Consider the following 144,179-nt stretch of genomic DNA (forward strand, 5'->3'; position numbering starts at 1 on the left):
AGAATGGCTTGATTTTTATAAATTAGAGTTAATTCTCTATATATTTTGGAAATGAGGCCTTTATCAGAACCTTTGACTGTAAAAATATTTTCCCAGTTATTGCTTCCCTTCTAATCTTGTCTGCATTAGTTTTGTTTGTACAAAACTTTTCAGTTTGAGTATAATCGAAATTTTCTATTTTGTGATCAGTAATGATCTCTGTTCTCTTTGGTCATAAAAACCTTCCCCTTCCACAGGTCTGAGAGGTAAACTATCCTATGTTCCTCTAATTTATTAATAATTTCATTCTTTATGCCTAGGTCATGAACCCATTTTGACCTTATCTTGGTGTACGGCGTTAAGTATGGATCAATGCCTAGTTTCTGCCATATTAGTTTCCAATTTTCCCAGCAATTTTTATCAAACAGTAAGTTCTTATCCCAAAAGCTGGGATCTTTGGGTTTATCAAAGACTAAGGTTGCTATATTTGCTGACTGTTTTATCCTTGAACCTAATCTATTCCACTGATCAACTAATCTATTCCTTAGCCAATACCAAATAGTTTTGGTAACTGCTGCTCTATAGTATAGTTTTAGATCTGGTACAGCTAAGCCACCATCATTTGATTTTTTTTTCATTAATTCCCTTGAAATTCTTGACCTTTTGTTTTTCCATATGAACTTTGTTGTTATTTTTCTAGGTCATTAAAATAGTTTTTGGGATCTGATTGTTATAGCGCTAAATAAATAGATTAGTTTAGGTAATATTGTCATCTTTATTATATTTGCTCGCCTATCCAAGAGCATTTAATATTTTCAATTGGTTAGATCAGACTTAATTTGTGTGAAAAGTGGTCTGTAATTTTGCTCATAAAGTTTCTGATTTTCCCTTGCAGATAGATTCCTAAATATTTTATATTATCAGTAGTTACTTTAAATGGAATTTCTCTTTGTAACTCTGACTGTTGGATTTTTAGTGATATATAAGAATGCTGATGACTTATGTGGGTTTATTTTATAACCAACAACTTTCTAAAGTTGTGGATTATTTCTAATAACTTTTAGCAGAATCTCTGGGGTTCTCTAAGTATACTCATCATGTCATCAGCAAAGGTGATAATTTGGCTTCCTCATTGCCTATTCTTATTCCTTTAATCTCTTTCTCAGCTCTTATTGCTATAGCTAGCGTTTCTAATACAATATTAAATAGTAACAGTGATAGTGGGCAACCTTGTTTCACTCAGATCTTATTAGGAATGGTTGCAGTTTGTCTCCATTACATATGATGCTTACTGATGGTTTTAAATAGATGCTGCTATTATTTTAAGGAAAAGTCCATTTATTCCTATACTCTCAAGTGTTTTTAATAGGAATGGATGTTGGATTTTATCAAATGCTTTTTCTGCATCTATTAGGATGATCATATGGTTTTGTTAATTTGGTTATTGACATGGCCAATTATATTGATAGTTTTCCTAATATTGAACCAGCCCTGCATTCCTAGGTATAAATCCTATTGATCCATAGTGTATTATCTTGGAGATGATTTTCTGTAGTCTTTTCTAATATCTTATTTAAGATTTTAGCATCAATATTCATTAGGGAGATTGGTCTATAATTTTCTTTCTCTGTTTTCAGCCTACCTGGTTTAGGTATCAGTACCATGTCTGTGTCATAGAAGGAATTTGGTAGGACTCCTTCATTCCCTATTTTATCAAATAATTTATATAGCATTAGGGCCAATTGTTCTTTAAATGTTTGGTAAAATTCACATGTAAATCCATCTGGTCCTGGGGATTTTTTCTTAGGGAGTTGTTTAATTGCCTGTTCTATTTCTTTTTCTGAAATGGACTATTCAAGCAATTTACTTCTTCCTCTGTTAGTCTGGGAAGTCTGTATTTTTGGAGGTAGTCATCCATTTCACTAGGTTATCAAATTTATTGGCATAAAGTTGAGCAAAATAACTCTTATTATTTCTCTAATTTCCTCTTCATTGGTGGAAAGTTCTCCTTTTCATTTTAAGACTACTAATTTCATTTCCTCCCTCCTTTTTCTAATCCTTATTTACCAAAGGCTTATCTATTTTATTGGCTTTTTCATAGAACCAACTCTTAGTTTTATTAATTAGTTCAATAGTTTTTTACTTTCAATATTTTTAATTTCTCCTTTTAATTTTAGAATTTCAATTTAGTATTTGATTGGGGTTTTTAATTTGGTCTTTTTAGTTTTTTTAGTTTGCAAGCCAATTCATTTAATCTTTTCTTTCTCTGTTTTATTCAAGTAAGCCTCTAAGGATATAAAATTCCTCTTATACCCTTTGGCTGCATCCCACAAATTTTGGTATGATGTCTCATCATTGTCATTATCTTGAGTGAAATTATTAATTGTATCTATAATTTGCTGCTTCACCCAATCATTCTTTAAGATGAGATTGTTTAGTTTCAATTACTTTTGGTCTATTTCCCCTAACTTTTTGTTGAATGTAGTTTTTATTGCATCATGATCTGAAAAGAAAGCATTTACTATTTCTGCTTTCTTGCATTTAATTTTAGTCTTTATGTCTATATATGGTCAATTTTGAATAGGTTCCATGAACTGCTGAGAAGAAATATATTCCCTTCTATCTCCATTCAATTTCTCCAAAGATCCAACATACCTAATTTTCTAATATTCTATTTACTTCTTTAATTTCTTTCTTATTTGTTTTGTGGTTTGATTTGTCTAATTCTGAGGTGCAAGGTTGAGATCTCCTACTATTACAGTTTTGTTGTCTATTTCTTCTTGCACTCTTAACTTCCTCCTTTAGGAAGTTGAGTGCCATACCACTTGAATGCTATATATGTTTAATATTGATATTGCTTCGTTGTTTATATGCTACCCTTTAGCAGGATGTAGTTACCTTCCTTATCTCTTTTAATTAGATCAATTTTTACTTTTGCTTGATCTGAGATAAGGATGGCTACCCTCTTTTTGACTTCACCTGAAGCATAATAGATTTTGCTCCAGCCTTTTACTTTTACTCTATACTCATCCCCCTGCTTTAAATGTGTTTCTTATAAACAACATATTGTAGGAGTTCTGACTTTTGATCCAGTCTGCTATCTGCCTCCTCTTTATGGGGAGTTCATCCATTACATTTACGAGTTAGAATTACTAAATCTGTATTTCCTGCCATCCTAATAACCCCAGATTGTGCTTTACTTATTCTTGCCTCCCCAACCCTCTTTCCCCTTTTAAACTTATGTCCCTCTTATATCCGATACTTATCCTCTTTATAATCCCTCCCTCCCCCTTTGAGTCTTTCCCCTTCCTTCCCTTATTACTCTTTTTCTTTTCCCTTTTCCTCTCCCCGTTTTTAATGAGGCGAGGAGAATTTTCTCTAAAACAAATGTCAATTATTTTTCTTTGAGCCAACTCTGATGAGGAAGTAAGATTCACACAATGTTCCTCCCTCTCTAAATTCCCTCAGATATGATAAGTTTCCTTGGCCTCTTTGTGGGATGTGGTTCCCCTCTTTTTATCCCTCCTTCCCACCTTATTCTGCCATCATCCCTTTTCCATATATACTTCCCTTTTTATGTTATATCAATTACAATCAAATTATACATGTATTCTTTTTGTATATCCACAACGAAATACAATTCTCAAGAGTTATTTTTACCTTTTCTGCATCTCTTGGAGTTCTATTCTTGGAGATCAAATTTTTTTGTTTAGTTCTGGTTTTTCTTCAGGAAACAAATGGAATTCATTTGTTTCATTAAATGTCCATCTTCTTCCCTGGAAGAAAATGCTCAGCTTAGCTGGGTAGTTTATTCTTGGCTGCATCTCAAGTTCTTGTGCCTTTCAGATATCATATTCAGGCCCTTCTTTCCTTTAATGTAGAGGCAGCCAGATCTTGGGTGATCCTTATTGTGGCACCTCGGTATTTAAATGGTTTTTGGCTGCTTGTAAAATTTTTCCTTAATCTTATAGTTCTGAAATTTGCCACAATATTCCTTGGGGTTTTATTTTGGGGTTTCTTTCAGAAGGTGTTCGATGAATTCTTTCAATGCTTATTTTACCTTCTGATTCTATTACATCTGGGCAGTTCTCTTTGATGATTTCTTGTAAAATAGTATCTAGGCTCTTTTTTCATCATAATTTTCGAAGAAGTCCAATAATCCTCAGATTATCTCTCCTAGATCTATTTTCAAGTCTGTCGTTTTGCAAGTAGATAATTCGTGGTTTTTCAGTTTGTCATTTTTGTTTTGCTTGACTGATTCTTGCTGTCTCAATGAATCATTAGTTTCAATTTGTTCAGTTCTAATTTTTAAAGAATTATTTTCTTCAATAGCTTTTTTACTTCTTTCTGTATATGTCCAATTGAGTTTTTGAATGTATTGTTTTGGTCTGTGGAATTTTTCCATTTCACTAATTTTTTTTTAGTGAATTATTTTCTTTTCAATTCACAGATCCTACTTTCTTGCGAGGTTCTTTGTCTTTCAAATCACAAATCCTACTTTGTGTGAATTCTTTATTTTTCAATTCGTATTTCAGGAAGTTGTTGCTCTCTTGTAAGCTTCTCTTTCCTTTCCCATTTGTCTTCTAACTCTCTTTTGAGACTTTTAATGGCCTCTTCTATGAGCATTATGTAAGGAGGACAGTCTGATGCATTTTTGCTGTTTGAGGTCTCTTCAGGTTTGCTGACCTGCTCTTTTCTGCATAGAAGCTGTCGATTATTCTTTTCATCTTTTTATTCATGTTTTAAAGCCTTTAGGGTAGGGTCTCCTAGGCAAGGGGTTACCAGCTTCCTCTGCAGAACAGGGAAAGATGTAAACCGATTTCAGCTCAAGGTATGGGAGTGCTCTGAGTGAGAGTTTTCCCTTCCCCAACAGGGAGGTAGATTCAGCACTGGCCAGAGCTATCAAACTGCTTAGTAGGGCTGAGTGGATTATCGATTGCCCTCGGCTAGGAGACTAAGTGGTGAAAGTGTCACCGCCCAGGCCAGGAGCCTCTTGTGGGACTGTGAGTATTAGCAGCTGAGCGCAGACCGCATGGACGCAGACAGCCACAAACTCTGCCCAGCGTCTCTGCCTGATGCAAATCGGCCTGGAAAAAGCTCTATGGCCCCAAGCCGAGCTCCCCCCTGTGCAGATTGGGCTAACCCGGGCTGCGTCCTCCTGCCTGCAGGATCACAACTACCCCAAGGAAAAGCCCCTTACTGCGGGTTGGGGCTCTTGGCGTTGTGCTGAGATCTGTGCCTTCACCCTCGGTTTGAGACTCTCCTCGGAACCTAATTTCTCTCCCAGTCTGCGCCGATCTCCCCCCTGGCCCCAGAACCAACCTTTTTTGGCGAGACTGCAGATTTTTTTCGGTGGTGAGTTGTTCTACTTCTTATCTTTACGAATTGTAGCAGTCAAGACTATTTTTGAGGCTTGATATATTATTGATAAAGAGGGTAAGAGAAGAGCTTAGAAAGACGCGTGTGTCTTCTCCGCCATCTTGGCTCCGCCCCCCCGAGATATTTACATATCAATAGCAGCATGCTTATAGTTAACACATGTGCAATGTACTGTGGTGATGTGATGATGTAATGGTTCTACAATTGGCACATGCTCATTGTGCTGTAGTGATGTAATACAACTAAGGTATTTAAGGGTTGAGAGGACTTGAAATAAATGGACTCCATCTTTGACTATCCTCATGGGTCTCCTGCCTTCATCACTCCTCCACTAAGACCAAGGACTCAGGCTTGTCCCAAGATCCTCCAGAGAGCTAGTCCGGATGATATATTTTGGCACCCTACCGTGGGAGCTCTAGAAAGCATAGTAAATTTTGGTACCCCAATTTGATGGCTCTAGAAAGCACACTACATATTATTATTAATTAACTCAGGAAAATTAACATTACAATATTCAAATATAATTTCTACCATTTTAGGACTTTACCAATTGTATAGACACCCAGTCAATTCAGTGGAGAACAACCAGTAATGTGAAATCTATTGAGATTATGTAGACAACATAACTAATTAATTAAATGCACTTTTCAATTACTGATTTTCTGGTAGTGTGTGAATACAAACTAAGTATAGCAAAAAGTCTGTCTAAACATCATTTAGAGTATAAAGAATGGAAATACTCTAAATGGTGCTAGGACAACCTCTCTGAATGAGAATGATTATATTTGTATTTATCAAGGGAAACTGAGTTTTGTTTTTTTAAATAAATTATTTATTTTGGGTAAGATTTGTAGGGATCTTTTGAATGATCAAGTGCTTTAATATGTTTCTGTATGTACATACATATACATATATAATTTACACAAAGAGAGAAACATACACACATATATTTGCATGCATGTGTTTGCATATATATGTGTGTGTGTGTGTGTGTGTGCATATATACATATATAGATCTCTCTCTCTATATATATATATATATAATTTGTGTGTGTGTAGTGTGTGTTTATGTGTGTGTGTGTGTGTGTGTGTGTGTGTGTATGAATTTGTGCTTCCATGTAGTAGGGAGAAATTTTATAATTTTTAAAAATTGAATGGACACTTTTTTTTTGGTAATATCTTTCTTTTGACTACTTAGTTGTGCTATTTTGAATAAACTATGAACCATTCAGTTACTACAATCAGAATTATTGACAATATTCTTATGTCCTTGAGTTAAAATGGATGATGCCTCAACTTTGGTGACCACTAAGACTCTGAGAACTTGGGACCTGGTCTGGTCTAAGTGAGTTTGGAAGTAGAGGGTGATGGAAGAGAAATTAGAGGATTTAATAAACTTTCTTAAAACAATTGATCATTCAAAAGTTCCTTATAAATCTTTCCAGAATGAATTATTTATTTAAAAACACAAAATCAAGCTTTCCTTGATATATATAGATATAATCATTTTCATTCAAAGAAAAGGTTGTCTCAGCACCATTTAGAGCATTTCCATTATTTATACTTTAAATGATGCTTGGACAGACTTTTTACTATACTTTGTATTCAAACACTGCCAGAAAATCAGTAATTGAAAAGTGCATTTAATTAATTAGTTATGTTATCTACATAATTTCAATAGATTTTATGTCACTAGACATTCTCCACTAAATTGACTGGTTGTCTAAATACTGGACATTCATAAACTTATACTTAAATGATTGATTGTATGATTATGCTCTCAGTTAATTAAAGTGCTACTTTTTTATAATAACACAAATATTTTTTTCTAGTTAGCTCATCTAATATATCCTGTGTATACATGGATATGTATATCCTACTTATATATATTATACATAGATAATTACATTTATTATATTATATATTCTTAGTTATATATAATGTATTATATATGCATATAAATAGTATATATTTAGTACATTATAACTTGCATTACATTTATGTGCATCCATTATTTAAATATAATATATAAATATATTTAAAGTTGATTATATATATTTACATATTTATATAATTAAGTATAATGTGCGCATGTGCACACACACACACACACACACACACATACTAGATCTAAAGTACAAACCAGAAGAAATTACTTTCCCTTCATAATATAGGAAGGAAAGAATGTTAAAACAAATTGTATATATAAAATACTGCATATCATACATGTATACATATGTACATGCATATATATACTTATTATATATACATTTATGCATGTATTATGTACAATTTTTAAAAAATATCATTATGCTATTGAATCTCTTTATCAGAAAGAGAAAATAATTTCTTCTTATTATTTATGTTTTAGATGAAGAACAATAGAATGTGAGTAAAATTATCACATGTCAACAAAAGCTTCATTTTAGCAAGAAAACTACATTTTGCCAGTTTCAATTTCTTCTGATAGTGAACATATACAAGGTCACACATTTCATTCATTCATAGGAAAATGTTTCACGAACTAAAATGCCTTATGCACAAAATTCACTAGGTACATATTACAAATGTGCAAATACTTTCAGGAAGAAGCATGATTTTAATCATGCAGAGATAACAATCATATTCAGTCAAAAATGATAAAAAAAATTTCTCTATTTCTAAATATGTCATAGATTTTATGATCTTTTATCAAATTTAGAAAAATGACATTCAATTTGATATTTAGAAAAAAACTTCATTGACCATATGGCCCAACTCAAATCTGAAAGTAATTTCCCTAGTAACCTACTAGAAAAATAGTTATCCAGACTTCCCCAAGGAGAAGGAAGCCATCACTTAGCAAAGTAAGAGATTCCACATAATAGATGTAATTTGTAGGGATTTTATTTTTTTGACATCAATCCTAAATTTGTCTCTTTTTTTCTTGGTCCTGCTTTTTAAAATAAAACAGAAGTAGTCTAATCTTCTTTCCATATGACAGCTCTTCAAATACCTGAAGCCAGTTATCATGTTCCCAATCAGTTTTTTCTTTTTCAGGATAAAAATTCCTATTTCCTCAATTAATATTCTCCTGTGACATAGACTATTGGAAACATTCTAATTTATTTCCTCTATATACTATGACACTAAGAATTGAACAATGCATCCAAGATTATGTCAAATGAGGGAAGAAAAGAGCACCATCCAATCCTGATTCCTAGATGTTATCTTTCCTTTATTGCAATCTAACACTGCCATAGTTTTATTTATTTATTTATTTATTCATTTATTTTTGCTGTGCCAATTTACTGCTGAATCATATTGACTCCACACATCAGGAAAATCCCCAGGTGTTTTCCAAACAAACTTTAAAACCTTCCTTCTTTAATCTCTTACTTATTTGTGTGTGTGTGTGTGTGTGTGTGTGCATGTATGTTTAATCTAAATGCAAAAGCTGTATATTTAACTATGTTGAATTTTATCCTAGACTCAGTCCAAAGCACTAACAGCTAGAGTCTACATTATCAAGATCATTTGGGATAATGATTGTCATCCACTATGTCAGTTATCTCTACTGACCCAGTGTCATCTTCAATTTTGATGATCAAACAATTTATGCTTACTAGCTCATTAGGGTAAATCGGAATTTTTCTTGAGCCTGATTCCTCATCTGTAAAAAGAGGAAAATAATAGGACCAACTATGCAAGTATTTTGTGAAAAATCAAATGAAATATATGTAAAGTACTCTCAGTGTTTGTGAAGTTCTGAAGGAGAGCACGGGAGAAAAGATTTTGAAGACAAACAATGAAGACAGGATGCTAGACATTTAAGTCCTTTCTCCAGCTGAACTGCAAAGCATTCAGACTCTACTGCAAAAAGTACAAATCTGATGAACTAGCGATGTTGTTTCAATACCAAGCATTTTTTGTAAAAGATTATTTTAGAGAGAACTCAAGAAAGGCAAGTGAATATTTCTAGCCATATGAAAAGATGCTCCAAGTCATTATTAATCAGAGAAATGCAAATTAAGACAACTCTGAGATACCACTATACACCTGTCAGACTGGCTAGAATGACAGAGAAAGATAATGCTGAATGTTGAAGGGGATGTGGGAAAACAGGGACACTAATACATTGTTGGTGGAACTGTGAATACGCCCAACCATTCTGGAGAGCAATTTGGAACTATGCTCAAAAAGTTATCAAACTGTGTATACCCTTTGATCCACTACTGGGCTTATATCCCAAAGAGATCATAAAGGGAAAGGGACCTGTATGTGCACGAATGTTTGTGGCAGCTCTCTTTGTAGTGGCCAGAAACTGGAAACTGAGTGGATGCCCATCAATTGGAGAATGACTGAATAAATTGTGGTATATGAATATTATGGGATATTATTGTTCAGTAAGAAATGACCAACAGGATGATTTCAGAAAGGCCTGGAGAGACTTATACGAACTGATGCTGAGTGAAACGAGCAGGGCCAAGAGATCATTAGATACTTCAACAACACTATATGATGACCAATTCTGATGAACCTGGCCATCCTCAGCAATGAGATGAATCAAATCAGTTCCAATGGAGCAGTAATGAATTGAACCAGCTACACCCAGCGAAAGAAGTCTGGGAGATGACTAAAAACCATTACATTGAATTCCCAATCCCTATATTTTTGCCCACCTGCATTTTTTATTTCCTTCACAGGCTAATTGTACAATATTTCAGAGTCTGAATCTTTTTGTACAGCAAAATAATGGTTTGGTCATGTATACTTATTATGTATCTATTTTATATACTAATATATTTAACATCTACTGGTCATCCTGCCATCTGGAGGAGGGAGTGGGGAGAAGGAGGGGAAAAATTGGAACAAGAGGTTTGGCAATTGTCAATGCTGTAAAGTTATCCATACATATAACCTGTAAATAAAAGGCTATTTAAAAATAAATAAATAAAAAGAAAGGCAAATGCACACATGGTAATCGGGAAAAAAAAATCTAAACACTCTCAAGGTCTCTCTAAAGAATTTGGGAATCAACTATGAAATATGGAACACATTGGCACAGGACCATCCAGCATGGTGTGCCTGCATCAAAGAAAACACTGTGCTCTAGGAATAAAGTAGAATTCAAATAGATCAAAAGAAATGTGAGATTTTCAAATTTAGAGACATCTTCACTCCAAATGTTCAAATGAATTGTTTGTGCCTAACCTCTAAGCTCCTATTTGTCTGATTAGCCAATTAGACACACTGTACCTTGACTTTAACATAGTGATGTCATTTTGGTCCTTTTCAATCAAGAAAGCCAACAACTAAAAATTTCTAAAGTGCTTATCACAGTGTTTGGCACATAGTAAGTGATATAAATTTTCCTTATTAATAATAATTATAATAATAATATTTTTAATATTGCTATTGTTGTTACTATGATTTTATCCTTTAAAAAAATGTTAAATAGCACAAATCCAAGCCTTTGGGTACTCCAAAAGAAATCTTCCAAGTTAACAAACCATAAATGTTTCTTCTATGAATTTAGCCATCCATCTAACTTTATTTTCATTTAATTCCATTATCCTCTACTCTACATATCTCTGTATAGTTCACTAGAACAGTGGGAGATAATTTGGCAAATGTCTTGCTAAAAATCTAGGCTAAGTACATTTACAAAGTACATTTCCTTAATCTACCATTTTCTTAATCCTGTCAAATAAGGAAATAAGATCAGTCTGGCATGAATTGTTCTTGACAAAGCCATTTTAGGTCTATGTAATCACCACTTCAATTTCTAGATGCTCACTAACCACCTCTTTAATGATTCATTATAAAAATTTCCCAGAAATTGAAGTCAAGTTAATTGGTCCACAGTTTGCTGACTGTTCTCTTCCCTTTGGTAAAATAACTACAGCATTTTCCCTTCTCCCATCAAGTAGTATCTCTCCTAATTTCCAAACTCTTTCAAAATTCATGGATAATGATTTTTGAATTCTGTAGCCCAATTTTTTCAGTACCTAAGGATGTAATTCTTCGAAGCATGATAATGTGAATTTATCAAGGGCAAGTTATGTTCTTTTTTACTATTTTCTTACATATCTTTCTTATAAATACCCTTTTAGCCATTTTTCTTGTCATTTTCAGAAAAACAAGTAAAATGTTAATTAAATAACTAAGCCTTCTTTTGTCACTCTTTATTTTCACATCCATCCAAAGCAAATCAACCTTTTCTATTTTGATTCTCATTTTTTCTCCCAAATAGCTTAAACAACTTTTGTAGTCTTTAGTTTTCTTTGCCAGCATCAGATTATTCTGTTTATATTCAACACTATTTTTCAATAGAACCATGTCATGAATGTATATTTCTCTTATTACCTTCCATTATTTCTCCCTTTCATATATTCTTTTTAAAATGTAAGATTGTTGGTGAGATATCTTTGCATTAATATTAGTCTCTTTTATACTTCTACTTGAATTTTTTAAAAAATCTTTTGAAGGCTTTAGAATTTCATTCTGGAACATCTCCATTTTGATTTCCTATTACAGAATTTTAGTCCATGAGATTTTTTACCTGTGCTTACTCTGAAATAATCTCCCTAGACCTAGGATGCATTTCAACATACACCATTTTCTCATTTTATCATAAAAGTTTTGAGAGTGGTCATTTCCCTTTAGGGTTACCCTGATTTACACATAGGAACCAGCTTCTCTCTGCAATTAAAACTAGATTCAAAATAGTATTTCTCTTTTATAATTACCATTTTTGGACAAGAAATCTATTAATGTATGTCAAGAAATTGTCATCAAGGTTGAAACAGGTTTATGGTTTATACCTAAAGGGTGATGTTATAAGCAAATTAGAAGAACAAGGAGTAATTTATCTCTGAGATCTGTGGAAAAGGAAGAAACTTATGGCCAAAGAAGAACTAGAGAAAATCCTGAAATCAAAAATGGATATTTTTGATTATATTAAATGTAAAAGTTTTTGAACAAACAAAACAAATGTAGCCAAGATTAGAAGAGAAGGAGAAAACTAGGGATTTTCTTTTTTTACATCTAAGGTCTCAGATAAAAGCCTCATTTCTAAAATATATAGAGAATTGACTCAAATTTATAAGAATACAAGAATCCCACTGATAAATGGTCAGAGGATATGAAGAGAAATTTTTCAGATGAAGAAATTAAAATGATTCCTAGTCATATGAAAAAAAAAATGCTCTAAATCACAATTCATTAGAGAAATGCAAATTAAGACAATTCTGAGTATCACTACTCATCCCTTAAGATGACAGGAAAAGATAATGACAAATGTTGGAGGAGATGTGGAAAAACTGGGACATTAATATAATGTTGGTGGAGTTGTGAACTGATTTAACCATTCTAGAGAGCAATTTGGAACTCTGCCCAAAGGGATATCAAGCTCTGCTTATCCTTTGATTCAATAGTGTCTTTCCTAGGTCTGTATATAAAAGACATAATAAAAAGGGGAAAAATACCCCCCCCCATGTGCAAAAATGTTTATGGCAGGCTTTTTGTGGTGGCAAGCAACTGAAAATTGACTGGATGGCTATCAGTTGGGTAATGGCTGAATAAGCTATGTTATATGAATGTTATGGAATATTATTATTCTATAAGAATGATCACCAGGATGATTTCACAAAGGCTATAAACTGATGCTAAGTGAAGTGAAGAGAACTAAGAGAACAGTGTACACAATAAGAAGATTATGTGATGAGCAATTGATAAAAGGAGGCTCTTTTCAACAATGAAATGATTCAGGCCAGTTCTAATAGACTTGTGATGGAGAGAGTCATTTGCATCCAGAAAGAGGACTATGGACATTTAATGTGAATCACAACATAAGATTTTTACCTTTTTATTGTTATTTGTTTGCTTTATTTTTTCTTACTTTTTTTTCTTTTTGATCTGATTTTTCTTCTTCTTCTTATTATTATTATTAAAGTTTTTTACATTCAAAACATATGCATGGATAATTTTTCAACATTGACCTTTGCAAAATCTTGTGTTGCAAATTTTCCCTTCTTTCACTTACTCCTTTCCTAGATGGCAAGTAATTCAATAATGGTAAATATGCAAAAATATATATTAAATCCAATATATGTATACATATTTATATAATTATCTTGCTGCACAAGAAAAAAATAAAAAATAAAACAGAGAAAGAAAATTATAAACCAATTTCCCTATTGAATATTGATTCAAAAATCTTAAATAAAATATTAGCAAAGAGATTACAGAAAGTCATTCCCAGGATGATACACTATGATCAAGTAGGAATTATGCCAGGAATGCAGGGCTGGTTCAATATTAGGCAAACTATTAGCATAATTGACTATATCAAAAATCAAACTAACAAAAATCACATGATTATCTCAATAGATGCAGAAAAAACATTTGATAAAATTCAACAGGCAATCTTATTAAAAACACAAGAGACTATGTGAACAAAAACTTTTTCCTTAAAATGATCTTTAACATCTATTTAAAACGATCAGCAAGCATCATATGTAATGGGGACAAACTAGAAACATTCCCAATAAGATCAGGAATAAAACAAGGCTCCTCACTATCACCATTACTATTCAATATTGTATTAGAAATGTTAGTTTTGGCAATAAGAGAAGAAAAATGGATTAAAGGAATAAGAGTAAGGTGATGAGAAATTATCACTCTTTGCAGATGATATGATGATATTCTTAGAGAATCCTAGAGAATCAACTTAAAAGCTACTAGAAACAATTCACAACTTTACCAATGTGGCAGGATACAAAACAAATCCACAGAAATCATCAGCATTTTTCTATATTATTAGCAAAGTCCAGCAGCAAGAGATACAAAGAGAAATTCTATTCAAAATAACTGTTGATAATATAAAATATTTGGGAATCTATCTGCCAAGAGAAAGTCAGAAACTATATAAACACAATTACAAAACACTTTCTACACAAATAAAGTCAGATCTAACCAAATGAAAATTAATCTACTTGTTCAGTGCCATATCAATCAAACTTCCTTTTATAGACTGTGATGACCATGTAGTTAAAATAAGCCAGAGTCAGGAATTCAGGTTAGGGGAAAATCTCCGATCTTTATTCTTAGTGGAGGTGAAGAAGGATTGGAGATGAAGGGCAATCATAGGTGAAGGGGGATCATGATAGCAATGTGTGCAGCTGCAACAGGAAGCCAGCCAGCAGTCTCTCCCTTGCCTCTCTTCCTGCCCCTCTCCCTCCCCTCACCAAAATTGTCATTTCCTATACAACACATCAGGACTTGCACAAAGAGTGGGGGGGGCATTCTTTCTCCAAGCATATATATTAATAGAGTATGGTCCAATTACTATTTAGCCTCACGTGCTTGGGACCTCAGTGCAAAAACTCAAGCTTCAGCCCATTACAATAGACCTATAAAAAATAACAACAAATTTCATCTTGAAAAACAAAAGGTCAAGAATGTCAAGAGAATTAATGAAAAAAAAAATGCAAATAAGGGTGACCTAGTAGTGCCAGATCTAAAACTAAAATATAAAGCAGTGGTCATCAAAACCATTTGGTAATGGATAAGAAATAGAGTAGTCAATCAGTGGAATAGGTTAGGTTCACAGCAAAAAATAGTCAATAACTATAGCAATCTATTGTTTGACAAACCCAAAGACCCAAGCTTTTGGGATGATAGTCTTTGTAACTGTTTGACAAAAACTGCTGGGAAAATTGGAAACTAGTTTTTCAGATACTAGGCAGTGACCCACACCTAACCAAGATATACCAAGATATATATATATATACCAAGATAAGTTGAAATGAGTTCATGATTTTGACATAAAGAATGGTATAAGCAAATTAGAAGAATATAGGATAGTTTACCTCTTAGATCTGTGGAGAAGGCAGGAATTTGTGACGAAAGAAGAGCTGGAATTCATAATAAAACACTGTAAGGGTTAAAAAGCCTCTTGGAGCAAGGAATGTGGCTCAAGGCAGTGTCTGACCACATCTCCTTCCTTAGCTCTCTCAAAGCCTAGAACACCTCCCTCCTTCTTCTCCAGCCAATCCCCAATCCCATTATGATCTGCCCATCCTGCTTCCTAAAAGACTTCCCCTTCCCCCAGATTCTCAGGGGGGTATAAATATGTGCTATCTAAGCATAAAGTTCTCTTTTGCTTCACCCTGACCTCCTGGTGGCCTGTCTCTGTGGGATCTGGGTTGGTGCCCAAAGATGGGTAAGTTTGGCTTAGCTGTGCCATCAATGGACCACCATTAAGAGTAGCTCTAAGGGGAGCTACAAGGTTAGAGTAGTCCAAAGGGGGCATAACAAAAGACAAAATAGATAATTTTTATTATATTAAATTAAACAGTTTTTGTACAAATAAAACTAAATCAGACAAGATTAGAAGTGAAGCAATAAAATGGGAAAACATTTTTATATTCAAGGGTTCTGATAAAGGGCCTTATATCTAAAATAGAGAATTGACTCAAACTTCTAAGAATTCAAGCCATTCTCCAATTGATAAATGGTCAAAGGATAGGAACAGACAATTTTCAGATGAAGAAATCAAAACCATTTCCAGTCACGTGGAAAGCTGCTTTAAATCACTATTGATCAGAGAAATGCAAATCAAGGCAACTTTGAAATACCACTACATATGTCTCAGACTGGTTAAGATTACAGGAAAGATAGTGACGAATGTTGGAGGGGATATGAGAAAACTGGGACACTGATACATTGTTGGTGGAATTATGAACAAATCCAGCCATTCTGGAGAGAAATTTGGGACTATGCTCAAAAAGTTATCAAACTGTCCATACCCTTTGATACAGCAATGTTTCTAATGGCCTTATATCCAAAAGATATCTTAAAGGAGAGAAAGGGACCCATATGTGCAAATGTATTTTTGGCAGCCATTTTTGTAGTAGCAAGAAAGTAGAAACTGAGAGGATGCCCATTAGTTGGAGAATGGCTGAATAAGTTATGGTATATGAATGTTATGGAATATTATTGTTCAATAAAAAAACAATCAACAGGATGATTTCAGAAAAGCCTGAGAGACTTACATGAACTGATGCTAAGTTAAATGAGCAAAACTAGATCATTATACATGGCAGCAAGATTATATGATGATCAATTCTAATGGACATGGTTCATTCCAACAATCAGAAGACTGAAGCCAGTTCCAATAATTTTGTTATGAAGAGAACCATCTTCACCCAGAGAAGGGACTGTGGGAACTTAGAACATGTTTAACATATATTAGAATTGCTCTCTTAGCAAGGTAGGGGGAAGTGAGGGGAAAAAAATGGAACACAAGATTTTGCAAGGGTGAATGTTGAAAACTATCTTTGCATGTCTTTTGAAAATAAAAAAAGATATTAAATAATGAAAGCAGGCTTGAAGTTAAAAAAAAAAAAGTTGTCATCTATAATGTTCTCTCTAAAATGTAATGTTCTCTGTTGAGGTTTCCTTGGGGTCTCTGGACATAACCTTTGTTTCAGTTCAGTATTCACCACAAGTGCAGCCAGGGATTAAAGTCCAAATCCTTTATTGTCTTTTTCAAAGTTTTGTCTCCTTTCCTGGGGCCCAGTTAGCTTTCTTAGAGGCCTATCTCTCTCTTTGGTTCCGTGGGCTTGAGCTCCTGCCACCAGTCCTTTGTCTATGCCAGCTTCTGCCTCTAGGTCTTTCTGAATGTCAAGGGCTTGTGCTGCAGCCTCCAGCCTCCAGCTTTCTTTCTGCTTGTCTCTGAATTCTCTCTGGCTAAAGCTTCTAGCTTATAAGCTCCACACCGAGTACAAACCAATCATTATATCACTAGGAAATTATTATTTGTTGTAGGATTAAATCAATACTAAACTAGATTTAACCATTGTCTCCTCAATCCCACTTAGTACCTTATTTCAAGTTGTAGCCCATAACATCTCCTTGTAGGATTAAATCAATCATACTGAACCATGCTAAATTAGATAACTATTGTCTCTAGAAATTCCACTGGCTTAGTACCTTGTAAGAATCCTTTGTTTCAAGTTCAGAGTTCTGGCCTATAACAATCATCTACTCAGTTTTCAATATGTCTAGATAATCAGTCACCTCATACTATTTATTATATGTCAGCCCCAGGTTTATGATATGTTTCTCTAATTTTTCATCTAATTACAATTTCTGATGAGATATCCTGTAGTACTCTCTGATAAAATAATTTTTCTTTCTCTCTCTCCAATTCAAATGTTCTCCATAAATGTCCCTGCCCCCACCCTCACTGGATATTTAATTTCCTTATATGAACCTACATTATTAAAATAATAATAATATTAACTAATATTTACCCAGTACTTTAAAATGTTATTTCACTTTTATTCTCATAAAAACCCTAGGATGTAAGTGCTATTATAACCTGTTTTATAGATGAGGAAAATTTTGTTTGTTTATGTCTCTCTGGGTGTGTTTGTGTATATATGTGATAGGAAAAAATTTCTATATATGAAGATTATTTATGCATGACAAGAGATTATATATCTATATATGCATCTGTATAAATACACATAAATGTACATGTATTCATGTGTACATATGTATATATACACACAATTTCCTTTTGCTGATTCTGCCATCTTTAGAAGGCTAAAATTATTAAGATATATTAGGAACTTGTTATCCGCTATCTTTTGACATTTTTTTGTTTTCTTCAAATAAGGTATACTCATTTAAAGTCAAGCTCCAGTCAATGTTTTTTTCTGAAATCTCAGTGATATCTCTAAGATCAGGTTTGCCATCTAGGTGGCTTGATGTCTAAACTTTGGGCAGTTATGTATAGTTATATATTTCCCCCAAATTACTTTTCTTGGACTAGGACTCTACTCTATAAGGAAATCTCTCCACCAGAGTTGTCAAACTTCTGAAGCAACTATTAGATGTTCAAAATATAAGGGAAAACCTTAACAAAATAAAAATAAATACACACACATATGTAAATGTATGTACATATATATGTACATGTGTGTGTATAATCAATTTGTAGTTTTCTAAGTCATATACTATAGGCGTCCATTTCTATTTGACCTGGACACCACTAATCTTCATTATTAAAGATATCATCCTTCAAGTTTGCATAAGCATTAGTTCCCATATCTCTTCAGTACTGTCAGTATATTCTTGATTAGAAAGCCAGAGGATGGAGTAGAGAATTCCTGTCAAAGCTCCATTTAAAGAGCATTTTCAGACCAATTATATTTTACCATGCCTCCAAATACGGGTTCTCTTCCTTTATTAGATTATAAGATCCTCAAGGGTAGGAACTTTTTTTTTCTTATTTTTACCTCCAGTACTTAGCCCAGTGTTTAGGACATAGTAAGTCATTCATAAATATTTATTGATTTAAAGACTTTTGAGAACATAGGCTTTACTGCTTTTTTTTTTTTTAATTTTCTTTCTTCTGAACTTAATGAGTTCACAACTACTACTACTATTATTTTTTTTTTCTGCATTATATGTTGGGAGATATATGCAAATAGTCTTCTTCCTTGCACATTATTTTTATTTAAAGACTGATTGATTAGATTTGCAAGACTTTAAGCAAATATATGGTTTACTTCCATTATTTTGTGCATTTCATCCCCGGTCAGGAGGGATTTAGGCCATGCTCTAAAGCTCCAATTGAGATACTGGCTTCTAAGCCAGCTGTGTAATGTCTGATCTATATTTTCCTGCTTTCACTTCTTTTTATAGAAAATGGAAAAAAAAAACTACAGTTTATTTCCTATGGTCTTCAGTTTCTTAGCTCAGACTGCATTTTTTTTTTTATTATTTTGATAAGTTTGAGAAGATTCTCTATTATATCTTTAATACATGCTTTGGGAAATAATAAATCTCTCCCCCTCTAGCCAACAAATAGCTGCAATAATAGCTCTAAACTGGGAATATAAAGTACTAACTTTCCATTCTTTCCATTATCCATACTAAATAATCTCTCACCTCATAGTATATTAGGTTATACTATATAAAATTTTGGAAGACAAGCAGGTAAGTTCTCCTCAGGTCATATAACTCCCTCTGCTTCAGGAAGAGGCTCAGGTTTCTGTCTGTATGTCTGTCTCTGTCTCTTTGGATCTATCTCTGTCTTTATCTTTCTGTCTCTATGTCTTTGTCTCTGTTGCTTTGTCTCTTTTTTTTCTGCACAGAGAGAGGACTGTGGGGACTGAGTGTGAATCACAACACATTATTTTCACCTTTTTGTGGCTGTTTACTTGCTTTTTTGTTATGAGCCAGAACTTGAAACAAGGTGTTAAGTCAGTAGAATTGATAGAAACAATATTTAAGTTTACACCTTTGAGAGTTCACACATTAGCTCACATGTTAGAGTTCACAAGTTTGGGAGATTCACAGGTCAGAAACCCACAATCCCACTCTCTCACAGGAGGAGTCAACCTTTAGGTTCACACCTTTAAGAGATCATATATAAGAAGCTCTTAGAGCTTTAGTCAAGAGATTGAAGAGACTGAGAAGTGAGAAGAGAGATGAAGAGATTGAAAGCCAGAAGTCAGTCAGTTGAGGGGATTGAGAGGCCAGGAGTCGGAGTTGAGCTAAAGGCAGAAGCTGGCAGAGGCAAAAAACCAGCAGCGAGAGCTCTTGGAACCAAAAAAAAAGCTAGCTGGGCTATTTTGGAAGAGATAATAAAGAACTACTTTAACAGCTGGCTGCATTTGAGGTGATTATTGATCTGAACTGAAACTAAGACTGCCTCCAGAAAACCGCCCCAAGAAACCTGCTCCCAGAAAACCATCATATTTTAGAAAAGAAGAGAACACCACACATTTTGTTTTCTTTCACATTTTTTTTCTCTATTTGATCTGATTTTTCTTTTGCAGCATGTTATTTGTGGAAATATGTATGGAAGAATTACACATGTTTAATATATATTTGATTATTTGCCATGTAGGGAAGGGGGAGCAGAAAGGGAGGAGGAAAAAACTAAAACACAATGCTTTGCAAGGGTGAATGTTGAAAACTATGCATATGTTTTAAAAATTAAAAAAAAAAACTTTTTAAAAATATAAAATAAAAACAAAAATACTTCCTTTACCTTAATAACATGGAATATGATAATATATGCACATATATGTATATGGCTATATACTGCAATGCTGAAGAAACTGAGGCAAGATAGAGATTAGAGAGTGTTTAATAAATTTATTTAAAAGGGAGAGATTTACTGGGACCAAATGGATCCATGGTTTGGTCCCAGGGCTGAATGAGACTATCGACTCCAAGTATCCAGCAAACAATGTAAGTTCTCAATGACTTATATACATATAGCTCAGACTCTGGGGGTAGACTGAGGCAGGGGCAGAGTCAGGGTGCTGAGAGTGGGAACAGGACTCTGACAAGGTGGGATAAGCCACTAGAGAGGGGGATTACATAATAGGGAGAGGCACCCTGGAGATGGGGAGAGGCATCTTGATAAGACAGTATCTGATATTCTGATAGCTTGGGATGGGGAGAGGCATTCTGATATTCTAAAACATAAGATCTTTTATCCTTATCAATTATTTTGATTAAGAGGGAGAGGTGGTTTCACAGAACTGAGCAAAACAATTACAAACTGAAATAGAACAATTGGGAAACTGAGTCAGGACAATAAAAGAGAACTGTGGCATAACATTACCAGTGTATCTACAGATATACGTGTATATAATATACACACACTTAGATAAACAGACAGATATCTCAAACTTAAGCACTTGATTAAAATTTTTAAATTAGTTATTACCTTTTAATAACTTGAAAACTCCTATCCCAGGTTCTTTTGTAATTCCAGTAACTACTATAGCTATACCTTACATACCATTATGCTTTGAATTAACTTCTATTTCATGCATTAACTTCTCTCACCAATAAATCCAGCCAATCAAATCCAAGCAACCATTTTGCTTTATCTTTCAGCTGTTTTACCTATTTTGACCCTCTCTTGAAAACAATACCTTCCCTTTTTCGCTGTGGTGTCTTCCTTTTTAGATCTTTACTCATTCATCTTCTTTAAACCTTCTTAATCATGTTCCTTTTCCTTCTTAAAGCTTTCTACACAGAACCTAGGAGAATAGTGATGAATTTCAAGAATTGGATGTGGCTCTTCTTCAAATTTTTCTCATTATCTCTCAGATATCTCTTCATATCAGTTGCTGATCTTTTTCATTATTCTATACTTTTTTGAGTTACATATAAGATTTTTTAAAATTCAGTTCAAGTATTTTTTCTTCTTTCTTTTATTTTCCTATTATGACTGAGAAAATCACAAATTGATTATATACACATGTACATATATATACATACATTTGCATATATATATATATATATATATATATATATATATATATATATATATATATATTTGTTGCTTTTATTTTGTTAAGTTTTCCCTTATATTTTGAGCAACTAGTAGTTGCTTCAGAAGTTTGACATCTCTGGTGGAGATATTTCCTGATAGAACAGAATCCTAGTTTGAGTAATTATCGTATTACTATCCTTTGAGAGATTTAGTAAATAATTTTGCTGAATACAATCTAAAAGGGACATATAAATAAACAACATAAACAGCAAATACATGAAGAAAAAGGGTTGGGTGTGGTGGATTGGTACAGAATTATAGTTGAAAAGTAAATGAAATGAAGAAAGACTTCAAAGAATATGCAAACTTTGAAATGAGTTTTGGAATTTTGAAAGATATATTCCTCTCTATCACTACTTAACTTCACAACTAGAAAGGTCTGTTGCAAGAATATTTTTGGAACTTTTCATTGATATTATGCTCCCAAGAAGTAACAATTATGATACCAACTCCATTTCAAATGTGACTTGAAATTTTTAGAGTTAGCAAGATAAGTCTAGGTCATAGACAAACAAAATTCATGTTAAAGGCTCTCATATTTACTTCATTTTTTGCAATTCAATTTTTCCCTATATAAGGAGAAAAGAAAAAAACAACAAATTTATCAAGGATTATGAATCTTCATTCCACATACCATTGAAGTTAATGATAGAATAACCATAATATCCTGGAACTACTGAAGGTCTCCTGAAGTAGTCACATTGCTTGATAGAAATATTCTTGTCATCTCTTTGCTTTACCATGTCCAGCTGATTGCAATGCAAATTGGGCAATGGGGAAGAGAAAGCAGTGAGGCAAGCAGATACTTTCATATGTATGGGGAAGATGCTTTAGCTATTGTTGATCCTAATCTGTGCAATGTGAATTTTTCATCCTGAACTCATGAATACACCTTTATAAGATGGAAAGGGAACTTACCAACATAGTCCCCACACATAATATATACATGCAGCTCAACTTTTGATCTCAGCACCCATTTTAGTTGGCTAAAAGGAATCTGGGCTTTGAGACACATTTCCATGCCTTATAATATCCAGTCTTTGTTCTTCTGTAACAGAAGAAGCAAGTGTTGAACAAAATGTTTCTTTTTGATATCCACAAAGAGTACAGAGTACAACATTGCCTGCCTTTTACATCCTCCCCCGCACCTAAGGAGAGAAAAGAGACAAGTCTTCTTCCTTTTTGGAATTTTTTTTTATGGTGAGCTTTGTATGTGGGAGGCTGTGAAGAGTGAGAAAACATCTAAAAGTGTAAAGAAGGTAATATTTTATTATAATCCCTGGGGCTTGACACCTTATTATAATTCATTATCCGTGTAAATGGGCTTTAAAAAGAGTAAGCTCACTGTTATAATTGTTATTTATTCAGATATCAAAAGAATTTTGCTTCAACCAGTAATGTCCAAAAAAAAAAAAATTTACTTCCTTTTCATTCTTACATTTGAAATAATCTAAGCTTATTACAATTTAAAGGTTTTAAAAATACCCGCTCATCTAACAATGTATACACTAGAAGTATAGGATTTAATAGCCTGGTAACACTAGAAACTTCAGGTGATCTAGATTGCCTTAGAAAATGAAAATATGCTGAATGTTTCTTCCTCCTTATTCAGAGAAAAAAAAAAACACTAAATACTTTTTGGTCTCTGTAAAAAAGAGAGTGTTTGCAAGAATGTGACAGCTTTGAATGATTTATGCTCAAAACAATCTTTGGTTTGATGAGATTATAAAAGACATGCTGCTGTTCAATAATATTCCAGTTGTGTTCAATTATTTGAGCCCCATTTTGAGGTTTTCTTGGCAAAGATACTGGAATTATTTGCTATTTTCTTCTCCAGTTCATTTTTACAGATAAGGAAACTGAGGCAAAGAGGATTTAAGTTGTTGTGCCACAGTTCCCTTTTAATGTCCTGACCCAGTTTCCCTAATTGTCCTATTCAGTTACTCTGCCTCAGGTTATAACCATTGCCTCATAATATTTGATAGGATAAAATCTTATATCTTAGACCTTTGGCTATAATCATTCCCTCTTAATGTTTGATGGGATAAAGGTCTTTATCCATTTTAGATATCATTAGAATATCAGGAGCCTCTCCAGTACCTCCCATTATGTCATCCTAGGTGCCTCACCCCATTAGGTCATTCCCATCCATTATGTCATCATTCTTGTTACCCTATAAAAGAATCTTGTATCCGACATTTACTGCTGGATTCTTTGGGACCATATTTCATTCAGCCCTGGGACCAAACCATGGATCCATTTGGTCCCAGTAAATCTCTCTCAATTTAATAAATTATTAAATATTCTCTAATCTCTATCTTGTTCAGTTTCTCTGGCATTACAAAGTGACTTGTTCAAGGCCACACAGATAGCAAATGTTAGATGTCAGAATTGAACTCAGGTCTTTCTGACTCTAGACTTTATTCATTGCACTTCATAGCTGCCCAATGGCATCACTATCATAAGTTTCAATCTCATCACCAATAGGCCAAATATCATTGGAATAATCATTTTAGGTTGGCCTTTCACACTCAGTTTCATGACCACACCAGATGAATAGCCATCTTCACATACAATATTCTAGTGATTCTTGGATAGGGATGGAAAATCTCCTCTTTTCTCCCTTCCCTTCTGTTGGAATCTTTACAAAGTGTTAAGCCATTGAGTTGATTTGATCTTAGAAAGAGTTATTTGGGGCCAGAACTTGAACTAGGTACTAAGTACAACTGATGGAAACAATGCTGGTATTTACACCTTTAGAGAGCTTATAAGTATCTAAGCACTCAATGGAGTTCACATATTTGGGAGATTTCAGAGAGCATGCTGGGAGATATCCCACAATCCCACTCTCAGAGAAGTAGCATAAATTCAGTTCCTATGAGCTACTCGAGAGAGTTCTGGGAAACTTTGACTGGGGTTGGAGACAGAGCACTCTGGGAGATACAGAAACCTACTCACCTCAGTTGAAGATTGAGAAGCCACGAGTTGGAGCTGGCTGGAGGCTGAAGAAAGCAGAGGCAGGAGCCAAGGACAAAGCTGCAAGAGATCAAGCAGAGAGATAGGCCTCAACTAACCAGGCTAATTTGGAAGGAGAAATAAATGTTTGCATTTTTACCAGCTGGCTGCGATTTTGGAGTAATTATTTATTTCAACTGAGACTAAGGCTGCTTCCAAGAAAACCTCCACACCCTTCCCCCCAGGTATTTTTTTGAAGTGACTTTATCAATGCCACATGCATAGTTCATCAAGGAAGTCACAAGATGTCTTAGGTGTTCTATTTTCAAAACACATGTGACACAAATGACGCCTATGTGCATTTTTAGTGTGTACACAGGTAGCAAATAAAGCATTACAGTAGCAACTTCAGCCTCTATAAGCTATTGCGCTTTAAGAATGTTATTAATTACCTAATAATAGAGATGATGTTATTCATTTAATAGAAGGTATTTTTTTAAGACTACCAAATAAGTGGTTTCATTAGAATCTCTCTGATGTGCATGACTTTCTTTCTTCATTCCATGGATAAATGGAGGAAAATAATATCTCTAGCCAGCTGAGCCCTGATTTGAGGATCTATTGATCTATATCTTTTTCTTTCTGTATCCATGTTTTCCTCCATTTACTCATACCATACTCCCCTTCCCTCTTTTCCCCAGTACAGACCAAGCTGCAAAAGTCAGTAGTGAGTAAGGAAATGCTCATTTGGGCAAGTCAAGTCATGCTTCTCTGTAAATAGTGTCTTCTTCAGGACCTCATCCTCAAAAACACTACTATCTTCTATCTCATCAAATGTGTTTTTCTTGATGAGTGGGAGAGAGGCAAATTAGAATTTTTTCCTGGATAGATTATGAATCTAAAGCAGGAGATGGGGAAATATGTGAAATATGGTTTAAAATTAATGGAAAACTGGATGAAATATGCTATGTCTTTGCCCCACTCCACATCTGGATGTTCCTTTTTCAATCACATATGCATACACATGGAATATACTCAAGTCAATTCACTATTGCCATATCAAGTATGCAAGAAAAATTGCCAAATTGAATTAACTTCAAAGTTTTATGTTCATCTGGTTCCTCTAGTCCAAGATTCACTCAAAGACCATGAAAGTTAGGTAAGATCAGTGTAGGGAACAGTATTCTTTCCTAAATAATTGGGTTTTGCCCATTTTTGGTCATCAATGTGACATTAGGGTAGTAGTCTCCAATTAGCACAAAAGAGTTATGCATAGCTATAGCGAAAACCTGACAGATAAATTCTTAAAGCCTGGTGGACATGGAGCTCCCATTTCCTCTGTCATGGATTTCTGTTCTCAGTACCCAATCCCCCCTCAAAAAGAAAAAAAAAAAAAATCACTGATAGGTAGTGAGTCTCAAGAACAAGAGAAGAGGAAATGGCAACTTCGCTCCTGAGCTCTTCTCACATTACCAACTACCTTTCAGAAATCTCAAACTAGTTATCCCATAGACATTTCAAACACATGTTTGAAACAGAAACATATCTTTCCTCAGAAACTTTTCTGTTTTCCCAAATTCCCTATTACTTTTTGAGAATTTCACCATCTCACCAGTTATTCAAGGTCACAAGTGTCATTCTTTACTCTTCTCTCACACTCACTCTACATATCCCACTTGTTGATAAGTCTTATATATGTATACATAAATACATATCTCTGCATATATACATACATACTGTATGGATACACATATAATCTATATGTGGATATGCATATAATACACACACACATATATATGCATACATACGTATATGTGTATACATGCCCATTTTTCCTGGATAGACTATGAATCTAAAGTAGGAGATGGGAAAATATGTGAAATATGTTTCAAAATTAATGGAAAACTGGATGAAATATGCTATGTCTTTGCCCCATTTATGAGCCCTTATCCCCATTCACACAATTACTACCTTGTTGCTAATCTTGTCACTTCATATCTACTATAATAGTTTTCTGTGAATGCACTCTAGCTGCATGCAGCTGCCAAAGTCAACTTCCAAAAACATATCTGACTATCACTTACTTCACTCCAATTGTTTCTAATTACTTCCAGGATCAAATACCTTCTTTTTGCACCCCTGTTTGAATTTTGAAGTAGTTCGTAATTGACCTCTTCTTACCTTTTTAGTGTTCTCAGATTTTATTCTTCCAACTACTCTATAACCTAGACTCACTTGGCCTTCTTCCTATTCCTTAGATAAAACAAAATGTTCTGTCTCTACATTTTCACTGACTGACTCGCTTGTCTGGAAGATTTTTCCCTCCTCATCTGTTGTGTGTCCTTTGTTGTTGAAGAGATAATGACTTCAAGTAGGTGATGCTATGACTCATGAAGTGAGGGAGGGTTGTGCAAGGTCACCTGTCTCACTTTCCCCTCCAGGGCCATCTGGGTCCAGTGGCAAGATATAAACATCTGGACCTTATGTGTTTAATCAAGACTCAATTCAAATCATCTTATGCAAGAAGTCTTTCCAGGTCTCTCCCCATTTCCTTCAGAATTAACTTTCATTACTCCTGTATACAGTATATTTACATAGTGCTTCATATGTTATCACCCTTGATACAATGTGAGCTCTTTGAGGACATGACTTTGCTTTCTTTGTATTCCCAGTGCCATGTACAAGAATAGCATTTGCTAAGTGCTTACGAAAGGCTTATTTATTGATTGAATCAGCAACCTACAGTTCTGCCCAGATTCCATCATTTTAAAGGTTCTCTTTCTTTGTTTCTCTTAAGATCTCTAAGGAATCCCTTCACTGCAGTGTACTATTATAAACACACCAAGTCTATATAGATTATGCCAGCTTCCTCTAGAGAATAAAAGATACCTGCCAGTGGGGACCATTTCATTTATTGTATTTGTATATCCAGGAACTTGCACAATTTATATAGTTTGCATATGAGAACTATATGTTTGATTGATGGGGTCCTGACTCCAAGTCTAGCTCCCTATTTACTACACTATTCAAAGCTGTGTTGTGAAGTTGTTTATAACAGTTTTTAATGTCCAATTTTCAATATCAGTGGTGTTTTTACTCATACACAAATACATTTTTGATTTTGGTAGATGCCTTATTCTCTTTATATTTCCAGTAGCAGGTCAAGCTCAATCACTAAATACTGAAAATTACTGATGAGTTATATGTTCTAAATTACACTTTAAGACCTTTCCATTGGAAATTACCATAACAACAGTATAAGCTTTTGTTTTTGTTTTTGTTTTTGTTTTTTTTTTCACTCTGGGGAGATAATTAGAGCACCTACAAATCTCATTGTATGTTTTTGTTTTGTTTTTTTTTCATGGACAAGTTCAGAAAATTTAATGACTGCCCATGCTGAGGCAGATTCAAAGACATAAAATGGGACCGAATTGACAAAAGGAAAAAATAGTACCTTAGGTCATGGTCACAGAAACTACCAGTACTGGAATCCAAAACAAGGATCTTAAACTTTTTGGACCATTGGACATATCTCTTTACTCTTCTGACACACCACAAAAAAAATGGACATATGGAGAAGCAATGATTTAAAATAGTTTTAAAAATCAATGTATTTAACATTGAGAATTCTAATTAATTTCGTTTTACATATGACACTCTTCCTGTTCATTTTTATTCTGTTTACTCCATATAATTGGGCTAAAAATGGCAATAGTTTTCTATAGAATGAATATGTCCTTAGAGCAATCTTAAGAGACTAAGTCCTGGGGCTTGGAGGAAGAAAGACAAAAAAAGAGTAAAGAGAAGAATTAGAGCATTAAACTCCAAGTGAGTTGATCCTAACAATGATTTAAACTAGTTTTTTTTTTCTTATTTTGTTTTGTATTATTATTATTACATAATCTAGAAACCATTTTAATTTGAAATAAATAAAAAGATCACAGTTGGTTGTAGAAAAAGAAAAGAATGGAAATAAACTACATTATTATTGGCTAATGTAATTTACCATGTAAAGGAGATAAGTGGTACAGTGACTTGGATTCAGAAAAATCTGAGTTCCCAACCTGCCTTGGACACTATTATTGTCCAGGCTGTAACCCTGGATGAGTTACTTTAACTTGACCTCACTTTCTTCATCTAGAAAATGAGGAGAAAGGACTCAATATCCGATAAGGTCCCTTCCAACTATAAATCTAAGGTCCTAGAACCAATGAAGTAAAGGAGTGGTCTTAAATGAGCCTATCCAAATGACAAAGGTAACTGACATTCATCTCATTATGTTTCCAGTTCTGATCATTTTAGGACTGCTATTTCAAAACACAGCAATATAGTTATTGAATTAGCTTACTAATTATAATCTTCTGCTGAAATCATCCATAATACAAAATATAATACATCAGAAATAGCTATTCAGTGGTCCTTGGCTTCAAGGCAAAATTTGTATAAATTCCTTTGATATCACTGAGTCATTTAAACAATTTCAGTCTGATAAAATATAAATTCACTATGATGTATATTATGGCTATAATATTTCAGATTTCAATGTAATAAACTAAACCCTGGAGCATTAATAATCAAATCACACACATGAATACACACACACATATCCAATTCTACTAATCGTTAAGCCCAGGAAGTTGGAACAGATTTCTTTAAATTCCTCTTGCATATCACTTAAATTACAGACCATACTTTCTAAATTCACTAAAAATGTTAATATGATCTATGGGTCTTTGTTCAATGAACCCAAGCTATTCCAGATTTTCAGAATGCATAGTTAGCCAGTAAGCCAGTTTCAAATAAAGCTTAGCTTTATTTATTAAAAAGGATATTTTAAATCCCCCCACACCCCTTAACTATATACAATTATAAAAATATACAGCAATTTAGATTTACAAAATTCAATGAATAAAATTTCCAAATAATCTTAGCCAGAGCTTTTCTTTTTTTCCTTCTACAATTATGAAATACAAGGTCATCCCTATAAAAAGGTACTTTTCATTATGCTCTGTTTCATCTATGTTCTGAGCTTTTACCCTAAAGTTCAGTGAAGTTCAATCCTTATTAATTTGGGATTAGTGCTGTGTATTCTGAAACAAAATGGTTGCTGATCCTTCAAAGCAATCTCTTCCAAACTCTATTTAGTTTCCACTAGTCTTGACATTCATTTTGCTATTCAGACATAGAAAAAAGAGCTTTATTTCAATACATCAATCAAGTCACAGGAGGAAGATTTTTCCTAGACAAGTTGGGATAGTGAAACATAATGTTGTGGTTAGCTTTCTGGAGGTCTTGGGACCAGCCTTGCCTTCAGCAGAATAATCACTACGAGAATAGTTAGGAACAAAGTCCAAAGTCTTTATTATCTCTTTCATAGTCTGTCTCCTTCACCTGGGGTTGGGCTAGCTTTCTGGGGAACCTTCAGACGGGCCTTGGTCTCAGTGGAGAAGTGAAGGAGGACAAGCCAGCCACCAGGAGTGTTTCTGTCTTGAAGTGTCTTGGAGTCCTCCTCTAGGTCTGACTCTGACTTCTTAAATGCTCTATTACAATTAAATCCATTCATCAAATTGAGGATAAGCCAATCATTATAAGGGAACCATTATATCAATCATGCTGAACTAGAGAACTATTAATCACCATGCTAACCTAGATAACCATTGTCTTATCACTTCCACTAGGTTAACACCTTGTTGTAAGAATCCTTGCCTAGAGTATATTTCTCCACAGTTCTGGCCCATTACAGTGAAATGTCTCAAATGATATCTGATAAAAATTGTTGAAAGAGGTGAGAATATTTAGCCTGAAGATGACAAAACTTGGGCAGTCGAAAAAGAACAGATAGTTATCTTCAGATAATTAGTGCAGATAATTCAGATAATTATACTGGAGTAGATTAGACATATTGTGTGTGGTTTCCTATGGTAGAACAAAAATTGGGAAGTACTAGCCAAAAGGAAACAGATTTTGTTAAAGTAAATCTTAAAAGAGTCTTTTAGATGATCTGAAAAATGAAATAATAAATGTCATGTCATTGGAGTTGTTTAAGCAAAGTCTAAATGGCCTCCCATCATAGATACAAGAAAGGATTCAGACACTGGATGACCTTAAAATTCTATTCTATTTGCCATATCATTTGAATTGATGAGTCCATCCTATCTAGAACTTCCATAAGCATTATTCACTTGTTCTATGTCCTTAATAGAATACCTCAAAAATAATATCTCATTTCTAAAACTATTTTTTAAAGATAGAAACTGATGTCAGAGCAGAAAAAGTCTCATGGACAGAATGGGATAGAAAATCATGGTTATAAAATGACTTAGACATCATAGCTTTGACTGCTCAAGTAGTGATTTTTTTTTTCCTGCTAGTGTTTTGAAAAGCAGGTAAGGTTAGTGGGGGAGCAGAAAGTATGACAGGTTTAGAATATAACTTGGTTTATATACAACCTGAATAGATTAAACAGTTGAATAAATCAGACTGAAAAAAAACAACACACACACACACACACAAGAAAGTATAATGTTGATAATAATCTTATGCTGTCAAGGAAATGGGACAGATAACAAAAGAAGCTTTATCTCTTTTATCTCTAATCTTTGGGATTCCATGATTTGCTATCTATTTTTCTCCAATACTTCAAGGAAGATGAATGAAATAGTCTTTCTGCCTCAGCCTTGTATTTCATTGTTGAAAACGTATAATGCAGATTTAAAAACTTAGAATAAAATATTCCTTTAATATGACTGAGGAGAGAATATGTTGTATGCTTTCAATGGCTGACTCTGTTCCCATTTTCCCTCATATTTCATGAGGAAGAAAGAGAAAGCAAGCAGATTTTAGATTGATTTATATTGGGGGTGGATGGATGTATTTGGGAGACATTTTAAAATATATATTTTAAACATTTGTTTTGAAAAAAAAAAAAAGAAATTCTAGCTCTTGTTTGACTGCAAGTTCCTTGAGACCAGAGATTATGACTTTTTAAAAAGACTTTATACACAAAAGTATAATATGCAGCTTGAGCAATTCCTTAATTAATTATGTTTACTGATAAATCAAAATCAACTCTAAGGAGTTTAAAAAAGAAAAAAAAACACTACAATATTGCAATGTACATTTCCCACATTCCCAGCAATTTTATACAGGTATAGCAAAAGTAGCCTTCAAAATAAAATGTAATTAAAAATAAAACAAAACAAACAACAAGAAGAACCCAAAACAAACAAACAAGCAAACAAATAAAATGAAAACAAACCCAAAACAAAACATAATGATTAAGGAGACTATGTAGAAGACGTTTGGTTAGTTTTCCTTATTCTGTCTTAGTGACAAAAGAAAGAAAAAAATGGTTCATTTTGTATATGCTTATGGGATTTTTTTTTTTCAGAAGCTGTTATAAGCCATTTTGTTTCTCCACTGGATGGCCAGTGAGTGAGGGTCCAAAACTCATCATCATTGTATAAAATTTAGAAAGATATAAATATTTAGATCATAATGTAATATGACATGACATCATGATATAGTATATAATATAATAATTAAATGAATTTAGTGAACTCAGAGATCCCTTCTAGCTCTAAATCTATGAGTTCATCCAAAAGAATTATATTTTAGTGAAGATTCTTAGTCAAGGAAGCTGCTGTCAAGGGAGATTTTTTTTTTTAATTTCAGGAAAATCTCATGGAATTTTTGTTTAAACATTTGATAATCAGTTCAAAAATCCCATCTTAAATCCTCAATGGTGTTTAAAGAAGATAATATATTTTTATTTTCTTATTCTGAGGAAACTAAAATTCTGCTTAGATGATGACTTAGCCAGTATAGAACCATATTTATGCATGGCTCACAACATATATTAAGCTCTTACTCGGATTATTGCTTACTGCCGTGTAATAATAGGCCTTATGAAATATTAAGATAAGCAATGATAAATTTGAATTTGTGTAGTGTTTTATGTTTTATCTAAAAGCTTTCCCACATATTCTTTCATCTGACTTCCATAACTATCATGTAAGAGATAAATAAGATATTAATGTTGTCATTTTATTATTTATTTGTTTGTTTTAGAAATGAAAAAACAAAGATAATATCCTTTCAGTTAAAGAAGCTCTCATAGAAGCTTGAAACTTTATTCAACATTTTGCTTTCAGAATTTAAAAACAGATAACATGCACAAAAAAGTATCATTTATCTGCAAATAATACTGACAGAAGATAATATCCTAGGGGTCAGAATCTCTTCAAACTGAGCAAGAACAAAAAGCATAACAACTATGATCAAAATAATAGTTGGCATGTTTTCACTTTGAACTCCATGAAACATTCTTACTTACATTATCTCATTAAACCTTTTAGAAAAATCATTTGAGGTAGATATTAAGACAATATTTTCTCTTATTTTCAGATAAGAAAACTAAGAGTCAGAGAGGTCAAATGATTTGCCCATAGTTATGTGGCTCTTAAATATCAGAAGTGGCATTCAAACACAGATGTATCTTGACTATAAATCCAACACTTTATTCAATACAAACATATAGGACTAGAAGTGACCACTTATCATCATGGGTCCAAAGGCCAAGTATTGATAGGGAACTCAAACGCCATTTAGCACACCTTCATTTGACAGATGAGAAAACTCACAACCAAGAAGTTAAGTAACTTGTCCCAAATCACACAGTTTTAAATATCTAGTGTAGGGTTGATACTCTGCTTCTCTGACTTTAAACCAAGACTGGCCAAAGTAGCAAGATAAATTAGAGTATTTTAATAAGAAAGAAAAATCTGGTTATCCTTAGAAAGAATCCATTAGGGTAAAAGTTAAATAGATAATATAGATTGATGCTGGAATAAATTATATTGGAGTATAAGAGAAAAAAAAAAACAAAAAAAACAACCCACTATCAACAGTATCTACTATGTGAATTGAGGGTTTTAAAGGCCCTTTCCTGCTCCCAAACCTTTTCATCTTCAAGATATTATGACCTAAGTACTGGGCCTAGAATCAACTGTCTTAGGTTCTAATACTGTGTTCCCATCTTGGTTTTCATATTTTTCTAATTGTAAAATGAGATAATTAAGGTACATTATCTCCAAGTCTCCTTCCAGTTCTAATCATCTGTGATTCCATGGTCCTCTTACCTCTTTCTCTTCCTCTCTAGAGAAAAATCAGATTTTAGGAAACTATTTCTTTCTACCAAATTCTGGAAAACTTATAATACCTCAAACCTTACATAACAGAAACATGTGATAAGCCAGGAGAACCCTTATCAAGGAAGGAACCCCAGCTGATATTTAAGTATTGGATCTCAGAGTCTACTGAAATTTCATTATAATCATATAGTTTTGTTGTTGCTTTATGTCAGTTGAACACAATATCTCATATGCTGCAGCTTAACTTCTTTTATCATTTGCTGGCATTTGATATTTAGATCCATTTTCCACTCAACATTTTCTTTCATCCTATCATCACACATGCTTTTGCTGAGTCTGGTGTCTCATTTTATTAAGGCTTTAGACCATCATTAAGGCTTTGGACCACCTTGAAGTCAGAAGAAATGTTATCTTAGAAGAGCTTAAATTAGCATAACCCTCTGGAAAGAGACATCAGAACAATGATCACTGCAGTGATTTATCTTGACACAGAACCAATGAGGAAATATACTTCTATCCACTTAAAAGGTGGTAGATTGGAGTTACAGAAAGATTGTCAGATACTGCTAATGTGTTTGTTTCCTAGTACATATGTATACAATTATTTTGTTGCACAAGAAAAATCAGATCAAGAAGGAAGAAAAAGAAAAACTGAGAATGAAAACACACGAAATGAAAGCAAATAACACAGAGAGTAAGAATGCTATGTTGTGCTCCATATTTTGTTCCCACGGTTCTCTCTCTGGGTGTAGATGGCTCTCTTCATCACTGAATAAGTGGAACTGGCTTAAATCATTTCAATATTGAGGAGAGCCACGTCCATCAGAATTGATCATTGTATAGTCTTGTCGTTGCCATGTACAATGATCTCCTGGTTCTGTCTATTTCACTGAGCATCAGTTCATGTAAGTCTCTCCAAGCTTCTCTGAAATCATCCTGCTAGTCGTTTCTTACAGAACAATAATATTCCTTAACATTCATATGTCATAATTTATTTAGCCATTCTCCAATTGATGGGTATCAACTCAGTTTCTAGTTTCTAAAGATACAGGTCTAATGGAGCTACTTCTGGCAGGACCCAGTGAAGACTGTATAGAGAAAAGAAGGAAAAGACTTACCCAGAAAAGATGATGTGTCCAGCAGAAGTTTTAATCCATCAGAGATTACAAGTCTGGCAAAGCAACATTGGGTTGGGGGGAAGGGGGTTGAGTGCTAGATTAGGTATCTAACATAATTGTTTATAATGGAGACAAATTGGTGAAAATTATCAGGAATCAGGCTTGGCCAATAAAGCATATATTCCTTATGTGTATTCATCCATTTTTCCCTGTTTTGGCCATATGAGTATATTTATGGAAGTTTGTGTCTCAAGTTTGTTAGGGAGGTGATCTGTTGCCACTTTCATTACTATAAGATTATATTAAATGACTTTGCTTCAAATTGATTGGGGAGAAACAGAAAGTTGCCTGAGCTCCCCCCAATTTCTCCTGAAAAGAAACATTAACTCAATCTTTTAAACAGATTCTGGAGCAACAGAACTCACAAAAAGACAGCATGGAACAATTTTCCAATTTAACATAACTTACAAGGACTTCAAGAAAGGTCTGTCTCATTTGGGTAAAAGGAGATCAGAACCAGTGCAGAGAGTAACTAGGCTAGTCAACTGGAGGCCCTTAGCCACAACACAGATGAGCAACCAAGGTTCCTTGGGTCAGTAGACCGTACACAATAAGCCATCTCTGAGGCCTCTAGTCCCAACACAGAAGGTTACTTACAAACCCAAATTACCTGGCAACCTCAGAAAGAACTAGCCCAGACTACCCCAGTGCAATGAGCAAGCCGCCAAGCACCTGATTTTCACCAGAGAATGTTCTACCAATCTAAGTGAATGTTTTATCAAGCCAATTCCTTTCTTTCAGATGTTCTTGGATGACTGGCAGCAAAAATAAATTCAAGATGAAGAATACAAGAAATGGTACAAGATTAGAAAAAATGATTTGAGGACTAAAAGCCTCTTCTTGGGGAAAAAAAAATTCGTGGTTGGGAATAATTTGGACATGAAATGATTCACGAATCAATTGATCATTTCAGGCATGCACAGTCACACTCCATTAGGAACCAGAAAGCTTCTACAATTGACAGGTTATTGTAGGAATATTTCTTACTTTATAATTTCTTTCTCTGAAAAGTTTTTCCTGCAACCAAGGCAGACAAAGAGCTAATACTTAAGGAAATGTTGACTTTGTCAGGAATCAGGAAGTCTGAAGCTATATCTTTTTGTCCTCAGGAAGAAAAAGAGCTTGAATTTTTTAGATAGTATAGGAACCCTGAGAAGAAATCTCAGTCAGATCAATATGTGGCATTTCTAGTTCATGAATTCAGTTCTGCCAGGGCTTATCTCATATTATCTGATGTTTTTTGTGAGAGTCTCATTTGTCTATTGACTTGTACTTCTGCATTGTACAAGATAAAGAAGATATACTGATGTACTCCTTCCAGTATGTCTATTCTCTGAAAGATAAGAGTCCTATCAGCTTGCTATAGCCATAGTTCAGAAAAAAAAAAAAAAAAAAAAAAACAATGGAAACAATTGATATTATGATTCTTAAGTTCTATGTCAAGATCCTCATTGAATCAAATTGGGTCTCTTAGATACCAAGACTAATGACACTGCTGCAATAGTTTAAGACAATGCAAGTGATGAAGCTTTACTTCTAGGGCATAGTCACAATGGACTGGTTTTGTAAAACAATCTCTGAAGGTTTAGCCTCTAGTATTACCAAGGTACTATAGGAATGAGGTTGGAGCTAAGTCATCTTTGGGAATTCAGAATTTTAAATTTATATGGTCACTTATCTACAACACAACCTGGAACAATTGGGACATACAAGTGAATGATTCTTGGCTGCTAGCAATTAATCACTACCAACTGTTGTTTTAAGATTTTGAGTCATATATTTAACATGTATAGGACTGTTTGCCATCTGGGGGAGGAGGTAGAGGGAGGGAGGGAAAAAGTCAGAACAGAAGTGAGTGCATGGGATAATATTGTAAAGAAATTTTTTTCAAAATTAAAAAAAAAAAGATTTTGAGTCAGGATCAGCCCTAGGCAGCACCTAGTATCATACTGAAGAGCTATAACAACCCAAGGGTTTCCAATTTCAGCAAGCTAATAAAATTCTGTTTTCAAAATATTGATGTTCAGGGAACACAAAAAGGCAAAATACCAATGTAAAATTATTCTCAGCCAAATTCTTGAGAATTTGTACAACATATCTGTTAATGAAATAGCTTCAGAGACTGGTGGAGACTTTATAAACACAAAATTCATTACAATCATCTGCTACCTATTAGGACTTCCAGGGAAGAGGAGGAACATAATGTTGGACAGCCCAGTAAGCAAGCAATGAAAGAAAGAACCAATTCACCTATTACAGAGAAACTTGCAAACTAAAATCATATTTCTGAAGGTAAATCATGAGCATGGAATTGGACTTGATACATATCAAAGAGTCAAGAGACTTTTAAGAAGTCATCTCAGAACCAAAGGGACTTTTGTTCACATATTAGGGGAAAATTATAGAACCCAGAGGAAGCTCCTTTCAACCAACTATTGCAGTTGTGGAGATCACTAAAGAACAAAGGTCATCTATAAGGCCTAGAATAGATAGAAACTCTGGACAATATACAAGTTCAGCACAACCAAAAATCTCACTTTCTTCCCTGACTTGAAATGAAAGTATAAAAGAAAAGTTCCAATGTCACTTAGTGATTAAATCATCTTCATAGCCTGCTCTCCCCACCCTATGTATTTTATTTAGTGAAGAGCCTGAATTCTCAAATTAAATTCATTCAAGCTCTAACTAGATTTTTAGTTCAAGAAGCTGACATTTGCTTTCACCTATAAATAGTGCCTGATTCTTTGCAAATTGAATTTGTAAAGTCATATTATATGCAAAACTTGGGCTCATAAGTCACTTTTAAATTGCCTAAATACTTTTTTGGTTAGTTTTAATTTGAACTACATTTCAAGGAAAAGAGGAGTTTCTTTTTAGTTTTAGTGTCCTAAAAACCTTTTATTCAGTGGTTCACATGCTTTAGGTCCGCTGCAAATTTAGCAGTGGTGAGAAAACTCAAATCAGGCAAAAAATTTCAAGGAGAGTTTCCTTTATTTACCTTTTTTATTTTATTTTTCTTTTAGAGATTCACACTGGGTGTTTGGAATAAATATGGTAATCAGATATCTCATAGGAATTAAAATCCAGAATTAGAGGCATCTACTGTTCATGAATTGTGGGTAGGTTTGTTGTCATTTTTAAAAATCTATTTTTAAAGCAAATGTGATAGCTTTTCAAGGGCTTGCTGTGAAATTTATGGCATTAAAAATAGAGGGGATAGAAAAGAAAGAAAACTGAAAAAAAAAGCGTAGTTGGAAAGATAAATAGAAACTGGAGGGATTATTGATAATTTTGATTTTGGAGGTCAGTAGCTGGAAAAGATACAGTATATTCTTCAGAATCCTAACTAATCTAAAAAAGTAGTAAAGATTCTATAGATAATGCCTCAGAAACTCCACTGATGAGGATCATGATGATGATTTAGAGATTAATTATGGATTATTAAAGTCCTTTGATTCTGTTACTATTTTTCAACATTTTACTTCCTGCCTTTCTCATTCTTGTTTGGGGCAATTGCACCTACCCAAACTGACTACTCAGAAGTCACTCCAAATGATGTACAGAAAGAATTTGTTAGAATCTCGAGAAGCAGACCATCCTAGCCTGTGGGCCCGAAAGGACAGCAAAGATACCCACAGGAAGAGAGTCATTTACTTGAAGATGCTTACAACTTTTATACATTTCAGACAAAGAACCCCCAAAATCCCACCTTCTATTGGTTGTGATTGGTTACATAAACCTTTATCTCCCTATTTGGTCAGTGGAATGCAGTGAAAAAGGTAATATACAGCTTTGGCCACGTAATTCCTTCTTTGGACAATGGAATGCAGTCCAGGTCTCATCTAAAATCACGTGACTGGGGCCTGTAGGCCTGATCTACTTTAGTTAACCGTCTCTGATCAATATGTGCTTAATCTGTAAGTTCTTCACCTTTCTACACATTCCCTTCTTCCTTCCTTCTCTCCTTCCTCCCTTCCTTCTTTCCTTCCTTCATCCTTCCTAGATTAGGTCTCCAGGTCTCCAGGTTATTATGTTTAACTCTAGAGATCTGTATCACTGTTATATATATACTTAGAAGGTGCAGGTATATTTTGATTTTATTGTGATGATTTTAAAAAGAAAGTAGAGGAGGAGTGGTGATTATACTTACTGGAAGAAGAGGAAAATGGAGTTAAAACGGGGCAAAAAAGACCTGTTGCAATTGAAGGAAAGAGGGGAGGGGGATAAGTATTGTGTGAACCTTAATCTCAATGGATTTGGCTCAAAGAGAGAATATCAGACATACTTTTTTCATAGAAAAACTTGTCTCATCTTATAGGGAAATAGGAGGGGAAAAGGGAAAGCAAAAGAGGAGGCTAAAAAAAAAAAAGGGGGAGAAGAGAAGTAAAAGGAGAAAGGTATAAGAAAGGGGAAGGAGCTGCAAAAGAGGAGGGCTGTGTGAGGAAGGGGTGATCAGTGACAAAATGCTGGGGAAGAGGGAAAGGGAAAAGAAAAATATAACTGGGGTACACATGATGGCGAAAATACAGTTAGTAATTATATCTGTGAATATAAATGGAATGAATTCTCCCATAAAATGGAAGTGGATAGCAGACTGGATTAAAAGCTAGAATTCTACAATTTCTTCTTTACAAGAAAGACATTTAAAGCAGAATGATACATTTAGAGTGAAGGTCAAAGGCAGCAGAATTGATTATGCTTCAGCTAAGGTAAAAAAACAGAGGTAGCAATGCTGATCTCAGATCAAGTAAAAACAAAAATAGATCTAATTAAACAACATAAGGAAAAAAACTACATCCTACTTAAAGATACCAAAGATAATGAAGTAATATCAATATTAAAAAATATATGCACTAAGTGGTATAGTGTAGTAATGCAGGAGAGCTGGTGGAATACACGGGAGCGACCTGATAGTGGCTGTTGGAGGTACAACCCAGAATAGATCTCCTCTCATGAGAGGATGATACAGGAGACTGAAAGGCAGTTCCTGTTCTCTGACCTCTCTGACTGAGGGGCTATTGCATCATGTGCCCTCTCTCCCCTTCCCTCTGACTCCAAATTATCTCATTCCCAGTCCGCAACACCTGTGTCAGCAAAGGCTGTCTTGCATCTTCTTCAGATGTTATGATTCACAGCTGTGGAGGCTCTCAAAGAATTGACCTGTCCCTTAACAATTCCCTGTTTTTTGGGGTTTTGCTGTTATTCACCCCCCCCCCCCAGCATGGTCCATACACTGAGGAATGCAAGCAGCACTATCACCTCTGGATGGCTATAGCAGGTGTTTATCTTATCATGGAGGCAAACTTTCACATGGAAAAGAGGACTATAATCAGAACAAGCATTTAAATCTCTCATCAGTCTCCTGGCTAGGCCCTTTGATGAGTTGGCCCAGTCTGCACCAGCAGTCTCAGTCAGTCAATCAATCTACAATCTCTGATCTCTTCTAGTCACCAGTCAACTAGTCAGCAATCAACACAGTAGTATAGTATCCTAGAGGAAAAGTTAAGAGAGCTGCAAGAAGAATTAGACAGAAAAATATACAAGTGGGGGATTTCAACCTTACTCTCTCAGAACTAGATAAATTGAACCACAAAATAAATATTAAAGAAATTAAGAAGGTAAATCGAATGCTAGAAAAGTTAGGGATGATAAATGTTTGGAGAAAATTGAATGGAGAAAGAAAATAATATGCCTTTTTTCTCAGGAGTATATGGAAAATATACAAAACCTGATGATGTATTAGAACATAAAAACCTCAAAATCAAATGCAGAAAGGTAGAAATAGTAAATATTTTTTCTCAGATTGTGATGCAATAAAAATTACATGAAATAAAAGAAAGAAATAGATCAAAAATTAATTGGAAACTAAATAATCTAACCCTAAAGAATGAAAGAGTAAAACAACAAATCATAGACATAATCAATAATTTTATCCAAGAGAATGTTAATTAGGAAAATACCAAAATTTGTGGGATGCACCCAAAGCAACAGTTACAGGAAATTACATAACTCTACAGCTTACTTGATAAAATATAAAGAGGTCAATGAAACGGGCTTGCAACTAAAAAAAAGCTAGAGAAAAAAAAACAAATTAAAACTCCCCAATTAAATACCAAATTTGACCTGAAAATTCCTGAAAATGAAAGGAGAAATTAATAAAATTGAAAGTAATAAAATTATTGAATTAATAAATACCTCTAAGAGTTGGCATTATTAAAAATAATAGATAAAATTTTAGTTAATTTGATTAGAAAAAGGAAAGAAGATGAAATTGTTAGTCTCAAAAATGAAAAGGGAAAACTTTCCAGCAATGAAAATGAAATTAGAACTATAATTAGGAATTATTTTGCCTAACTTTATGTCAATAAATTTGGAATAAATTGCTCTTTAAATGCTTAGTAGAATTCACATGTAAATCCATCTGATTCTGGAGATTTTTTTCATAGAAAATTGATTAATAGCTTATTCTATTTTTTTTCTACAATTCCAATATTATGCAAACTATTTGGGAAAATAAAGAAAGAAGGAGTCCTACAAAATTCCTTTTATGATACAAATATGATGCTGATAGCTAAACCAGGTAAGGTGAAAACAGAGAAAGAACATTATAAGTCAATTTCCCTTATGGATATTGATGGAAAAATCTTAAAAACATATGAGCAAAGAGATTACAAAGTCATCCTCAGAATAATGCACCATGACCAAGTAGGAATTAATCCAGGAATAGAAGGTTGGTTCAATACTAGGAAAACTACTAGCATAATTGGCAATATCAATAATCAAATTAACAAAAATCATATGATTATCTCAACAGATGCAGCAAAAGCATTTGATAAAATCCAAGACCCATTCTTAGCAAAAACATGAGGGAGTACAGGAATAAATGGAATTTTCCTTAAAATGATCAGTAGCATGTATTAAAACCATTAGCAAGCATCATATGTAGTGGAGACAAACTAGAACCATTCGTAACAAGATTAGGACTGAAACAAGTTTGCCAACTATCACCATAAATATTCAATATTATCTGAGAAATGTCACCTTTGGCAATATTAGAAGAAAAAGAGATTAAAGAAACTAGAGTGTAGGTATTGAGGAAACCAAATTATCACTCTTTACAGATGATATGATGGTATATTTAAAGAACCCTTGAGAATCAACTAAAAACAATTCACAACTTTATTTTTTTTTATTTAATAGCCTTTTATTTACAGGATATATACATGGGTAACTTTACAGCATTAACAATTGCCAAACCTCTTGTTCCAATTTTTCACCTCTTACTCCACCCCCCCCTAGATGGCAGGATGACCAGTAGATGTTAAATATATTAAAATATAACTTAGATACACAATAAGTATACATGACCAAAACATTATTTTGCTGTACAAAAAGAATCCGACTCTGAATTATTGTACAATTAGCTTCTGAAGGAAATCAAAAATGCATGTGTGCATAAATATAGGGATTGGAATTTAAAATGGTTTTAGTCATCTCCCAGAGTTATTTTTCTGGGCATAGCTAGTTCAGTTCATTACTGCTCCATTAGAAATTATTTGGTTGATCTCGTTGCTGAGGATGGCCTGATCCATCAGAATTGGTCATCATCTAGTATTATTGTTGAAGTATATAATGATCTCCTGGTCCTGCTCATTTCACTCAGCATCAGTTCGTGTCTCTCCAGGCCTTTCTGAAATCATCCTGTTGGTCATTTCTTACAGAACAGTAATATTCCATAATTTTCATATACCACAATTTATTCAGACATTCTCCAACTGATGGACATCCATTCAGTTTCCAGTTTCGAGCCACTACAAAAAGGGCTGCCACAAACATTCGTGCACATACGGGTCCCTTTCCCTTCTTTATAATCTCTTTGGGATATAATCCCAGTAGTAACACTGCTGGATCAAAGGGTATGCACAGTTTGATAACGTTTTGAGCATAGTTCCAAACTACTCTCCAAAATGGTTGGATTGTTCACAACTCCACCAACAATGCATCATGTCCCAGTTTTCCCGCATCCCTCCAACAATCATCATTATTTTTCCTGTCATCTTAGCCAATCTGACAGGTGTTAGTGGTATCTTAGAGTTGTCTTAATTTGCATTTCTCTGATTAATAATGACTTGGAGCATCTTTTCATATGACTAGAAATAGTTTCAATTTCTTCATCTGAGAATTGTCTGTTCATATCCTTTGACCATTTTTCAGCTGGAGAATGGCTTGATTTTTTATAAATTAGAGTTAATTCTCTATATATTTTAGAAATGAGGCCTTTATCAGAACCTTTGACTGTAAAAATATTTTCCCAGGTTATTGCTTCCCTTCTAATCTTGTCTGCATTAGTTTTGTTTGTACAAAAACTTTTCAGTTAGGTATAATCGAAATTTTCTATTTTGTGAGCAGTAATGATCTCTAGTTCTGCTTTGGTCATAAAGACCTTCCCTTCCAGGTCTGAGAGGTAAACTATCCATGTTCCTCTAATTTATTAATAATTTCATTCTTTATGCCTAGGGTCAGAACCATTTTGACCTTATCTTGTGTTACGGCGTTAAGTATGGATCAATGCCTAGTTTCTGCCATATTAGTTTCCAATTTTCCCAGCAATTTTTATCAAACAGTAAGGTCTTATCCCAAAAGCTGGGATCTTTGGGTTTGTCAAAGACTAGGTTGCTATATTTGTTGACTATTTTGTCCCTTGAACCTAATCTATTCCGCTGATCAACTAATTTATTCCTTAGCCAATACCAAATAGTTTTGGTAACTGCTGCTCTATAATATAATTTTAGATCTGGTACAGCTAAGCCACCATCATTTGATTTTTTTTTCATTAATTCCCTTTGAAATTTTGACCTTTTGTTTTTCCATATGAACTTTGTTGTTTTTTTCTAGGTCATTAAAATAGTTTTGGGAGTGGATTGAAGGCTAAATAAATAGATTAGTTTAGGTAATATTGTCATCTTTATTATATTTGCTCGCCCTATCCAAGAGCATTTAATATTTTTCCAATTGGTTAGATCAGACTTAAATTGTGTGAAAAGTGGTCTGTAATTTTGCTCATAAAGTTTCTGATTTTCCCTTGGCAGATAGATTCCTAAATATTTTATATTATCAGTAGTTACTTTAAATGGAATTTCTTTTGTAACTCTGACTGTTGGTTTTGTTAGTGATATATAAGAATGCTGATGACTTAGTGGGTTTATTTTATAACCAGCAACTTGCTAAAGTTGTGGATTATTTCTAATAACTTTTAGCAGAATCTCTGGGGTTCTCTAAGTATACCTCATGTCATCGGCAAAAGTGATAATTTGGCTTCCTCATTGCCTATTCTTATTCCTTTAATCTTTTTCTCAGCTCTTATTGCTATAGCTAGTGTTTCTAATACAATATTAAATAGTAACGGTGATAGTGGGAACCTTGTTTCCTCAGATCTTATTGGGAATGGTTGCAGTTTGTCTCCATTACATATGATGCTTACTGATGGTTTAAATAGATGCTGCTGATTATTTTAAGGAAAAGTCCATTTATTCCTATACTCTCAAGTGTTTTTTAATAGGAATGGATGTTGGATTTTATCAAATGCTTTTTCTGCATCTATTGAGATGATCATATGGTTTTTGTTAATTTGGTTATTAACATGGCCAATTATATTGATAGTTTTCCTAATATTGAACCAGCCCTGCATTCCTGGTATAAATCCTACTTGCTCATAGTGTATTATCTTGGAGATGATTTTGTAGTCTTTTTGCTAATATCTTATTTAAGATTTTAGCATCAATATTGATTAGGAGATTGGTCTATAATTTTCTTTCTGTTTTCAGCCTACCTGGTTTAGGTATCAGTACCATGTCTGTGTCATAGAAGGAATTTGGTAGGACTCCTTCATTCCCTATTTTATCAAATAATTTTATATAGCATTGGGCCAATTGTTCTTTTAAATGTTTAGTAAATTCACATGTAAATCCATCTGTCCTGGGATTTTTTTCTTGGGAGTTGTTTAATTGCCTGTTCTATTTCTTTTTCTGAAATGGGACTATTCAACAATTTGCTTCCTCCTCTGTTAGTCTGGGAAGTCTATATTTTTGGAGGTAGTCATCCATTTCACTTAGGTTATCAAATTTATTGGCATAAAGTTGGAGCAAAACAACTCCTTATTATTTCTCTAATTTCCTTTCATTGGTGGAAAGTTCTCCTTTTCATTTTAAGACTACTAATTTCATTTTCCTCCCTCCTTTTTCTAATCAGTTTACCAAGGCTTATCTATTTTATTGGCTTTTTCATAGAACCAACTCTTAGTTTTATTAATTAGTTCAATAGTTTTTTACTTTCAATATTTTAATTTCTCCTTTAATTTTAAATTTCCAATTTAGTATTTGATTGGGGGTTGTAATTTGGTCTTTTTAGTTTTTTAGTTGCAAGCCCAATTCATTAATCTTTCTTTCTCTGTTTTATTCAAGTAAGCCTCTAAGGATATAAATTCCCTCTTATTACCCTTTGGCTGCATCCCACAAATTTTGGTATGATGTCTCATCATTGTCATTATCTTGAGTGAAATTATTAATTGTATGTATAATTTGCTGCTTAACCCAATCATTCTTTAAGATGAGATTGTTTAGTTTCCAATTACTTTTTGGTCTATTTCCCAATTTTTGTTGAATGTAGTTTTATTGCATCATCATTCGAAAAGAAAGATTTACTATTTCTGCTTTCTTGCATTTAATTTTAGGTCTTTATGTCCTAATATATGGTCAATTTTGAATAAGTTCCATGAACTGCTGAGAAGAAATTTTCCTTCTATCTCCATTCAATTTTCTCACAGATCCAACATACCTAATTTTTCTAATATTCTATTTACTTCTTTAATTTCTTTTCTTATTTGTTTTGTGGTTGATTTGTCTAATTCATGGAGTGCAAGGTTGAGATCTCCACTATTACAGTTTTGTTGTCTATTTCTTCTTGCAACTCTCTTTAACTTCTCCTTTAGGAAGCTGAGGCCATACCACTTGGTGCATATATGTTTAATATTGATATTGCTTTTTTGTTTATGCTCCCTTTAAGAGGATTAGTTTCCTTCCTTATCTCTTTTTAATTAGATCAATTTTACTTTTGCTTGATCTGAGATAAGGATGGCACCCTGCTTTTGACTTCACCTGAAGCATAATAGATTTTGCTCCAGCCTTTTACCTTTACTCATAACCCCCAAATTTTCTTGTCCTTTTCTGACTTTGATCCAGTCTGCTATCTGCCTCCTCTTTAGGGAGTTCATCCATTAACATTTACGGTTAGAATTACAACTGTATTTCCTGCCATCCTATAACCCCAGATTGCTTTACTTATTTTGCTCCCAACCCTCTTTTCCCTCTTTAAACTTATACCCCTCTTGTATCACGATACTTATCCTCTTTTATAATCCCTCCCTCCCCTTTGAGTCCTTTTCCCCTTCCTTCCCTTATTACTCTTTTCCTTTTCCTTCCTCCCCTGTTTTTAATGGGCAGAGAGAATTTTCTCTAAAACAAATGTCAATTATTTTTTCTTTGAGCCAATCGTGAGAGAAGTTCACACAATGTTCCTCCCCCTCAAATTCCCTCAGATAATAAGTTTCCTTAGCCTCTTTGTGGGATGTTTCCTCTTTTATCCCTCCTTCCCACCTTATTCTGCCATCATCCCTTTTCCATATCTACTTCCTTTTATGTTTATCAGTACAATCAAATTTTACATGTATTTCTTTTGTATATCCACAACAGAAATACAATTCTCAAGAGTTATTTTACCTTTTCTGCATCTCTTGAGTTCTATTCTTGGAGATCAAATTTTTGTTTAATTTGGTTTTTCTTCAGAAACAAATGGAATTCATTTGTTTCATTAAATGTCCATCTTCTTCCCTGGAAAATGCTCAGCAGCTGGGTAGTTTATTCTTGGCTGCATCCCAAGTTCTTGTGCCTTTCGAATATCATATTCCAGGCCCTTCTTTCCTTTAATGAGAGGCAGCCAGATCTTGGGTGATCCTTATTGTGGCACCTCGGTATTTAAATGGTTTTTTGGCTGTTGTAAAATTTTTTCCTTAATCTGATAGTTCTGAAATTTTGCCACAATATTCCTTGGGGTTTTATTTTGGGGTTTCTTTCAGAAGGTGTTCGATGAATTCTTTTCAATGCCTATTTTACCTTTCTGATTCTATTACATCTGGGCAGTTCTCTTTGATGATTTCTTGTAAAATAGTATCTAGGCTCTTTTTTCATCATAGTTTTTGGAAAGTCCAATAATCCTCAGATTATTCTCCTGATCTATTTTCCAAGTCTGTCGTTTTGCAAGTAGATAATTCATGGTTTTTCCAGTTTGTCATTTTTTTTTTTGCTTGACTGATTTTGCTGTCTCAATGAATCTGGTTTCAATTTGTTCAGTTCTAATTTTTAAAGAATTTTTTCTTCATTAGCTTTTTACTTCTTTCTGTATATGTCCAATTGAGTTTTGAATGTATTGTTTTGGTCTGTGGAATTTTTCCATTTCCTAATTTTTTTTAGTGAATTATTTTCTTTTCCAATTCCAGATGCTACTTTCTTGCGAGTTCTTTGTCTTTTTCCAATTCCACAAACCTATTTCTAGTGAATTTTATTTTTTTCCAATCGTATTTCAGGAATTTGCTCTCTTGAAGGCTTTTTTTCCCTTTCCCATTTATCTCTAACCTCTTTGAGACTTTTAATGGTCTCTTCTAGAGCATTATGTAAAGGAGGACAGTCTGATTGAATTTTTGCTGTTTGAGGTCTCTTCAGGTTTACTGACCTGCTCTTTTCTGCATAGAAGCTGTCGATCGTTCTTTCATCTTTTTATTCATGTTTTAAAGCCTTTAGGTGGGTCTCCTAGGCAAGGGTTCCAGCTTCCTTGCAGAGCAGGGAAAGATTTAAACCGATTTCCGGCTCCAGGTATGGGAGTGCTCTGAGTGAGTTTTCCCCTTCCCCCAACAGGAAGTGGATTCAGCACTGGCCGAGCTATCAAACTGCTTAGTAGGGCTGAGTGGATTAGCGATTGCCCTCGGCTAGAGACTAAGGGGTGAAAGTGTCACTGCCCTAGGCCGGAGCCTCTTGTGGGACTGTGAGTATTAGCAGCTGACCGCAGACAGCAGACCGCAGAGCACAGACCGCAGACCGCCGCAAACTCTGCCCAGCATCTCTGCCTGATGCAAATCGGCCCTGGAAAAGCTCTATGGCCCCAAGCCGAGCTCCCCACTGCGCAGATTGGAGGCTAACCCGGGCTGTGTCCTCCTGCTGTGCATGATCACAACTGCTCCAAGGAAAAGCCCCGTACTGCGGGTTGGGGCTGATAGCTTGTGCTGAGATCTGTGCCTTCACCCTCGGTTTGAGACTCTCCTCGGAACCTAATTTCTCTCCCCGTCTGCACCGATCTCCCCCCTGACCCCGGAACCAACCTTTTTTGGCGAGACTGCAGATTTTCTTTGGCCGGTGAGTTGTTCTACTTCTTATCTTTACGAATTGTAGCAGTCAAGACTGTTTTGAGGCTCGATATAATATTGATAAAGAGGGTAAGAGAAGAGCTTAGAAAGTCGCGTGTGTCTTCTCAGCCATCTTGGCTCCGCCCCCCAATTCACAACTTTAGCAAAGTTACAGGATACAAAATAAATCCACAGAAATCATCAGCATTTTTATATATTACCAACAAATTCCAATTGCAAGAGATACAAAGAGAAATTCATTCCATTTTAAATAACTCTCAATATTTTAAAACATTCAGGATTCTACCTACCAAGGCAAAGTCAGGAACTTTATGAACACAATTACAATATTTTTCACACAAAGGCAGATCTAATCAACTGGAAAAAATATCAAGTGCTTATGGGTAGGCCAAGCTAATATAATAAAAATTACAATACTACCTAAATTACTCTACTTATTCTGTGCCATACCAATCAAACTCCCAAGAAATTATTTTAGACCTAGAAAAAAAATAATAACAAAGTTCATCTGAAAGAATTAAAGGTTGTGGCTGTGGGGCCCTGGGTCAGTTACTTTAACCCCAATTGCTTCAGGAAAAAAAAAAAAAACAAAAAAAGCAAAACTAAAGGTCAAGAATTTCAAGAGAATTACTGAAAAAAAAAAAAAACCCACAAATAAAGTTGGCCTACCTGTGCCAGATCTAAAAGTATATTACAAAGCAGCAGTCATCAAAACTATTTGATACTGGCTAACAGATAGTGTAGTCAATCAGTGGAATAGATTAGGTTCATAGGATAAAATAGTCAATGAGTATAGTAATATAGTGTTTGACAAATCCAAAGACCCCAACTTTTGGGATAAAAACTCACTATTTGACAAAAAATGTTGGGAAAACAAAGCTAGAATTGCAGAAACTAACACTATGTACCAAGATAAGATCAAAATGGGTTCATGATTTAGACATAAAGAATGATAATATAAGCAAAATAGAATAACACAGGACAATTTACCTCTCAGATCTGTGGAGAAGGAAGGAATTTATGGCCAAAGAAAAACTGGAGTTCATTATTAAACATAAAATAGATAATTCTGATTATATTAAGTTAAAAAAGTTTTTGAACAAACAATATTAAATTAGACTGGATTAGAAGGGAAGCTATAAACCAGGAAAACAGTTTTTATATTCAAAGATTCTGATAAAGGCCTCATTTTAAAATATGTAGAGAATTGACTCAAATTTATAAGAATTCAAGCCATTCTCCAAATGATAAATGGCCAAAGGCTATGAACAGACTCATCAAATAAAGAAATGAAAACCATTTCCAGTCATATGGAAAGCTGCTTTAAATCATTATTGATCAGAGAAATGCAAATTAAGACAAATCTGAGGTACCACTACACACCTCTTAGATTGGCTAAGATGACAGGAAAAGATAATGACAAATTTTGGAAGGAATGTAGGAAAACTGGGACACTAGTACATTGTTGGTGGAGTTATCAACTGATCCAACCATTCTGGGGAGCAATTTGGAACTTGGGGAGCAATTTGGAACTATGTTCAAAGAGCTATCAAACTATACATATCCTTTGATCCAGCCGTGTTTCTACTGGGCTGATATCTCAAAGAGATCTTCAAGGAAGATGTGCAAAAATGCATATGGCAGCCCTTTTTGTAGTGGCAAGAAACTGGAAACTGAATAGATGCCCATCAGTTGGAGAATGGCTGAATAAGTTATAGTATGTGAATGTTATAGAAAATTATTGTTCCATAAGAAATGATGAACAGGAAGATTTCAGAGAGACTGGAAAGACTTATATGAACTGATGCTGAGTGAAGTGAGCAGAACCAGGAGATCACTGTACATGGAAATAAAAAGATTATACAATGGTCAATTCTGATAGATGTGGCTCTTTTCAATAATGAGATGATTCAGACCAGTTTCAATGATCTTGTGATGAAGAGAGCCATCTACTCCCAGAGAGGACTGTGGGAATTGAATGTGGATCACAACATAGCATTTTCACTCTTTTTGTTGTTGTTTGCTTGCATTTTATTTTCTTTCTCATTTTTCCCTTTTGATTTGATTTTTCTTGTGCAACAAGATAATTGTATAAATATATGCATATATTGAATTTAATTATATTTTACCATGTTTAACATATATTGGATTACTTACCATCTAGGAGAGGGGATAGAGGAAAAGGGGAAATTGGAACACAAGTGTTGTTGAAGGATTTTTGCAAGCATTAATGTTGAAAAAATTATCCAGCCATATGTTTTGAAAATAAAAAGCTTTAATAAAAATTTTTAAATGAAAAAATGAAAATTTTTTTTATTGTATTGTGGTCTGAAAATGAAGCATTCACTATTTCTGCCTTTCTCCACTTGATTGTGAGGTTTTTGTGCCCTAATATATGGTCAGTTTTTGTATAGGTGCCCTGTATTGCTGAGAAAAAGGTGTATTCCTTTCTGTCTCTATTCAATTTTCTCCAAAGGTCTATCATATTTAGGTGTTCTAGGATCCTATGAGCATCCCTAGTTTATTTCTTCTTCATTTTGTGGTTAGATCCTCTGAGAGGGGAAGGTCAATGATCTCCAAAACAGGAATTATATGCTTGATGCTATCCCACTGGGTGCATTTTTTTGTTTTGTAAGTGCTCAGATAAAAGTGTGAGAAGGGAAGGAGAAAAAAAAAAAGTGTTAATTTTTCTTCTTATGAGCAGGTCTGATTTAAGACTGAGATAGTGACATAGCTGAAAATATTGGCTAATAGAAACTTAAAAGTAATTAAGAATTTCTCATTGTTATTATTAGATGATGATTGAATTTGTAATAAATCAACAACCATTTTTAAAGCATCTCCTCTTTGTGCACTGTGGATACAGAGATGATCATGGCAGATAACACAGCATTGGTAGCTGTGCACTGTGGATACAGAGATGATCATGGCAGATAGCCTCTAAAATAGCTACCAATGCTGAGTTATCTCATCTCTTAAAAGGTACTATTCTATTATGCGTGTAGGGAACAGAGAGGATAGAGTCTTGGATCTGGAGTTAGGAAGATATGAATTTAAATCCAGCCTTAGACATGTGCTAGCTGAAGTGACCTGAGCCAGTCACTTAGTCCTATTTGTCTTAATTCCCTCATGTACAAAATAAGATAGAGAATAAAATGGTAAATCACTGCAGTTTCTTTTTCAAGAAAACTCAAATGGGGTCATAAAAAGTTAGATGTGATTGAAATGTCTAAATAATAATACATAGTTGTTTTGAGGATCATATGAGATAATATTTGTAAAGTAATTAGCACCATTCCTTTCATATAATTGTTGCTTAATAAATGCTTGTTCCTTATCCTCCAACTTATGCACATATTCTTCTAGGGCTCACCCAACCTATTCTTGAAGACTTTTAGTCAGAAGGAAGCTGCCATTTCTTAAAGCAGTCCATTCCATTTTTGAACCACTTTAATTTGGGGAAATTTTTCCCCTACATTTGGTCTGTATTTATTTTTATAATGTTTATCCACTAGAGCCTCTAGTTCTCTAGAGCTTAGCAGAATAATCTCTTCTCCACATAGCAGATCTTCAAATAATAGTTGTACTTAGCAATGACTATGTTCAAAGAAATTAATACTATAAAAATCAAATGATTGACTAAAAATCTGCACATAGAGTGAAGCAGAGGTTTGTGGTTTGGGAAATAAGAGGGAAAAATGTTCTAAGCCCAGGTACAAACTATGTTACTTCAGATAAGTCATTTAATCTCTCTGTGATATGATATATATATATATATATAATATATATATTTTAATTTGAAAGATGAGGGGTTTCATATATATATATATATATATATATATATATATATATATATATATACACACACACATTTTTTCTAAGTATCTACAATCCCAAAATTCTATTTGTACACATATGTATTTGTGTGTGCAAATGCACATATACATACAGACATACATATGAAATTTAAATTTGCTTAAAAGGAAATGTTTGTGGTCACATATTTAAAAGTCTGACTCCTGGTATTCAAGTATGAACAAATACAAAAGCCATCTGTTCATCATACTATATGCCTTTCATGCACATCAGAATTTTAGAGCCAGATTTTTGTTATTTTTTAAATAGTCTGTCCCTAAGGAAGCAAGAACTATTCCCACTAAATGGTAGGGAACAGGAAATGAGGCTTAGAAAAGTTTACTCAGCTTGGAAAGACTAGGAGGAAATGGGAAAATAAAAATCTGAGGGCTTACAGCAGGAATTCTCACTTTACCACCTTTCCTTGTCTCAAGCAACTTTTCTGCTACTGATACTCTTACAAGAAACATGAATAGCCAGAAATTTTGATTAGGAAAGGCCTTCTCTGTATCAATTACTTAGGTAGCAGACATTATTTTCTTTGTAAAAAAAGGATTGTATTACCTTTGTGGATTGCTATATTTGGCACCATAGTTGAAATATTATTTCTTTTCCATCAGGTTTTTTAAGTTTCTTTAAATCAAACAAAAAACAACAGAAAGAGCTGCTGTAACAAAGAAGACACTCTTATTCCAAAAAATCATTATCTAAGGGAAGCTTAATTAAAACAGTGCAGCATTAACAGTTTTTGAGAAACATGTTGAAACCCTACTAAGTCTAGTAATGGTATTTTTTCATTGCTAGAAATTTAACAAGAAATCAGTCACTTGAAGTACCATGGTTCATAAATTATGAAGGATAAGAAAATAGACAGTGAAGAAACTGAAATGATATAAAGTAAAATATCAAGCTTTTATTGAAAAGCAATTAAAAGAGTAGGGAAATAATATTTTAGATCTTTATAATTCCAGTTCTCAAATCTTAAACTATAGACAGTAGTCCAAAACAACATTGTGGTAAAGGTTAAGAGACTAGACAAAACTATTAATTTTAGCACAAGTTACTTCTACTCAACATAACTGGATCCCTGGGCTTGAAGCCAGTCTCCTTGAATGGTGAACATGAAAGTTCAGCATAAAAAGAGGTATACCTCTTTTTTGACTTACACACAGAGGCCTTTATGGAGTTATAAGGTTCACATAAATCAAAGAATCTAGTTTGTTTAAATTGATTTTAAGATTTTTTTTCTTTCTTTCCCCCTCTTCAGAATTTTTAACATTAGCCCTATAGATTTCTTTTCTCAGCCTAATCTTCTGAAAGAAGACAACTGAATTTCCTTAGAAACTTAATTTAATTCAGTTTAATATGTGTTTTTCAAATGCTTTATACATGCACATTATTGATCAAAGTTTAGGTAAAAATGTATTCCTTATCCTCAAAGAACTTAGAGTAGCAAAGGAATGACAGCATTTCTATAATAGATGATAGTATAGAGCTTGGTAGTTGCATGGGGTAGTAAGTAGAGTGACAACCTCAATCAGAAAGGATTGAGTTAAAGACGTATATCTCTAACATATACTAGCTATGTGATGATGAACATTATTGAACTGTTTTTCTTAATGTTCCTCATTGTTCTTAAGATTGTTGTATAGTTGCTAATCTTCCTTGGTCAAATGAATGAAAAAAAAAAAGATTAGTCATTTAATGGGAAAAGAAATAAAAAAAAATCCCTGATCTCAAGAAATTTATCCTTAAATTGGGGGAGACAATACATCTAGGAAGTGCTAACTAAAGTGAAATGAAGAAGTTTCCTTCTCAGGAATTTCTTCCCCAAAAAAGGTCATATGTTTACATAAAAAATGCATTAAAAATTATAAAATCAAGTACTGAGAGGTAGAGATAACTTGGTGGAAGTTGGGAAGAAGTTGATCTTGAAAGGGAAAGAACAGGAAGGGAATGAAGTCTGAAATGAGCATAAAAGATGAAGCAATAATTTAACATCTCTGACCTCTGGCAGGTAGCAACTAGGCTATCACCCACCTAGTGAGTGCCATGACTGGAAGCCCTACTTCTGGCTTAGGGGAAGAGAGGAAGGTCTTAGTTTGGACCCTTAGGTGAAAATGAGAATATAACCATTAGAAGATGGGAGCAGACATGCGACACCATTACCTAAAATTTGAGATTAAAACCTAATTACAATAATAAATATCTAAAAATAAAACAATAAAAATAAAAATGAGCAATCAAAGAAGGAAGGACCAAACCACAGACAGTCATGATATAAAATAATATCTAGGTTCATATTCACAGAAAGATACTGAGCTTAAAAAAAAATTCCTACCCCAAAGAGTAACATATAATGGTCACAGGCACAGAAAAAGTTCTTGGAATAACTTAAAAAAGAATCCAAAAATTAAATAAGAGAGATTGAAGAAAATAGGGGGAAAATGAAAGTTAACAAATTGGAAAAAGAGGTCTAAAACCTTAAGAATATAACTCTTTGAAAACTAGAATTAAACAAAAAGAATCAAGTAACACTACAAGACATCAAGAAATTTAAAAAAGAAAAAAAAGAGAATTTGAAATATTCTATTAGAAAAACAGCTGATCTGGAGAATAGATCAAGAAGAGACAATCTAAGAATTGTTAGGCTATCTGACAGTTATGATCAAAAAATAATCTGGCTACAATTAGGAAAAAAATATGCAGAATTGCCCTGAAGTTTTAGAACTAAAAGATAAATAGAAATTAAAAAAAAAAAAAAAAAAAAACACTTATTACTCACCACCTGAAAGAGATACCAGCGAGTAAAACAAACAAACAAACTAAAAAATCTTAGAGGAATGTCATAGTTAAGTTTAAAAACTTCCAGCTTAAAAAAACATATTTCTAGCAACAACAACAACAACAAAAAGCAATAAAGAAACAAGACCCTGTTTAATTCTGCAGAAATACAATCAGAATTTCACAAGCCCTAGCAGCTTCTATACTAAAAACTGCTGGTCATAGAATATCATATTTTGAAAATTAGGGTTGCAACAAAGAATAACTTACTCAGAAAAACTGAGGATAATCTTGGGGGGTAGGGGAAAGGAGGCATTTGACAAAGTGAAAGACTTTCATACATGTGAAATGTATGAACCGGTGACCAACACGGTAAAAAAAAATACCTCAATGGAAAATTTGATACAAAAGATCGAAAAGAAATATAAGGCAAACACCAATTGTTGGAGGAGAGAATGATGAAATCTTAGCTGCTGCCCCAGCCACAACAATGCATTCTCTCTCTATATATATATATGTCTCTCTCTCTCTCTGCCTGTCTCTGTCTCTGTCTCTCTCTGTCTCTTTCTGTCTGTCTGTCTTTTTCATCATTAGAACAACAAAAAAAGGCTTTTTACCTTTTTCTATAAATATTTTATCTGAAATTAATTTAATCACAGGGAATTTTACCATTCATATCCTTATCTAAGATTGTCCAAAATTTCATCTGAGGTTATCCAACTTTTCTGCTCTGTCCAATTCTCCTGTACTTTTTTTTTTCACTCAGCTGGATTGCCTGTCCCCTTAAGGAGGAGGCCTGTGGAGTGCATCATTATTTATCCTAGTAAATGCCCAAATAAATTCATTTGCTTGAGTGTTTGAACCTGAATTCTTTCATAGATGACACAACAACCCACATTCCAGTTTCCCCAACATTTTTGGCATAAGCCTAGATTTCAATGACTCTTTAAGGTCAAATAGTTTGCTTCTTTTTAAATTTTTTTTTTCTGGTTATACATGTATATTAACTTTTTAAAAATACGCATTTCTTTATGAATCATGTTGGGAGACAAAAATCAGAAGAAAAGAGAAAAACTATGAGAGAAAAAAAATAAAAAATAAAAAAGAAGTGAACATAGTATGTGTTAATTTATATCTCCATAGTTCCTTTTCTCGAGGCAGATGGAACTTTTCATCTAAAGTCTATTGGGACTGCATTGGATCATTGAAGCACTGAGAAGAACAAAGTCTTTCATAGTTGATCATTGCAAAATGTTGCTATTACTATGTACAATATATTACTGCTTCCAGTTGTTTCATTTAGCATCAGCTTGTAACTCTTTCTAAAATCAGCTTGTTCATCATTTTTATGGTACAATAATATTACATTGCTTTCATGTACCACAACTTATTCAGTAATTCCCCAATTGAAGAGCATCTACTCATTTTCCAATTCTTTGCTAAAACAAGAGTTACTACAAACATGTGAGTCTTTTCCCCATCTTTGTGATTTCCTTGGGAAACAGACCCAGATACTAGTACTACTGGGTCACAGTTTTATAGCTCTTTGGGTATGTTTTTCCCATTTACATGTAAAACATTTTTTATAATTGTTTTAAAACTCTGATTTTCAGATTCTCTCTCTCTTCCTCCCTTCACACCTCCTTCCCTATTGAGAAGGCACATATGAAGTTATACAAAACATTTCCTCAAAAGACATGTTGTGAAAGAAAATAGATTTGCAATCACCACGACCAAAACCAACCAACCAATAAACAAACCCTCAAGAAAAATAAAGCTTAACAAGTGTGATTTAATCTATATTTAGACACAATCAGTTCTTTCTCTGAGTATGGATAGTATTTTTCACCAAAGTCCTTCAGACTTGTCTTGGATAATTGTATTACTGAGAATAGCAAGTCAATTGTATTATTGAGAACAGCAAATCATTTATAGCTGCTTACCCCATAATATTGCTATTACTTTGAACATAGTACTTTCCATTTTGCATGAACTTATAAAATACTTTCCAAGTTTTTCTGAAAGCATTCTGCTCATCATTTCTTATAGAATTAGAGTATTTCATCATAATCACATACAACAATTTATTTAGCCATTCCCCGATTGATGGGCATTTCCTCCATTTCCAGTTCTTTGCCATGAGAAAAGAGCTGCTGTAAATCCTTTTGTGTATATAGATCTTTTCCTTTTTCATAAATCTCTTTTGGGATACATGCTTAGTAGTGGTATTGTAAAGTCAAAGAGTATGCTTAATTTTATAGCCCTTTGGGCCTAGATCACATACTTTGCTCTTCATCAGAGCAAATTTTGTTTCAAAATTCATTTCACGATTACTATTACTAACTGTATCTTCCCACACCTTAATTCTATTCTTTCTCTCCTTTCATCCTATCTCTCCTCAAAAGTGTTTTGCTTCTGACTACCTCTTCCACCAATATGCTCTCTCTTCTGTCACCTTCTTCTTCTCATATCTCCTAGCCCTCCTCTTTTCATGTGGGGTATGATAGATTACTGTACTTAATTGAATGTATCTGTTATTTCCTCTTTGAGCCAAATCTCATAAGAGTTTAAAGTTCAGTCACTCCCCATCACCTATACCCTTTTCCCTTTCCAATGTAAAGCTTTTTATTGCCTCTTTTATGGCAGATAATTTGTACTGTTTTACCTCTAGCTCTACCCTTTCTCCAAGAACATTCCTCTCTCAAACCTCCCCTATTTTTGTTTAGATATCACCTGTTATTTTACAAAGGTGAATGTTGAAAAATATCTTTGCATGTATTTGGGGAAAAAAAAATGCTATTGAAAAAAATATTATCCTTTTATATTCAACACCTATGCCCTCTGTCTATATGTATGCTCTTTCCAACTGCCCTAAAATGAGAAAGTTCTTATGAGTTACAAATATCATTTTCCCATGTAGAAATGTAAACAGATTAACCTATATTAAACCTCGTATGCTTTCCCTTACCATAATATTTCCTTATGCTTCTCCTGACTCCTGAATTTGAAAGCCAAGTTTTCTATTCAGCTCTGGTCTTTTCATCAGAAATGCTTGAAAGTCCTCCATTTCATTGAATGTCTCCTTTTCCCTTGTAGGAATAAATTCTTTTTTTGGGGGGGGAGGAGAGGTTTGGATTATTCTGGGTTGTAATCCTAGCTACTTTGCTCTTCAGAATATCATATTCAAAGCCCTCCAATCTTTTAATATAGAAGCCACTAAGTTTTTTGTTATTCTAACTGTGACACCACTGTACTTAAATTGTTTCTTTCTGTGTGCTTGCAATATTTTCTCCTTGACCTGGGAGTTGCAGAATTTAGCTATTAATATAATACTTTTAGGAAGTACTCAGTGGATTCCTTCAATTTCTATTTACCCTCTGGTTCTATAATATTAGGACAGTTTTCCTTCATAATTTCCTGTAAGATGATTTCTAAACTCTTTTTTTTATCATGGCTTTTAGGCAAACAATAATTTTTAAATTCTCTCTCCTGGATTTATTTCTAAGTCAGTTGTTTTTCCAAGGATATATTTCACATTATTTGCTATATTTTCATTTGTTTGGTTTTGCTTTATTGCTCCTTGAATTTTCATAAAGTCATTAAGCTTCCATGTGCTTAATTCTAATTTTTTAAAATTTTCTTCAGTGAGCTTTTGTACTTCTTTTTTCATGTGGCCAATTTTACTTTTTAGGAATTTTTTTTCTCCTATTAACTTTTTGTGTTTGCTTTTTCATCACTCATTTTTCTTCCCAATTTTCTCTCTGTCTCTCTTACTTGATTTTCAAAATCCCTTTTGAACTTTTTCATGGTCTGGGTTCTTATTTTTCTTGAAGGCTTTATATGTATTTTCTTCTAGGTGTGTTTTGATCTTCCTTGTCACCATAGTAACTTTCGATGATCAGAATCTTTTTCTACTATTGGCTCATTTCCCCAGCCTATTATTTGGCCTTTAGGTCTTTGTGAGAGTCGGGCTCTGTTTCCAGGATGGGTTCAATATTCCAAGTATCAGAAACAACTGTTTACAGAGATCCTTCTAAGAATCTGTCCTAGGAGCCAAAACTAAGATCTGGAATTGTCAGCCCAGAACTCCAGAAGCTCTTTCTGTTACAGCTGCCCCTACTGTCATCATTTCTAATTCAGTGGCTCCTAAAGCCTTCTCCTGGTTTCCTAGGGCTCCCCTCTACAAACCTGGTAGTACAAACCTTTCCTACCAACCTTCCAAGTTATCCTTGGCATCTGTGAGCCCAGAAGCCTGGATTGCCACCACAGTTTTGGCTGATTCAGAGGCTGTAATGTCTGCTCCTGGTTTACTGGGGCTGAGTCTGTGCTCTAGTGCTACAGGTGCAATAGACCTTTCCTCTGACCCTCCAAGTTGTCTTAGACTGGAAAATTGTCCCATTCTGTCTTTTGCTGTACCCTGATGCTCTCAAATTAGTGTAGATTCATTATTTAAAGGCATTTGGACTCATTTGGGTGAGTCCCTGACTTTACTATTTTGGCTCTACTTGTTTACTTCTTAGATAGGAAAATGTTATCAGTATCCTTAAGACTGTCATCATTACTACCGTAATTTGAAAGAAAGGTTTGGAATTGAGTTGTGTATATTGGGATGATACTAAAAAACAAAATTGGGAAGGAAATTTAAAAGGGAACAATTATCTCATACAAATGGAACATGAAAGAAAGAACTGTCAGAGAGGAAGCAGGCTGGGGTGGAGAGTGGATAGTGTTGGAACCTTACTTTAGAAAATAATATATCTAAAATGGTATGAAATATATCTAAAATAGTTCTAAACTCATTAAAAAATTAGAGTTCTAGGGGACAGAATAAGGGAGGGACTTTAAAAAGTATGTGTAGATCAAAATTTAGGAGTGGAGAAAAGATGTGGAAAGTATTCTCAAAAAGGTAGGGTAGAATAAAGAATAATAGGACAAGAGAAGAGAATAAGATAATAAAAGCATAAAACGAAAAGCTGAGTAAAATAATAGTGAGTAAAAATAAGGGTGTAAATTTACACATAGTAATTGTAATATTTAATGTGAAAGGTATGAATTTTACCATAAAACAGAAATAAAAAACAGAATGGACTAAAATTAAAAGTCAAGAATAGGTTATTTACAAGAAGTATACTTTAAAATGAGATACATTCAGAATTAAAATGGAGGGTTGAAGTAGAATTTATTACGCTTCAGATGATGCAATAAAAGCAGAGATAGCAACCATTATCTCAAAGTTAAGGTTAAAATAGATTTAATTAAAAGAGATAAACATGATAATTACAACTTGATAAAAGGTACTATAGACAAAAATGTGATATCAGTGCTTACCTGTATGAACCAAATAATATATTATCTAAATTTAGTTAAATAAATTATAAGTAGAGATAGGTAGTAGTAATATAATATTTGGAAATTTACCCTCTCAGAACTAGATATATCTATTTTTTTTTAAATCTAATAGCCTTTTATTTACAGGATATATGCAGGGGTAACTTTACAGCATTAACAATTGCCAAACCTCTTGTTCCAATTTTTCACCTCTTACCCCCCCTCACTCCCTCCCCTAGATGGCAGGATGACCAGTAGATGTTAAATATATTAAAATATAAATTAGATACACAATAAGTATACATGACCAAAACGTTATTTTGCTGTACAAAAAGAATCAGACTCTGAAATATTGTACAATTAGCTTGTGAAGGAAATCAAAAATGCAGGTGTGCATAAATATAGGGATTGGGAATTCAATGTAATGGTTTTTAGTCATCTCCCAGAGTTCTTTTTCTGGGCATAGCTGGTTCAGTTCATTACTGCTCCATTGGAAATGATTTGGTTGGATCTCGTTGCTGAGGATGGCCTGGTCCATCAGAACTGGTCATCATATAATATTGTTGTTGAAGTATATAATGATCTCCTGGTCCTGCTCATTTCACTCAGCATCAGTTCGTGTAAGTCTCTCCAGGCCTTTCTGAAATCATCCTGTTGGTCATTTCTTACAGAACAGTAATATTCCATAATTTTCATATACCACAATTTATTCAGCCATTCTCCAACTGATGGACATCCATTCAGTTTCCAGTTTCTAGCCACTACAAAAAGGGCTGCCACAAACATTCGTGCACATACAGGTCCCTTTCCCTTCTTTATAATCTCTTTGGGATATAAGCCCAGTAGTAACACTGCTGGATCAAAGGGTATGCACAGTTTGATAACTTTTTGAGCATAGTTCCAAACTACTCTCCAAAATGGTTGGATTCGTTCACAACTCCACCAACAATGCATCAATGTCCCAGTTTTCCTGCATCCCCTCCAACAATCATCATTATTTTTTCCTGTCATCTTAGCCAATCTGACAGGTGTGTAGTGGTATCTTAGAGTTGTCTTAATTTGCATTTCTCTGATTAATAATGACTTGGAGCATCTTTTCATATGACTAGAAATAGTTTCAATTTCTTCATCTGAGAATTGTCTAGAACTAGATATATCTAACAAAAAAATAAGAAAAAAGTTCAGAGTGGGTGTGGGTGTAAAGAACAATCTTATCATTTATTTATTTATTTATTTTTGTTTTTCTGAGGTAATTGGGGTTAAGTGACTTGCCCAGGGTCAAATAGCTAGAAAGTGTCAAAGGTCTGAGGTCAGATTTGAACTCAGGTCCTCCTGATTTCAGGGCTGGTGCTCTATCCAATGTGCCACCTAGTTGCCCCTTTATTATTTATTTAAAAGGTCTGGTAAGTTGTAAATAATGGATTTGCATTTTCACATATGATCATTTCCCCCCCCCCCCCTTATTATATAATGTCATGGAAGTGCTTTTTTTTATTTCTTACATTCAGAAATACACAGGCACACATAATTGTTAATCCAACAGAATCCACAGAATTGTTAACACAATGATCAAAATTAATATGAAATTGTAAGAAAGAATAAAAAGATATTTTTCTACTGGAATGACTTTTACATGAGATAAATAAATAAATAGTTGATGACAAATTAATGAGAAATTGATCAAGGAACACAATTAACACAAGCTATCACCATTTCCTGATTAATAGAACAAAATTCTCAACTATCAAATTAAGAGAACAAAAGAAGCTAAAGTCACCTCTTAGTAAGAAAAGAATCTCCTTACATGACAGTGAGATATTTCAATGAAAGATAGTAATAACTTTGAAAAGAAATATTTATAACATCTTATGGTAGAAGACTTTCAGAAATGTTGTTTTAATCAATCAGTGAGAAAAAGTGAAGGAAAAATACAACTTATAGAAAGCTTGATAAGAGATCTAGCAATATGTAGAGTATGTAAAATTGAACTTGAATGAATAAAACTAACAGAATAATGGAAAAGTTATTGAAATATTCTTAATGAATTCTTTCCCTCTCAATCTTAACAGTAAATACTATCTATGTTTTCCAATGTATTATATAGGAAGAAATTTTTGACTTACAAAATGATGAAAGTAGTTAGAATTTCCTAAGACTTGAAGAAGCTTATATCATAAAGCAAAACACTCCCCACTGAGAGAATTTTTTTTAAAAAAGGATAATATGATATTAAGGAGAAATTCATAAAATCATATCTGTTTGGTCTTTTTGTCTATATTGATTTGAGTATTGTTTTTACTCTTTTAAAGAACCAGTTACCAAGTGATATGGTTTTTTAATAAATTAATTGTAGTCTCATTATTTCTGAGGTTTTCTCACAAACCACTTTTAAATATCACCAAGTGCTACATAATAGCTAAACAAACACAGACTACAGGTACAATTTAAGGATATGGAAAAGCAGTTGCAATAGTAATCTGATAATTTCCTGTGGAGAAGTCACAGAAAATAAATATTTATCACAGCCAGATAAAATGCAAAATATATATTATACCATATTGACAGAAACTAAACTCAGGAATTATAAAGACTTTCATAAATGTTATCAAGCTAATAATGGTAATTTTCATCCAAATTTTGTGGGAATTGATTTTTTAATGTCTCATGGTGTGTCTACAATTTACAATTCAATAATTTATATTGAAAGCATCTTTTTTTCTTTGCAAAAAATAAGTGTTATATATTTCCCATAAATGAATAAAGGAGTAAGTTAGAGCAACACATGGCTAAGTGGCAGACAAACAATAGCAAAATGTTATTCCTGTTGGAAACTGATCATTGTAAGTGACAAACTGAATTGAGTTGAAAGACTGGTTAAATATTGGTATTAATATCTAAGCAATAATAAAAAAAATGAAATGGCCTTTTTCTCCTTGAGTTCATTAAGCCTGAGAAGAAACTTTACAGACTCATTATTTTATTCCAGCTTGATTTCTCATCTCTGAATCTTAAAGAGAGAGAGATAAAAAAAAGAGATTTAATGACTTTGGAGGTCATGGTATTTCTCACACATACAGTAACTTTAAAAAGATGATCTATTTCTTGACTTTTACCTCTTTTTATTCCTTGAATTTCTCAAATTCAACTTCCAAGGGTTAGTTTCCTTAAAAGAAAATATACTTCCCATCCCCACACACACCTCCCCCTGAAAACAATATTTTTATTAGGCTAAATCATATCTTTATGACTTTGCTGAAGTGTGTATATATTAAGCATGTGTGTTCCTCTGTGTATTAACACTTCATCAAAGTCACAAAGATTATGGCTTAGCATAATAAAAAAGGTGGTATATTTTATGCATATATTTATATGTAGGTATGTATTATATATGATGTGTGTATACATACATAATGCAACAAATATACTTATGTAAGTATATATGTGAGTATATATACGTATAACAAATATTTGCTTGTACAAGTGTGTGTGCATAATAATAACACATAAGGCACATTAGCAGTGTGCTGTTTCATGAATACCCAGATTCTGCCAGTAAACACAGCTCTTCTTAGGAGAAAATTCCTGAAGTACATCAGTTCTTTAAGAAAGCTTGCACTCATTAATTTAATAAATTATATTATAAATTAGTCTTATGCTATAAGTCCTTAAGAATTTTTTTTCTTAAAATGAAAAGGAGAATTTATCAGGTTCTCTGACATATTTAAACTCTTAAATTTGGCTTCAAATGCTTCTCCACAGAGTGATTTTGTGATGTAAATCAATGTATATATTGTAATAGGTGAAAGGCAGCCCAAGAACAAAATTTATACCTCCACGTGAAATTAAGCATAGTTCATTATTTGTGCTGACCAATACTTGGGGAAAACTGGAAATAGAACAAACCGCAGATTACCATTGGATTTATTTATGGGATAGACATCCCCAAAGATGACTTATCATATTTTTTCTTTTTATGTAGGAAAGCTCCATCTCTGACATGTGTGAGATATTTTTCACCACTTCTCTTTGTTTCTAAGGAGTTCTACAGTAATTAATAGGGTAGAAAGATATTATCTGTAACCTCTTTCCAATTTCCAAGTCTCATAATATTTAAACATTGTAATTTTTGTGAGGTACTAAAGGAGAGAAAAAGGAAAATGTAAGAGAATCAAAAACACCAATGGTTAACTCAGGATTTCTCTTATAATAAGGATCAACTTTTGTAAGCTTGACTGGGCTTTCAATATTTTTCTTAAATCTCAGAGGTCATGTGTTTTACACTAAAGAAATTATTAAAGACAAAACAAGAAAACAAAAGGTATCCAAGTTTGTTAATAACCTAAATTTCAGCTTAAAATTTTGAATTCTTTATAATCCACTCCAGGTTCTAAAATATGCTATATATCCAGATGTGTAGTATTAGGGAGGATTGACAAGAGAATCACTGATCAACTAATTTTCATCAAGCACAACTGATGAATTAAAAAACAACAAAGCAAAACATAAGGGATGAATAATATAACAGAAAAAGAAATGAGATTGAAAACCCTTAAACACATTGTAAAGAGGAGTTTGTTCTTTGGTAACCCTTTAAAAGATGTGCAGTTATTCATTCAACTTTGATGGAATTAAAGGGCAGATGGTCATTAGAAAGGAAAAAAGGAAGGAAGGAAGGAGGGAAGGAGGGAGGGTAGGCGGGAAGGAAGGAAGGAAGGAAAGAAGGAAGGAAGGAAGGAAGGAAGGAAGGAAGGAAGGAAGGAAGGAAGGTAGGAAGGAAGGAAGGAAGGAAGGAAAGTTAAAAAGATTAAATTTGCACACAAAGTTTTTCTGTTCTCTCTCTGGAGGTAAATATCATTTTTCATCTGGGTGCTTTGGAATTGTCTTGAATTATTCTCTTGATCAAAACAATTGTCTTTTACAGTTGATCTTCATTATAATTTTGTTGTTACTATAAACAATGGTTTCTTCTTTCTTTTCACCTCACTTTGTATCAGTTCATATTGTCTTTTCAGTTTTTTCTGAAATCATCCTGCTCATCATTTCTCATACCACTATAATATTCTATGACAATCATATCACAATTTGTTCATCCATCTCCCAATTTGTGGGCACCTAATCAATTGCTAAATCTTTGCCTCTCACTCCCTAAAAACAAACAAAACCAAAAAACATCCAAAAAAAACTACAAATAAAAATTATCCTGCTATAAATATTTTTGTACAAATATATCCTTTCCCATTTTCTTTCATCTCTTTAGCATACATACTTAGTTGTGATATTGGTGAATCAAAGGGTTTTTTGTTTACTCAGAGTAGTTCTAAATTGTTCTCCAGAATAGTTACTCATTCACATTTATCACCTGTGCATCAACATACCTTCTCCCCACCCATCCCCCACATTCCCTCCAGCATTTATTATTTTCCTTTTCTGTCATGCTAGTCTGATTGGTGTGGGATGGTACCTCAAATTCATCTTGATTTGTATTTATATAATCAATAATTATTTATTTTATGTGAATAATGATAGCTTTGCTTTTTTCTTTGAAAACTACCTATTCATATTATTTGGTTACTGATGAATGGCTCATTTTTGTTTTTATAAATTTGTCTCAATTCTCAATATATTTAAGAAAATGTTTTTGTCAGAGAAACTTCTTTATATATTCCCCTAGTTTTCTTCTTTACCTTTTAATTTTGGCTGTGTTGGTTTTGTTTGTGGGGGGGGGAACAATTTTAATTCATGGAATCAAAATCACCTGTTTTGCCTCCCATGGTCTTCTTGATTGTCAAGATTTTTCCTTTATCTATACATATGAAAGATAAACATTTTCTATTCATTTAATTTACTTAAATCATCCTTTATGACTAAACATTTTATCCAGTTTTAACTTGTTAGTACATGGTATGAAATGTTGGTCAATGCCTAGTTTCTAGCAAACTAATTTTCCATTTCCCTTGCAACTTTTCTCAAATGGTAGGTTTTTACCCAAAAGTTTGGCTCTTTGAAGTTACTATGCTCATTCCCATTCATGGTGTATCTAATCTGTTTCAGACTCATCATGCTATTTTTTAGTCACTACCATTTTATTTTTATGGTTATTGCTTTATAATATAGTTTGAAATCTGTTAGTAGTAGGCTGCCTTATTTCACTTTTTTTTTTTAGCCATCAGATTCCCTGAACTTTCTTGCAGAGATGAATATTTTAAAATGATTCTTTAGTAATTTGATTGAAATGACACTAAGTGAATTAGTTTAGAATTGTTATTTTTGTGGTATTCCATTTGTAGCAAGGTAATTAAAAGGATAGGCCTTTAAGTGTCACCACTCAACTTAAATCATTTTTATAGATAGATAAAATTAGCTTGTTCACCATTTCTTTATGGAACAATAATATTCCATTACCTTCATATACCACAACTTGCTCAGCCATTCCCCAATTGATGGGCTACTCATTTTCTAATTTGTTGCTACCACACAAAGTGCTGCTACAAATGTTTTTTGCACATGTAGGTCCTTTTACTTCCTTTATGATTTTCTTGGGATACAAACCCAGCAATAGCACTGCTGGGTCAAAGGGTATACACAGTTTTATAGCCCTTTGAGCATAGTTCCAGATTGCTCTCCAAAATGGTTGTATCATTTCACAACTCCACTAACAAAGCATTTGTGTACCAGTTTTCAAACATTTATTATTATCTTTTCCTGTCATCTTAGCCAATCTGAGAGGTGTGACATGGTATATCTCAAAGTTATTTTTATTTGTATTTATTTCTCTAATCAATAGTGATTTAGATCATTTTTCAATTTTCAATTGGGGAATGACTTGTATTCTTATAGATTTGACATAGTTCTTTATATATATTAGAAATGAGCCCTTTATCAGAAATACAGGCTGTAAAGATTTTCTCCCACCTTTGTACTTTTCTTTTAATCTTGTTTTGGTTGGTTTTGTTTGTGCAAAACCTTTTTGGTTTAATGTAATCAAAGATGTCCATTTTATCTTTCATAATGTTTTCTAGTTCTTCTTTAGTTACAAATTTCTTCCTTCTCCAAAGATCTGATGAGTGAATTATCCTTTGTTCTCCTAATTTGTTAATAGTATCATCCTTTATGCCAAAATCATATACTCATTTTGACCTTATTTTAGTATGGGCATTTGTTTCTTTACAAAACATTTCTGATAAGAAACTCTAATTATCTTCTTCCTCTCTGTCTTCTCCACAAATTTGTCATAAGTCTTCATTGATTATAGATACAATCTTACATAATCTCCTTACTTGTATATACTTCATAGGAAAATATTTTGCAATTGACTTCCAAATGTCAATATAAGTGTTTCCTTTGATATTTCATGTTTCTCTTAAAGATATAACAGGGTTTTTTTTCTGGAATAATCATCTGACATAAGGGTTACATTCATTTATAACAGCATCTTTCACTTTATATGTCAGAATAAGCTAGAATAGGCCCTGACGCATCTAATATTTTTAAATATATATAAATATTTTAATTAAAAAGAACCCATAATGTTCAAGAAATTATTCTTTCATAGGAAATGACATATTGTGAAATGGGATATAAATATATGCCCACCCAATAAATAAATCTAAAAAAAAGATTACATTCACTTTCCCTTAAAATGTTCTGAAAAGTGATAGAATAACAACTTCTCATTATTGCTCTGTGCTTACTATAGTGGTAAAGGCATCCAAATTTCAATTCATTTCTTTAAAATCTATCCTTTACTTTAGATGTCCTCACTCAGCTTGAAGTTTATTAATTTTTTTATTATAACTTTTTATTGACAGTACATATACATGGGTAATTTTTTACAACAATATCCCTTGCACTCACTTCTGTTCTGATTTTTCCCTTTCCTCCCTCCACCCCCTTCCCTAAATGGTAGGCAGTCTTATACATATTAAATAAGTTATAGTATATCCTAGATACAATATATGTGTGCAGAACTGAACAGTTTTCTTGTTTCACAGGAAGAATTGGATTCAGAAGGTAAAAATAACCTGGGAAGAAAAACAAAAATGTAAACAGTTTACACTTATTTCCCAGTATTCCTTCTCTGAATGTAGCTGTTTTTGTCCATCATTGATCAATTGGAACTGAATTAGATCTTCTCTTTGTCGAAGATATCCACTTCCAACAGAATACATCCTCATACAGTATTGTTGCTGAAGTGTATAATGAGCTCCTGGTTCTGCTCATTTCACTCAGCATCAGTTCATGTAAGTCTCTCCAAGCCTCTCTGTATTCATCCTGCTGGTCGTTTCTTACAGAACAATAATATTCCTTAATATTCATATACCACAATTTACCCAATCATTTTCCAATTGATGGGCATCTATTCATTTTCCAGTTTCTAGTCACTACAAAAAAGGGCTGCCACAAACATTTTGGCACATACAGGTCCCTTTTCCTTTTTTTAGTATCTCTTTGGGATATAAGCCCAGTAGTGACACTTCAACTTGAATTTTTTAAGGAAATTAAAGTATGAGAGACTTTTCTCTAATATAAAATATTTGCATGTAGAACTCTATACTTTTTGCTACACATTCTGTGTATGTATATATATATATATATATATATATATATATATATCATATACAATAAAGTGAAAAAGAATAATATAGGTAAGAAGTACATGTATGAACATCCAGACATTTGTGCTATAGTATATTCTGAACAGTATTTGGTTAAAGAGAAAAAATGAAAAATAGGAATAATGTTGCTGTGCAACTGAATACCGAATCTTAGTCAAACAGTGAGGTATAAAAGCAATATCTACCAAGATTTTTTCTGAAAATTCAAGTCAGGTGTCCCTAAGATTTGATTTTTTGAGACTAGGGGTCAAGTCAGTTTCCTAGTTGCCTAGGATAATAAAAAAGTTCAGTGCATAATATTTTGAAGCCCTTCAGATTTGCTTTGGAAATTAATACTCTCTTCTGATTCAAAACATACTCGACCAAACACGCAACTATTTTACTCTCAATACCATTATTCTACATTATATCTTGTTATTATTTAAAACCACGTAAGACTTTATATAACATTGATTATGTCCTAGTACCTCATATTTAAGTAAATTAACAACTCCTTTTGGAAATAATGGTCTACCCAGTACGACCTACCTAGCCTACTCTTGTGTACTTTATTATCTGTTCATAATGGAATCTTCACTCTGTCAACCTCATAGTTTGTATCTAAAGCACATAAGTCTTGGTACACTGAGAAAAGAGAAAATTCAAGCTCGGGGAGATATAGTGATCACAATGGCTACACAACTGATCAAATTCACATCCAGACCTTTTTTTTTTTTAACCATGGCCCAGAACTTTGTAATACAACATAATGCTTCTTTGAAAGAGAGAACAGAAAACAGTAAATAGAGATAATAAAAGTTGAAAGTTTCATAAAGAAGGGAGACAACATTAAAGATTCAGGGTTGGTTCCCTGAAAACAAAGCTGATATGACTCTGAATCACCATCAGAGAAGCACACAGCCTCAAGAAAAAACAAGCACACACACAAAAAAAAACAGTACAATGCCTCAAGAGGGCCGTTGTTGTGCCCTTAGACCTATCTGGGACTTCTAAGAGAATGATCTCAATACAATAAAGCTGAAGATCTGCAGTGATGGAGAATTTCCAAGAATTCCAGGACCAAATGTTTTGGATACTGAGAAAATCGATGCCAAGTCTGTGTACCACGCCTCTTGGATAAAAGACAAAAAAATTCCTGGATAAGCTTGTTATCCCAATTTGTTTTATTTGTAGAGGAATTTTATCCTCTGTAGTGTTATAAATTTGGAGAGTGGTGTATATTCCTTGGAATTTGTGAGGACCACTGAAGAGATAAGGAGACTTGTCTTTAATTTTAGATATTGGGTATGAGTCCTTTAATTTTTACAATTTCAGAAAGTCTACTTCCATTTTATTGTTTACCTGGGTTCTTGCAAGGGACTGAGGACTTTTTACATTTTCTGTAGGTAACCAACTGTGACACAAATTCTAATTTTCTAAGATTTCATCTTTTTTTTTTTTTTTGAAGTCTTCATAGACTGATCCTGATTGAGTCAGTTTGGGGGTCAGGTCATAGGTAATATCTTTGAAGGCTTTTCATTTCACCTCTTTCTTAAAGAACATGTAAATTTATGCTTTCCCACTGACATTGTATAAGCAATTTAATTGAATAACTTCTGTTATCTTTCTAATAGGATATTATTTCAAAATGTGACAGTGGCCAAGTAGAGGTTGGGATGTAATTTAAATAGATTACATTTAATTTTAATTATAATTAAACATTAATTATAGCAAAGTAATTTGTTTGAACAAAGGATAAACAAGGCTTACATTTTATGCTTTCTCATAAAAGCTCCTTGTGCCTTTTGCGGAAATGAATGCACTTGAAGTCTGGTCCATGTAAAAACATAGTAAGAGCTACTTATATAAAATTTAGTTCTAATCTTCAAAAACTGACATTTTTGTGGCATTTGAATTTTATAAACACAGATCAACAAAGAAAATAATGAGATTTGGAAAAGAAACACCCTATTTAACCCTTTTCTACTTTATTTGTCCTCTACAATTCAGAGACATCTTAATCGGTCAAAATTCTATCAAGGATATATATGATGAAATCAGCATTATGGTTTATGGTTATGTTATGCTATTATGAAAGTGTCTTTGGAGGGAAAATGGTTTATACTTCTATTATAAATTGACTTTCAACACTTTAAAACCTTTAGAATGTTTTTTTTTAATTATAAGGAAAGTACATGGACAAAATAACTTTTATGTTTTGGACATATCTCCATTCCTCAACTCACAAAGTCCAATTCTCTTTAAATTCTTTGTACTACATTGCTCCTTTAACACATTCCTTCTATGCTTACTCTCCTTAACCATGCATATAGCTTTGTTATGGTCCTAGTTTCATTTATGGGTCATTGAGTATTTGGTCCATTTATTTTCCTTAATATTTTTGAAGCATTTATTTAGAAAGGAAAAAAAAATACTCAAAGGTTTTCCAAGGCATGTAATGTCTATGATAAGAAACTGAAAGAGTTTCTTTCAATTCATGTTAAACTAGATGGTTTATCTTTATATGAAGTAAATTAAAATCTGAAATTAAAGATATTAAGGGGAAAGATGGTATTTTTGGTTTGTTTCATTTTAAATAAAAAAAATGCAGAAAATACATCTAATAAAAATTAGAACTTCAATCATCTTTACTATCTCTTATACATTAATGGTTTTGAGATATTCTATCATCTTTTAGGAATTGCTAACATTTTAAAAATTAAATTACTGTTTCAGTCATTCTGGTTTAGTTTAGTATCATTTTTTTTTTTGGTGACCCCCTAAATGTAATCATAATGAAAAAAAAATCATTAAAATGAAGTTTCCTACAAATTCTACTCAAGTTTTATGATATATTCTCATCATATTTTATGCTCTTTGAGGAAAGAGAATTTTTAGAAATAACTTGTTTGTTAGGAGCATGTTTTTATATTTATTTGTGTTTTTTTTTTTGTAATTGTCTCAGGGTGAATATTATAGATTATTTAAAACAAAGCTTCTTGAACTGTGGTCACACAACTATATGGAGTCACATAACTGAATGTGGGAGGTCACAACATTATGATTTATTATCAGTAAATGTTTGATTTGTGTACTTATTTTATATGCCTATCTCTAGACTGCATAAAAATTTCTTGGGTGAAAAGAAGTCACTAGTAGAAAAAAGTTTAAGAAGCCTTGATTTAAAAACACCTCTGTTAAATTGAATTTATATGATATAAAAATGAAAATTATAGAATTCTTCTAAATAATTATAATTTTTTAGGCAAAATAGTTGAATTGGAAGAGAGTGTGTTACAAACATTTAATCCAATCATTCTGCCTTTCTTGTCTTAACTCTGCTCATTTAAAATTCCCTGAACACAAAACTAGAAATCTATTGTTTAATGATAATTCATTCCTTCTATGATTGTTTTCATTGATGGACATATGCCATTCAATGATGTTGATTTTAATTCACCAAATATATATACTGATATATCTTCGGGTCATTAGTTACCTCTAGGTCTCAAAGGCTTTGTTAGTAGATTGCAAATTTAAGCACATTTTTCCTAGCTAAAATGACATGAAAAGTAATCTTAGCCTCCAGACATATCTTCTGGAAAAAGCTAAAATTTCTAAGTGTTTAGGAACTTCCTGAAGTAATGAATGCTTTGACAATTACAACACAATTGAATATTAAGTTTCCACTGTTTTCTGCTGATTTAGTTAAGATGGTTAAGAAGGTCTGTGGAATTTTGCCACAAATGGATTAATTAGCTTTCTTGTTAGTGATAACTATTCATATGAGATGACGATTTTAGATTGATTCCCTAAAGTTTGAGAAAAAATTTGTTTGAGTCCCAACTTTTCTGAGCAATTAGGAAGGGAGAAAAGGGATCTCTTTCTTTTCTGCCACATGTCAGAGAATTGTCTTTTAAATATGATATAATATTATAGGATTTATTTAATGTGCCCACTGAGAATGTCAAATGAAAATGAATTCATGCAAATAAGGCTTTTAAAATATGATAATATAACCCTTTTAGAAAAAAGATGGAAAAGAAAATAACCTTGGTTTCTAAAAATAATATGAAAAAGTGTATCAAGAGAAAGAATTTCCCTTTGATCTACATATTTCCATTAATTTTTTTTTTCTGTATAGCAACATTTTTTAAACATAATAGAGTTTGAACCCTAAGGAACAAAGCATTATAAGGACCATCCCAAGGGTTTTTCACCAGATCCTCCATGGAAATTTCTAGGAATTCCAAGGCAAACTTGAACTCCATAATTAAGGGCCTTGTGTTTTGAGAAGATGAAACAAGATATTTATTCACTACTTATGATCTTTCAAAAAGGGAGAATTTACCAAATTCTCTCTCCCCAATTCTCCCTCCCTCCCTTCCTCCCTTTTCCTTTCCCTTTCTCCCCCTCTCCCCCTTCCCTCCTCTCCCCTCTCACACTCTCACTCTTGTCCTCTCCCTCTCTCCCCCTACTTCACTCTCTTCCTCTCTCCCCTCTCTCCCTCTTTCTCCCCCTTTCTCTCTTCCCTCCTTCACTCTCCCCATCCTCTTAAGACTATTTCAACTTCTGCCAAGAGTAAAGAGGGCTAATGTTTAAAAGAACGAATGGTTGATCAATAAATATACCCTAATATGCAACTAAAGTGGAAACTTAACTATATTTCTATACAGAAAATGATGAGCAATGAGAGGGTAAGTATAATTTCTGCCCAGACTAGTCAGAAGATTTCTACCTTGAAAGAAAGAGATATTTTCAATTTCTGTTCAGCAGTTTCATAAATTGATTCATATTCATGTTCTGATTATAAGACTTCTAGAGGAGTACAACAGTACTTAAATGATTTTTTTTTCCTTTGCTATAGTAAGGTGGTTGCCAGGCAACCCTTAAGCCAAAATGACTACTCAGGAATTTCTCAAAGTAAAGATCAGAAGCTTTATTAGAATCTTATGAGAAGTGGGCAGTCCACTCACTGGGTTCTTACAGAGAGGAAGCCAATTTTACAAAGGCTAAGAGATGATTTAAATAGTCAAAAAACCACAGGAACCTGTGATCTCCTCCCCTTATCTGATTAATTTTCATTGCTTGCTCAAATGGAAGTAGCAAAGGTTTGTTAAATTCTAGTTGAGCCAATATAGTTGACTGATTGCATATGTGTTTGCCTAAGTTTACTGTGGTCAGCCTGTTATGGTGTTTGCAAATGCTTGCTTGAACTGATATGAGCACTCTATTGTAATGTTTGTACAAAGAGTTTCATTTTTCCCACATCCATCAGATCTTCATAAACTAAAACTATAGTTAATGATATTATGAGAAACCACATGATCCCTCACAATAAGGAGATTCATTTAGAGGTAAGTAATCAATTAAGCCAGAGGGGTTAAAGGTTTCTAAAATAACTAAGGAGATTTAGTTTCTCTCAGGTTTTCTCAATCAACAAACAGATAGCTAGTTTGGAGGCTCCTCTAATATCTCCAGGCCATTAAATAATTAGGTTCTTCTCTAAGCAGTTGAGTAAAAGTCAAGGGAATTATTTCAGGTATTTCAGCTGGAAGAGCAAGTCTTCACTCTTTCCAGAACCTTAATGATTAACAGATCCTTGGTAATGATTCTTGAATTGCCCTAAGGTATTCTGAAAAGTCCTGAAAAGTTTCCCTTTCCCTTATTATTGTGTGATTATCAGATTTGTTTTTTTTTTTGTTTTTGTTTTTGTTTTTTTCCTCTGTAAAGCATTGTGGTTTTTTGTTTTTTGTTTTTTAAACAGCTTTTTTTGATGCCTGATTAATATTCTACACTGGATACCTTTCCACTCTTTTTTTGGAAGATCAATCTTTGACATGAACCAAATATAACATTTAAGTAATTTTCCCTGGAATTCACTGATAACATAAATAAGATAGATTTTTTTTAAAATAAAAGTACAATTTTAAATTTAACATCTAGATTTAAGAGAAATTGCTTTTCCAACAGTGTAGTTGATAGTTTTTTACCAAATTACACAATATAAGAAAATTTAGAGATATAACAATACCCTAAACAATAATAAGTATTTAAAATTAAAAAAAAAAAAAGATCAATTTCCAATCAGAGAAACTTAATTTAGTTGAATTGCTTCCAAATGACCATACAAAGAAAATCACCCATCTCATCACCATTGGCATTGTATACTTATCTCATTTAAAAACCCATGTAAAGTTATCAAGTATGAAGCAATTACTTCTAATTAAAAAAAATAATAAAAACAGCTTTTAAAAATCATATAGTGTTTACCCTATGCCACAAACTGTGCCAAACACTTTGCAATCATATGATCTTCTTAACAACCATGGGAGGTGGGTTTCATTATTATCTCTCTATAGAGCAATAAACTGAGATAAAAGGAACTTTCTAGATCATATAGCTAATAAATTTCATAATGCCAAATAACAAATATCTTTGTTTTGGTTAGGCTATAATTTACCATATGATACTTATAAGGAGAGAACTTTCAGTCCCGTTTGTGTTTCCTTTAGGACAGATTTTGACTTAAAATCAAATTCAGGCTTATAATCATTAATGGTGACATTTTCATATCTAAGTTCTGATATATTAGCACTTTAAAAGAAAAAAAAAGATTGTTATCAATAAATTAATATGTTTCCTTTAAAAAAAGACTTACGATGGCAATTCTCAGTTCTGAATAATCTTTTTCTCTATTTCGAGTTAAGATCCCTTGCCTTTACCTTTAAGACTTATCAGATAAATTGCTGTGAAGACAAAGATTATTCCATTTCTCCATTCCCATCCTCCTGGAAACCTCAGTACACATATTCTAGGAAATGCATATAAAGATTTACAGAACAATTTGAAATCACACCTGGTGTCATCAATTTAGGTTAAAATGTGCTGGCTTAAAAAAGAAATTTGGTTTAATGCTGGCAGAGTGTGGCACATTTACCTAGGCAGAAATCTAAGCTTTCAGAGTTACATAAATAATTAGAATTTTGTATAATAATCACCAACAATAGCCAATATCTTTACTTTATCCAATACTTATGTAGTTTTTAGATTTAATGAGACCATCCTACATATTACCCTGAAGAGTTGATGTCCTTGATTATACATGATTACTCAGGTGATTATGGATCAGCCTATTAAGGAGGACTCTGACAAGAAATAAACTCTTCCTCCCCCTGTAATTGTCACAGGACAATAGATTCCCTTTACCTTTAAAAAGATGGACAATGGAGGCATCCTTGAACTTCTGAGGCATAACCTATCAACTTTTCAGAAGTTTTTATACATTTTTTAGTGTCTCAGTCACAGGGAGAGATTCCTGCCTGCTGTGGTAATCAAGCCACGATTGGATAAGCAATTTATAAAATACCTTTTCTAGCTCCTTTGTCATACAATGCAGGTGAGCAGTGCAATTCTTAAAAGGCTGCTCAAATACCTAAGGGGCTGCCAAATCCCACTGCTGCTTCCAGTGAGAAAATGGCCTTATAACCTGGGCCACCTGTATATGGGGTTATGATTATAGCTCTCAAATTATCTATGTCTGCTGCTTCCTCACTTGTCCATTGTCACAGAGCTTGAAGATACGTAGAAATGGTAAAAATGGTATGGTGATGTCTTTTGATTCCTGTGTAAATTGGATTTAAGTGAGGCAGAGTTACATATGTGGAACACTAAATAATGATGTTTTGTATGCTGTGGATAATTTCACTTACCTTGGCAGTGTACTATCCAGGGATGTCCACATTGGTAATGAGATTGTCATATTCTTTGCCAGAGCTAGCTCAGTGTTTGGAGAGGTATTAGATAACTATTTCTAATCCAGTAAATTGTTGTTGTTTGCCCTTTGTTCTTGGATAACAAGGTGGGATTGGCAGAGAAAGCCTGAAATATGGATAAGGTTATAGAAATTCCTGAGGCAAGCAGGAAAGAACACTGAAGGAGACCAGCTCAGCCTTACAGTCCCACCTGTGTGTGTGTCCTGATATTCCAGTGTCAGAGGGTATAATAGATATTTGAAGAATCCACCCATCATCTCCTGAAAGAGATCTCAAAATGAAAATTCCTTGGAATAATATAGCTAAATTCTGGAACTTCCAGATCAAGGAGAAAATATTGCAAGCATCCAGAAAGTAAGAATCCAAGTAGAGTGAGGGCACAGTTAGGTTGGTTAAACAAAATTTAGCAACTTCTCCATTAAAGTATTGGAGAGTTTGGAATATGATATTCTGGAAAGCCAAAGAACTAAGATCACACAAAATAATCACTTCCCCAGCAAAGCTGAGTATAATCCTTGATGATACTTGAAACTCATTAGAACTTTCTCATTATTATGGCAGTTAGAAGGATTATACAATATAAACAGAATATTATGCCAAAGTTCCCTTTTAATGTTGTGACCCAGTTTCTTCAACTGTCCTATTTAGTTATTCTGCCTCAGGTTATAACCTTTCCCTCTTAATGTTTGAACTAAAGGTTTTATAGACATTCCTTCTTAATATTTGACAAGATAAAGGATTATCCATTTTAGATGTCATTACAATATCAGTAACCTCCATCCTTTAGGTTATCCCTACCTAGGTACCTCCATTATGTCATTGTTCTTGTTATTCTATAAAAAGCTTGCTGTCCTGAGATTCGGGGCTAGACTCTTTGAAATGATGATCTTGTCTAGCCCTGGGATCAACATGGATCCATTGGAACCAGTATTTCTCTCCATTTAATAAACTCTTGAATTGGTCTCTAATCTCTTGTCTTGCTTAGTTTCTTCGGCATTACAAAAGGGCACAGATATGAACTGAATATGAAAAGGATAATATTGTAAAAAAAATTATAAAATTAAGGGGTAAGAGGAATGTACTGGGAGAAAGGGAAAGGGAGAAGTGAAATGGTGCAAATTATTTGTCATAAAAAAAGGCAAAAAACATGCTTTTATAGTGGATGGAAAGAAGGGGAGGGGAAAGTGAGTGAACCTTACTCTCATCAGAATTGGTACAAAGAGGAAATAACATACATACTCAATATGAGTATAGAAATCTATCTTACTCTGCAAGGAAGTAGGAGGGGAGTAGGATATAGAAAAGGAAGAAGGCTGATTAAAAAAGAGGGTATATCAGGGGACAAAGTAGTCAGTACCAAACACTCTAGAGGAAGAACAGGGTGAAAGGAGAGAGAAAATAAAAGGGGGGAAATACAGTTAGTACTAGTAGTTGTAAAAAGAATTTCCAAGGAAATTGGCCTATATCTACAAAAATATTCATAACAGTTCTGTTTTTAGTGCAAAATTTGGCAATTGAAGGAATGCCCATCAGTTGGGGGAATGTCTCAGTAAACTCCAGTATGTGTTTGTAATGGAATATTATTGTTCCATGAAAAATAATGAACAGGATGCTCTTGGGAGGAAAAAAAAAAAAGCAACAACAAAAAAACCTGGAAAGTCTTCCATGAATTCAAGGAAAGTGAAACATATTTTATATACAGTAATAGCAATGTTTTAGTATGACCAGCTGTAAATGACTTTGTCATTATCAGTAGTATAATCATCCATGACTACTCTGAAGGATTTTTGATGAAAAATCCTATCCATACTTAGAGAAGGAACTGATTGTGATTGTGTCTAAATAAAGAATGAAGCATTCTCTCTATCTCTCCTTCAAAATAAAACAAAAACAAACAAACAAACAAAAAACCTTGATTTTTCTTGAGGATTTTTATTTTCAGTAGGATGGAAAAGCTATGTTTTCTTTCACAACTTGATTTTTATGGAAATGTTTTGCATAACTTCACATATTTTTTTTGATTGTGGGTGGGACAAAGGGAGAGACCCTATAATTCAAAAATGTTAAAAACAAATGTAAAAAATTTGTTTTGAGTGTAATTAGTGAAGCAATATTAAATATATAAATCAAATTTAAAAGATTTTAAATAGTATATAAGGAGAGGTCAGAAACATAGATGTCTTGTATCTCCTAGTCCTCTATAACTTTGCCTTATTGACTTTGGAATCAAGTTATGAAATATTCATTCTCAATCTTTTCTTCTTAAAACAAAGTCAAACTTTTTTATGTTGTATCAATATGCTTAAACCATTTGAAACTGACCCAAGGTCACCCAGAGTAACTATCCAAGGACAAGAGGGGCTTGGAATCCATCAGTTTTCTACTACTGTCCAACTGCTTTTTGCAGAGTATGTCCCCTATTTATCTCCAAACCTCTTTCTCTACCTTCAATTATTTTCCTTCCAGTCTTTATTTCTCTTTCCAAATATTTCAAACCCATTATCCAAAGTATCCTACTGTCTTTTACATTTCAATCTTATCTCAGACTGCACATACTATTGTTATTCAAGCAATCATTTACAACAGCAAAACTTTTCCAAGCTAAGGAGTTAATTTCAACCCAGGAGATTGTCTTCATTAATCTTTATATTACAAAATTCAGGTGTTCTCTAGATCAAAAAGCTCCAAATCTTTAAGTTTCCCAAAAAGAGATGAAAACCTGAACTGTCTATTCTTAGGCCCAATATAGAAAGAAGTTTGGGAGGCAAAAAAAAAAAGGGGGGGGGAGGGGAGGGAAGAAAGAAAGGAGGCAGAGAAAAAGGAAAGTAGCAAGGGAACAACTGAGGGAGGGAGGAAGGGGGAAAATCCATTAAGATTATTTTAATAATTACACAAATTTTAGAAGACATGCAGTGGTATATGTTTTTGTTAAAACACGAGTGGGGTTCTGGCTACTGCCAAAGCCATTAACAGGTTACAAAAGTCTTGATTGCTTACTTAACTAGATTTTCTAAATTAAAACTCATTCTCATCCTCATCTTCATCTTTTAGAATCTGGAGAGAGTTAACTTAATAATTTACAAATTTAAAAAATTGTATTTCTCTCACACCCTTTAAAAAAATTACTTATTTAAAATTAAAAAAAAAAAACTTTTAAAATGTTAATTTTAAACAAATGATTGAAATCCCAAAATAATTTAGACTATGATGTAGAAAACCTATTCAAAATGTCTTTAAAGACCAAAAACAAACAAATTCAAACTAACAAAACAAAACAAAACAAACCTATTTTTGCAGTTTTTAACACATTGTGCTAAATAAAGACAGATGTATTGGGTGGTGGGGAAGGTGTGTGTGTGTGTGTGTGTGTGTGTGTGTGTGTGTGTGTGTGTGAGATTATTCTCTCTATAGTTATTCTAAACATCCTTAAAGTGGCTTTAAATGGCTCATTAATTAATCTCATTTGAGATTATGGACTTGCTCTTAAAATCAGTTTTTGTAGACTTTAGCTAGAGGCTTTGTGGTCTAAGATGTTATCTGCTTAAAGTTCCAAGTTAAAACCTCATTAAAGAAAAACAAAAACTTAAAGAGTTTTTACACAAGGAGTACCCTGCTTTTTTGATTTCCTTACTTAAAAAAGTTAATCTTGGGAAACCTCATACAAATGCAAGGAGTCTTAGTGACCTAAAAAGTGAAAAGTTGAGAAAGACAAGGACAGGCAAGATCATACAGCATACTCTCATAATGGCCTTAGTTTCTATTTTGGACACTGTTAAAAGGAAATCTCAAAAGCTCTCTTTGCCATGAGTCTTGAGCTCTTCTACCTGAACTTTCAAGAGTATTTGCATCATACCTGTATGAAAAGACTAAAATGGTAAAGATCTCATTCTAATATCTGCACTTCCCAAATGGCCTCTCCAAAAATCTTTTTCATATAATAGCAATGTCTCTTCATGTGTGCCATAAATACCAACCCTTATTGTTGAGAGTAAAAATTCATAAAGGCTGTAGTTAACTGTGAAATTAAAAAAAAAAAGTTTCAAGAATCATAGCTTCTAGGTAATTTAATAATTTTATTAATAAGATCAGCAGGTTATTAATAAAAGGATGTCCATTTGGCCATTTTTCTTATACCAGGGAAACCATTTTTGAATTATTGCTGGACCTTTGAGGTTGTTTCCATAAAATCCCCATTAGTGATTATTTCTGGAATCTTTTTGCATCCAAAGATATAGTAAATGAGGTAGATCAAATATTTCTGTCCAGTCTGACATAATATGAAGATAAAAAACAAATAAAGAAAAAAAAATCCTGGGTAGTTTTTGTTTTGTTTTGTTTTTACTTTCTTCTTACTTGTTACACTTTTTAGTGTCACCTTCTGCCTTAAGAAGGTGACACTAAACAACTAGTTCTATCAGGGCCTTTATTTCCTTATCTGCAAAATAAGGAGGATGAAACATAATTTCTAGATTCTCTTCTAATTTAAATATCTTACTTTAATCCCAGACTAAGGCTTAAATTCGGAATCAAGCTGCCTAAGTTTCATACCATGAAATGCTCAAGGAAATGAACAAGTTTTGATTATTCTGGAATTCTAAAACCAAATTCTTAGTGACCAAGTGGGATTGATGCAAACTGTGTCTCCCTTGACTTTTGGGGGTGAACTCTGAAACTCTCCTTTGACAGAGATCACCCTTCAGGACAGTTAAGTGGTTTTATTCTGTTGTAAATCTTGGCAGGGACTAGTTGCAGTCTATTGAGTAGCTCAAACTTAAATAGTCTCATTCAGTTGGAGATCTTGACCTGATATTTCTATTGAGTGGATTAGCCAGGATCACTTCCAGTAGCTCTAACTCCCAGTTATTGAATGGCTTGAAACTCCCAAGATAAGCACTGTCTTTTCAACTGCAAATCTGGGAGAGACATTGATTTCATTCAATAGAAGCCCCCATCTCAGTCTTATAAAAAGACAATTTTGAACTCCAAATCTTTGCATAAGTCTGAAGTAGGATTCCAGGGGACCTCTCTTCTTGGTACAGCTGCCTGCCAGGACTCTTGCCCGCTGTGAAGATACCCTATTCTCAGTGAAAACCTTTTGTTATTTCTCTGACAGGACCTTGCCATTGAGGAGTCTGTCTTCCTAGCAAATCTGGCTTCTCAATGCCAATAAAAATTCCTTTTGCCATTCATACTTTTCAGGTTCGTGAATTCTTTCACGTTGGTTTTGTGTTGACCAGAGGGGATTCCCACAACTCTCTGCACTGCCACTAACCACATCAGGATTATTTCTTGTTATTCTCAAATAAGAATTTGATAGTTAAGGAATGAAAGGTTATGTTTGAATTTGTATGTGTGTGAGAGAAAGACAGACAAAGAAACAGAGTCAAAAAGACAGATAAGAATGAATACAAAGAAACTGCCAAATTGTCAGTCATCAAAGAAGTTTGCAAAAATCCTAGCTGTTAACCTCTACTCAAATCATAAGTCCCAAATGTAGCATTCTAGCAAATGGTCATCCACCCTTTAGTGAAGAGAAATGCGAAGCTTCTTAAGGTAGTAAGTTTTCATATGCCCTACCAATTTTAGACAGTTTTAATTCCTGGATGAGGGTGGGTGGTTGCGTGAGAATAGAGAATAGAAGTGTCTTAATGTTGAAATGAAATTTTCTACCTCCTTTTTTTTTTTTTTTTTTTTTAATTTACTTCTACAACTTGATCTTAGTTATGCCGTTCAGGACAATGGAGAACAAATATAACTGTTTTGCTAAGTTTCCAAATAACATTTCTCCCAATTTTTGAAGACTATTATAATGACCTTCCTGCTATTATTTTCTATCTCACTCAAGTTTACTTTGTTCTCTTTTCTAGGTTGTGTATTACAGTCTCTTAAAACAGACCACATATATCATAGTTTCTTTCATTACCTCGATTGTCCTCTAAAAAACTGTTGGTATTGTTGTTGTTGAGTCATTTCAATCATGTCCTACTTTTTGTTGACTCCATTTGTGGTTTCTTGGCAAAACTACTAGAGTGGTTTTCCATTTTCTTCTCCATCTCATTTTCTAGATGAAGAACTAAGGCAAACAAGATTAAGTGGCTTGCCCAGGGTCACACAGCCAGTATGTATCTGCAAATATATTTGAATTAATGAAAATGAGTCTTCCAGACTTTAAACCTGGTACTCTAACAATTGGACCCCTTAGCTTCCTATTCAAGGCATTATCTTTTCTAAAAGGTAACATCCTACTTCAATAATGCAATAGGCAGTGAGATTATTTTCTCCATTTTGCTGGTTATTATTATTACTGGTCATTATTAATATTGATAATACATCCTATATCTTCTATCTTAAATGCAATTCTATATGAAATTGAAGATAAATTGAAGAGTTTGTAGGGATAAAAGTTTATTTTGTGACTAGAGTTATATGTGACAAACAAGTATTACTTGGATGAATTAATCACCACATAATAATAATATAAAAAAATAATAATAATAAAAATTTTGGCTATAGAAATTCATGAAGATCATCTACTAAGGTATGTAAAGATTCTAGTTAGTAGAAGTATAACTCACATGATTAAAATCTTTTGAAAGGGGGGCAGAGCCAAGATGGCAGAGAAGGCACACGTGACTTTCTAAGCTCTTCTCTTACCCTCTTTCTCAATATTATATCAAGCCTCAAAAATAGTCTTGACTGCTACAATTCATAAAGATAAGATGTATAACAACTCACCAGCCAAAGAAAATCTGCAGTCTCGCCAAAAAAGGTTTGTTCTGGGGCTGGGGGTGGGGAGGGGAGATCAGCACAGACTGGGAGAGAAATTAGTTTCCTAGAAGAGCCTCAAACCGCAAGTGAGAGCACAGATCGCAGTACAAGCTCGCAGCTCCAACCTGCAGTACGGGGCTTTTCCTTGGGGCAGTTGCGAACCTGCATGGCAGGAGGGCACAGCTCAGGTTAGCCTCTAATCTGCACAGTGCGGCTTGGGGCCATAGAGCTTTCGCAGGGCCGATTTGCATCAGGCAGAGACTTCCAGGCAGACTTCCTGTAGAATCAGCTATCCATGGTCAGCTGCTAATACCCACAGCCCCACAAGGGGCTCTGTCCTGGGGCAGTGACACTTTCACCACTTAGTCTCTAGCCTTAGGGCAGTCGCTAACCCACACAGCCCAACTGGGCACTTCGATACCTCGGCCAGCGCTGAATCCACCTCTGGTTGGGGGAAGAGAAAACTCTCACTCAGAGTACTCCCATACCTCGGAGCTGGAAGCCCGTTTACATCTCTCCTGCTCTGCAGAGGAAGCTGGTAACACCCTTGCCTAGGAGGCATACCCTAAAGGCTTTAAAACATGAATAAAAAATGAAAAGAATGATTGACAGCTTCTATGCAGAAAAAGAGCAGGTCAGCAAACCTGAAGAGACTAAACAGGCACTGGACAATACCCCAAAGGAGAATCTCACCTGTTCCCTTTTACATGATGCTCTCATAGAGGAGACCATTAAAAGTCTCAAAAGAGAGTTAGAAGATAAATGGGGAAAGGAAAGAGAAGCTTCAAAAGAGAGCAACAACTTCCTGAAATACAAATTGGAAAAGATAAAAAATTCCCAGGAAGTGCAGGGAAACAAAATTTGTGAATTGGAAAAAGTAAAAAAATCTCAGGAAAGTAATATTTGTGAATTGGAAAAAATAAAGAATTCACTAGAAAGTAAGATTTGTGAATTGGAAAAGACAAAGAACTCGCAAGAAAGTAGGATCTGTGAATTGGAAAAAGAAAATAATTCACTAAAAAAAAATTAGTGAAATGGAAAAAAATTCCATAGAGCAAAACAATTCATTTAAAAACTCAATTGGACATATACAGAAAGAAATAAAAAAAGCTAATGAAGAAAATAATTCATTAAAAATTAGAACTGAACAAATAGAAACTAATGATTCATTGAGACAGCAAGAATCAATCAAGCAAAACCAAAAAAATGACAAACTGGAAAAAACCATGAATTATCTACTTGCAAAAACGATAGACTTGGAAAATAGATCTAGGAGAGATAATCTGAGGATTATTAGACTTTCCTAAAATTATGATGAAAAAAAGAGCCTAGATACTATTTTACAAGAAATCATCAAAGAGAACTGCCCAGATGTAATAGAATCAGAAGGTAAAATAGGCATTGAAAGAATTCATCGAACACCTTCTGAAAAAGACCCTAAAATAAAAACCCCAAGGAATATTGTGGCCAAATTTCAAAACTATCAGATTAAGGAAAAAATTTTACAAGCAGCCAGAAAAAAAACAATTTAAATACCGTGGTTCCACAATAAGGATCACCCAAGATCTGGCTGCCTCCACATTGAAGAATTGAAGGCCCTGGAATCTGATATTCCGAAAGGCAAAAGAACTTGGATTGCAGCCAAGAATAAACTACCCAGCTAAGCTGAGCATTTTCTTCCAGGGAAGAAGATGGACATTTAATGAAACAAATGAATTCCATTTGTTTCTAAGGAAAAAACCAGAACTAATCAAAAAAATTTGACCTCTAACCATAGGACTCAAGAGAAGCAGAAAAGGTAAAAAGAACTCTTGAGAGTTGTATTTCTGTTGTAAATATACAAAAAGACTACATGTATAATTTGATTTTACTGATATAACATAAAAAGGGAAGTAGATATGGAAAAGGGATGATGGTAAAATCAATTGAAAAATCTGAGTCAAAAAACTTCCCATCTTTAATACTTAAAGCTGAGTGACTCTCTGTCTGGTCACTATGTTTCAAACAATTCTCTAAAACTTAGTGTAAGTGCTTATCATCTAAATTAGTTGAATAATTTTATATTACCACATTGGGAGCACATTCTCCTCCTTAAAAGAAAATGAAAGTCAATTCTATCTACTTACTCAATAACTGGAAAAAGAGGTCTTAGTTTTTAAATATCATGTCCTGAAGACAGAAGGGTATCTCATAGGCCTGATAACAGCACTAGTGCAAAGGATGATATTCATAAAGGAGATAAATATGTTATCTGACCCAATAACTATACTGGAAAATGTGTTGGGTCCCTCTGAGGTTAAAGTAATAAAGGAAGAGAAATAGCAATAAAAGCTTGGAGTCACTATTATCTAATCTCAATTACCAGATTGGAGTATGAATAGATTTCCCATCAAGGAACTTTGGATAATGTAGAATATTAAGGGACAACAATAATTAATGAAAGTAGTGGCAATGGGGAATTATACATTACTAACCTTATAAAGATGAATTCCAGTTGCAGCTGCTTTCTGAATGGAGGTCTTCATGGAAAAGGATTGGGATTGCTAGTTTGCATAGTTTATTTGAAAATTCATATAGCTCAAAATGCTCATAGTACTCATTCACTTGGAACAATCTTGCTGTTACTCTATGTTACATTCTCTTGATTCTGCTCATTTCACTCTGCATTATTTAATGTCATTCCATGGTTTTTGTCTGTTTTCTAAAATCAACCTGTTCCTCAGTTCTTATAGCACAGTAGTATTACATCACCATCACATATCCCTACATATTCAGTCACTCCCTGATTAGAGAAGCACAATAGCAATTTAGTGAGACACTTTCTCCTATAAAGCACTTGAAGTGCTGCTCTTGAAACTTGGAGTTAATGCCCAGAAAAAGAACTCTGGGAGATGACTAAAAACCATTACATTGAACTCCCAATCCCTATATTTATGCACACCTGCATTTTTGATTTCCTTCACAAGCTAATTGTACAATATTTCAGAGTCTGATTCTTTTTGTACAGCAAAATAACGTTTTGGTCATGTATACTTATAGCATATCTAATTTATATTTTAATATACTTAACATCTACTGGTCATCCTACCATCTAGGGGAGGGGGTGGGGGGGTAAGAGGTGAAAAATTGGAACAAGAGGTTTGGCAATTGTTAATGCTGTAAAGTTACCCATGTATATATCCTGTAAATAAAAGGCTATTAAAGAAAAAAAAAAAAAAAGAAAGAAACTTGGAGTTAATAAGGAATCATCTGATCACCATCCTATAGAGATAACAGCAAACATGTTCAATGATACTTTAATATCAGGGCAATGAGAATCTTTTATCACCACCCAAGTATAAAACACCCTCTGAAGCCCTGATCCAATTTATTTATAAGAAGTTTCTTGACACTAGTAATCAAGATAACTATCATAATAGAAAATGTTTAAAGGTTTTGTAAGGTCATCCCAGTTTTCTTAGGGAGAAACTGAAGGCAGATCATCAAGAAAAGGGATATCATGACTTATTGGGCATTGGACATTGATCTATGTGGACCGTTAGCCTTTATGCCTTTTAGCATAAGGACAAATGAAAAACCTTTAGAACCATCCCAGCTTCCTACTTTTTCAATTTAATTAATTTCCATGACCTACTTCACTTCAGGTACACAAGAAATATTCATACTCTTGACCTTGCCATCATTGACAAGTTTTCCATATTCTTGATCACAAACTGAAATAACTTCATCTGTTCACATTCTTTTATAATTTTACAAAGCAGAATGTACTATTACCACAAAATATTTTATGAGTTTTTGTGATTATTATAGGATTTTAAAAAAAGATAGTTTATATTACTATGTATAAAAGAAAAACAAAAAACTTATTTACTTAGGGCTTTTATAAGGTGTCAAGCCCTGGGCTAAGTGTTGGGGAGCTCATACTGTACCAGAGGGAGACAATTAGTTTACATTAAGGTGTAAATACTTTTATAGATTTAAAAAGAAAAGCTTGGTTCAGGGAAGATAATGAGGCCTAATGGTTCATTCTATGATCAAAAGTAATAAAAGCAATTAAACAAATTGAATTATGGGGGAATTCAAAATGGGAAATCTCTCTTGATGATAGCAGCCTTTCCTTCTCTCTGAACAACCTAGATGTACAGTACAATTGAAAACATCATGATGATTGCTAAAAGGAAATAATATTGGAAATTTCTACAGTAGGATTATAGAGTCATCTTTAAAAAAAAAAAAAAAAGAACTCTGATGAATCAGTATTTGCCTGATGGAAAGGCAGTCCTCTTTCTTGTTTATTTTGTGGTTAGATTTATTTAGTTCTGAGACGAGGTTGAGATCCCCAACTTGTATAATTTTTGTATCTATTTCTTCCTGTAACTCAGTTAACTTCTCTAAAAGTTTGGATGCTTATACTACTTGGTGCATAAATGTTAATTATTACTTTTACTTCATTATCTATGGTACCCTTTAGAAAGATGTAGTTTGCATTCTCATCTCTTTTTATTAGACCTATTTTTGTTTTTGCTTTGCCTGAGATCAGGATTTCTATCCCTGCATTTTTTTTTATTTTAACTGAAGCATAATATATTCTTCTCCACCCCTTTCCCTTTACTTTATCAAAGTGACTTTATCACTTTGATTCACATTTGGTTATTTTTGTAAACAACATATTGTAGGTTTCTGGCTTTTAATCCACATTGCTCTCTCTTTCTGTTTTATTTGAGATTTCATCTCTTTCACATTCACAGCTCTGATAACTAACTCTATATTTCCCTACATCCTATTTTCTTCATCTCTATCTATCTATCTATCTATCTATATATATATATATATATATATTTTCCCCTTTCTCCTATCATTCTTTTCCTTCTCACTAGTATTTTTGGCTTCTGACTTCCCACATTCTTTAATCTATCCTTTCTTCTTTCAGTTCACCTTTTCTTATTTATTCCCCTTCTATTTCTGCTCTTCCTTGTATCAGCCTACTCTCTTCCTTTTTCTTTCCCATTTCCTCTCCTAATTCCCTATAAAGCAAGATAACTTTCTATACTCAATAAGGTGTGTATGTTATTTCATCTTTGTGCCAAATATGATGAGATTAAGCTTCAGACAATGCTCATCCTTCTTCCTTCTATAATAGGTCATTTGTGCCTCTTCATATTACCAGTTTCACCTCTCTTTTCCTCTTTTCCTCATGCAATCCTTTTCCCACCCCTTAATTTCTTTTTTCTATACTATCACATCAAAGTCAACTTATATCCATACCTTCTGTCTTCTCTAAGAGTTACAAATATCATCTCTCCAAGTAGGGATGTAAATAGCTTAACCTTTAAGTATTGTATTCTTTCTTGTTTACTTTTTTATGTTTCTCTTGAGTTTTCTTTTGAAAAATCATTTTTTTGTTCAATTTTCATCTTTCATCAGAAATCATTGAAACTTTCATATTTCATTGAATATTCATCTTTCCCCCTGAAAGATTACATTCAATTTTTCTGGGTAACTGATTCTTGGTTGCAATCAAAGGTTTTTTTGCCTTCTGGAATATTATATTCCAGGACTTCTGATTCTTAAATGCAGAAGCTGCTAAGACCTGAGTAATCCTCACTGTGGTTCATCTATATCAAAATTCTTTCTGACTGCTTGCAGCATTTTCTTCTTGATTTTATAAATCTCAAACTTAGTTATAGTATTTTTTTTTGGAGATTTCATTTTGGAATTGATTTCACGAGTCATTGTTGTATTCTTTCAATAACTATTTTGCCCTTTAGTTCTAGGATATCAGAGCAGTTTTCCTTGAAGATTTCTTGAAAGATGTTGTACAGGCTCTTTTCTTTTTTTTTTTTTTTAAATCACGGCTTTTAGGAAGTTCAGTAATTCTTAAGTTATTTTTCCTGGATGTATTTATTAGGTCAGGTGTTTTTCCAATAAGTTATTTTACATTTTTTTCCATTTTGGAAAAAAAAATGTTTGACCAGTTCTTAATATCTAATTGTTATTAGCTTTGAATTGTCCAATTCTAATTTTCAGTGAATTATTTTCTTCAGTTATAGTTTTACTTCCTTTTCCATTTGCTCAATTCTGTTTTTAAAAGAGTTTTTAATCTTCTATTTTACTTTATTTTTTTTCATATTAGGCAAATACATTTTAGAGGACATGTTTTCTTCCAATTTTTGTGTTACTTTTTCCAAGCTGTTGATATTTTCCTTATAATTCTCCTATATAATTCTCATTTATTTTCCCATTTTTTTCTTCTCCCTCTCTTACTTGATTTTTGTAATGCCTCAAACACCATTTAAGAGTTGGTAAATATTCTAAAAGACATTGAAGACCTTGTCACCCAGGGTAGCATATTATTTGCCAGGATCCTTTTTACATACACCAGGCTAGTTTTTCTTAAACATTTTCTCAATAAACTAGGCCAACTTTTCTGAATATCTAATCCCACTACAAGCCAAGTTAATTCTCTGTTTACTTGTTTGTTTTAGATAAAATGCATTAATATCATCCTAAAGATTTCATTGCTCATGACTTAAACCATTGAACCTAATTACTGATGGCCTAAGGAAAAAAGTATATGCATAATTCAGGATTCCCTTCTTTGACATTGACATCATACCATGGTAAATTAAGGGGAAAGGAAGTTGAACTCAACCAAATCAATGCATACCTTTGCTGAATATTCTTTCTGTACTTAAATTTCCTTTTGTTAACCATTATATGGCCTATAAGTGTCATTCCATTACAAACCTATACTTGGGCATCTAGACTGTGCTTAGTTACACCTGGCCTATAAAGTTAGAATGTTACTTCTAAAATTCATCTACAAAGGTAATCTGCAGATCATTTCAGAAATGAACTGCATACAGTGCATTACATGAACTGATACAAAGTGAATTAAGCAGAATCAGGAGGACATTGTGCATAGAAACAGCAAATAAAACAGTATGCTCATCAACTGACTTAGTTATTTAGTGAATGACTTTGCTATTCTTAGCAATAAAGATTGAAGAGTATTCTGAAGGACTTAAGATGAAAAATTCCAAGAAATATACCAAGAAAAATACCAAGAAAAAAACTGATGGAATTTGAATGCAGTTCAAAGCACGTTTTTTTTTTTTTATTAACTTTATTATATATTTTGCATGACTTGACATGTTTTATATATATATATATATATATATATATATATATATTTATATATATATATATATATAAAACATATCAAATTGCTTGCTTTTCAATGGCAAGGAAGGGGATAGGTGAAGAGAAAGAAAGAAAGAAGATGATTTGGAGCTCAATTTTTCAAAATGAATGTTAACATTTGTTTTTATATGTAATTGAGGAAAATAAAATATTAATTTTTTAAAGTTAATTAATGTATTAATTAGAATTTCCTTATTAATAGCAAGGATATTTTGGCACCCATTCCAGACTCTTAAGAAGTGCTTATTTAAAATTCTCAGGTTAAATATGCTACAAACAAGAACTTCATTAATTGTGCTGTCTACATTTAAGAAATTTAAGAATAAAATGTTAAAAATGAAAATTAAACTACAAATGTGGTACATATATTTTTTCCCAAAGAGTCAGTTATAAAATATTTACCAGCACATGCTCCTGCCTAAAGGAGATTCTAGAACCTTTCTTGCTTACTTTTTGAATATTTACTAACCCTCTTTACCTATTTCTAATGAAAATATTATATAATCTCATTTGAACAACATTAACACTTTGTTTTAGTAGAAGTAGAAGTAGAAGTAGAAGACAAAAGCATTAATAAAACCATTTATAATCAAATATATCTAGGAGCACACATCGTCATAGCCAAATTCTACATTGAACCCAATTTTTCTGATGTCACATCTACTATTTTTTCCACAATATCACATAGCTACTTATTCCAAACAATAAATCACAATAATACTTTGTTTTGATTCTGTTCTACCTCACCCCAATACATTTTATGATTTAAATGTAAATCCTTATCCTTGTTCAGCTTATGATATTCACTTTTAACATTTTAGTTTTTATTTATTTATTTATTTATTTGTTTCTTTATAAACTACCTCATTTATTTTATAGGTAAATCTTAAGGCAAGGCAGGATGATTTAGTGTATGGAGAGCTCTCTTTAGAGCCAGCAAGCCCTGAGTTTTTTAAGTGCCTGCTGTGACACATTTACAAATGATTCTGGACAAGTCATATCCTCTGAGTCTGCTAGACCAGTGATATCAAACTCAAATAAAAACTATACAAAATGATCCTTGAAATCCTTATAATGACTTGAAAAACTACATATCAATATTATTAAGGCATGGTAGATAGAGCATTCAGCCTAGATTCAAGAGAACCTGAATTTAAATCCAGCTTCAAATATTTGTGAGCTGTGAGATTTTTGAACAAGTTAACAACTTATTTGTCAAAGTTTTCTCATTTGTAAAATGGGGGTAATAATAACAACTTTTTCCCAAGGTTATTGTAAGGATAAAATGAGATAATAATTATACAGTTCTGCACAGTGCCTGGCATATATGAGGGCTATATAGATGTTAGTTATTACTACTATGTTTTATTCTATTTTTATTTACTTTGGTAAATATTTCTCAATTATATTTTAATCTGATTTGGTACATTTGGGAGTGTTGTGGGTCTTATGTAACCCAATGTTTGACATCTCTCTGGACAATTTTCTAAGACCATGCTTTATAGAAAAAGTGCTGACTCACATTGGTAGAAGGAATTTCCTATTATTGGATTTCCTAAAATATTATATCTTATTCCATTGAAATCACATATCCCATCTCTAACCCATATCCTCTTCTTACTAACAATAATAAACTCTTCTTACTAACAATGTCAAAAGTAGATATGTGTATTAAGACATTTTTATAATTTGTTTAAAAAAATCAGTTAAATCCGAAAGTTTTGTTCAAAGTCAAATTACACAATAAAATATAAATTCCTTATTTCTACTACTTAGACTTGGGTTATACCTATGATAAAATACTAGTTCTTCTTTAAAGGTCATATTAGGCAAGGAATGTCTATATTGGCTAAGAGGAAGTCATTCAACTTTTTTTTTGTTTGTTTGTTTCAAAGCTGAAAGAGTTTGGCATCCTTGCATTTTCAAGAAATTTGAATTTCAGATTCCTTGGAAATAGAAATATTCCAATCATCACAACTGATAACATTTCAGACCAAGTCAAATTTTCAAACCTAGAAAAGTGAACATTCATCACTGGGATCTACTTCCATGCATGCAGAGTTTGAAGTATAAAGGCTTGGGAATGAAAAATTTATATGTACATAAACTTCTATTGAAGTCAATACATCAATGAAAAATTCTGTGCAGGTGAGAGCTATTGGAAGAGAGCTATACAAAACATCTTGTGTGAAATATATCAGGTAGAAGAAAAATACTTTTTGAGTTTTCTATCTTTCTGAATCTTCTTTCCCTCCCCCTCACCTAAAGCATAAGATTACTAGTTGACTGAGGAGGGAAAATGAGGTTGGAGAATATATTCTCCTAATCACATGGGGAATATGGCTTTTGATTTTAAGTGTATACTCTTTGAAAACCAGTTTGCTTTTCTCCTAAACTTCTAGCCTAAGAGAAAATGAGGTAACATTGTGACTGGAAAGTAGAATTTGTGAGAAAAACCAATCTATTCCTCTCAGGATACATAATGGAGGTCATTTAGCATTGTCAGACACAATCTGGGCTACTACCAACCTCAATCCCAGAGAAATAATCTGTTTTGGACTTTGTTGTTCATGAACCTTAACAACAAAACCCTATAATCTGCTAACAGTAGATTATTGTAAAGGGGGGGGGGGGAAGCTATGACTCTGACTTACATTTTTGTTGCTGGAAAAGTGAGTTCCCAGAATAAGCATGAACTTTTTTTTAGTAAGTATTTTATCAGGACAAATGCCTTTCCACAGCACAGAATTAATTTCTGGAAATATTAAATAGGCTTAAGTAAAGCTATCATACCTAAATGCCAGCCCTGTTTTGAAAGAACTTCATTAGCTTTGTATATGAAAGTCAAAGTCCTGAAGAAGACGAATTCTCCTTTTAAGAAAAATGTCAAGGTTTAGAATAGGACAGTAGAATGATAATGATTCTGATTGTGATGAAGATAGAACAAGCAGATATCTTAAAAATCAAATACTTTCTAGGATTGTGTTTCATACAGACAATAGGGCATTATTATAGGTAGATGGTACTGAACAGAAATAATTTAATCAATAAGAAGCCATTACATTGTGCAATTGGGGTTTGCTCTGACTTTTAACTATTGTGTTCCCTCCCCCTTTTTTTTCTTGGGGGCCAGTAATTGGCACTAGTTGCATATAACCATTAATATCAGATTAGCTTTTGCAATAGAAACATTTACTTTACATAATCTTATTAACAGCTAACATTTATATAACGTTTTATTGTTTTCCAGGAACTATACTTAGTGTTTAATTATTTTAGGACAAAATAAACTAGGAGGAAACTGAAACAAATAGAATGTTTATCCAGTCACATAAGTAGTAAACAGTAGATTTGAATTCAGGTCTCCTGGCCCTTCCAGGCACAGTATTCTATTCAATGTACCATCTAGATGCCTTATAATAAGGGCTAACCCTTATATAGTAGTTACTATGTCCTAAGCCTGGCCAGTTATCTTATTTGATCCGTGAGGTTGGAGGATTGTGTAATGTTCTGGTTAGCTTTCTGGAGGTCTCCAGACCAGCCTTGGTCTCAGCAGGAAAATAACCACAGGAATAGTCAGGAATAAAGTCTTTATTATCTCCTTCATAGTCTGTCTCCTTTGCCTGGGGCCAGGCTAGCTTTCTGGAAGTCCTCTGGAATGGGTCTTGGTTTCAGTGGAGGAATACAGGAGGCAGGAGAGCCACCATGAGGCTGAGGAAAGATAGAATCTCTGTTGTCTCAGTGGAGAAGTGAAGAAGACAGGATAGGCACTACAAGGGTTTGTCTTCCTCCCAGATCTATTAGCTCTTATATATTCTATTATAAGTACATCATCTATAGAACTATTGCATCATCATGCTAAGTACTAAGTGTATGTAAACTAAATAACCATTATCTTATCAATTCCACTGAGTTAACACCTTGTAGTAGGATTAAATCAATCATACTGAACCTTAAGTATATTTCTCCAAAGTTCCTGCATTTTATAGGATTGGAATTGAGATCTTCTAAATTCCAGGCCCAATATTATATGCATTGCATCAAAATAGAGCAAGAAAAAAATATATAAACATGTTTCTTAATACTTAGGGGAAGAAATATCCCTCCTTCTTCTCTGAGATAGAAAGATTAAGCTTATAATATTTAGTTCTTTATGTTATTAGTCTACCCTATTGGTCTATTGTCTTTTGAATCTAGTTCCTCAGGGCTTCATTGTTGTCCTGAGTCTAATAAACAGCTTGGGATTTCAGAGCTCCCATATCCCACATCTATCTAATTTTGGAAAGCTAGAGAGGGAAGATTATCCTTAGGACCTTCCTTCCCTTAACCTACATGCCCTTCTATCCAGTTATATGAATTTAGGAACAGAAGGGCAGATTCTCTAACAGGTTCATCTCATTCACATTTATGGTTAAAATTACTAAATCTGTATTTTCTGCCATCTTATTATCCCCATATTATGCTTTTCTTTTTCTTGTTCCCTCCAACCCTCTTTCCCAGTTTTAAACTTTTGGGCCCCACTTGTATCAAGCCACTCATCCTCTTTAGGATACCTCCCTCCCCCCTTTGAATCTCTTCCCCTGGGTTGTATTCTTCCTTTATTACTCTTTTCCTTTTTCCTCTCCCCCTTTTTATTTTTATTTTTATTTTTTTATTGTAACTTTTTATTGACAAGAGCCCATGCCTGGGTATTTTTTTTTTACAACTTTATCCCTTTAACTCACTTCTGTTTTGACTTCCCCCCTCCCTCCCTTCACCCCCACCCCCAGATGGCAAGTAGTCCTATACAAGTTAAAAATGTCACAGTGTATCCTATCTACAATATATGTGTGCAGAACCGAACAGTTCTCTTGTTGCACAGAAATAATTGGATTCAGAAGGTAAAAATAACCTAGGAAGAAAAACAAAAATGCAAGCAGTTTACATTCATTTCCCAGTGTTCTTTCTTTGGGTGTAGCTGCTTGATCAATTGAAACTGAGTTAGATCTCTTTGTTGAAGAAATCCACTTCCATCAGAATACATCCTCATACAGTATTGTTGTTGAAGTATATAATGATCTCCTGGTTATGCTCATTTCACTCAGCATCAGTTCATGTAACTCTCGCCAATCCTCTCTGTATTCATCCTGCTGGTCATTTCTTACAGAGCAATAATATTTCATAACATTCATATACCACAATTTATCCAACCATTATTCAATTGATGGGCATCCATTCATTTTCCAGCTTCTAGCCACTACAAACGGGGCTGCCACAAACATTTTGGCGCATACAGATCCCTTTCCCTTTTTTAGTATCTCTTTGAGGTATAAGCCCAGTAGAAACACTGCTGGATCAAAGGGTATGCACAATTTGATAACTTTTTGAGCATAGTTCCAAATTGCTCTCCAGAATGGCTGGATGTAGTCACAATTCCACCAACAATGTATTAGTGTCCCTGTTTTCCCACATCCCCTCCAACATTCTGCATTATCTTTCCCTGTTGTTCTAACCAATCTGACAGGTGTGTAGTGGTATCTCAGAGTTGTCTTAATTTGCACTTATCTGATTAATAATAACTTGGAGCATCTTTTCATATGGCTAGAAATAGTTTCAATTTCTTCATCTGAGAATTGTCTTTTCATATCCTTTGACCATTTATCAATTGAAGAATGTCTTGATTTCTTATAAATTAGAGTCAATTCTCTATATATTTTGGAAATGAGGTCTTTATCAGAACCTTTGACTGTAAAAATGTTTTCCCAGTTTATTGTTTCCCTTCTAATCTTGTCTGCATTAGTTTTGTTTGTACAAAAACTTTTCAATTTGATATAATCAAAATTTTCTGTTGTAGTCAATAGTGATCTCTAGTTCTTCTTTGGTCATAAATTCCTTCCTCTTCCACAGGTCTGAGAGGTAAACTATTCTATTCTCTTCCAATTTATTTATAATCCCATTCTTTATGGCTAAATCATGAACCCATTTTGACTTTATCTTACTGTACGGTGTTGAGTGTGGGTCAGTGCCTAATTTCTGCCATACTAATTTCCAATTTTCCCACAAATTTTGTCAAATAATGCATTCTTATCTCAAATACCGGGGTCTTTCTCTCCCCCTTTTTAATGAATTGAGAGAAGATTCTCTGTAAAAACAAATATGTCAATTTTTTTCTCTTTGACCCAACTCTGATGAGAGTAAAATTCACACAATGTCCCTCCCCCCAAAATTCCCTCAGATATGATAGGTTTCCTTTGCCTCATTGTCTCATGTAGTTTCCCTCTTTTTATCTCCCCTTTCCCCTTTTTTTGACACCATCTCCTTTCCATTTCTACTTCCCTTTTTTATGTTATATCAGTAAAATCAAATTATACAGGTAGTCTTTATTTATATCCACAACAGAAATACAGTTTTCAAGAGTTCCTTTTGCCTTTTCTGCTTCTCTTGAGTCCTATGGTTGGAGATCAAATTTTTGTTTTGTTCTGGTTTTTTCCTTAGAAATAAATAAAATTCATCTATTTAATTAAATGTCCATCTTCTTCCCCAGAAGAAAATGCTCAGCTTGGCTGGGTAGTTTATTCTTGGCTGCATTCCAAGTTCTTTTGCTTTTCAGAATATCAGATTCCAGGCCCTTTGATCCTTTAATGTGGAGGCGGCCAGATCTTGGATGATCCTTATTGTGCACTTTGGTATTTGAATTGTTTTTTTCTGGCTGCTTGTAATATTTTTTCCTTAATCTGATAATTCTGAAATTTGGCCACAATATTCCTTGGATTTTTTATTTTAGGGTCTTTTTCAGAAGGTGTTTGATGAATTCTTTCAATGCCTATTTTACCTTCTGATTCCATTATATCTGGACAGTTCTCTTTGATGGTTTTCTGTAAAATAGTATCTAGGCTCTTTTTTTCATCATAATTTTTGGGAAGTCCAATAATCCTCAGATTATCTTTCCTAGATCTATTTTCCAGGTCTGTTGTTTTTCCAAGTAAATATTTGACTTTTTTCTAATCTTTCATTTTTTTGGTTTGCTTGACTGATTCTTGCTGTCTCAGTGAATCATTGGTTTCTATTTGTTCAGTTCTGATTTTTCATGAGTTATTTTCTTCATTAGCTTTTTTTACTTCTTTTTGTATATGTCCAATTGAGTTTTTAAATGAGTTGTTTTGCTCTATGGAATTTTTTTTCCATTTTACTAATTATTTTTTTTTTTAGTGAGTTATTTTCTTTTTCCAATTCACAAATCCTACTTTCTTCAGAATTCTTTATCTTTTCCAATTCACAAATCCTACTTTCCTGGGATTTTTTTTACCTCTTCCAATTCAAAAATTCAGTTTTTTTTTCACTTCCTGGGAATTCTTTACCTTTTCCAATTCACATTTCAAGAAGTTGTTATTTTCTTTCATAGCTTCTCTTTCCTTTCTGCATTTTTATAATAACTCTCTTTTAAGACTTTTACTGGTCTCTTCTAGGAGAGTGTTATGTGATTGGGGTCAGATAACATTCCCCTTTGGGGTATTGTCTGGAGACTGTTTGCTATTAGTCTCCTTGGGTTGCAAACCTGCTCTCTTACTGTATAGAACCTATCAATTACCTTTTTGATTTTTTTTACTCATTTTTTTTAAAGCTTTTAGGTTCTGCCTCCAGGACAAGGAGGTTACCAGCTTTCTCTGCAAAGCAGGGATAGTGATAAACAGGTTGCAAAGAGAAGCGAAGTATGGGAGTGCTCTGAGAAAAAGTTCCCCCCCCTCTATTGGAAGTGATTCAGACCTGATTAGCACTGGCTGGAACTGTGGAAGTGCCCAGTGAAGAAGCCCCACTGTGCAGATTAGCAACTGCCCTGCGGCCAGATGCTAAATAGTTTTATTGTCCCAGGCCAAGCCCCGCACTGTGCAGATTAGAGGAGGCTGCCCTGGGTTGTGCCTCTCTGCCATGCAGATTTGTAACTGTCCCAAGCAAGTGCATACTGCAGAATATGGCTGCAGAGCTGTGTTATGGTCTGTGCTGAGTCCCTCACTTCCAGTTTTGGGTAGGTGTAGCCAAATCCTGTTAGGTTTTGGTGGTTTTTAGGGTACTTCCTGCCTTTGGCTTTAATTTCTCTGCTGATCTGCTGTTTTGTGACCAAGGCAGAGCAATCAGCCTATGCCAGAGTCACCTCTGTAATTTTCTAACCACAGAGGCCACCCCCTTTCCCATCAGCTCTGTTTGCTAGCCTTTCCTACTTCTCTGCCCGAGCTGATCTGTTCCTGCCCCTCAGGACAAACCTTTCCTGGCAATCTTCCAGATTATCTTTGGCTGGTGAGTTGTTGTACTTCTAATTCTTGTGGGTTTTTCCAGCCAAGCCCTATTTTTGAGGCTGAATTTAATAATTGGTTATGAGGTTATGAGAGGAGCTTAGAAAGTCATGTGTGCCTTCTCTGCCATCTTGGCTCCACCCACCCACATGCCTATTTTATGTTTTTGTAACAGTGACTGCCTTGATCCTCACTTCCTAAAAACCAGATATATATATTTCATCCTTTTCCCTAGAATTCTTTGGTAAAGTTAAAGGGATTTATCAGTCTCTTCTCTCTCTACCAGTTCTTTAACCTTCCATGAATTGTGATTCCCCAGTTTTTAGGGGGCCTATACCAGTGTTCCATTTAATTACTTAATATTTAAAATAGCATTTATAAAGGAATACTCACTTCAAAGATAGAGCAAGAACAAATACAAAACTTTTGCATCAACACCTGTATGGGTGTAATTTTCCCATATACCACTTCAGTCTTGGGAGAAAAAAGGGAAACCCCATTCACAACCTACCTCAGTTCCTATATGGTTTGGTCCTTCCAATTTCTATGTCAAAAATCTCTGCTTGTATACTGGCACTGCTATTTCTTATGACTTCTGTGTTGAGCCAGGAACAACCTCTGTCCTAATATCTTACCTCCAAGTTCACCATGGATTGCAATCTCAAGCTGAAGGATTCTAGGACCTATACCTGGAACTGAAAGGAGTAAACAAAACAGACCATACCTGCAAGACCAATTCTCACATCCATAAGATAAAAAATATATAAAGGAGAAATAAAGGTTTTCCTTCCTTCATATACAGGTCAGTGTTTAGTGCCCATGCTTTGGATAAACAGGAATTTCACATTCCCACCCCATATCCACACATCCCCAACCACAATGCCACTAGAATGGAGAACTGTTCTAGTCTGATAGTTTTTATAATGTAGTCTATTTTGGCTCTATAACCAACAGAAAAAAAAAAAGTTATTCTTACTGATGTGGTAGGAGAATGCAGAATGCCTTTTTTGGAGGGAGGTCTCTCCCATTTCCCATAATAGTGTCTCCATCTTTGGTGATCTGGAGGGACACAAAAGAACTATTTTACTTTCATTGCTCTTTTACAGATAATTTTCTTTCTCAGTCTTTAAAAATCATGTCAAAGGCTGTCTTAGTTCTATGAAGCTTTTCCTGTTACTACTAATTAATCATGACTTCATTTTTAAAACTCACAATTCCTTATTGTGTACCTTCCTAATGCACTTGTCTTTATAATACTGTGCATTACACTTATCTGCATTAATATCTTATATCCCTTCTAGAATCTAAGTTCCATTAAGTGTTAATTGTCTCAGCTTAATTGCATACACTGTCTATGATTAATATAGTGTTCTGTACATAGTAAATCTTAATGAGTGGCAAATAAATAAATGAGTAATAGGTACTTAATCAATATTTTGAAATGAACAGAGATGTTATTGTGTATAAGCAGCAGTGCACCATAGCTGGTTAAATAGTAATTCTTCTGTAAATAAAAATATTAGACGGTAGCCTGGGACCCTCAGAAGTAAAGTAGCTTGGTCAGTTCCACACAACTAGTTTGTCTCAAAAGCTGAGACTTGCACCTAGGTCTTATTGACTTCTAGACCCAATTTCTTCCCACTATTCCAGGTTGATTCAAACAGAGAAATAACAAATTAAACTGAGATTCAGTGCATCCCTTGATAAAGTGACATGAAGAACTGGAAGCAATGGGGGATCAAGCTAAGATGTTAAATTAAAGGCTGCAGAATTGTAGTGTTGTTCAATTTCCTTTTATAGCTCTGTGGCTCAGAACAACCACTGACGTCATGTTCAATTACTTGAAAAAGTCAATCAATGTCACTGGTGTTCTATTCTCAACATGGAATTATTGGACAATGCTTCCAACTCTGAGGTGTTAAACCAAAATCTTTTAAAATTCTTTTCTTAAAAGACAATCATCATTTCTGAGTTACAGGACTGAGGAGAATAGATGACATCCAAATACCTCAGCAAATACTTTTTGATAGACATTAAAGAAAAACTGCAAGGCACTAACAATGGCAGTAATTTTAAAATGCCTTTAAGTATGGCCTGAAACAGTGAGATCTCCTGCTATTAAATTATTTGTTTGAAAATAAAATGAAAGAAAGGGCAAGCAGAAACACAGTATTTCATCAGAGCAATATTTTTTTCTCTAGGAAGATGAGGATGCTGACACTGATGCTGATGATGAAGATGAAGATGAGGAGAAAGAGTACAATGAAGAAGTTGAGGGTGAACAACAGCAAGATTTTTTTTCCCCTATGTAATAACTGATAGGATTTACATAGAAATAAAAGATATATTTAGCTGCAACAGAGTTCTCTTAATCACATACACCACAAGAGCAAAGATTTAGATTTGGAAGAATCATTCAAAGTCATTTAGCCAATTCTCCTTATTTCACAAAAGAGGGAACTGAGGCCAAAAGGGATTAAGTAACTTACCCAAAGTCATAAACAGAAAAACTTGGAATTCAAAGTTTTGTCTCTTGATTGGAAACTCAACAATATATAGAATTAAATATATTACTTCTATATTCATTTTTCCCCAAAATCCATCTATCTTCCCCTCTAGCTGTTAAGGACACCTCTGTCATTCTAGTTATTTCATTTTATAACCTTTTATTACTATTCAGTCATTTCAGTTGTGTCCAATTCTTTATAACCTTATTTGAGGTTTTCTTGACCAAGATACTGTAGTGCTTTGCCATTTCCTTCTCCAGCTCTTTTTTTTTTTTTTAAAGAAAAGACTTTAATTTTAAAAAATCAAATCAAAAAGAAAGTGAAAAATAGCATGTGTCAGTCTATAGTCAAACAATGTCACTTCTTTTTCTGGAGGTGGATAATATGCTTCATTAGTTCTTTTTTTTTATTTAATAGCCTTTTATTTACAGGTTATTTGTATGGGTAACTTTATAGCATTAACAATTGCCAAACCTCTTGTTCCAATTTTTTACCTCTTACCCCCCACCCCCTCCTCCAGATGGCAGGATGACCAGTAGATGTTAAATATATTAAAATATAAATTAGATACACAATAAATATACATGACCAAACCGTTATTTTGCTGTACAAAAAGAACAGACTCTGAAATATTGTACAATTAGCTTGTGAAGAAAATGCAGGTGGGCATAAATATAGGGATTGGGAATTCAATGTAATGGTTTTTAGTCATCTCCCAGAGTTCTTTCTCTGGGCATAGCTGGTTCAGTTCATTACTGCCCCATTGGAAATGATTTGGTTGATCTCATTGCTGAGGATGACCAGGTCCATCAGAACTGGTCATCATATAGTATTGTTGTTGAAGTATATAATGATCTTCTGGTCCTGCTCATTTCACTCAGCATCATTTCGTGTAAGTCTCTCCAGGCCTTTCTGAAATCATCCTGTGGTCATTTCTTACAGAACAATAATATTCCATAATATTCATATACCACAATTTATTCAGCCATTCTCCAACTTATGGGCATCCACTCAGTTTCCAGTTTCTAGCCACTACAAAGAGGGCTGCCACAAACATTTGTGCACATACAGGTCCCTTTCCCTTCTTTAGTATCTCTTTGGGATATAAGCCCAGAAGTAACACTGTCCAGCTCTTTTTACAGATAAGGAAATAAGGCAAACAAGGTTAAGTGATTTGCCTAGGATTACACAGCTAGAAAGTGCCTGAAGACTGATTTGAAATTAGGAAGATGAGTCTTCCTGATTTCAGACCTAGCCTTCTATCCACTGCACCATTTAGCTGCCCTTTTCACAACCTTGCTGCCACATTTAATGGATTTGAGTCTCTCCTTTGGAAACCTGGATGATTCCATTTGGTGACATGTAGCTTAGTCATCTAAGGATGATTACACAGACATTTTATTTCAATCCTATTATGGCTAACGGAGAAAGGTCTAATCAAAGAAAGATCTGGCAGAAGAGCAAACCTGAAAGCCAAGAAAAAAACCACTCAGTGTACTTTAAAGGTATTAATACCATTCTAGGTGACTTGTCTTCTTTTCTGTTGATTATATTCACTACTCAAGTTTTTCTCTAAGTAAAGAAAAGGGAAATTTCCCTTTGACATTCTATTAAAAATGGTAGATTTCTAATATTTTACTTTAAATAGACCAGGGACTTGGTTAGACAAGTAGAATCTGGGCATTGGACTCCTAGTTATTTCTTCCATTTTCCGGAATCTTTAGTAACGAGAGCAAAATTATAAAGACAAAATGGTAGATAGTTACAATCCATCTAAAATTTGACAATACTTTTTTTTTTTAAGTTCAAAGTTTTATCTTTGTTCTTGAACACAGTTCCTACACTCATGAAATTCAAATACCAAAAGAAAACAAAGGGAATTCTTGGACTGATACAGAGTTTCATTGTGCTTCAGATTTGTATGCCATGGGGAAAAGATTTTTCAACTGAATAACTGCAGAGATCTCTATCATGTCCCAGAAATTTCATCATCCTACAAGATGACTTTAAATCTAGAATTTTGCCTTCTACCCTGCAGACCATGCCAACAATTAGATGGATCTTTTCAAAACTCTAATTTAAGGAGGGTATTAAATCAGTGATCTGTTCATTCTCACCAAAGTAGATTCTTTTATCTTCTCTAATCACACACACACACACACACACACACACACACACACACACTATACTTTTCTATTATGTCTCTTCACTGGGCATCTCTTTTCCTACTCCACCTGTAGTTTTTTAGTCTTTTTATTGGCTATCTTTTCTAGTAATATATAAACATCTTAATGTCAAGAACTGTCTTTCATTTCAATTATATTTGTATTTCCAGTACTCACTATAGTGCCTAGCCCATAGTAAGTTCATAATAAATGCTTTAAAAATAACTGATTAGTAATGTCAAATAGATTTTTGCTATTTTTCACAATAAAGACCTCAAGCAAAAAGTGTTGAAATTAACTAAAGATAACATACAAAGTCAGAAGCACTACAAAATAGTTCATGTTTGATATTTTTTAAGCCTTATCCTCTTCGGAAAGAATAACAGTAGTTATCAATTATTACTAGCCATAATTTAAGTCTTTATTGATGTACACTTGTGTGTCCTTTGAGCAAAGTATTTTTTTCACTTTAAAGAAATAAATGTTATATATAATTTATATTGCATATTGAGTCTCTTTCAACTTTTGCTACTTAAGGGTAGATCCTAGATGTGAGCCAAACCTAAGTATTAAGGATTTTTTTTTATTGGATTTAAGAGAGGGGAGTATTTAAAAGAAAGTACAAAAAAAAAAAAAAAAAAAAAAACCTGACACCTCTCAAAGACCAGATTCCTATTGACACAAACCCAGTCCCAATGGAATTTGGGGATGGAGAAGAAGGAGAGGATGGGAGTAAAGAAGTAATTTCATGACCTCACTGGAAAATAGTTAATGTTTGATGAGGGCAGGTAGATGGCAGAGTGAATAAAGAACTTAACCTAAAGTCAAGAAGACTCATCTTTCTGAATTAAAATCCACCCTGGAATACTTACTAGCAGTACAACTCTGGGCAAGTCATTTAACCTTGCTTCAGTTTTTTCATTTATAAAATGGACTGGAGAAGGAAATGGCAAAGCATTTCATTATTCTAGCTAAGAAAACCCTAAATAGGGTCACAGAGTGAGACATGACTGATATGTGTACAATGATTTGATTTTTCTTTTGAAGTTCTTTTGAAGATACCTTATTGTATCCATAGAAAAACCCTTCACAATCTGACCATTTTTACTTTTCCAATATTCTTAGAATTTTACTTTTTCTACATACTTTGCATTCTATTAAAACTGGCCTCCTTGATTTTTTTTCACAATACATTGTATTTTCCAATTATATGATTTTTTTTTTTAAGTGTCTCCCATACTTGATAGTTTCCTTATTTTTTTCCCCTCATCTCCTGGTTTCCTTTAAGTCTCAGCTAAAAGTCTATCTTTTAACAATAGCCATTCCTTATTCCCATTTTATGTCTTGATTATTTTATATATACTTTGTTTATACATAAATATTTTCATGTGGTCTTTCCTATTAGACTATGAGATCCTTGTAAGCTGAGGTCATTTTTGTCTTTCTTTGTGTCCTCAGTATTTAGTACAATACCTACTTCATTATACCTGTTCGCTTAATTTAACTTGAGATAAGCAAAGAAATGTTAATATGTTTAAAGGAATTTAATATAATAAACACAATTTTATATACACACATATATATGCACATACACATATGTATATTCACACACATAGGTATGTGTGTATTAGATGGCATAACATTTAAGCTTTAAAGAAAAACTTAAATGCAAAATATTTGAGGATCTCAATATTCTTGTTTCAGAACTCCCAAATCTTGCAAACACATAAACCAAAAAGAAGTTGAGAACCTGAACACAATTTTGCAAAAGATTAATATGATAGCTCTTTGGTGATTACTGAATGAGAATAGAAAGGAATATATATATATATATATATATATATATATATATATATATATATATGTCAGCTACTTTTGGCACTTTTCAAAAAACAAACCAAAGAAAAAGGTCATGTGGTAAATCATGAAGAAACTTAGGAGGACATACAAAAAGCCCACAGATTTAAAATACATCTTTTATTAATCATAATTATAAAATATAGCTAAGGTCTGAAGAAAGACTTCAAAGTTAAATAGAACCTAATTAATTTTATCCGAACAAGTTGTTGGACATTTTTTTAGTCATATAAAAATGACAGTGAGATGTCCCCCTTAAAAATTTTGCATTTCCTTAGAGAATTTTTTCTACATATTTTTATTTATAAAAGAGAAAAAATGGACTGATTAAATACACGTGGAACTATAATAAAATCCCACAAAAGCAACATTTCAAAGAGAAAATAGCTAAAAACAGCAAGAAATTAAAAAAGAAAATCGAAGCAAAAATATTAAAATTATAATTATAGTTAAAACTTAAATAGAAGAATTTATAATGAAATTTTAAAAAAATCTTACCAAATGAGAAGAAATAAATTAATGTATTACAAACTATTAATAAATGTCAGAGTAGAAAATACTTTATCAAAATAGAACATTATAATGGGTCAGTCTCAGAAAAGAAACTAAGTAGACCAAAAAAGGAAATCTTAAAGAAGGAAAAAAGAAAGATAAAAATTTGTTAGTTGTTATTATTAAACAATTAAATGGAATTTAAAATATTTTTTTAAATATGGAAAATGGCCTTCTAGCAAACTTTAGCTATGAGGCAAATATAAATCCAATAACCAAACCATTGTCCAAAATCTCTGAGTATTTAGGAAAAGATATTGAGCAAAATGTTGACAAAAAAACTAATGCAGAATGTTGCCTTGAGTTAAGGGGACAAATGTTAAGCACAGCCAGGGTGGCTTTCAGGCAGGAATGAAGGATTATTTTCAGCATTAGTGATAATATCTATATAATACACCATATTAATACCAATAATTAAAAATATTTTGACAAAATGCAACATGTTTTTCTGCTTAAAAAAAAAAAAACACTGTATGTTTGGGGTAATCGTTCCTTCATTATAGGAAACAACATTTAAAATCTAAAAGTAACATAATTTCAAATGTAAAAACAGTAGAAAACTTTCCAATAAGGTCAAGTGTGGAGCAAAAATTTTGCTTTCATTACTATTTTTTGATAAAGTTCTAAAAATATTAGCTACAGTAATATAAGATAATAAATATATGAAAAATGTTTTCTTTAAAATAATGGCAGATATGATAACATACTTACAAAACAGATCTTCAGCTAAAAAATAAATAGAAACAATAATGTTAATAATGTCACAGGGTAAAAAAATCAATAACTCTTCCATTCATTACTTTCTCCATAGAAAAAAGAAAAAATAATAATTTCCATCCAGAACCACTACATAATATAAACTATATTATGATTTCCTTCCCAAAACAAACACAGAATTAATATTAACATAACTATAGAAATAAAATATAAAATATGTAAAAGAAGAAAAATTATTGGAGATTAATTGATCATTCTTGTTAGAGCTATAACAGTATAATGAAACTGTCAATACTACTCAGATTGATTTAAAGTTTTAGTACTATGTCAAAAAACAACAACAAGGAATTACCTCAAATTATCTCAAAAAACAGAATTATAACAAAAATCATTTGGAGAAATTAAAGGAAAAAATTTTTGAGTGAGATTAAGTTTATATACATCTTATAGCAAAAATTTTTAGTCTTTCAGTCAGTCAACAAAATGTTAGCACTTGCTTAGATTGTGTTAGTCACTGTGATTCATGTATAAAACATGAATAAAACAATATAAACAATAATCATCAAAAGAATTTAAATTTTTTGCTGCCTATAAATAGAACAAATTATATATATAGAACTCAGAAGCAAAATGGAAGTATCATTGTTTTCAGTGATCTCAAACACAAAATTTACAAGAACGCTACCACACTTATCCCTACCACCCCCACCCCCCAAAAAATCTAGGAAAATTGGAAAGTAGATTGGGAAAATTAGACACATAAAAAAATCTCATAACACATGTCACAGTAAGATCTAAATAGTTATATAACCTAGATATAAAAGATCATATCATAAACTAATTAGAATAGCAGATAAGAAATGCCTTAAACAATTACAGATAGTGGAATCATTCTTGAATATCTAGAAAAGACTGCCAAAAACAAAATTCAAAATTTGATGACATAACCTTCCCCCCCATACCCACAGACATAAACAATCCATTGAGTACTATAAGGAAAATTGTTCATTGAAAAGTTAATAAATTACTAAGAGATTAAGTTTCAAAACAAATCTAAATTGAGGGATTCCCTCCCATTGAAATCCTACATTTAGTATCTTCCTCAATCCTACCAAAGCTATATAAAGTAATTATTGTAAATTGTTCTAAAATGAAAAGCAATTTGGGACTATGCCCCCAAAATCATTAAATGCCTTTACCAATACTACTACCTGGAATGTACCCCAAGGGATTAAAAAGAGAAGGAAAAGAAACATATTACAAAAATATTTGTAATACCACTTTTTTTTAGGGGGGGTATAAAGCTAGAAGCAAAGTGGATGTCCATCAATTGGAGAATTGTCAGAGAGATTATTGTATGTAAATGTAATGGATTATTATTTTGCCATAAGAAATTATAAGAGGAACAGATTTAAAAACAAACAAACAAACACACCTGGGAAGATTTGTATGAATTGATAAAGAGTAAAGTTAGTAGGACCAGCATAATTTATAGTGACCCCAGTACTGTAAAGGAAAACAACTTTGAATGATTTAAGAACATTTATCAATATAATCACCAATCAGTACCCCAAATTGATGATGATACATACCTCTAAATTTTTAATAGACAGGTGATATAGAATGATGATGGTGATGCAGAATGGGACAGAACACAGAAAAATAGGACAATATTTTACTACATATAAGAATATATGTGTATGTATGTTTCTAATTAAACTATAATAGATTAACATTTCCTAGAGTCCTCTTTTTCTGCACTTATCTAAATATTAAAATGTTCATATTTGTTTATTATTTTCCAAGTCATAATTAAACAAACTAAAATCAAATTATTTTAGAAAAGAAGTAAAAATCTCAAATCATAGAAGCAAATGTGAAAATTTAAGTCTAACTGTTGAGAGAAAAGTATTTGACTCTGGAATTTGGGGTTATGTTGTTGTTAATTGCATACATAAATACTGACTGTTGAGTAACAAAATCTTCTGTTTATAAAGTGCACTACCAGGAAAAGATTTTCTCTCATGAGTATAACAAGGTGAACTTTGTATGTGGTAAATTCTTTAAATGTACTATGATTAAAGTATTCTTTTCACATTCCACCATCTCACTCTATTAACTTTTGAAATATGTATGTTTTACATAATGGAGACAGAAATGTTGGTTTATTTAAACTTAAGCTATCAAAACTTAAAATTGAGGAAAATTGATAAGACATTTTACAGATTTCACTTTTCTTAATTAAAAGTCATTTTTAACCAGAAAAAAGGGAGAAAAAGAATGGGTGATTTGAAATGTTTGAGCCCAGTTTTCAACTCTTAAAGTTAATTGAAAGATGAATTCTGTATTTAGAAAACATTTTCTCTGCAGTAATAGCCAAGAATGTTGTCAAATAACTAAAAGTATTTTCCTATGAACCAAAAAGAATTTAAAGGAGCCCATCCTATTGTACATAACTGTTAAGAACAAATATAACTTCACACTTATTAAGAGAAAGAAAATGACAATTCTACATCAAAATATTTCTGAAATCTAAATTGATCATATTATGATGTCATGTGTTTGTTTCTGGGTGCTCCTTAAGCATGGACAGAAAATATATTCACTGATTCATAGATTGCTCTATGATCTGTTCATTCATTTATCTCCCTCCCCTTCTTCATGCTCTCATTCTTGCTCACTTCCCTCACACACACCTTAAGAGAAAGAAAGAATGAATGAACAAACATAGCTCAATTTCTGAATGAGTCAATAGATAGATTAAAAACATTTATTAATCTCCTACAATGTGCTGAATAATGCACTAGTCTGAGGACATGAATATAAAGAATGAAGCAGCCCCTTATCACAAAGGACTTTCGTTATAATGGGGAGACAAGTAAATACAGATAGAATCTTAAATTTAAAAAGACATATAAATAAATACAAATTTTTTTTTGATAAACAAGGTACTTTTGAACAGAGGAAAATAGAAGAAGGGAAAGGCTTCATATAGAAAGTAGTATTTGAATTATGAATTGAAGGAAAGGAGGATTCAAGTATTTAATATTAACCAACAACTGTATGAAAGTCTATTATTATGCCCATTTGACAGCTGAGGAAACTGAGTTAAATATATGTTAAATTTCTTTTCCAGGGTCATATAACTGAGGTTATAATAATCAGATCTGAATCCAGATCTTCCTGATTCCAAGATGATATCATGTAATAAGACAAGCTCAAACCTGATACATAATATAAATATAAAAGATGATGTCATAAGTAAGTTAGAAATACATGGAAAAACCTGTCAGATCTATGGGAAAGGGAAAAATTAGACCAAGCAAAAGAAAGAGGATTATTAGAAGTAAAGTAAATAATTTTGATTTAATGAAATTATATTTTCCCATAAACAAAACCAATACAGCCAAAATTAGAAGAGCAACAAGGGGGTTTATAGCAAGCTTTTCTTTTTCTTTCTTTTTTTCTTTTTGAAGTTTTTTTATTCTTCAAAACATATGCATGGATAATTTTCAACATGTAATCTTGCAAAACTTTGTGTTCCAAATATTTCCCTCCCTTCCCTTACCCCTTCCCCTAGAAAACAAGCAATCCAATATATGTATCAGAATTCATCAAGTATAATCTTGCTGTTACCATGGAAAATAATCTCCTAGTTCTGCTCATTTTACTTAGCATCAGTTCATGTAAGTCTCTCTGCCTCTCTGAAATCATCCTGCTGGTCATTTCTTATAGAACTATAATATTTTATAATATTCATATACCATAACTTATAGCAAAATTTTCTGATTAAAAACCACATTCCTCAAATATACAGAAAATTGAACCAATTTATAAAAATAAGATCTGTTCATCAATTGATAGTAAAAAGATATAAATTAAGCTGTTTTCAGTACAAGAAATCAAACCCATAAATAATCATATTTAAAAATCTCCCAGATTACTAATAATTAGAGAAATATAAATTTAAAAAAACCTCTGATGTAGCATCTGATTGGCTAAGATGACAGAAAAGAAAAATGGCAAGTCCAACAGGGCATTTCAAAGAGTGGAAACAGACACATTCATATTTTCTTGGGAGAACTGTGAATGGCTCTCACTGTTCAGAACAACATTTGAGACTACAGAAAATCATCTCCAGGATAATACACTATGATCAAATAGGATTTATACCAGGAATGCAGGGCTGGTTCAATATTAGGAAAACTATCAATATAATTGACCATATTAATAACCAAATTAACAAAAACCATATGATCATCTCAATAGATGCAGAAAAAGCATTTGATAAAATCGAACATCCATTCCTATTAAAAACACTTGAGAGTGTAGGAATAAATGGACTTTTTCTTAATCAGCAGCATCTATTTAAAACCATCAGTAAGCATCATATATAATGGGGACAAAGTGCAACCATTCCCAATAAGATCAGGAGTGAAACAAGGTTGCCCATTATCACCGTTACTATTTAATATTGTATTAGAAATACTAGCTTTGGCAATAAGAACTGAGAAAGAGATTAAAGGAATAAGAATAGGCAACGAGGAATAAGAATAGGCAACGAGGAAACCAAATTATCACTCTTTGCTGATGATATGATGGTATACTTAGAGAACCCCAGAGATTCTACTAAAAAGTTATTAGAAATAATCCACAGCTTTAGCAAAGTTGCTGGTTATAAAATAAACCCACATAAGTCATCAGCATTCTTATATATCACTAACAAAATCCAACAGTCAGAGTTACAAAGAGAAATTCCATTTAAAGTAACTACGATAGTATAAAATATTTAGGAATCTATCTGCCAAGAGAAAATCTTGACAATTCTCAGATGAAGAAATTGAAACTATTTCCAACCATATGAAAAGATGCTCCAAGTCATTATTAATTAGAGAAATGCAAATTAAGACAACTCTGAGATACCACTACACGCCTGTCAGATTGGCTAGAATGACAGGGAAAGATAATGCGGAATATTGGAGGGGATGTGGGAAAACAGGGACACTAATACATTGTTGGTGGAATTGTGACTACATCCAGCCATTCTGGAGAGCAATTTGGAACTATGCTCAAAAAGTTATCAAACTGTGCATACCCTTTGATCCAGCAGTATTGCTACTGGGCTTATATCCCAAAGAGATCATAAAGAAGGGAAAGGGACCTGCACGAATGTTTGTGGCAGCCCTTTTTGTAGTGGCCAGAAACTGGAAACTGAGTGGATGCCCATCAGTTGGAGAATGGCTGAATAAATTGTGGTATATGAATATTATGGAATATTATTGTTCTGTTAGAAATGACCAACAGGATGATTTCAGAAAGGCCTGGAGAGACTTACATGAACTGATGCTGAGTGAAACGAGTAGGGCCAAGAGATCATTATATACTTCAACAACAATACTAGATGATGACCAGTTCTGATGGACCTGGTCATCCTCAGCAACGAGATCAACCAAATCATTTCCAATGGAGCAGTAATGAACTGAACTAGCTATACCCAGAAAAAGAACTCTGGGAGATGACTAAAAACCATTACATTGAATTCCCAATCCCTATAGTTATGCACACCTGCATTTTTGATTTCCTTCACAAGCTAATTGTACAATATTTCAGAGTCTGATTCTATTTGTACAGCAAAATAACAGTATGGTCATGTATACTTATTATGTATCTAATTTATATTTTAATATATTTAACATCTAGTGGTCATCCTGCCATCTGGGGAAGGGAGTGGGGCGCAAGAGGGGAAAAACTGGAACAAGAGGTTTGGCAATTGTTAATGCTGTAAAGTTACCCATACATATAACCTGTAAATAAAAGGCTATTAAAGAAAAAAAAGAAAAAAAAAGGTCTAATTTATAAAATATATAAAGAACTCTGTCAAATTTATTCTCCAATTGATAAATAATCAAAGGATATGACTAGAAAAAAAAGGACATTTGGAACTATGCCCCCCAAAATACAAAACTATGCATACTCTTTGACTCAGCAATACCACTAATATCATGAATCCCAAGAAGAAGGAAAAAAGACCTATATATTCAAAACTATTTAGAGTATCTCCTTTTAGTGATGGCAAAGAATTGGACATTGAGGGGATGCTCATCAATTGAGGTAGGGCTGAACAAGTTTTGGTATAAAAATATGATGCAAAACTATTAAGCTATAAAAAATTGATGAGGGGAATGGGTTCTTTAAAAAAGAAAGACTTATGTGACCTGATGCAAAGTGAAGTGTGAAAAACCAGGAACAATTCACACAGGGTAAATGAAATATTGTAATGATGACCATCTATAAAAACGACTTAGTTACTGTGATCCATGCAATGATCCAAGATAGTTCTAGAGAATGATGAAAAATGGCATCCACCTCCAGAGAGAAAACTGATGAATTTAGTGCAAATTGAAACACATATTTTTCACTTTATTTTACTTTTTTCTTTTTTAATGTCTAATATAGAAGTATGTTTGCATAAATTCACTTGTAAAATGTGTATCATATTCCTTGAATTTTCTGTGAATGTGGTAGGAATTGAAGGAAAGAAGATAATTTGTAACTCAAAATTGTAAATCTAATTTTAAAAATTACAAATTAAAAAGAAAATGGAACCTATAAATCACATTAATTGAATAATTTTTAAAAAAGGAAAAAATATGAAGTAAACAAATGAGAACTTTTTTTTATATTCAGACTTTTGGCCTCATGGCTACTTAGCTGCCCAGAAAAATTTCATAAAGATATATTTAAATAGTCAGATTATCATGGAAGGAATTCTGTCAAATTCATTATTCTTTATTCATGTAGTAAAGTTGGAAAGTTCAGTAGATTCCTCTTTATTTAGATCTTCAGTGACCAACATATATTGTACTCTCTCCAGGTGGATTATGTATTTTAGGTTCTTATTCAGTGAATTTTGACTGTGTTATAAAAAGCCTATAATTTTTATTAAAATAAATTTTTAAACATTTGAGGAACTTTCCTAAAATACATAAACCTCCCACAAAGATCTCTGATAAGAATTATTCAGATGACTTTTTATCCATAGAACTATTTCCTGGAAGACTTTGGAGTCAGCAGTACATTTTATGCAGGTTACTTAGAAAATGAAAGTTTTAAAATTCACAATCTGAAGAGTCACATCAGGTACCATTCCCTTAAATCTGGAAACAGTTATGTGTCCCTTCACATGTAAAAGAACTTCCAAGGATGGTAATGTACTTTTTTTTGTTTTTGTTTTTCTTCAGTCATTAATAAATGATTTACCTAAAGCAAAATGGGGAGGGGGAATAAGGGAAGAGAACACACACATAATTAGCAGGCCTATGATACTCTACTAAGTGATTTATGCATATTGCTTCATTTGATCTTCCCAACAACCCTGGGAGTTAATTGATGTTATTATTTCTATTTTGTAGTTTAAGAAACTGAGGCAGAGGTTAAGTAATTTGTCAAAGGATCATATACCTAGTTAGTACATGAGGTTGGATTCAAACTTGGGCCTTCTTTAGTCCAGGCCCAATGTTCTATCCATTATGCTATCTAACTTCCATAAAAAGTCATTTCAATCATAGTACCATAGAAATAAAAGAGTTATATCTGTTATTGCAATGGATGAAAAATTAAATGACTGAGGAAAGGTTCAAGATGAAAATTTCAAAATGTTTTAGATGAACATTTTACCTACTGAATGCATAGTAGAATCTAATACATATTTTCTAATTCATTGATATTTACTCTATTAGTGTTTAGTCATTCTGCATGTCCTACTCTTTGTGACTCCATGTACCATAGCATACTAATACTGTCCATTGGTGTTTTTTTTTTTTGGCAAATGGTATTGAATTGGTTTGCTATTTTCTTCTCCAATGGATTAAAAGAAAGCTTAAGACATGACCAGGGTCACAAAGCTACTAAGTGTCTGGATTTGAATTCAGATCTTCTTGACGCCAGGCCCAGTGCTCTATCCACTGAGCCACGAAGCGGCCTCCTTATTCTTTTTATCTGAGTCAATAGACACACATATATACAAACACACACACACACACACACACACACATCCTGTTACCAATCCTCAAAAAGAATAGTGACTTTATTTGAATACTTAGTTTTCCAAATAATTTTACATACATTGTTTCCTCTCAATTACATGTTTACAATTGTTTAAATGGTGAAACTGAAAAAAAAAATCACTAATAATTTTAAAGTAACATGAAAGTAGATTTCCAGCAGAGTGTTTAGTCTTGCATAGTTTTAACATTTTTATCAGTGACTAGAAGAAAAGCGCAGATGACATTATCAAATTTGCCAAGGAAATAAAGCTGGAAGGGATAGTTAACATATTGGATGGTCATCAAGATCTAAATATCTATATCTGTATCTATCTATACATCTATCCATCATCTATCTATCTATCTATCTATCTACATATTCAAGTTACAACACGCAACTCGATACAATACAATGAAATCCAGTAGGTATAAATGTAAAATATTGCACTTGAATTTTTAAAATAAATCTCACAAGTATCATATTGGGGAGGCATGGTTAGGCAGTATGTGTTCTGTTAACAGATTTAAAGGTTTTAGTGAACTTCTGCCTAATATAAGATAGTAATGTGAAGTGGCAATCAAAAACACTAATGGAATTTGGGACTGCATTAAGAGATGCCTAAACCTAAATGAATAAGTAAGTGCTAATCCCATGGTACTTCATTAACACCAACTTTAAAATGTATTTCACTTAGTCCTTGACACTACTTTGCCAAGGATACCTTGTAGAGAATTTGGAGAATGGTAACCAGGATGGTCAACTTCATGAATATCATTCGAAGGAATTGTGAGATTTAGTTTAGAGAAGAAAACCTTGACTCCTGTTCTGGTTCTGCTCCTATCTGTCCAACAATTCTTTTCTGTCTCTCTTTCTCTGTCTCTGTCTCTTTCTGTCTCTCTGTGTGTGTGTGTCTTTCTATCTCTGTTTCTGTCTCTCTGTCTTTGTCTATCTCTGCTTTTTTGTCTATCTGTCTCTCTGTCCCTCTCTGTATGGCTCTTTGCCTCTCCCTCTACACACACACACACACACACACACACACACACACACACACATACACACACATAAACACATACAATGTGTGTGTGTGTGTATATATATACAGTCCTAGCTCGTCTCCTGAGCTCCAGCCTTGTATCATTTATTACTTTTTGAATAGCTCAAACTGGACAACTGGATATATCTAAAACTCAATTACGTAATGTTCTGTTTAGCTCTCTGGAGGTCCTCTGAATGGGCCTTGGTTTCAGCAGAATAATCATTATAAGAATAGTCAGGAATAAAGTCCAAAGTCTTTATTATCTCCTTCACAATCTGTATCCTATGCCTGGGGCTGGGCTAGTTTTCTGGGAGACCTTCATATGGGCCTTTGTCTTAGTGGAGAAGTGAAGAAGACAGGACAGCCACCAAGCTTGGGCTCCAGCCTCCAGTCCTCTGTCTTCTCCGAGTCTGTCTTCCTTCCCAGATCTCTTTGCTCTTATATAGTTTACTATAAGTACATAACCATAGGTGTCAGTTTTGTAGAATAGGTGTCAAATTGTAGAACTATAATAAGTACTAAGTACTTGTAAACTAGAGAATCATTATCTCAATTCCACTGAGTTAACATCTTGTTGTAAGATTACTTGTTTCAAGTACACTTGGCCCTCTACACAATTATTGTCTCAAAATTATATATAGATATAGATTGCCATTATCAGATCCTATTATTTCTCAAGCAGCTTTCTAGCTGATTTTTCTGCCTCATCTTTCCCGGCTCTAATGCACTCTCCAGGCAGCTGATAATGATGATTTTTCATATACCTAGGTCTAATTATCACTTCCAAAGATTTCCTGTTATGTCCAGGATCAAATATGCATTACACTGATAGAAATTCAAAGCTCTTCCTGCTTTTCTTACACTTTCCCCTATTCCATGAAGTAACATTGACATGCAGTCCCTTCACATTCCCTATTTTGCACACTATCTGCAACATGTCCCATCTATATGATTTTGTACTGAGACTTTCTTTAGAGACCCTGGTTTAGTGGAGTGTCAGACACATAATACACACTTAATAAATCTTGTTGACATGACATAATATACTTGGCAAGAAGCACATTTTAGCAACATTCTAGGGTTTACAAGGCTATCATATTGAAGATGGCTTAGACTTGTTTTGTCCATCTTCAAAAGGCTAAACTAGGAGGAAAGTGTGAAAATTAAAAAGAAACAGATCTGGGCTTCGTACCAAGAAAAACTTTCTACAAATTAGAGCTTTCTAGGGTTTGCTGGTAAATGTTTACCCTAGCTCTCTAGGAAATATAAAAATGTGTGTGAATTTAATTATCATACATATATGTATATGTGTTACAAATATATTTAATTTATATCACATATGTGAAAGGCAAAGCATGAGAAAGCAGCAATAAAATATAGTTCACTGCAATGCTTTATAAAATCACCTCAATTTTTAAATCAGTAAGTGAAAGTTGAGTTGTTCTGTGCTTGGGCTTTGATAATGCACCTAGTATGAAGGAAAATGTTTTAAAATATTGGTATAAATCTAAGTTTTCTAAGACTAACAAGTAATCATTTTTTTAAAGATGTTCTTTCTTCACATTCTTCACAATCTATCTTGGAAAGGCACAAGTCTGAGAGGAATCAAGATTCTCTTTTCAATATCTTCTCAAGCCCTACTTCCCCCCATGGATGTTATGGGGTTAGTTTATGGTTCCTTTCACTACAAAAAGCAGGCACATATTCTCATTTCAGCAGAGTGGAAAAAGGATAAAGAGAATGAATCATTACCATACAAATAATCCCACAGCAGTGTAAATAGACGTATAACTTCCAGGAGGAAACTGGTTTCCTGAATGGAAAAGAATTAAAGCAATGCAAAATTTTAATATTCACATGCTGGTGTCATTCAGCTGAGTGAAGATAGGAACTGTCTCACAGAGGATAATCGAAGCTTGTACTTTCAGTTCAAAAGGAAGAGTGAATCAAAATAAATGACACTACAGTACTCCTGACAGTTTTTTTTTTTTTAATGTTCAAATGATTTTTGTCTAATCTTTAGATGAAGGTCACAGTATAGAACAGAAGAGATGGTTGGGAAATAAAGTAACCAAATGTTTGACAATAGTCCTGGTCATATGATCCCCAATATAATTTTTTTTTCTGAAATTTGTCTAGAATATAGCTCTGCTTATATGGCACCCAACGAAAGGACAAACCTGCCAGAAAAAGTGAAACAATATGTTGAAATCATGAATTGTAAAAAATTCATCTTCTTTGGAACAAGATAAATGACATATTCTGGTAGCCATAATTCATTTTAGAAACTTTTATGTTCCATTAAATCTGGCCCCTAATGCTTCATTGTTAAGTGGAGGTGGCTCTAAGTATTGGAGTAATTAGAGTTTTTGCAGATTCTTTCAATTCACTTTGAGAAATATTGTCCATCTATTGCTACTGCAATCTATTGTCCAAAAGTGATATTTGATCATCACTCAAAGGTTGACCATGAATTCATACAACATAGATCTAGAGTTGGAAGGAACTTTGAAAGTCATCCATCCCAACCTCTCACTTTATAGATAAACAAGCCAACTTTCCCTGGCTCAAATTGGTAATAAACACTAGGTTTTCTCACTCCAGAGAAGAAAGGATTTTTTAAAAACCATTTTCTAATTTTGCTATTTTTTAGTGAAGTATCAAAAAGAGAGGGATAAAGAGACACACACACACAGACATATGGAACTAGAAAGATGGAGACAGAGAGACAAAGAAAGACAGAGTGAGAGAAAAGAGAGACAGAACAGAGAGAGACACACAGAAAGAGAGACACAGAAAGACAGAGTAAGAGAGAGACAGGCACAGATACAGACAAAAACACAAAGAGACAGAAAGACACACAGAGAAAGACAGAGTGAGAGAAAAGACAGAGACAGAGGCAGAGACAAAGAGACAGAAAGACACAGAGAAACAGAGAAAGAGAGACAGAGATATAGACAGACAGAAAAACAGAAATAGGTGGGAAGGAATGAGTTTTATATTTGATATGTTTTGGGATCTTTAACATCTTCTGGACAACTGACTGATATAGACATACAATCAAGTAGTCTATGAACTTTTGGTCTCATTTATTTCTTTCCCTCCTCCGTGTATGTGTGTGTGTTTATGTATGTGTGTGTGTGTGTATGTGTGTGTACATTTTTCCCATGTAGAATTTTCTGTGTCCACATCTGTTATCTATCTCTTACCAGCACCAACTTCTCTTTTCTACCTTGAATGGAAGACTTGAAATTCATAATGACCATTGATTTAATTTACAGGTTTTTTAAAGTTATGTTACTACTTTCTTTGCTTCTTTATCATCAGCAATGATGTGCACATCTGCTGCTGTTATCTTTAATGATCATGTTTATTTTCCTATGATTCATGAGTACTATAGAATGAGATGACCAAGGGACCAATGGAATTTCTTGCTGACAATTGGTCAAATCAACTCAACCAAATTATTCACTCAAGTATGGAGCAGGCTGTGATCTGTCTTTCTGAAAAAATTATCTGTATCAGTGATCTTTGAAATATGATTTTGCAAAATTCCACCACAAAGAAGAAAATATAATGTCCATATGTGGTCTAAAATAAGGACATAATAATGTACAAACACTTCAAGTTCTTGCTTTTGTGTTTATAAAAAATGTTTAAGTAAAAAGAGATCTTTGAAGCCACAAGACTTGACTCAACTTCTAATTTTGCTGCCTACTGGTCATGTCATGTTGGACAAGTCTTTTTACATCTCCAAGTCTCTGAGTCTCTTATCCATATAACACTGATGATATTTGTAATAACTTGCTTGTAAGATTATTATGATAATCATCTTGATTGAAACAAATTTTCAAATATTAGAAAAGTGAAAAGATAATCTTATTAAGTAGAGCAGGGAAACTCAAAAGATTTTTTTTAATGAAATGACATTGTTTTTATGTATCTAAGTATAACCATGTAGAAAGTAATCTTTTTACTTCATCATTTATTTTCTTGATTTTCTAGGCTTTCTTACCTTCAGTAATAGTGGCTGGTAATGAAATGTCCATCATTCACTAATTCCTTTGAGGAGGAGGACTATCATTTTGAATCCAAGCAATGTCTTTTCTTATTGGCATTCTAGCTCATTAAGGAATTACATATGTTTACTTCCTATTCACTTGAGTCTTTAGTAGAGAAAAATTCTGAAACATATCCACCAAAGTATCATTTGGGAGGATAAAGTCTCCCAGATAATGGTACCAGATATATGTTTGTTCCCGTAAATAGTACCCTCAGGAAGTGCTTATTGTTGTGTTGGTCCACAGAGCATTTGCCAGTGTCTGGCTTTGTAGCTTATTGTTTGAATCTACAACATCATTATTTGTTTTAGTGATGATATCCATAGAACTGTTGTCTAATAAGGTCAGTCAATTTCATTTCTTTGTGAGTTGTGGTAGACTCTTGAACCAAATAAAATGCCTTGATTAGGTGACAGTTTTTACTCTAATACTAAAAGCTCATATGCGTCATAACAAATTGGTTTCAGAAATTTCTGTTGAGAAGTCAATCAACATTTGGATTCTCTGTTGTTATTCCTTAAAGTTGATGTTGTACATTTTCCAAAAGGGTTTCAAAATCACTTTTGTTGGCTGATTTCAAAGTAGAAAATTAACTTGTTAAGCAAGTGACTCTTGAGAGGAATTAGCAAACGCACATCCACTGAAGAGGAGCACAAGACTGATTTAATTTGTTTTTTATTATATTCATCTAGTAAGCAGTCCAACATCTTTAAATGTCAGTTCTCTATCATCAGCTGTATATCCTAATAAATATGTACTCCCAAACTGATGTGAGTGATTTTATTTTTTTACTAGCAAATCAGTGAAATATATTAGCAAATTAACTGAGTTACATAGACCTTTTACATAAATGAAAACAATTATTAGGATAGAACTTTGCCTGAGATATTTTTGTGGTTGCAATTACCACCCTGATTATTCTGTTGAAGACAGTCATGTACTAGCAAACTCTGCAAGTATCTCTATAAGTGGGAATAAATAATCTTTGTGGTTCAATATTCCAAATACAGAAGCTAAGAATATATGTCACACTCAGGAATAGAATACAAGAGTCAAGTAGATATTGCACAACAAATTCTTTTGAGGAAAAATAAAAACATTTTATTCTGACTTTACCACTATCATAAATATTTCCACATATGAGAAATAGAACAAAAAAGAACTGTATGTGTAACTCTGAATTATTATGTACACTTTATTTTCTTTAATTATATTTTAAAATCAACACAATACCCAAATCATGGTGCTTTTATGTCTCATGAAATTCCATCTATTTTTTTCCTACGCATACACACACACACACACACACACACACACACACACTTAGCTTACTCTTTCCTTTTCACTTTTCCCCTCCCACTTTTCAATGAGGTGGGAGAAATTTCACCATAAATTGAATATGTCTAATATTTTTCTCTTTAAGCCAATTCTGATGGCAGTAAGATACACACTATGTTCATCCCCCTCTATTCTTTCTCTCAGATATAATAGGTTTCCTTTGCCTCTTTGTGAGATGTAGTACCCCCACTTTACCCTTTACCAGGTACAATTTCCTTTCCACCTCTAGTTTCTGGAACAAAGTATACATGTGTTCTTTATATATCTTTATAGCAGAAATAGCTCCCAAGATTTCTTTTTACCTTTTTAGGTTTCTCTTGAGTTCTATATTTGTAGATCAAACTTTTTTGTTTAGTTATGGTTTTTTCATCAAAAATAGGTGCAATTCACTTATTTCGTTGAATGTCCAATGGAAAAAAAGACGCTCATTTTGGCTGGGTAAATTATTTTTGGCTGCATAGCAAGTTCCTTAGTTTTTTGGAATATCAAGTTCCAGGCCCTCTGATCCTTTTATGTGGAAACTGCTAGTTCCTGAGTAATCCTTATTGTGGCTCCTCTGTATTTGAATTGATTTTTTCTAGCAGCTTGAGTATTTTTTCCTTCGTCTGATAGTTCTGGCATTTGGCCACTATATTTCTTAGAGTTTTGATTTTAGGATCCCTTTCAGTAGGTGATCGATGAATTCTTTCAATTTCTATTTTATCTTCTGTTACTATAACTTCTGGACAGTTCTCTTTGATAATTTCCTGGAAAATAGTGTCCAGACTTTTTTTCGTCATATTTTTCAGGGAGTCCAATAATTCTCAGATTGTCTTTTCTAGATCTATTTTCCAGGTCTGTTGTTTTTCCAAGAAGGTATTTGACATTTTTTTCCATTGTTTTATTTTTTTGGTTTTGCTTGACTGATTCTTGGTGTCTCCTCGAGTCATTCAATTCCATTTGTTCGATTCTGATTTTCAATGAAGAAAATAACTCACTTTTTTATATCTTTTTCTAATTATCCAATTGAGTTTTTAAGTGAGTTTTTTTGTTCTATGGCATTTGTTTACATTTAGCCAATTTTATTTTTTAGAGAACTATTTTCTTTTTCCAACTCACTACTTCTGTTTTTCAAGGATTTGATTTCTTTATCCACTCTATCTTAAAATGAGTGGGATTACTTATCCAGACTCTTGCCAAGCTTCCTTTTCCTTTTCCCATTTTTCTTCTAGCTCTCTTGTGAGAACCTTTTTAATTTCTTCTATGAGAAGCTTGTGTGTTGAGGACCAGATCATATCTTCCTTTGGGAATTCATCTGGAGACAGTCTGTTTTTAGTCTCCTCAGGGTTTAAAGTCTGTTCTCTATCCATATAGAAGCTATCAATAGTTAGGATGCAGTTAATTTTTTTGCTCATTTTGTCAAAGAAGAATCAAAGACAAGCTAGCAAAAAAACAAATGCAGTCTGCTTTTATTGCTTGGGGGTGGTGGTGCTGAAGGGTATTACGGAGGTTCCTCTACAGACTGCTTGGGGGAGGGGGCAGCAGTGAGGCACTAGCAAGGCAGCAATGGCTGTGCTGCATTTGTACTCTGAGACTCTGAGATGCTGAGAGCCTGCTGAAACACTCTGGGTGGGTGTGGTCGGGTCTCTAGAGACCCTAGCTTTTTGGGGTTATAGTCTTCACTCCCTGTGTATTAACTTCTCTGCTGGCCTACTGGCTTGCTGCCAAGGCAAAATAGCCACACTGTATTAAAGTTCTTTCCGTAGAAATGGCTGAGATCACACCCCTCCCCAATCCTGTCTGCTCACTGTGTGCTGCCTGCTGTGCTTTCACTGCTGCTGCTTGCCCTTAGCCTATGTCCAGTCTAACTGTCCCCACCCTCAAGCAAAAACAGACCTTTTCTGGTGAATTTCATGGACGTCTTCTGTTGGTAATTATTTGTGGGTTTTTGTTTTTGTTTTTGTTTTTCAGTCAAGCACTAATTCTGAGGCTTGTCATGAAATAAATTCTGAGATAAAAGACAGAAGTTAAGTAGATGTGTGTATTTTCTCCACCATCTTGGCCGGAAGTCTCAAAGAGAGTCATTTTCAAGTGGGCTATTTGTCTCACTCTTATTTCTTCCTACCCTTTGGGATTCCAGATGACACAATAGAAAGTAGATGGTCAGTCTGTCTCTTGTAGAATAATGTAGGAGCTGATTAATCTGTCTGTGAATTATAAAAGTCCTTATATTTTTTGTTATGCAATTCTTTCCACCATTTTATTGATTATTAGAACCTCCCAGATCTAAAGTTTCCACATTAGGAAAGATTTAAATACAAACCATTGAATTTTTCTGCTTGCCAATATCTCTAAGGAAGAGATTATAAACTTTAAGAGCAAAAAAAAATTATTTTATTTTATTCTCTGCTATAACTCTACAGTTTTCCACACCCCATCCACTGTTGCCTTGAAATCTAAAAATGTTAGACATGTAAAAATGATTATTGAATGAGAATGAAAAGAGTTGTAAAGATAATCTGTATTTTAGCTTTATTTATTTGTGTACTTTATCTCTAAATGAAAAAAAATAGAGTAGAATAAAACTTTAATATATTTTTAGCTTTAATTATGAATGTTAATCTAAAAAAGTAGAAATTTGTTTTAATAATTCAAAAGAGCTATGATTCAATTTTGTGAGTACTTTCTCCATTGATAAGGATCATAGCTGTAGTTAAAATTATTTCTTCTGGTCATGAGCCTTTTTTAAATGAACTAGGCTTGTTTTCTGATGATTGAGGCTGTTGGCAGAGCTGTATTTGAAGTTTTTCCAATTAGGTAACTGCTGCAAGCTATTTCACTGCCATAATACAACTTCATGCCCTAGCATGGAGGCTTTGAAATAGGATTTTCATATGCTCACTCCCTCATCTGTAATATGCAGAAGCTGGTTCTCATTTACCATGTATCTTTCCATTGTCCTTTGAGTAACTGTCAACCTCAGTTCTTCAAAGTATTTTGTGATTCATGATCATTATATAATGTGAGGAAAATGTTGATGTTTAAAGAATGAGCTTTTGTCTAAGTATAAATAAAAAATGAAAAATTTCAGCGTATAGAATATCATCAGAAAATGTATGATTGGCATAAAAGTAGTGGACACATAGCTAGAATAATGGATAATAGACAGTCTCTACTTTATTGGTATACAGATGATGTCAAGAGTTACATAGGAAAGAGCCGTCTTTTGGGGAAAGGCAAAGGGTATGCTACAAAATAGTTAACAGTCATAATTCTGAAAAGTAAGGAAAGAATTTAAAGTTTAATTGGTATTCTTAACATTGTCTCCATCACTTTGTTGATTATGTACAATAAGCAAAGCAAATCAAGTTATGATTTGTAGAAATTTCTGATTTTTGAAGTTTAAATGCTCTGGCTAGAAAGTTACCAATTAGGTCATTAACTGGCATGAGCTGATTACCACACAACACTGGAGGGATCCTATTTCTAGTAGGATATAAACACAAGTTATAAAAAGGGGAAGAGAGGAAATGAATGCAATCTGAATAGGTGGAAAGATTGTGTACATCACAATTACAAATTTGTCAAACTATGAAAGAAATACAATATTAGACAGGGGAAAATGTAATGACAAAGCCAGTTTCATTTATGTATGATTCCAGTTATAACCCACAAACTAAAAGGACAGGTCTGGCTATATTATCTTCTCATTTCTACCTCTCTCACTTACAGTATACAACAGATAAGAAAACAAAAAAAAAAAGGACATGCACCTGCAGTTTATTATCCCTTTTTATCTTTTTACCACCTTCTGGGAAAACAGGTGCATATTAGATAAGTCACCTGGAGGGTACCCTTTTCTATTGCAAAGAGGCTTAATCACTGCACATTTTGCCTTGCATTTCTCTAGGGCAAATCAGCTCATTCATTGTCTTTGGAGGCCTTTTCATAGGGACATGTCATTACTTCCTTTCTCTGATTTTTATGTCTTTGTCCACATGTTAGTAGTTGAGCTTCTCAACTTACTTCATTCTATTCCTTTCTGTAAAAGAATAATTTTGTTTGATACTATCTCTCAAAAGTTGTAAATCTTCCTTCAAAACAATTTCCACAAAGTTAGCTTGTATTTTCCCTAAAATAAGACACTACTTTCCTCCATGCTCTCTATTTCTTTCCTCTTGACAGTTTTTCAAGTACAGTAGTTACCTCTAATTATCTTGAAAATGGAAATGTCTACTCTCTTACATATAAATCATTTATGGCACAGTTTCTTTTATAAGGGATGCTACCTATCTATTCATTTTTCCCCCACAGGGCTGCTTCAGGCCAGCTTTTCTAGAAATTCCCTTTCTGGGCTTCCTAGTCAACTCTTTATATAAGCATTAAAACTTACAATGCTGTGTTTCTAATCATTTTAAAAAGTTTCCCCTTGGACAAAAAATAACTACAGTCAATCTATTTTCTTTCTGTGTAAACAGTGATGCTCATTGGATTTAAAATAGGGTTGTCATATCATATATGAGAAACAACATCCAATATCCACAGTCATTCATTTTCCTGGAATTCATTTTCATGGATATAGGATTTTGCCAGCATTTACTTTGAAAGAAAATTACTTTTATTTCTTATATTTATTTTTTTTTCTCCTTCTCCAATCCATACCTCCATCTCCTTTCTCCCACTCCAGTCAAAGAGGAAACTCAGGCTGAAAAGTTTAGTCTAATTGGATCCAATCATAGGTCTGCATTTAATAATTTTATGTTACAATATTTATTTTTGCTATTATTCTTAGCATATAAAAATATTGGTTTATTAAAAATCTAAAGTAAGAAATTAGTATAATCACTAACAAATAAAATTGAGGAACAAAAAGGAGTCACTTTGAACATACATAACCATAAAATTTTAATAATTACTTGTCCTAAAAAGATACCTTACTTTAAAATTTATTGCCCCCACATTAGTTTATGCAAATTTATTTTGTACCAGAAGAACTTGGTAAGTAATGTGTCAACAGAATGCAGATTGGAAAGCAATTAGTTTCATAGCCTAGAATATCAAATTATGTCCAGATTTTGTTCCCTCTCTATTTGTATAAGTATATATACATGTTTGAGAATATATCAATTTTAATAGAGTTAGCAAAGTTACTCACAACTTTCTTGTGATAAGGATGTTGAATGGACAAGCAATTTCATCTGTATAGGGAACTTATAGGTAAAGAAACTTCCTCTTCCAAAGCAAGTCAGAACCTTAATACATCCTTCCCAACTCATTATTTTAAAAAGTGTGGGTATAGGAACAGCAATCTCAAAATATCTTGATAAGTATCATGATTAAAAAAATAATTAACACTGGAAATTTCAAGCATAAAAACTCCTCAAACTTTTCCCCGGCTTTATCTTAAGGAATAATTTCCTATAAAATCCTCAAATATTCTTTGGCAAGAGGTTATAACTGATGAAATTTAGATTTGAGGTACCCAAATGAAATTGTGTTTTCTGGTGTTCAGGGAGTTAAATAAAGTCTAAATGAGGCCTAGTGGCGGTGCACAAGTCCCTTGTAAAGGAATTTACAAACCTGAAAATCTAGATTGATAAAAGAGGTTTATTATGGGGATTGGAAGTAAAGTTAAAGTCTAATCTAGTTAAGGAAATAGGTGAGAGTGAAGAGAAGGGGTACTGGAAACCATATTCCAGTGAACAGAGGCTCCTTGGGATGCTAAGTATGGCATAGCTGGAATGTTTGGAACCTCTGCAAAGAGAGGGTTTTAGTTTGGCTCTTTTATAATAGGGGGTTTTGGCTACAAGCTGAAGGGGGCTCATGGATGGAGTCCCAGGTTGGCTCCTAGCTGGATTTAAGCTAGGGTTAGAATTTTTATTGCATTCAATGGGTGTCAGGACAGAGCCAACCACACCCAGATAACAAATATGAAACTGTTTGTACTTGGGGTGGAGTCCCCTCACTGAGACAGAGTCAAAGGAGGTTTTCTCCTTTAAGGACTTTCAGTTTTGGGGTTCCCTCTTCATAACAATCATCTCAAAGGCAGAAAATAGTTATATTATTAAATATATTATTTGATGCAACACAGTCAATATTCTATTATGGTACACAATGGAAGGACTTCTAAGTCCTTGTAGAACTATTTATTAAAAGTTTTCTCCATTTAAAGTAGATTGTAGAAAATATCCATTATCTTTCTTAACAGACACAAATGCCCTTTATTCAAAAACAAAACAAAACAAAGCAAACAAACAAACAAAAAACATAATGTATCCTTTTTTGGAATTAGTTTATTTGCTACTCTATTATATGTCTATGCATGTATGTATGTATATAGAATTAAGGGAAATACAAGTAATCTCAAATTAAGGGAAATATATGTGTATGTGCGTATACACATTTATATATAATTAAAGAGAAATAAATACAAAGAGATATCAAAATATAGGAATTATGTATATATGTGTCTATGCATACACACACACACACATATATATATATATATATATATATATATATATATATATATATATATGTATATATAATCTAGGGGAAATAAACACAAACACACATAGATAGAGATAGATATACGCATCCCCCTTAATCTGGTATCTATAAATATTTTTATTTCTCCTTAACTTTATATACAAACATACACATATAAATTTCCCTTAATCAAATTTTATTAAGATCAAAGCTAAAACTAGGTGAAGTGAATTTTTTTTTCCAAATTACTGTGTTTAAAAAGTATGAATCTAGAAAGTGTTAATCAACTGTCTTTTCATTCCTTTTCCTTATATATCAATTGGGATATGGCTTGTATTCTTAAAAATTTGACTCAATTCTCTCCACATTTGAGAAATGAGACCTTTATGAGAGACAGTTGCTGTAAAACTAGTTTTCTAAATTTCTGTTCTCATTCTACTCTTGAGTACTTTGCTTTTGTTTTTGAAAAAGGCATTTTAATTGAATATAATTTAAACTATTTATTTTGTATTTTGTAATTTTCCCTGTCACTTTCTTGGATTCGTTCCTTCCTTCCTCATTCATATGACAGATTAATTCCTTGTTCTTCTAATTTGCTTATGATATCACCCTTTATATGTATCCATTTAAAATTATTTTTGTTATATAGGGTGATATTTTGCTCTATATCTAGTTTGAATCCTATTGTTTTAAAATTTTTCCAATAGATTTTGTCAAATGCTGAGTTCTTTTCCCAAAGTCTGGGATGTTTGAATTTGCCAAACACTAGACTACTGTGGTCATTGACTATGATGTCTTGTGTACCTATCTGTTCCACTGTTCTACCACTTTATTTCTTAGTCAGCACCAGAGTTTTCATAATGACTGCTTTTCAATATAGTTTGAATGTTGTATTGCTAATATACCTTCCTTTGGATTCTTTTTTTTCATTAATTCCCTTTAATTCTTGAAATTTTGTTCTATCATATTAAATTTTAGTATTTTTTCTAGCTCTACCAAATAATTTTTGGTAATTTGATTAGTGCAGTGCTGCATAAGTAAATTACTTTAGGCAGAAATATTTTTCCCCCTGAGGCAATTGGAGTTAAGTGACTTGCCCAGGGTCACACAGCTGGGAAGTCTTAAGTGTCTGAGGCCAGATTTGAAGTAAGGTCCTCCTGACTTCAAGATTAGTGCTCTATCCACTGAAGCCCCAGAATTGTCATTTTAAAAAACATAGTATTTTATGATTGTATATGTATGACATAACATATTGCTTGCTGTATTGGGAAGCAGGGAGGTAAGAGATGGAGGGGGAAAAAAAGAAAATTTAGAAGTTAAAATCCAACAAAAAATAAAATTGAAATCTATCTTTGTATGTAATTAGAAAAATAAAATACTATTGGGGAAAATTTAAAAAAACAGTATTTTATTTTCCACAGTTGCATGTCAAGAATTTTTTAAAAATCATTTTAATAAGATTTTGAGGGTCAAATTTTTCTCTCTTCATTCTTCCCCTCCCTTTTTATGAAGATGATAGGCACTGGATAGAGTTTATATATTAGTTTCTAATGGCATCCTTGCTGGTTCTGGACAATGGATAATGTGGGCAATGCTTCCGAGCTTTCCCAATCACCAATGGAGTGAAACAAGCCTACTGGAAACTGGAAACTGAATGGATGTCCATCAGTTGGAGAATGGCTGAATAAATTGTGGTATATGAATATTATGGAATATTACTGTTCTGTAAGAAATGACCAACAGGATGATTTCAGAAAGGCCTGGAGAGGCTTACACGAACTGATGCTGAGTGAAATGAGCAGGACCAGGAGATCATTATATACTTCAACAACAATACTAAATGATGACCAGTTCTGATGGACCTGGCCATCCTCAGCAACGAGATCAACCAAATCATTTCCAATGGAGCAGTAATGAACTGAACCAGCTATGCCCAGAGAAAGAACTCTGGGAGATGACTAAAAACCATTACATTGAATTCCCAATCCCTATATTTATGCCCACCTGCATTTTTTATTTCCTTCACAAGCTAATTGTACAATATTTCAGAGTCTGATTCTTTTTGTACAGCAAAATAACGTTTTGGTCATGTATACTTATTGTGTATCTAATTTATATTTTAATGTACTTAACATCTACTGGTCATCCTGCCATCTGGGGGAGGGGGTGGGGGGTAAGAGGTGAAAAATTGGAACAAGAGGTTTGGCAATTGTTAATGCTGTAAAGTTACCCATGCATATATCCTGTAAATAAAAGGCTATTAAATAAAAAGAAAAAGAAAAAGAAAACAACTGCACAAAAACTCTGAAGCTTGGGACAGTTTTTCCTTCACCCTGGAAACAAAGAGTTAAAAGTCAAGTAATAGACCAAGAAAATGAGCAAACAACAGAAAAAAGATCCTGACCAGAGAAAGTCATTATGCTGACAAGGAAAATAAAAATACACATTCAGAAAATAACAAAGTCAAAGCTCCTCTTATCCAAAGCCTCTAAAAATATAAATTGATCTCAGGCTATAGAAGAGCTCATAAAGAATTTGCAAGAGAAATAGAGGAAGAATTGGGAACAGAAATAAGTTATGCAAGAACATATTAAAAAGCTATTCAATAGTTTGATAAAGGAGATACACAAACAATAACAGCTTTAAAAATAGGCTACCAAAAGACAAAGGAAATACAAAAAGCCAATGAAGTGAAGAATGCCTTAAAAATCAGAATGGGCCAAATGAATAAATTAAAAAATCCACTAAAGGAAAAAAAATACTCTTTTAAAAGAAGACAAATAGAAAAGGTTAAAACAATTCACTGACAAAAAACAATTAGAACTCAAAAATTAGAAGAAATGGAAACTTTGACTTTTTGAGAAATCAACAAGCAATAAAACAAAGCCAAAAGAATGCAAAAGCAATGAAGGCAATGTGAAATTGCTCTTTGGAAAAAAAAAAATAACTGACCCAGAAAATAGAACCAGAAGAGACAATTAAAAACTATTGGACTAGCTGAAAGTCTTGATTAAAAAAAATAGTCTAACCATCATTCAAGCAATGTCAAGGAAAACTGCCCCATATTCTGGAATCAATAGAAATTAAAATAGTCTACTGATTACTTCCTGAAATAGATCTCAAAGTTAAATCTCCCATAATATTATAGTTAAATTCCAGAGTTCCCAGGTAAAGGAGAAAAATATCAAAAGCAGTCAAAAAGAAACCATTCAAGTATTATGAAATTATAGCCAAGATAACACAAAATTTAGCAATTTCTAGCTAGAGGTCTTGGAATATGACATTCTAGAAAGCAAAGGAGCTAGTATTAGTATCAAGAATAATTTGTCCAGCAAAATAGGCTATAATCCTTTAGGGGAAAATATGAATGTTCAATGAAATAGAAGATTTCTTAACATTTTTGATGAAAAGATCAGAATTGAATAGACAATTTCACTTTCAAATACAAGACTCTAGAGGATCACAAAAAGGTAAATGGAAAGAGCATGCAAAAAGGACATATAATAAAATTAAACTGTTTACATTCCTACTTGGGAAGATGATACTTATAACTCATATGAATTTTGTCCTTTTCAGGGCAGTTAGAAGGAATATATAAACAGAAGGTACAGGAATTAGTTGAATGATGTATGAAAAGTAAAATTAAGAGGTGAGAGAAGAATGTATTAGGAGAAAAGGAAAAGAGTAAATTATGGAGTAAATTATCACATATAAAATAGTTGAGAAATAGCTTTTACAATGGAGTGAAAGAAAAGAGAAAAAAAAAGGGATGTAGTGAAATGTGCTCTCATTAGAATTAATTCAAAGATGAAAAAATATACACATTCGATTCACAATAGAAATCTATTTTACCCAAAAGGAAAGTAAGAGGGGAAAGGATTAAGGGAGACCAATACAAGGGAAGAGAGAGTAGAGGAGGAGATAGTCAAAAACAATCTCTCTTGAGGAGGGACAAGGTGAAAGGACAGAGAGAATAGAATAAACAAAGGGGAAATACAGTTAGAGTAATAAAAAACCAACAAAATTGAGTCATTTCTCTGATAAAGGTTTCATTTCTCAAACATAATGAGAACTGAATCAAATTATTAAAAATGTGTCATATTCCAATTGATAAATGATCAAAAGATAAGAACAATTTTCATGTGAAGTAATCCTAGTGATCTAGAGCCATAAGAAAAATAGTCTAACTCATTTTGTTCAAGAGTTACATTACTAACATGTTGGAAGTAGCATTCTATCAACTGCATCAACAAGTTGACTTAATATTAAATTTTTAAAGAACATTGTGATTAACTTTTAACGTTTTGTGAAATAATTCAAAATTCTGGTTCAAACTAAATTTATTTCACAAATATAGATAATCCAGATGTCTAAAGTATGGACTAGCTCTCTGGAGGGCTTCAAGGTCAGCCAGAGTCAGGATAAATTAAAATCCTTAGTCTTTAGGGGAAGAAGTGAAAGAGGCAGGCAAGCTGCCCCTCAATCCTTGTCTTACTACCAAACATTCAGCAAGCACCAAAAGTGAGGACCCAGATATATGCTAATAAAGCCATTGTCTCACATAGAATAGGTAATTAGTCTTAAGTGCTCTGCCTTCTCAAATTCAAGTACACCTATTCAGAGTTTCAGTCCTCTACATCTCCTGCTTTCTTTTGTCTTAGAACGCAGGTGGTCTCACCCTCCCTGACTTTCAAAGAGGTGAGAACCCCTCAAAAGGAGGTGATCATGCCCATGCCCCCCTGACTTCTCAGGAAGGGAGGTAAAAACTGTTATGGGTCATGACCCCAACTCCTGAGTGGAAGAGGCCTTACATGACTAGTACTACTTGTCCACCTGAAATGGTGAAGACTGTGAGCAATGAGAGGTGAGAGCCATGGGTGGGACCCTTTTCCTCCCAGTGCCATCTTGTTCGCCCTTACAAGGCTACCTTCAGATTACATGAGCCATGCCCTGTGCGATATCCAAGGCTTGTGGGAGGTTGACAGGTCCTCTTACAGAAAACACTAAAAAGGAGATGATTACAACCTCTCTGATTTCTCGGGAAGAGAGATGAAAAACACCAAAGGGAAGTGGGGAGTCAAGCCAGATGTTGTTATCAGGTTTCTGGGTTACAGGGTCTTACTAGAAACAGGTATACACAAACCTATCAGCATGGGAGGTATTACACAAGCACATAGCAATAAAGCACAGGCTAGCAGTGATGACTCTCCCCACAGCCAGCGCAGGATCAATGAGGTGTAACAAACACGAATTGTACATGCAAGTAGTGATATAACAAACAATATTAATCAACATGGTGTTGTAAAAGATTTCCAGAACTCCTAGAAGGAGGGTATGTAAATGACAATCACACATATGCCTCCTTCAGCAACCAAGAGATAGTCTAAAATCCATCTATTGTCCATTACTTCAAGTGTCAGAGAATCAAATGATCCCTGCAAGTTTTTAAAGTCCTGCAATCAGTCTTATTATCTGTTAGGGAATCCAATGATGCCTGCAGATTTTGAAGTCCTACAACAGTCTCATCATGTCTCAGGAAATCCAGTGATTCCTGAGGGTTTTCAAATCTTACAATAATTTTATCATGTCTCAGGGAATCCAATGATTCCTGAGGGTTTTCAAGTCCTATAACAATCTTATCATATCTTAGGGAATACAATTATTCCTGAGAGTTTTCAAGTCCTGCATCACTCTCATTAACAATTTTTGATGTCCATGAGTCAATTGTCATAACTGCCATGCTCTTTCAGTGGTGGGCACAATCAGCAGTGGAACCACCCAATGTTTCTTGGGTCTTCTTCGTTTCAAGGGTCTTCTCCATCTCTCTCCAATGGACAAGGCGAATACGGCTCATTGGCACCCATCTGATTCCTTTTCCATCTGTAGAAATTCAAGCAAACTCTTTCCCCCAAGCAATTAAGCTATCTGGTCTTTCCATTCACCACTTTCTGGATCTCTCCACATCTCCTGGCAATTACCTAAATATAGTAAAACTGTTCACACTTGCACACTGCCCTTCCCGTGGGTTATAAAACCAGTACATCTTTGTCAAAAATCAAGTTAATTGTATAAAGAGCTAAATTTAGAAGTTCTCTAGGGTTTCCTGTGGCATCCCCTTTCTTTTCTTTTTTTTTTCTTTTTTTTTATGAAGAACTGTCTTGATGTCTCTGTTTCTTCTCTCTACTTTGCCTGTCCTTACAGATTAAAGGGTATTTCTGTGGTGTGTAAAATCTGATACTGTGCACAAAAGTATACAAAATGTTTAGAAGTATATTCAGGTCCATTATGCGTTGTTATTGCTTGTGGCACACCCATAATTGTAAATGCTTAAATAAGGAATTCAGTGACCATTCAGGTTGTCTCTTTTGCTTCTGGTATTGCAAAACTAAATCCTGAAAAGGTGTTTACTACGAACATGAATAAAAGACAGACAACCAAAAGGTTTATAATGGGTCTCATCCATTTGCCAGATTTCACTGGGTCTCAAACCACGAGGGTTCTTCCCTGGAAGGAGAGTAGGGTGTGGAAAGGAAGGCAAGCTGTACAGGCTTTTACTATGCTCTTAGCTTCCTCTTTTGTTATCCCAAATTACAGATGTAAAGTTTGAGTGGCCAGATAATATTTAAAATGGGATTCCTGGGCTTCTTGAAATAAAGGAGTATTGGCCAACATAGTTATAAGGCTATTTGCCTTTGAATTACCATCAAAAATATGATCTGGAAGTCCACTATGAGAATGGACACATAAGATATAAATCTTACCTGGATGCTTTCTCACTTGCTCTTGAAGTTCTTTAAAGAGCTAATATATATTGGAAGCTACAAATTGTATTTGGGCTGTGGCAATTCTTTGTACCACACCTACTGAATAGGATGAATCAGATATTATATTTATATCTCCTGGATAATAAGTAAGAGCTAGAATGATTACATACAATTCATTCTGCTGAGTGGACTGAAAAGGAATTCTGACTACTCTCTTTATAGTTAAATCATGAGAGTATACAGCACAAATGTTATGTTTGGTCCTTATTATTACAGAGTAATAAATTTACAGATTATTACAGAGTAATAAAAAATCAAAAAAATTGAGTCATTTCTCTGATAAAGATTTCATTTCTCACACATAATGAGAACTGAATCAAATTATTAAAAATGTGTCATATTCCAATTGATAAATGATCAAAAGATAAGAACAATTTTCATGTGAAGTAATCCTAGTGATCTAGAGCCATAAGAAAAAGTCTAACTCATTTTGTTCAAGAGTTACATTACTAACATGTTGTTAGTATCTGTAAAATAGTTGGTCCTTTAAGAGGAACTTTAGAAACCTTTTCATCAAGCATCCATTGCCAATTATTTCATAATAGGGTTATCTTTAATGGAGACCCATGTGTAAAATTTGGAACTGTGGACAATAAAATTTGCCACTCTGGGATGCTTTCATAGCATACATTAATTTGTGCATTGGTGTAAAAGGTGTATGTCTTTTCAGGTCTTATCCCAGATAATTGTACTGCTCGCTTAATGGTCTTTAATAAAATTCTAGCTACGAGCACTGGGTAAGGAGTAAGGGTTTGCTCTGGTTGTGCTGGGAGGTTCATATACTAGACTATTATCTGTCTCTTTGATGAAAGACTGCTGTGGGTACCTCTTGTGTAGCAAAAAGTGATATTTCCAAGGGTTTTTGAGTGACTTTTTCAACCACATTGGATAAAGCCAAGTCAAATTCTCTCAAAGCCTCTTCAGTTTCTTGTGTAAAGTGGCGTGGTGAATTTAAAGCATTGTCTCCCCTTAAAATGGCATATAATAGTTATAATTGATAGGTAGTCAAGCCTAACACTGGACACATCCATTGGATATCTCCTATCAATTTCTGAAAGCTTTTAGTTTCTCTGTTCTTAATGAAGGTTTTTGTTCTGTAAGCACCTTAGCCTATACTTCATATCCTAAATATTGAAAAGGAGCATGTCTTTGAATTTTTTCTAGAGCTATATGCAATTTGTAGTTTCTTAGTGTTTCTATGGTCTTTTGTAGTCATGCTTCTAACATTTGCTCCTTAGGTTCACACCCAAGATATCACCCAAATAATATAATAACATTACTTTTGGAAATGCTTTTCTTATTGGAGTAAGAGCAGCAGCAACATACATTTGACACATAGTAGAGCTATTTTTCATTCCCTATGGCAAAATTGTCCATTCATATCTTTTATAAGGCTCAGCTAAGTTAACAACGAGCACTGAAAAAGCAAATCTTTTCATATACTCTTTATTTAGAGGGATAGCATAGAAACAATCCTTAATGTCTATAACCCAAAGAGGCTATGCTCTAGGCAATTGAGAAGAAGATGGAAATTCAGGCTTAAGTGTTTCCATCTGTTCATTTACTTTTCTTAAAGCAGTCAACATCCTCCATTTTTCAGATTTCTTTCTTACAAAAAATACACCGGTATTTCAAGTACTTAGAGAAGGTTTTAAGTGTCCTTGGTCAAGTTGTTCCTGTACTATATTTAATAAGGCCTGAATTTTATCTTTGGCTAAGGACCACTGTTCTATCCACACTGATGTATCAATTTTCCATTGAATAGGAACAGGCCTTCAACAGCAGTCCTTCCTAAAAAATTGAAGTACTCATTTGTTATCCTAACTGTTTTAAGATGTCTCTTACCCATGGATTAATGGGGATTTTTCATCTATAAAAATGTTCTATGTTTATGGTTCTAAAAGCTCTAAAATTGAGAACATTTGGGGAAGATGAATATAACTGAAGGATTTCATAAGATGTTCTGGAAAAAGCATCACTTTAGCAGCAGGTGTCTGCCTTAATCTTTGGCCAATGACTGGGCCAGTTGGAACCTCTAATGACTTTATGATCTGCACCCATGTTCATCAATCCTTGTAATGATATGCCATTTATATAGATAGTGAGCATAAGACGGTCACCTGTCACAGCTGCTGACCAGACTATCTCTGGATTCTGTTGCTTGGAGTCAGAATCTGGGCAACTATCACCAGATTGCCTATTAGGAGTCTGAATCAGTAAACCTGATGCTACTACTTCTCCTGGTTGATAAGTCACACATTGTCTACCTGTATAAGTGACTGGGATGTTATCTACACATTCTCCAGTTTTCCACATCAGTGTATGGATGAACACTGTTTTGTAAGTACTCTCAGGAGGTGAAATGATAAAGCCTACTGTCCCTGGAGGCAAGCCATCCATAGGCTAGAGAGGAGCAGATCTCACCTCTTCAGGGGGTCTGCATACAACTCTATTTTCCCCAGTTGTAATCCCCTTCTCCCATCAGGTTGCTTCCTGGCTGATTGATTATGTAATTCCTTCTCCCATCAGATGACTTCTTTCCTGGTTGGTCATGTCTGAGTACTGTAATCTACATTGTTGATGCAAGTTTGCACATTCCCTCTAACATTCCCCATTATCTTTTCCTGTCATTTTAGCCATTGTGAGAGATGAGAGATGGTACCTCAGAAATATTTTAATTTGCTTTTTTTTAGTCAATAGTGATTTAGAGCATTTTTATATATGAGTTTAGATGACATTAAATTTGTTATCTGAAAATTGTCTTTTCATAGCCTTTGACCATTTTCAATTGGGGAATAATTTGTATTACAAATTTGACAGTTTCTACTATAGAGTATTGTGCTAGACTCTGAGAAAGATACAAAGTTAAAAGACAAATCATCTCTCATGAACCTTATGATCTGTTAGTGGCATATCAATAATTCAAAAAGCAGGCATTGTGAACAATATTATACAAGAAGTGAAATAGAGAGGATATCTATATTCTTCCATGCAATGTTCAGAATAGTCAGCTAATATTAATTTCACTTGAGGACAATAGTAGTAATAAGATGATAATAATGATAACATGTATCTATCTATCTATCTATCTATATATATAATTTTTAAAAATAAGAATAAATCTGGGAGGAGAATTCTGGGAAGATAGTGGAGTAAGTTGGTATATTTCAAGCTTTCCAGAGTTCCCTCACAATTAGAACAAATTTGCACCTCAAGGTAAACATAGATTTGTGAAAAATCAAGAAGAATTTGGGCAGGACAGGGGTCTTCCTGATACAATCTAAAAGGATCTGAAGACAGCATCACAGAAACAGCAAGTGAGAAGTGCTGGAACTTGCTGGGTTTGGCTAGAATCTCAGCAGGACATCTCAGCAGAAAATTTCACCCCCCAGACTATGTGGAGAAACAGGGATCTCAGTTGGGGAAGCCTCAGTGAATCTTGGATGATTAAGAAACCAAACCCAACTCTGCTGCTGAGATGAAGCCCTGGGTGAGAAAGAACCAGCACAGGGATCCTGCTGGCTTTGAGCACTTGCAGAATGGTAGAGCTATCGGTTTGGGATGCCAGGTCATAAGGGAGAGCTTAAGTGAAGCTATAGGCACTATTCCTCCACCCCAAGATTAGAGGTGCTTGCACTAATACCTCTTATTAAAAAGAAAAAATGAGCCAGCACACAAGAGCCCAACCATAGAAATTAACTGGAAAGATCTGGATTAATCTTCAGAAAAGAACACTGAAGTAAAAAATAAAATAAAATAAAAGCTTATAGGTAAAAGAGTAATACGAAATGGCTTCTTGCCCATAGAAATTATATAGAAGAACTCAAAAAAGAAACCAAAAATCAAATGAGAGACATTAAGGAAAAACTAAAACTAAACTAAAAACCATTCAAGAAAAACAAGAAGATTATGAAAACAAAGTTAACTAACTTAAAAAGGGAATACATAGTCTCAAAGATTAAAATAACTCTTTATCAGCAATTACAATAAAAGACTCCAGGTTCTAGAATCATATCTACTGACAATCAAAAGAATGAGGCTTATGGTCAAAAATATCATATTCAGCAAATTTATCTATAATATTTAATGAGAAAAAAATGGATATTCAATGAACTTGCAGGTTTTTAGCACTTTCTATCAACCAAATCCAAATTTAATAGAAATTTTAACATATAAAAGCAATATCAAAGATTAGTTTCAAGGAATACAATATGGACAAATTATTTATGATTTGTTTTGTTTTGTTTATATATATGTATATCATATGTATTTACATATTTTACATACCATATGTTTAAGATTGATATCAACAATAGGATAGCTCAAGAGAAAAACTGAGGCAGAGTTAAGATAAAAATAGTAATTATGTTAAACAAATGGTGTGCAAAGGAAGAATAGACAAAGAGGTATCAAAGAGTGGAGGAGGGCTCATAGTGCTGAAAACTTACATCAGGAATGGATTAAACAGACAACACTACATATGTACCATGAATTAATGTGCCCTTCATAATCTATAAAGAAATAATGGAGAAGGAATGAGTTGACAGGGCAGCATATTATTATGATGGAATACTATTTTGACATTAAAAAAAAAAACAAAAAACGATGAGGGCAATGGTTTCAGAAAAACCTGAGTACATATCTGTGTATCTGTGTGAATTGGTATATACCTACACACACCACTCTGATTCTCACTGATTAGTCAATAATACATCCTAGTTCAAGCCTCAAATGTTCATTTTTTTGGAATCTGATTGACTTAGAGTGAATGCAAATAGAAATTGTTTCTGTTTTGGTCAAAAACTCCTGTGGATCTTCCTCTCTGAAATTTATTCATTTAGATTTTTTTGGACTAAATGGAAGATGAGATTCTTTTATTCACTTATTACATAGCCATAATATTGAAAAAGGTACGGTCTCAATCAAACTGAAATCTGTGAAGGTCATTAACTTAAAAAAGACTGGGGGTAGAGCCAAGATGATGGAGAGCAGACACTATTTTCTGTGACCTCCTCTGACTTTTCTCTCAAACCTACAGCAGATTAATCCTCTAAAGTGGTTTTGGAGCAACAGAACCCACATATATCTGGAGTATAACACATTTCTAGAAGAAGATTCCTTGGAAGAACTTAAGAATAGGTCTGTTTCAATAAGGCAGGGGACTGTTGGCCAAGTCCAGGGAGCCCACAGCAAGGAGCTAGGGCAGGGAGCCAGAGCATTGCTGTATGGGTAGACTGGAGAATCTTCTGTGACTGTCTGAGGCTACTCTGTCCTGGTTGCAGGTAGATGGCTTATTAGATATGCTGCAAGACACTCAAAAGCCAATACAAAAGGCAAATTGTAAGCTGCTGAGCCCTGGAAGAACTTGGCACCTGGCCACAATCACCCAGCACCAGACATCAGTCAGAAACATTGGTCCCAGGACAAACTAAAGCAGCTGTTACTCCTTTGCTTTAAGAGCAGATCTTAACCCTTAAAATGAGCAAAAAAATAAAATGAACTCTGACAATAGACAACTTTTATATAGAGAGAAAGCAGACCCCAAACCCTGAGGTTTTCAAAGGCAAATCAACTGTAGATGAAGTCCCAAAGGGAGATATGAATTGGTCTACATTTCACAATGCCTTCTTAAACGATCTCAAAATGGATCTTAAAAGAGAGTTAGAAGAAAAATGGGGAAAGGTAATACATTCTTTTTAAGATTGTGTGGAAAAGGAAAAACAGAAATTATCTAGACAAAACTTAAAAAATATATTTGATGAAATGGGAAAAGCATATAACTCCTTACAAAATAGATATGAAAAATATACCAATTTATTGAAAACAGACTTGTGAAATGGAAAAAAATGCAATGAACAAAATAATTCAATTGGCCAAATGCAAAAGGAGCTAAAAAAGGTAACTGAAGAAAATAATACACTAAAAAATTAGAACTGAACTAATGGAAGTGAAAGACTCAATTAAGTGTTCAAGAATCAGTCAAAGAGAAGCAAAAAAAAAAAAAAAAAAAAAAAAAAAAAAAAAAAAAAAAAAAAAAAAAAAAAAAAAAAAAAAAAAAAGAAAGAAAGAAAAAAAAGAAAAAAAAAAGAATAAAACCTCCTAGGAAAAACTTAAAAAAAAATCTTCCATCTCATCCAGATTTAATCTTTAATCATTCTGATTTATATCTGGCCACTGGACCCAAATGATTATATAAATGAAAGTAAAGCAGTTGAACTTAAAAAGCTCTCCATCACTTAAATCTATTTTACTTGCATGTTATGTTATCAGTTCCATGATGTCATGGTCCTCTTTGAGAAGAAGGACAAACAATAATAACACATATATCATATGTACATATATAGATGGTATATATATGTATGTGTGTGTATATATTATATATATACACATACATAAATATTATATATACATACATATATATGTATATATATAAACACTAATACAAAGAGATATGAGCAGAATTAGGAGATTATTGTACGACAACATAATGTAATCATAATGAACTTTGAAAAACTTGGCTGTATAGGTTCCTCATGCTAATCAGTTATGCTCCAGTACAAATATATGATTGTGATGAAATATCCAAATTAACTATAAAGAGCATATGAAGAAAAAGGCTGTCTTTATCTAGTGGAAGAACTGATAAAAAGTCAGTATAGAATAATTATATATAATATATCTTATTTACATATAACTATATAAATATATATATGTACATATAAATCTTTTTATATCTTTATATCCATCTGTCTATCTATCTATCTATTTGCATCTTATGGTAGCCATCTTTAAGGATGGGTGGTAGGTATGCAGAAAAAAAAAGCAAAAAAAAAAAAAGAAATTTAAGTGATAATTTTTATATATGTGTGAAAGGAATAGCAAGTTGTACATAGCTGATTTGTAGTTTTATGGGCAGTCATCTTCTTTATTGCACTATGTTATGGAACTACTTGTTTTATTCTATAAATTAAAAACAAATTTTAAAGAAAGACTTAGCTTCTCAAATGGATACAATGATCCAAGACAATTCTGAATGACTCATTATGAAAAATATTGCCCACCTCCTGAGACAGAATTGATGAACTTTGAGTACAAAATGAAGTTTAATTTTCTTTCTTTATTATTCTCTCTTTTTTTTTTTTGCAATGCGGCTGATCTGGAAATATATTTCACATGATTTCGCATGTATCACTGATATATTTCTTGCTATCATAATGGATGGGATTGTAGCAGGAAGGGAGGGAATGTGGAACTCATGTTTTTTTTTTTTTTTTTTTAAAGAATGCTAACATTTTTTTTTCAAAATAATCATTTTTTAAAAAAATTCAAAGCTCTCATGCCTTTGATTTCATAAATTTTACTTTGTTGAAAGCATTTATATTTCTTGTGTTATTTCTTAGATATGAAGAAATAAAGGATTGAAACTTATAGAAATCAAAAAGAATTTTTCTATCTAATATACTTTTAATAAGTCACTAATACAAGTCTATTCTTTGCATCAAAAGGGTTAGTTTTTGGCATATGAGCTTGATCAGGAGATGAAAAAACTGGAAAGAATTTGATTTTGAGACTTGGCATGAATACCCTGAAAGAAGCAAACTAGAAACAGAAGCTGTGTAAACTCTCTTTCTACATTGTGTATGTCTGTTTATATACATTTAAGAAAAGATATATCCCACATTTTCTTCCAAAATCTCACTGTGCCATGTGTTCATGAGCAAGAGCTCAACAAATTGATGCTTCTGAATATATGTGTATGTGTATTTGTGTGTGTGTAATTATATGACATATATCCTATATAAATATATGTGTGTATGTATGTATAAAATTATATTTCACAGGGTTTGAAAAGAGAGGGGAGTGATTGTTGTCTTAAAGGAAAGACTAGGAATTAAAGCAGACATAACAAGCTATTTAGCTTTTCTTTTTGTGAGTCATATGATTTCTTATTTAAATTACAACAAAAACATGCACTTTTTATACATTTTCCTGAAGCAAGATGTGATTGATAAAATAAAAAGTTGTCACAAAAAGTCCTTGAATTACCTTTGGTGGTAATTGTCTGGCTGTTCTGTTGCTGGTTTTAGTGTTTTTTTTTTTTTTTCCCAATGTGACTGTATGGTGATAGAATTCTGGAGAAGTGATCCTCTAGACACCTTCAAGTATAGTGGAAATGGAATGCAATAAGTATTTATACAGCACTTATGATGTACCAAGTAACGTGTTAAGAGTTTTACAAATATTGTCTGATTTGATCTTCATAATAACTCCGAGATAGATGATATAATCATCTTTATTTTTAGTAGAGGAAATTGAGGGAAATTGAGGCTAACAGGTTTCAGGATGACCTAGATAGTAAGTGCCTGAGACCAGATTTAAATTCAAGACTTGCTGATACCAAACTCATATTTTTATTCATTGAGCAATCTGATTTTCAAAAAGTCTACATGAACATTTGCTGGTTATAGAAGAAAAAAGAATTTTGTTCAAACTAGAAGTCTTGAGATATATAGTAAATTTGTCATAACATATCATGAAGAACTGATGGACTGAGTCTAAAATTATGTAAACTGAACCTATAATGTTCTTTTTTTAAATTTGAATATATAACTCTTCTAAATTCTGCAAATGAGTTCCCCATCCAAAATAAAATATCATTTTAAATTTAATCTGACTTATTAACATTTTTTCCACCACTTTCTTAACTCTAGACAATCAACAAAACAATAAATCAAGCTCTGATTTGTAGCAATTGCCAATTTCTGAAAAATAAATGCTCACTCAAAAAATGTGTCACTCAGCAGAACCATTCAAATGAGTTCCAATATATCTTTGGCTGTAATGCAATTCATTATGTCTGGATTTTGATTCACAGGATTATATAAGAGCATGCCTTTAAATCTAGAAGGGGCTTTCACCATATTCCTCACTCCTCAGAAAAGGAAAATGTGGCACAGAGTGATTATGTGAGTTGTTCAGGATCATATTTATTAGAAAATGTCTGAGGTAAAATCTGCTTCTCCTCACTCTATGTTTTACTAAACCAATGGTTCTCAATTTTTTTGGTCTCCAGATCCCTTTCCTCTTTTAAAAATGATTAAAGTCTATATGAGCTTTTATTAATATGGAATATACCTATCAATATTCAATGTCAAATTAAATTTTAAAATTTAAACTGCTTAATATTATTATGAAAAAGTTTTTTTTTATTTCATAGGATCTCTGAAATGGTCTTAGGTACCATATTTTGAGAATCATTGACTTTAAATAGTTATAGTAACATACCTTTTCATAACTACATAATCATATATATGTTACTTAGGACTTTTTGTAAATTGCAAATGCCAACGCTTTTGTTTAATGAATTGATGTAGATCACTAAAGAAAGACATCAAGAAAAAAGTTATAAAGCCTTAAAGAAAAATCTCTACTATCTTTTCACAAAACATGCCTCAAGGCTACTCTCCTTGGCAAATGTCATGCTATTTAGAGATTAAAAGGATGGCTAGGATACCCAGTTGTTGTTAATAAAGTGTTCTCCACTTACCTGTGCAATTTATATT

This window comes from Sarcophilus harrisii, chromosome 1 (genome assembly GCF_902635505.1).
Source record: "Sarcophilus harrisii chromosome 1, mSarHar1.11, whole genome shotgun sequence".
NCBI classification, from domain to species: domain Eukaryota; kingdom Metazoa; phylum Chordata; class Mammalia; order Dasyuromorphia; family Dasyuridae; genus Sarcophilus; species Sarcophilus harrisii.